This window comes from Acartia tonsa, chromosome 1 (genome assembly GCF_053477335.1).
Source record: "Acartia tonsa isolate MP-2025a chromosome 1, ASM5347733v1, whole genome shotgun sequence".
NCBI lineage: Eukaryota > Metazoa > Arthropoda > Copepoda > Calanoida > Acartiidae > Acartia > Acartia tonsa.
Genome location: NC_137260.1, coordinates 39,574,116 through 39,702,695, shown reverse-complemented (window position 1 = coordinate 39,702,695; position 128,580 = coordinate 39,574,116). Strand labels below are relative to the sequence as shown.

At 32.0% G+C, this 128,580-nt stretch overlaps 5 protein-coding genes across 9 annotated transcripts; 4 read left to right on the top strand and 1 right to left on the bottom strand.

The window, feature by feature from the left end:
* Positions 1-10,545: 10,545 nt before the first annotated feature.
* Positions 10,546-22,183, bottom strand: LOC145319262 (protein limb expression 1 homolog). The gene is made up of 7 exons (XM_080161280.1): positions 21,939-22,183; positions 20,906-21,069; positions 14,308-14,439; positions 13,570-13,698; positions 12,969-13,045; positions 12,420-12,518; positions 10,546-11,939 (listed from the first exon to the last, which is right to left on the bottom strand). The coding sequence occupies exons 1-7, from the start codon at positions 22,015-22,017 to the stop codon at positions 11,852-11,854; spliced, it is 768 nt and encodes a 255-aa protein (XP_080017406.1). The 5' UTR covers positions 22,018-22,183; the 3' UTR covers positions 10,546-11,851.
* On the top strand, positions 14,769-20,644 carry LOC145319244 (uncharacterized). Of its 3 annotated transcripts, none has more exons than XM_080161260.1 (11): positions 14,769-15,002; positions 15,512-15,591; positions 16,916-16,953; positions 17,400-17,481; positions 17,693-17,787; positions 18,277-18,312; positions 18,940-19,002; positions 19,405-19,476; positions 19,630-19,688; positions 19,761-20,011; positions 20,268-20,644. In XM_080161260.1, exons 1-11 carry the CDS (start codon positions 14,863-14,865, stop codon positions 20,504-20,506), a joined length of 1,155 nt encoding a protein of 384 aa, XP_080017386.1. In that variant the 5' UTR covers positions 14,769-14,862; the 3' UTR covers positions 20,507-20,644. The 3 variants fall into 3 exon arrangements, with proteins under 3 accessions (XP_080017386.1, XP_080017380.1, XP_080017393.1); XM_080161254.1 differs by having other exon boundaries at positions 19,405-19,554; positions 19,624-19,688; XM_080161267.1 differs by lacking the exon at positions 19,405-19,476 and having other exon boundaries at positions 19,624-19,688.
* A 6,974-nt stretch (positions 22,184-29,157) lies between the features above and the next one.
* Positions 29,158-32,284, top strand: LOC145327474 (uncharacterized). The gene is made up of 7 exons (XM_080171024.1): positions 29,158-29,361; positions 29,593-29,692; positions 29,947-30,056; positions 30,530-30,706; positions 31,230-31,427; positions 31,754-31,945; positions 32,247-32,284. Exons 1-7 carry the CDS (start codon positions 29,175-29,177, stop codon positions 32,282-32,284), a joined length of 1,002 nt encoding a protein of 333 aa, XP_080027150.1. The 5' UTR covers positions 29,158-29,174.
* A 17-nt stretch (positions 32,285-32,301) lies between these two features.
* LOC145319233 (uncharacterized) lies at positions 32,302-103,118 on the top strand. Its single transcript, XM_080161220.1, has 34 exons — positions 32,302-32,426; positions 32,633-32,991; positions 33,366-33,535; positions 33,837-33,927; positions 34,199-34,378; positions 34,828-35,038; positions 35,240-35,361; positions 35,782-35,968; positions 36,274-36,357; positions 36,564-36,722; positions 37,116-37,283; positions 37,549-37,646; positions 38,099-38,181; positions 38,659-38,783; positions 39,857-39,926; positions 40,452-40,563; positions 43,248-43,335; positions 43,937-44,021; positions 44,369-44,456; positions 46,497-46,618; positions 46,763-46,868; positions 47,696-47,791; positions 48,288-48,365; positions 48,901-48,973; positions 49,421-49,574; positions 51,450-51,547; positions 51,964-52,067; positions 52,659-52,729; positions 53,935-54,032; positions 54,222-54,308; positions 56,714-56,815; positions 56,949-57,129; positions 57,340-57,480; positions 99,808-103,118. Exons 2-33 carry the CDS (start codon positions 32,687-32,689, stop codon positions 57,429-57,431), a joined length of 3,888 nt encoding a protein of 1,295 aa, XP_080017346.1. The 5' UTR covers positions 32,302-32,426; positions 32,633-32,686; the 3' UTR covers positions 57,432-57,480; positions 99,808-103,118.
* Positions 103,067-126,688, top strand: LOC145319234 (uncharacterized). Of its 3 annotated transcripts, none has more exons than XR_013879785.1 (10): positions 103,067-103,216; positions 111,498-111,625; positions 121,243-121,308; positions 121,662-121,731; positions 122,765-122,880; positions 123,506-123,563; positions 123,811-123,912; positions 124,801-124,881; positions 126,209-126,400; positions 126,554-126,688. XR_013879785.1 is itself a non-coding variant. In XM_080161235.1 (9 exons), the coding sequence occupies exons 1-9, from the start codon at positions 103,067-103,069 to the stop codon at positions 126,284-126,286; spliced, it is 849 nt and encodes a 282-aa protein (XP_080017361.1). In that variant the 3' UTR covers positions 126,287-126,688. The 3 variants fall into 3 exon arrangements, 1 of the variants encoding a protein (XP_080017361.1); XR_013879784.1 differs by having other exon boundaries at positions 126,531-126,688; XM_080161235.1 differs by having other exon boundaries at positions 126,209-126,688.
* The last annotated feature ends 1,892 nt before the right edge of the window (positions 126,689-128,580 follow it).

Below are 128,580 nucleotides of genomic sequence, written 5' to 3'. Positions count from 1 at the left end.
TTTCATCTAGAAAACTAGCAAATATCTTAGAAAATTGAATATTCGCTACTTTATAAAATACATTATGTATATGTTAAGGCTTAGGAAAGTTTTCAAATAGGGAAGGTAAAGGACTTTTGAAAAGGGGGGGAAAAGATAAGTAGATGAAGAAAAGATGTTTAACTCTTTTAATTCGGGTTTAACCCAGCGCATCCCCCTCCCCCCTCCCAATCCAAAATATTTTAAGTTTAAATAATAAGATTGTTCAGTTGAAACATGAGGTTACTCAAAATTTAGTCAACGATGATATTATTTGCAACGCCCGCATATTTAGAGTTAAATCTCTGAAGTCAACAGCTTGATTTTATGACGGTTGTCTGTATCCCTTCCCCCCCCCCCCTATATTTCAACTCCATCTTTTCTTGCATATGCAGCACGACGACGGAGGAAATCCCCCCCCCCCACTATCTTTATTTTTCACCTACCCAACCCCCAATATTCACTTATGACCCAAAAATTTACAATATTTCCATCTGGAGGGCACCTCCCCCCTCCCTACACTCTTTATTACTTCTTTCCCTACCACTTCCTGGGACTGCAAGTAAGAGAAGTCCTACTGTTGCCCCCTACCCATTTTTATTTTTCCCGCTATTTCTCTCAGAGATTTCTTGTAAGCATGTGAGTGTGTGTGTGTGTGTGAGTTTGTGTGTGTGCGTTCATATGAGATTGTGTGTGCGTGCGCTGTAAAGCAGTTAAACTCGGAGAAATAAAGGGTAGCAAAGAATTCTAGAGTAAAACATGATATTTTGGGGAAGGGACATAAAGCGGCGAGGGGAGATATTAAGTGACACCCGCAAAAATGCTCCACCCCCTCGAAAAATATGGGAAATCTCCGCCCCTTCCTCACCTAACAAAATACCTCATTGCTTACCCAAGCTAAAAGTTTAAGATGGAATAAATTTTGGGAAGGTTGAAATGGGTATCTTAGGAAGAAAATCATAGGCACGGGGGTATTTAAGGGGGGCGGGGATACAAAAAAAAGAGATGGGGGAGGTCTCCTGGAGCCTTGGAGGCAAGCTAGCTAGGAACACATACATATTTATACATATACCAGTTTTCTTTCTTCTCTGCTCCTGTCCCCCTTGCCCTGATATCATCCAAATTATGTGTAATATTATTAGGATTTTCCACATTCTTAATTTTAAATCTAAACTGAATTATATTTTGTGAAGATTTCTCAAAATTTGTGATTGGATCCAAATATTTAAATCAATGTGCATCGCTTGCTCTAAATCTCATAAAAAAATTAACAGCAAGTGAATTATTTTCCTAAAGAAAATGTGATTTAAAATGGACATATGCAAATTTGTGAACAATTATTTTTTCTCAAAAATGCAGATTGCATTATTTCTAAATGTATGTAAACAATTAAACGTGATTTTTTTTATAAAGAAATGCATTGAAAAAATGTGTTGCATTAAAGTTGTTGAAAGAAGCTTTTAAAGTGAATAAAAATGTAAATTCTTATAATGAAAACATTAGTGAATTATATTTATTCGATGATTAGAATACCGTTCTTCTTTTGATTCCATATTTTTATATAATGTTTGTATGGAATGTAAAGAAGTATGGAGATTCCAGTTGTCACACTCTACTAAATACTCTATAAATCGTGACAGACAGACGAACGTTAGTTTCAAAGATAAACTGTAGCTGTGATCCTAAAAACTAAAGCTTTCAAATTTTGTTAATCAATAATAATGCTACTAAATGTGGAATGTAAAGAAAAAAAACTTTCTGTATGCGGGTAGTAATTTATGTTTTAATAAAGACTTAATTTAAGTTTTTAGGACTTAATTTATTGTTTTACAACAACTTCTATCATATATTTTTTCGTTTTGTTATTATGCATTTACAAGTAAAACAATCATGAAGACTATTAGTAGAATTCAGATGGAGTGATTGAGAAAGTATATTATGTACTTAAAAAACATAAAGTACACCATGGCTAGCAGTACATGGAGTACACATTAGCAGTATATGGAGTACTTAACGTACATGAAGTACACTATAGCTAGCAGTACATGGCCAGAATAAAAATCTATTAAATTTCTGGCTATGACTGACTTTTATCTTCGGTTTCCAGACACCAGAACAAAGAAAATCATCACAGCGAATATTTAAAAACTTTTTTTATTATATAATTAACTTGTTATTGTAAAGAATATTAGGAATTGTCAAATTTTCTGTATCTTTTAAAATTGAATTTGAATACTTTGTTTTTTTCTTAACTTAATTCAAAACTTCTCATATCGAAATTATTGTAAATTATAATCTAATTATGATATATTTATTTTAAAATAGATATAATACTTTTCAAACTAAAATTTTAAAATTTGAATAAATTGGCCTTCTTGCTAGAAACTTAAAAATATATAAAAATTAAAGAACTTAAATACGACCTTTTTTGCACATTTCCAACAAAATTATTTTTTATTTCTTTCAAATATTAATTTTATGTTTTACAAAACTTGTATTCCTAGATTTTTTGTTTTCTGTAACCTTTTTTGGGGTAAGAAGATTAACAATATTTTAATCTTCAAATTTTTTGTTAATTTTGGAATATTAAATTTATAGATGTGTAAATTGGTTTATCTGTTATTCTCTTTCTCACTGAATTTTCCGTATGTGTATAATTATTTATCTCATCGTATTATGGACAGCTTTCTATGGATAGTAAAATAAAAGAATTATTAAAAACAGTTTTGTTAGCTCCGAGGGGCTGGTATTGATTTTATGATTTTATTCGTGATAAAGTTTCTGTAATAAGAGGCTATACATTGTATACGATTTTAATTCAGAGGATATTACTCGGTTTCGAAGCCTTACTGGAAAAAAATAAATAATAAATTATATTCTTATTCGTATTTTTAATCAAATTGATAGTTATTATTATTATTAAACAAAGAAAATGATAATATTCACTTTCAGGTATTCCTATCCGCTATAATAAAGTAACAGGATGTCAGTCTGTCTGTGTGTACTACTAAGATCTCCTAAGTCTTTGCACAATTTTTAAAAAGTTTTCCATTGATCCAAAGGTTTTAGGCTATTTTCAAAACAAAAAATTAATAATGGAGTGGACCCGATCCCCTTTTCAGTGACGTTATATTATAGGTTCTAGAACGGATTGGCTACCATTTGAAAAATACTGTTATATACCTAAGAACATTAAATTAATCTTAAATAGATGCGCTGCTAATAATGAATAAATATAAAGTATTTCCCTATAAAAGTGGGATGAACAGAACACCCGCAGTCAATGACTCAAAGAGTAGGGAGGGGACAATTTGGAAATTCGTACCCAAAGTTTCATAACAATGATTTCTTATTCGTTGGCGTAAGTTAAGTTGAGTGTCTAAACGTTTCAACCACTAATTGTAATCAACAGAAGGGGTAATTTTGTGAATCAATATTTGGGATGTACATCAATTTATTGGCCATTGTCTTCTCCCTTTAGATCCCTGCTCAAAAAGTGAAAGAAAGAAAGAAATGTCAGGAAATTCTTTGTGTTTTTCCCAAAAAATGAGTTTATACGATAGATTACTAACTTTTTACATCATTCATACGTTTTATTCATATTATTCAGTTTACTTATTTAAGGGGCAAAATAGCATATACAATGTCTTAAAAGAAATTTTAAGTTGTTATACTTTGTGCCTAAAAAATATTGAACATTTAGCGGTAATAATACAGCTAAAAATCTTTCCGGGATTATTGATTAGATTTTTCTGTAAACTACTGTCAGGCATTCTGTTACACACCTAAAAATCTATTGCTTTTCTCTTCTGCTCCGTAAATGAGTTTTTATTCTGTTTGGCTGACTTTTAAGTCTGAAGCGCGCTGTTGATTTTACCCAGATTTTACCAGGGAAGCAGGGGACAATAGGCTGCTTATTACACTAGTCCTAAATTAATGTTTTCCTAATCGTTGGTTTCACAACTTTAGGGACTTTAATTGATTTTTTGATTGGTTAATTGCATTGAGTGTCCAACGTTTCAGGGGTAATTTTTTGTATCATTATTGGTATTTATCAAATAGGTTCTTGCTAAAATTTTTTGTATCATTTTTGAAGAAGTTATCTATTCATCAGCCATTGTCTTATCCCTTTGAATCCCTGGTTTTACCCTTTAGTCGTTTCTCTTTGTACTTTAAAAATTTGCAGAGGTGGATAGGTCTTCTAAAGATAATCTTTTAAATAGCGTACTATGTCTGTATTTCTGCAACAAAAAGTTCTATGTTTAGTTAATCTTTATTCAATAGAACCTACCTTTAACGATATGGTATAATCTTCAAATCATATTAAGCCTGAAAATATTTATATCCATTTTTTCTTAATTTCTATATTTAGTTTTGACATCCTACTGATTTTCTTGTGATTCCCAATGTTCTTTGGGATATTTTTAAAAGATATAAACACAAAACATATAGAAAATTTTTCCTTTCCATTATTAGACAAAGAATGTAAATTAGAGCATGAAATTTTAAATTGATAGTGATTTAAAGGCAATGCAAGCCTACATGTGCTCTAAATAAATGAGACAGGTGCCTTTAAACAAAGCAATGAAATTAAAGCAATTAATAAATTGAAAGGAAATATGAATAAAATTTCAAAGATGAGGAAATTTATCAACTTTCAAGGTGGTTGTAGAAAAGCTTCGCTTTAAAAAAAACAGACAAACATATTATTATGTCCATGAAAAGGGTGCATGGTAAAGGTTACCTCAGGTTAGTGGGGAATAGTAGATTTACTTGTGCAGGGACTAGGGGTGTTGCATTATTTTAGGCTTGTTGAAATTGTCCTATACAATATATATCTTTATAATATTTGTTGCATTTTAGGGAAAAATAATAAGTGCGAGGCAACCTTATATATGTGTACTAAAGGTCAATAAAAATATGTTGATGTCTATAATAGAATAGAATGATCATATCTATAGTTTATTTGTTCATTTATTTAACTAATGGGTATGCTTTATGATTGTTACAAATCTATCACTGTAAATATACATGAGAGCTTATTGCTTTAAGGATTGCTACTCAATAATTATTAAACGTCGTTTTTTCCTATGTCTCCGCTTTTGATATTGTTGTCATTCTTGCTAATATTAACACATATCCCTTGCTCATGAAGATTTTAGGCTTTCTACTCACAGTTTTTATGACGGCAAAGCTTTTTATGTATATTGTATGTATATAGTACACTAGGGTCTGTAAAAGATCATAGCTTTCATCCTAAAAAGTAAACTAAAAGATCTTTTAAAATATTTTGTAGCCATAAGATTTTATATCTAGATATTTATAATTTTTTATCTGACTTTTATGAATGAAATAAATGCAAAAACTGTATTAAAATAAATGTTTAGTTTTTTGAATCATTATCAGATAAGAAATTGCTTTGTTTCAAAATTTGAGATAGTAAAAATCTTTTTTTAAAACAAGTTAGCTTTATTTCTTATTAATTTTTATATTTTATCAAATTTATGTATTTATTCAAACAAAATGGAAAAAAGGCGGCTCGTGTTACTAATAGGTTAAGCGCTTACCTTATGTTTATTATAGGTTAAGCAAACTCATACATGTTACAAATAGGCTAAGCAATATCCTCCCTCAATTCCCTAAGGAGGTACTAAGCAATTATGGGTGGTGGAGTTCAGGAAAATTTGGCCTCGGGTGTATATTGCAGGGGGGGGGGAGATTTTTTTAATCAAAGGTTTTAGTTAGGAAACGGGTGGGAATTTCTCAAGAGGAGTTTTTGGGATGCATAGTTGGAAGGGGAGGGGTGTTGTACATGAAATTGGTTGATTCCATTGATTGTAGTTACATCTGCTGAAAAAAAGTGGGTGAAGTTTATGAGAGTTTTATCCTAGAAAATTACATGAGCTGCTCTCAACCACATCGCTTAATGGGAGGTACGTTCAACTAACATTTGTAAAAATCGTGATGCCTAATTTATCTTAGCTATTACTGCAATCTAGCGGCTGACTAAAAATAAGATATAGAGTAGAGATGAAAAGTAAACAATAAGAAGATAGATAGTGAAGTAGAGTGAGTTCAAATAACAGTTCGATTCAATTACAAAACTGTTGAGAGACAGCTGCAGCACATTTAGATAATGTATGGGTTGACCCCCCTGTTATACATAGCATAGCTATTCTATATATTTATATTTTTGGATAAACAGTCGTTCACAGTCCAATTTTATAAAGTACAGGGTGCGGCACATAAATCCGGACTTTTTCTAATTTGTAAACAAATGAACATAAAATCGTCAATTTTAAAGATTTTATCGAATTTTAAAAACTGAGAGGCAAAATAGGTATATGACCATTAGATTATTCAATAAAACCGCCGCTAGCCTCAATAACCGCCCCTACCCGCCCCCTGAACCGCCCGCAGGCCCTGGTCACCATGTCCCTGTACAAGCTGGAGAAGTTCTCCTTGTTAGTGGCAATGGGGGAGGTCTTTGTGGTATAGGCACGTCTATTGGTGCATGCTTCAAAGTAGCTCTGGGTCAAATAGTCTAATGGATTAAGATCTGGGCTGCCAGGAGGCAACATTTCCTTAGGGACGTGAGTAACCGAAGGATCTAAATTCCCATCTTTCAAGCTACCCTTCGACACGGCGGCTCTTATCTGGGCCACAGTTGAGCTAGAACAACGTTTAATACCTTTTTGGAAATGGCATGAAGATTTAGCTAGGGTTGTCAGCGCAACCCATAGTCTAAAATGAGATTCAAGGTTCCATATGGGCCCCTGTAGACGAGAATCGTGAAATTTTCAAGATTTTTGGCGTTTTTAACATCTTACAATCTGCCACGTGTCAATTTGCCGGAGTAATACGGCCAAGCCAACTTGAAAAAAGAACTCTAGTAATTTCTAGTACCTAACTTATGTATCTAACATTACCTTCAGCAAGTTTCATGAGCAACCTGCGCACTTCGAATTTGCCTAGTTGAACATATGCGCTGCCAGCTCGTAGTACACGTCCTACATCGTCCAAAGATTTGTATGGGTAAAAAGGTCATTACCTAAGCTTTTCATAGTGGGGTCAAACGTCCTGATCGGTCAAGTAGTCTTGGCGCTATGGCCGTTTTAAAAAAGTCCGGATTTATGTGCCGCACCCTGTATATTATTAAGTAAATATTAAAGTTTCTTTTTATCTAATTTTCAGAACTTTAAGAAAGTATTCGTCCTTGTTTACTAGATTTTTTGGCGGTTGGGCACTGGTAAAACTTATTTTTGAAATAGAAAAAAATTGGAGAGGGCGTAGTTTTTTCCCCTATGACACAATTAGTATAAAAACATGTAAAATCAAGGATAACAACATCCATAAAAGCGAAGCACTGAAACGGTAGGACAAACGGACAATAAATATAGTGTCAGAACTGAATAATCAGAATATAAATGTATAAGAGTCGAAGCAAAATTGTAAGTAAATTTGTTGAAAAACTGCTTGATACAGCATAATGTTTATGGACATACTTACATTTTTAAGACTTGATATTAGAGTTGCTTCGCTTATAACACTATACTTTGTTGTTCCAGGAATCAATATACCAAAAATCAGATCAATCGGATAATTAGATCACATAAAAATTTGTTGTTAAAAAAGTAAAAATTCAACATGTTTAAAATGGACGTACGGACATTCTGGTAATGATTATAGAGTTGCTAAGCTTTCTAAATCGTACCTTACTAATAAAGGAATCGCCATGCAAAGTTTGAAATCGATAGGATAATTCTAACATGCCAAAATTAACGAAAAAACCTATCTGTCACGGACGGACGGACGGACTGACAAACCCTAATTATAGAAAAGCTTCGCTTTTAAAAAGAGTTAAAAACGGCATAAAAAGGGGTAGGGGTAGAATCAATGCCCTTTAAAAGGCAGAAAAAGTAAGGAATTAACCTTTCAATTAATCTACAACCCTTCTTCCACCAAAATATTTATCAGAGTAGACATACCCTCCAAAAATTTCATCTATTTTCTTATTCCCCGTATCCCGGCAATAAGGAGTATCTGGGATCATAAGGGATAGGACAATGAACGAAAATTGGTTATACACCCAATGATGATAAGCAAAACTAACCCTTAAAAATTTGCAGTCAAATTTAACAAGACAATAAAGATTTGATTAAAGTATTGGGCTAACGAATAAAATGTTGGGTACTAGTCTGATTTACAGACCAATATCCCCTAACTCCCTGGATATTTTTGGGTAGGATAGTTGTGGGTGGGTCCTTCAGACACTAATGAATATTGATCACATATATATCATATTGTATTTGTGACAATATCATTACTTTCAGGGAGTCGAGGGGGACATTGGGCTGTTATTACACTAGTCCTCAAATTTTATAACAACTTTTTACTTATTTGTTGGCTTAATAACCTTAATAACTTTGGAAACTTTCATTGAATTTTGATTAGTTGGTTCATGAATTTAAGTGTCCAAAAATTGCAACCAAATTGTAACCTACAGAAGGGGTAATTATGTGTATCACCATTAGAGATGTAAATCAATTTATCGGCCATTGTCTTATCCCTTCAGTTTCCTGCAAAACTTTACTAATTTTAAATTAACAGGGATAAATGTGTGCACTAGAAGTGTACTAGCTCACAACAGATTAGTTAAAATAACAGTAAAGTATAGTTAGAAAGAAATCACTACTGACGTTAATGACAGATTAAGTAATATTATGTACCGACTTGAGAAATCAACTCATATACTGTCTTTGTTAGTCTCGTTATATTTACCTATTGAAGATAATCAAAAAAATATTAGGAAGGTAATTTTATCCTTTATATTCAAAACCTTGTATCCATGCTTCGAAAAGACGCAAATTAATGAGGGGGGGGGGCATAAAAATATAAGACAATGAAATAGGATATACCATAATAAACATGAAATATAATATATGCCAAAAATAATAAAGTTCAAATTAATTTATATTTTACCCAAGGATTTGAGGCCGGAGCAATATCAAAATAGAAAAAAAACAAATAATATCTCTCTCGAAGCAAATCTACTCTATAATTTTATTTGTACTGCTAGAGAGGAAACGTGATTTTCTCGGCTTGCAGACTGTAAGAAACGGATGCAGAAGAAAATTTGTAAATGTAGCATGTATTCATTCTTAAGATATAAGCAGACAATAATCTCTATTGAAATTTGGATTTATCAGAAAACTGCCAAATGTAATAAACAATCCACGTTAGTAGAATGAGTCCACACTTAAATTTAAATGAATTTTCGCTTGTTTTGCGCTAATGGATAAATTGATACTTGTTTTTGGACTGGCCTTTTTTAACGTATTTTAACTATATATCTATGTGTGCAGGGTTTAAGGATAGACAATGTAGTCAAATTAAGAACAACTATCACATATTAACAAAAGGCGGTTTCACCATAAGCATGTAACAGTTTTAATATATCTTGTTATTGAAGTGCCTATACTACGATAAACTTCTTTCAGACATCTAACTCTTTGATTGCACGGCCTTTGGTATATGTCATTACAACTCTGGTTTATGGAATGCCGTATAATCGTAGCTAGCGTGTTATTAAAATTATAAAAATGATGTGATAAGGGACCTAACTTCCTTTTTGTAGGACTAACCATTCATCCAATTCTTTACTAACAACTTCGCAAATCTGACATATCAGCAGTAGGAATAAAATTTAACGCCTTTTGTTATGAAGCGATGATGAATTATTTACCCAACAACAAGCGGATGTAGTAACTGCTTTGCATTCTTAAAATGACAAAAAAATACTATCCAGTTTTTGGATTATTAGGAACGTAGACAGACACACATCCTACCTATTTCTATGTTTCAATAAACTTAATTTTCCTTTCCTCCCTGAAGGTCTGTGACACATAGATCAAATTGCACCCCAACTAATTCACATGACCCCTTAGAAGTCATAAAAGTATTAGATTTTTTTTTAGGGTGGGGCCTATAAAGAAAGGGGGTGGTGAAAATAACGAACAAACTCCCCTCCTCCCCCCCCCCCACCCCCCCCCCCAACTCCTTGAATTTTTATTGCTTAGGTATTTGTTAATCCTTAACATCCGTATACGAAAATATATTTATAATTTTCCCTAATTATTGGCGGAATATTTTTGGATGAGAACAAGGATGCCAATATTTATATCCGTACTCTAAGTCTACCTTAAGTATATACTAGCGGGGGAAGTTGACCTCTCACTTTTATCTAGGCTAAGATAAAGTAAAATTTTTGTTTAGGGGGGATTTATCTTGGGAGGTACCCTCCTAAAATTTTTTTTAACTGTCCTCTTTTCCTCTAAGAATCTGTAAAGATAAACCATTTCGGTTCAGCGGTAAACCTTACAAAACTTTTCTAACGTTAATTCTAGGTGTAAATTAGGCTAAACAATCGTTTATTTAAACCCGACGGAAAACGTATTCTTGTAAGATTGCGGCTTGGATAAAATTAAATGAATTGTGCAGAGTAGCAATAAGAAAAAGTAGATTGAATATATTTTACAATTTATTTTTACAAATAATGGCAATATTTATGAATTTTGATTTAATCTATCATATAAAAAAAAATATTCAAATATTTTTCATCAATTATTTAGAGTATTTTTATTTTCTTGGTATCTATTTTTTTCAATTGCATTAATAAAATTAGAGAACTCTTTCGGACTTTAACTGGTATAGTGGTAAGAAATTCTTTTAACGCAATTACTCTATAAGTCAAGTACGTCTGTATGTTTATATTTTACTTTGTTATTACTTATTCCTAAGCAAACTGTTAAACTCTTTCTTGTTTTATGATGTATTTGAAAATTCAAAAAATTTGTTTGAAGTCTTTTTTACTTGATGACATAAAGGTTTCGTGAATTTTCACTATAGATTATATCTTTAAAATTTCCAGCTTGTTTTTGATGTGTTACTTATGGGCATAATTGTCCTTTAAATTAGTATAAGATTATTTCAATTATGGCTTTGACACCGATTAATATCCACAGGATTAGAACCGGTTCTCCTCCATATTAAAAAAAATCATGTATAGAATCGTGTCACAGACAATTTTCTACAAATATAACAATAAAAATCATAAAAACTGGTTTGTAACTTATTTTTTTCCAGTTGAATATCCGCGGAAAGTTGTCTATTATACGATGCGATAAATAACTATTACACAAAAATATGGCCTAAGACTCACGGAATACTTTTATTACATTATTTTGAGCTTTTATTAGGGATTGGAAAATGAACGATAATAAATGCTGTTGTTTGTAAAATTTTGTTAAGAAATATTGGTAGAAAAAAGGTTTGTAGATTACCTCCATTGTCTTATCCCTGCCAAAATTTGATATGATAATTTAAAAAAACATACAAATAACTAAATCATACAATAATGGCAATAACAAAAAAAATCACAATTTATCAAATAACATAAATTTTGTATGAAATATAAAATAAAAGATAAGGGAAAGGTTGCTTCACACAAAGTATCTTGTTAAGCACTGATAAACACCCATGCTTATTTTTAAATAAATTGAAAAATTCCTGTGCCCAAACCCTGCCGGGGGGGGGGGGGTATATACCTGAGTTGTCCTAACCCTATGAGGCTTGCCAGCACCAAATATAACCTATATTAAACTGACATAAAGCTTTGGCCATAGTGTCAACTTTGATATGAGCACTTATATTTTCCAATGTCATATCGATACTATTTCTGCTTTGACCGCTTATAATGTAGGTCGCTTTTATGTATGGTTTCCCTACATTTAAAAAAATGTTCCTTATCCCTTATATATTACAATCTAAATATCTATTCCATAGGCGCGCCTACTTGACTATTGGCCAACATAAGAATATCTTTTCGCTCTTTTGGAAATCTTAGTTCTCTTCCCGCCAATCTGAAAATAATTCAATTTTTAGTTGCAAGGTTTCGTGAATTTTAAAAATGATAATAGTTTAAGTTGCAATGTTTCGTGTATTTTTGAAATTACAGAAATAAGAATTTGTTGTCTGTAAGTGTAGGTCTTTTTATATGCGTGAAATACACACAGGCTAACGCAAGAAAAAGGCCTTTTTAATAAAGGATTGTGCTAAATATATATTTTTAAAGAAAGATTAAGCTCCCATTAAGGCAATAAACCTGAAATTCCCTGTTCTTTGTAAGACAATAGTCAAACAGACAGACAATGCTAATAAACTCTATGATTATAGAGAAGCTGCCAACAAATCATCAATTCATCATCAAACATGGAAGTTTCAGAAATGTTGAGTTCCTTAGCGATGATACCAGGAAGCTCCAGAATACGTATACATTGAATGACAGACTTGAAAATATACCCTATGCATAGAGTAGCTGCGCTACTAACAAATAATTATACCTGGAAGTTTCAAGATCTCTTTCAGATAGGTTTAGTTCCCTGGCGATGATACCAGGAATCTCCTGTTCTCTGGCTATCCAGTCCAGGGCCATCTGGGACCTGCCATCAAGAAGTAATCATTTAATGGTAGAAATTATGATTTTAGATTAAAAGTACCACGAGAAAAAAGTTTATAAAAAATTATATATAAGATATATAATGAAATTATGGTACTAAAACGTTTGTAAATTCATCATAATAATAAAGACACAAAAATGCTAGTTTCAGTCTAGAAAACTAAGCTGTTTTCCAGTTTGGGCTCGAAACCGATTTATGAATGCTGGAATAGAACCGGTTCTCAGCACTTCTGAAAAATCATGTATAGCATCGTATTACAGATAATTTTTGACAGATACTAAAATGAACTCATAAAATTATTAATTCCAGTTTTGTTAGCTCCTGCCATAGGCACCTCTATGCCTACAAAACTGAGAATAATCTTGAAATTTTTCATTTTACTATCCACGGAAATGTATCTATAATACGATGCGACAAATGACTATTTCTTACCTCATATCATCATCTAAAGGACGGTGTGAATAATGTTGTACCACTTCTTGACGGCTGCACTGACGTTCTCTCATGGCCTACATAAAAAATCATAAAGTTGCTACGCTACTTTACTAATGTGTATCTTATAAAGTAGTAAGGTTTTATGTCTAAAGATCTAAAAAACTACTAAACCAATTGGGTTCTATAATTTACGTAAGCTTCAGATAGGTCAAACGATGGTTTTAGGCTTTATTTTTATTTCCAGATTTGAGTATTTGAATGGTTTCAAGCTATTTTTCTAGTCCCTCTCTGCCCCTTCGAATACAGAAACCTTAGAGGCTAGGGACAAAGCCGCTAGTTTGAATATATTTAAAAAATGTTTTTCTGCTTATATTAAATACAAAATATTAGACTTTTCTTTTAGAAATATTCATTATAAGTCTTAAAACCAATCAAATATATCTGCTAAAACATCATATTTAATTATGTACATCAATATTTTTCTCTCTCTATGAACAATGGAGTTATGGATTGACAGACAGACAAATGAAAGGACAAAGTAATTTATAGAGAAGATGCTTATGGGTCTGAGCTTCAATAATCTGTCAACAATCATCACCTTTAAAGAACCATTCCAATGTAGTAGCTGGAAGACTGTCATTAGCTCCTGGAATTCCAGCATTGTTTTACCCAGGTTCTGTTCCAACATATATCTGTATGCAGCTACTCCTGTGCCACTATCTCCTCCCTATACATATATTTATATTTATAGTTCTGTTCCAACATATATCTGTATGCAGCTACTCCGGTGCCAGTATCTCCTCCCTATATATATATACATAGTTCTGTTTCAACAGATATATGTATGCTGCAGCTACTCCTGTGCCACTATCTCCTCCTTATAAATATAAGTATACCCAGAAGCCTCAAGGGGAATTCGAGGTGAGGAAGGCGATTTTTAATTCTAATTTTAAAAAAGAAAAAGTAAAATAAAAACCTTTTTTTGGTGGGTGGGAGGGTTTCATTTTTATGATTTCTCTTGGGAGTGAGGTGTTACCCTCCCCCAAAATGACTATAAACCTTCCATGGACCTATGAAAAGCTACATAGTAAAGGATAACTATGACAATTCATGGGTCAGCGAGATCCTACGGTAAAGACAGACAGACAAACATAATTCCAGTTACATTAATACAAGGATTTATAACTCTGTTCCAATACTTTTCTTTTTAAGTATGTACACACAGGTAAAAACTTTAAGTAGAATAGCCCCGTAAAAAACTCTTAAGACAATACCCTCCCCCCCCCCCTCGCCACTTACACACATTTTTTGTTTATTTTGCTTTCAATAATCTGACCTGTGAAGCTTCTCTGATGGCATTCTCAATAAAATCCTCTGTAATTCGTCTGTTGGGCTGTTCGTTGAACACCGAGTTCATCAGGGCTATTCTAGCTGCGCTTCTTCGCGCCTCCGCCTTCGTGGGACAATTCTAAATAAACAAGAACAATAAATTCCATTGCATCATCAACGCAGTGTTGAAAACGCATAAAATTAAAAACACGGATAACAACATTCGTAAGTGAGGAAAAATTGAGTATAACAGGTATACAGACAGACATACTTTATCATTTGAATGGTAAATAGATTAGCCGTTTGTCCATCTGGAAAAGTTTTTGTATTAGCCATGGACCACAAACATGCTTCTGAAAAATATGTATGTATATTAAATGCTTATTTAAAACCAAAACGACCATATTTTTGAGGATTTTGTTATCCTTGTTAGATTTTACACCACTTTATAAATGGCGGAGGCAAAGTAGTTTTCTTTTAGCTAGATCCGTGTCATATATGATTATTAATCAAAATAAACATATATAAAATTCATGAAAATAAAAGTGTTTCAAGTTCTCAAATGGCAATGTTTATAAAAAAACACTCTAGTAAGCCAAGAAACATTGCAATGAGAGAGAAAACTATTGTAACGTGGTGTTTAATTTTTATATGTGGAATTAAAGTTACTGCGGGATGTACTAGGCAGCATTTGATCATTAGGTTTTTCTTGGTTTTTTTTTCATAACATTACTTTAAACAATGACTCTTTCCTATAATCAGCGTTGTCACTTCCGTTCGTACTTCTTTGATCTTTGATTTAGGCATGCTAACTTGAGTTCAAACTTTGCATGATGATTTCTGAACAGTTAATTAGATAGAATTTAGAACGCGTTTTACTTTATATTTTTTTTACAAAAAAACGACCATATATTTTTATCTTAAACATGTTTATCTTTTTTATTCGTTAACTTTTAGGGGTGTGCAACTTGATACCCCCCTCCCCCCATAGTTGTTTAAGGGGTGGTGATCAGTAGAGTGAATAAATATACAAGGATATAATGACAGGGGAAAATTTGTAGTCTTTTTTAGCTTGTTAATATAAACCTCATCAATTGGTCAGTTCGTTCATAAAGTAGTAGGGGAGGCGATTGGGTAAAGGAGGTGGATTGAATAATTGTTATCAAAAAACATGGTGCAACATCTAAGTGGTAATATATTCATTTATCTAGGAGATGGCAACCACTGCCCCCAATAATCCTTAACGAGGGGGACCAGCTGAGAGGCATTGATAGATGCTGGAATAGGCCAGGTAATAGTTCTTTTAACCGTTATAAATCTATCTCAACCATAACATTTAAAATTAGTAACTACTGCTGCTCAGGGATAAGGGATAGGAAACCTGGCCATAAATTAGGTCTCGGCCTGGTTTTTAAAGGGATCATGCAACTTTTACCATTTGCCTAATTTAATGACATTACTGGCGGACGGCTCATATTGGCTACCGCTCTAAACCAATAGTGTTCTGTGATTGGTTGATACAAAACAAGCCCAAATCACAGATGGCGGAAATTTTAGAAGCAGACAATTCTAGAAAAAATAATGATTTTGTCTGCTACGAAAAAATAAATATAAATGGTGTTAGATCACATTAGTTTAATTATTAAATCTGCTTAGAGTTAAACATTAAAAAAGGGCCATATAGAAAAAACAAAAATAACGGGATTATTTTTTTGGAAAGAAGGTAGCTACGAATTTTCATTTGGTAGTTTATAAATTAGATGTTGTATTTTGAATTTTAAAAATTTAGTACGGAATTGATACAACACCTTAACCCTAATTTTTGTACAATACAACACAGTACAGATATATCATTACATTATAGTATCCAAAGAACTTGATAGAATGTTACCCAAGTGCATATTTATTTATTTATTTTGAATTTTAATTAGCAATGAAATTTTCAAATAAAATTTTTACTCATTAATAAAAATGCAAATAATACAAACTAAAATCTGTCTGAGGGAAACCCAACGATAGCTTTCTGACAGTTCAAATTACCAAAGTAAAAGATAAAAATTTTGGGAGAGAAAAAACTTCATTTTAACAAAAGCCATTAATATATAGGTTTATAAAAAGTTATGTTTTTTACTTTAAACTAGCTACCTGAATTTGATTCTATACTTTATCTACACACACACACACACAGCTTTTTTATTAGCGTTTAGGACGAACCACTGCATCATCCCAAAACTGGTTTATTAGGCCTAGGCTTGAAATAGGCCTGAAATAATATTTTCCTACGTTTCCCATCCCTTATCCCTGCTGCTGCTTCATAATGAAATATATTTCAAAGAACATTATCTTCATTATCAATCGCATCTCTTAACGAAGTGAATTAAGCAAATTTAGCTTGGTAATGGTTATCTATTGCATTCTATTATAGACAATTTTCCGTGGATATTAAAACTAGTTTTTTTAGCCTCGTGGGGTAAAAGGCCCAGGCTAATAGCATCGTATTATATCCAGCTTTCGGCACATCGGAGCTAAAAAAACTGGTTTTAGTCTTATAATTGTACATTCTATATCCGCGGAAAGCTGCGAGAAATAACTATAATATCACTTTATTGTTTTAGATGGAATGCCCTGTGAACTGCCTGGTTGTATAGAAAAAGTAATTTTCTATATTTTATTTATTTTGTGTTTCAAAGATTTTTTTATCAAGGAAATATTATCTTTTAGCCAGACAATGGCTGATAAATCAATGTACTTCCCAATGATGATACACAAAATTACCTCTTCTGTAGATTACAATTAGTGGTTGATACGTTTGCACACTCAACTTGATGAACCAACCAATCAAAATTAAATAAAAGTCCCCAAAGTTCTTGAGCTAACGATTGAGAAAACGCTATTATAACCTTTGGGGACTAGTGAAATAAACAACCAAATGTACCCTCCCTCCCTAACTTTTGAATATCCCGTAAAAGTTTAAGAGAAACTTTTTCATTGCATGCTACTTTTTTTCACCTTTTTATGGGAAAAGAAATTAATCAATGCATAATACCTAGTTAACAGTGTTTAAATCACTGGCTTTACTACAAAGAATAATTACTACAGGGACATCAACCTTATGAAGGAGAAGTACTTTGTCAAGATTTATTCTGTTACAAAGGATTCTGTATGGACACTCATATGCAAAGTAAGCTAATCAATTATTCAATAACTAGCGGCTACGCCCCTAGAAGCCTCTAGTGGCACTTTAAATGTTTTTTTTTAAATAATACGTAACTTTTCTATGTTGCATTCGAGTCTCTGCGTACTTTTTATTTTATTTTATGTGATTTCTTTTAGGAGGGTGGTGGTGGTTTATCTAGATTCACTACTTATGGATGTTGTCATCCTTGTTTCAGGTAGATACGATGCTGCTGAAGAGAAAAAAGTTCCAACTACTAAAAAGCCTAAATCTAAAATACCAAAGTCAGGCAGAGAAGGAGGCTTACAGGAAAGTGGATAGAATATAATTATATTACCAGTATGGCTTCCAAACCGATTAATATCCATTGAATTTGAACCGGTTCTCAGCCATACTAAAAAATCATTTATAGCATCATATTACTCACAATTTTCTACAAATAATAAAATTAATAACTGTTTTATTAGCCGGGTCTTCCGCCCCTCAGGGCTAACAAAACTGGTTTTAATCTTATAATTTGTCATTTTAATATCCATAAAAGCTGTCGATATAATGCAATAAATAAGTATTAGCACAACCTCCAATTTTTTTTAAAGACTTTTAATTTTTTAATAGTTTGATGAACAAACGCACTTTTTTAATGATATTTTCTGACATCGGATGAAAAGAAATAAAGTAATATCTAAATGAAAAATAAAAACATGACAAGATCAGTATTTTTTAGTAACCTTACATAACAAATATACACTTTACTAACTTATTTTGCACAATAATATTGTATTTTTGATCTACTAACAGGAATATGAAGAGTACTATGACATGAGAAGTGGCATGGAGGTAAGAAAAATTTATGTAATTTTAAGTAGCTTTAGTAATAAAATGTCACTGACCAAGCTAAATTTGCTTGATTCGCTTCACTAAGATATTTAGGAAGGACTTTAAAGAAAATCAAAAATCAAAAAAAGAAAACGCTATTGAGATGTTAACAAAGTCATGTATAAGATACAGAAAGCTTAATCATGAAAATGATTTTGACACTGGAATAAATATAAGCCAAGATGCCACGGATGAAGTTTGACTGTCCACACATAAATGCTCCATGGAAAGCTATCCTCTATGCATTAATATTTTTTTTGTTGGGCTCTTTTCTTCTTACAACTGGGCTAGTAGTAGTAACTGGACATTAAGTAGATCTGCGTTATCTAGATAGATTCTGGCCGCAAGTTATTCTTGTGATGTTATTGTTTAAACCTGGAATCTATCATGCATACTTTGCACAAATGGCTTTTATTGGAGACCTTGCTTAGGATTTTGAAGAGTTTCTATATTTTAAGTCAAAAAATTTTCCTAGCTTTTTATTACTTCTATGTCAAAAATCTTTAGACTCAAAATGTTTCTCTGTAATTGTAAGAATAACATGGATTATTAAGAAAATAATTTCTAGTAGATTATCATTTTATTAAGGCTAAAGACAAGCAAATGTCGAGAGATGAACAAGTTGCTTTAGAAGCAAATGGTACATTAAAGGTAAATCATTTATGTTTGGGTTGATACTAAAACATATATAATTTCATTTTGATATGATCATTTCAGAATATGTTGTAAGATTCACACTTTTTGATTCCTGTAAAATAAACTAAGGAGGGAGGGGAAATTGGACTGTTTATTACACTAGTAATCAAAGTTTTACAATAACCTTTTCTTATTCGTTGGCTCAACAACTTTAGGGACGGTTATTGAATTTTGATTGGTTGGTACAGTAAGTTGGATGTCCATTCGTTTCAACCACTAATTATAATCTACAGAAGAGGTAGATAAGTGTATCATAATTAGGGATGTACATCAATTTATCTTCTATTGTCTTATCCCTTTAGATCTCTGGTGTTTCAGACTCGTTGGTTCCTCTAAAATAAAGATATTTTTGTACAGAATCCTGGGCCTGTAGAGGAACTTGAAAGTGCTGATAAGAACAGCACCAAAAATGCAATTGATGAAAAGATGAGTGTTAGCAATGATACAAACTATGATATAATAGATGAAGATAGTCAAAATGAAGATCTTAACAATTTTGAAAACATGGTTAGTTAAGATAACTTATTTACATCAATTTTTCTTTACAAAAAAAACTTTACCCTTTTACTTTTTCAGCAAATGGTAGAAGATGAAAAAGATGCATTTGAGGATAGTGGAAATGTGAAACTACAAGATAACAGGTAAAAGAATATTTTATTAGATGAATTTTTAGTTCATTTTTAAGTGTAGCTATTTCTAAATTTATATTTTAGAATTAATCAAGAAGATCCTATATATGATGGCCCTGATGGGTATGATCAGTATCCTGCCTATCCTGGAGAAAATCAATATGGTGATTATTCTGGAGATGCATACCCTCAATATTATGGGCCTGCCTATGATGATTACCATGCAGACTATGAGGAGTATCCGTATGATTATTATGGTGATGCTTATGGAGATTATTATGGACCAGCATATTATGATTATAATGAAGTATATGGTAATAACTATGAATCTGGAGGTGATCACAATAATGGATATATTATTATTTAGATCTTGCACCAGATTTGTTTTCTTGTACAGTTAAACTCGGAGTGGGCTAATATTATGATTACCCTCCCGCACTCCACCCTTGTACCCCATCCCCTCTCCTCCTCTTTCTGGATAAACGAACTGATCAATAAATGAGTTCTATGTTAGCAACCTAAATTGACGACAATTTTTCCCTATGTCATGATATCCATGAATATATTATATCCATTATTATTATGTTCAAGATTATGGCACCTATGGTGGACAGCAAAACAGTGAAGATGAATCTTACCCATACAAAGAATATGGCAACCCTGAGGACTATTCAAATGTAGCAGCCTACCCAGACTACCAGCAACCTTTATATCCTGCTAATGGTGATTCCTATGACGATTATTATGGAGATGGTTATTACAATGAAGCACCTGATTATGGAATAGATGATGATGCGTACAATGAAATTGATGACAGTGTTCCAGTTTGATTTTTGAATACTATTTTTATTATACAGTAACTACGCAGTAAGTTAAAATAAAATGTGATAAACTTAATTCTAACAAATTTATACACAAAATGGACTATTAATTTTAAAAGATTTAAAATATTAAATGCTTCATTCTAATTCATATGCTCTGCTTTCTTTATCTTGTTCATGTTCCCATTAAGCTTCGCTACTTATGGATGTTATCATCCTTGTTTACTGTATTTATCCGCTTCGTTGTCTATAGAAGTTGTAAATTCGGTGTTTTCCTCAAAGTGTCTTGTTACGCACTAGAATCCCCCAACCCCCTTTCTTTGAATATAAGAGGGGAGAGAATATTTTCATTTATTTGTGTATACGCCTGAAACCGCCTGAAAATTCGATAATACTTGATTGACTTACCCCATAGCTGCCAAAACATGAGCCGCCAGGTAGGGTAACATAACAGACATAGGGCGCAAAGCTGGCGGGCACACTCTCGTAGATGACCAGGGCGCCGTTCTTCAGGTTGGAGCCGCGGGCAGCCTTCATCTGCCAGAATTCTTGCAGATCCTCTACTACATTTACTAAAAAATAAATACATTTAAAATAATGGATATAGGTTATACATACGTGGATATATTGACTGTAGAAAATTTTACTTCAATTTAGCTTGCTTAAATTGACCTCATTTTTTGGTAAATTTGTTTATAAAGTAGGAGAAGATGTGATGGGATAAAGGGTTGGATGAGTGGTATCGTTATTTTAGCTAACTGCAAGCATCACTTTATCAGAGTAAATGAAAATCTGGTGTAACAACCAAGCAATAGCAACTAAACAATTTCAATTTAATCAACCTGTCAATAAATTTTGCATTCATAGAATTGCTTATTATTGATAGAAAACCTACTTTGAAATTCAAAATAAACGTCAGTTAGCTATATTTAGAGGTGAAATGTGATTTTCTTGGCAGTTAAAAAAAATTATTGATTTCATTCATAGCGTAAGAACTCTATATTTAAAAAAAAGAAAATGTAGGTCTATTTTAAATATGTAATTAAAAAAAAATATTTTACATAGATTTTTATGTTCTTTTGCCATGATTTGGAGATTCCTTGGCATATTAGGCACCATAATATAAACACTAGTATAGTCAATATTAAATATCCTGTATTAACCACATAATATGCTTATATTCGATTTTATGACTGTAGTCATCCTTGTCTTTTTATTATAATATTAACAAACTTTCCATATCTTTTTCCTTGTGTTGTGTGATTCGAAGTATTTTGAATAAAAATAATCCAAAAGTTGTAATTGAAACAAAATTATCCAACTACAACTAAACTTAATTATATATCTTCACCATAGCCAATTCAATTCTCCATATTTTTTGCAAACATTATTTTTATCACATCTAAAAAAAAGGTTATTTTTACCCATAATAAACACCTACCTCTTTTTCTAGCTTTTCCATAGCCAACTATTTCTTGATAAATATGTTCTGGGCTTAAAGGCCCATTTGATAATAACATTTTCAAACTGTTCTTTTAAATTTAGTTAATAATTGAAGTTTGTTCGCCAAGAAAACACACACACACAAAAACCCTTTTTACAACTTTGAGGTTGAATATCTTTTGTTTCACACTTTAGTTTACTTATAGGCACTGGTACACTGTACTGCATTAAGGACGAAGATTCAAGTATTATGCACACCCCGCTGCTTTATTGTTCGTTGGTCAAAAAAATTTATTTCTCTAACGACTCATACAGTTTGTTGTGTTGGCCTCGTAAATTTAAAATTAAATTTTCAATCTATTTATCATTATTTGACTAAAAAATCTATTGGTTTTCTGCGGGGCGTGAATGGTTTGTGCCTACCTGCTCATTTTTATGGTTGCTCTTATTCTGTCCATCTCCCCCTTCCACCTCTTCTCTGTATTAAGCTCTCCCCATTGTTATGTTTGAATATTACAACCACTTTCTCTACCTGTTGCGCGCGTCTGTGCGTGCGTGGTTGTTTGCGTGTTGCGCGCATACCCAATTATTTATGCTTTGCGTCAAATTGCGTATCTATATTCTATATTACGAACATTAGCATAAGATGGGTATTCATATTCATAATAAATTCGATCAAAAGATATTAAGTCACAAGAAAAGAAATACATAATATCTTTGCTGGTTTATTTAGTTTGATACAAATATTATTTTTTTTCATCCATCCTGGTGTAAACAGTCATGAAATAATTAGAACGATAATATATTTCGAAGATATCCTAAATATAAAGAAGTATTTTTCTTGTCTGAAGCTAAAGATCTCGGAAATTGTTATTCCGAGTTGATTATACTTGTTATGTAAGCTTCTTGGTTTCATGAGCTCCCTCCCCCTCTTCTATAGGCTATAAAGTAACTTTGAACGACAAATAACATAACCAAAAGATTTTAGTTCTTAGAAGCTGCAGAACTAGTGTGACTGTGCAAAGCAGTTCTTTCCTTTGGAAATAATCAACATTTATTTACAGAAACTATTACAATTTACCAGGGACAAGGGAAGGCTATTCTGGCAAACAATGCTTTAGAGCTGATTTCATAGATTTCCAGTTAAAACTAGATGATGAGATTATGCAACTTTTGGCAGAATTTTATTGAAAATCCCAAAGAGTGGATAGCTGTAATATTTTCAAAAATATTTAAGATTGTTTAGATATTTATCTCATCTAAAAATTTTACATAAAAAAAGTTTTTACGACACCTATCAATAAAATTCTGAACTACATAACTATTCTTTTCCAAATCCTAAATTTTATAATATATGTTGTGGTTTAATTTGGTATTTCTTGACAACTTCTTGCCTCTAATTGTGAAACAAGTTGGAGGGAAGTGGCGAAATGGGTAATGTAAAATTAGAAGCTTCCCTGAAATCATGATTTATTATGTACTGCAATACTAAAAACAACTAATCTTCTCCGAATATTAACATTTACAAACTTTTCACATAATTTAAAATATGGGGAATTTCCCCCATAGTGCCTTGTAGAGCACAGAATCCCCACTTTCCCGACCATTAATTTAAAACAAATTGTAAACGACCAAAGGGGAGGGAGTCTTGGTATAGCATTAAAGAAACCAAAAGATATAATTCAAATAAGGAGGGGGATCAGTGCTTGATAGGCAACTTTGTGGTAAGGCACCAATATATGTTTTTTGTGATTATTTTAAATTAAGTTGATCGTCAAATAGAATTTAGTTCTTTATGTTTCTAGGTTATTTATTTTTTAAAAGCGAAGCTTTTCTATAATTAGGGTCGGTCCGTAAGTCCGTCCGTACGTCCATCTATTACAGTTAGCTTTTCTCGTTAATCTAAAAAGGTTAGGATTGTCCTTTCGATTTCAAACTTTATATGCTAATTCCTATAGCAGTTAGGTACAAATTCGAAAGCGCAGCAACTCTATAATCATTACTAGAAAGTCCGTACGTCTATTTAAAAGAAGCTTTTCTATAATTAGGGTCGGTCCGTAAGTCCGTCCGTACGTCCATCTGTTACAGTTAGCTTTTTTCGTTAATCTAAAAAGGTTAGGATTGTCCTTTCGATTTCAAACTTCACATGCTAATTCCTATAGGGTACTTGCTTACATGTGGTAGACTGGAGCACCGAAACCCCCCCCCCCCCCCCCCGCTTAGTTTTCATGGGGACTGTCCCCATGAAAACACTTCTGATATATTCTCCTTAAGACTACCTGTTCAGGAGTCTTGGTATAGCATTAAAGAAACCAAAAGATATAATTCAAATAAGGAGGGGGATCAGTGCTTGATAGGCAACTTTGTGGTAAGGCACCAATATATGTTTTTTGTGATTATTTTAAATTAAGTTGATCGTCAAATAGAATTTAGTTCTTTATGTTTCTAGGTTATTTATTTTTTAAAAGCGAAGCTTTTCTATAATTAGGGTCGGTCCGTAAGTCCGTCCGTACGTCCATCTGTTACAGTTAGCTTTTCTCGTTAATCTAAAAAGGTTAGGATTGTCCTTTCGATTTCAAACTTTATATGCTAATTCCTATAGCAGTTAGGTACAAATTCGAAAGCGCAGCAACTCTATAATCATTACTAGAAAGTCCGTACGTCTATTTAAAAGAAGCTTTTCTATAATTAGGGTCGGTCCGTAAGTCCGTGCGTACGTCCATCTGTTACAGTTAGCTTTTTTCGTTAATCTAAAAAGGTTAGGATTGTCCTTTCGATTTCAAACTTCACATGCTAATTCCTATAGGGTACTTGCTTACATGTGGTAGACTGGAGCACCGAAACCCCCCCCCCCCCCCCCCCCGCTTAGTTTTCATGCCCAGCCAGAAAGTAGCATCACTATCGCGCTTCTATAGCGCACGATATCGTGTAGCAATCGAGCACAAGTTCTTACGATATCGCTAAACAGTCGTCCAATGCACATCGACGATATGTTACGATAAATGGTCGAAAAGGTACTTAGAGCTGCGCGATACACCTACGAAATCGCAGGTGATATCGTAAAGATCGCGCGCGATATCGTACTAAAATCGTAAATAAAAAGTTCATTAAAAAATCAATTTAACATCATGTAGTTTTCTGTAAGGAAAGGTTAGGTAAATCAGTAATATTCATTCATAACATTATACACAAATTGTACTTTGCATACAGAAAGAGAGAGAAAGAGAGGGTGTTTATATTTGTATTAACTCTGAAATTATAAGGTTGATTTTAAATCTGTTTCCGTTATAATTATAATTGTGAGAAAGTTTGAATTTCTTAAATTTCTTACTGAATTTATCTTATTTTAATTGGTATTTAAACATTTTTGTACACTTGCTGTGGTTTAAAATGAGAATGTTTAAAAACAAATTTTTTTTCAATAAAAGACAATCAACACATTATGATATTTTGTTATACCAGTTTTTAATTTATTTTGTTTGATAACAGAAAGATTTTAATTGTCTATACAAAGTAATGTGAATACCTAGTGGCCAATTTATAAACTATATTTCTCACACAATGATTTTGAAAATGTTGGTTGTGTGTCTGTTTGTAAGTGTGTGTTGACAAACATAAAATGCGAGATACATACGATAGTCACGATTTTTACTACAAATTCTAATTAAAGGGACTGTGAACGTAAATTTTTCTCATCTTAATATCAAATCTTAACATTATCTCATTCATAATATCTCACAGATAGAGCAAAACGCGCTTTTGTTTGCTTAAAAAACGGCTTTTTCCGACGATTTTTATAAGGTACAGGGAAAGGAAGGAATTTTCCGTATTATATAAAATGTGCATTAAATTGCTTTTTTCTCCCATTATAGCTAAAATCAAACTTTTTCACATAGTTCCTGATTTTTCCTAACAGTTAAGCTGACTTTTAACATAATCCTTGCTTTAAACCAATGTATAGTTACTTAGAAATTGATAAAATAAGCAATATTTTTTATTGAAAACCAAATACAATAACAAACCTAGAAACAGGTTTTTTTATTAGTATCGAATTAACTTTAGATGGCCCATCTCTCGCCCACCTTTAATTACAAATTTGTAAATAATAAAGACGCAATATTTCTGTATAAACAGTCTGATAAAAGTGTAAACTAATTATCGAAAGTGGGTTATTTATTGTCCAACACAATAAAAAAGGATATTGTTATTTTAGATAACCTATGAGATTAAACCCTTTGTAGACAGTAAGGTATTTTTTTTGTCAATAATACGAATTTAAAATAGGTCTTTATTACCTAATTACTACATTATAAAAAAACTAATTGGCAATTTTATATCATAAAATAAATCCTTAACAGTAAGTAAATTGTTTCAACTATATATGACAAGTTAAATATCCCTACAAACATTATAAGAAACAAAAACGTTCAGATTTTCCCTGTTTTTTCCTTTTTCCCTCCCAAAATACCATAAAATCAAGGCATTATTCCTGGATATTTTTGTTAATAGGATGGTTTTGGTTGATCAGTGTAGTGAAATGTGCTTAGAAAATGTTAAGATTTGATAATCAGATGAGAAATTTTTACGTTCACACTCCCTTTAATCCCTATAAAATCGTAAATTCGATTTTTGCGATAATATAGTAAATATCTCCTTACGATTTTCCTTACGACGTTTCTGGCTGGGTGGGGACTGTCCCCATGAAAACACTTCTGATATATTCTCCTTAAGACTACCTGTTCAGGGATACATCAATTACTAAAATCAGTCAATAAATAAGGAAATTATGCTCCAAAACATGAATATCCCTGTTATAAGGTTTCCCCTCTGGTATACTGGATTTACTTGATTTACCTCACTCAACTTTCTGGCGTGTTGTACAGTGAAAAAAACTACCCCCCCCTTATTTTTGATTTTCTTCAAAATTAAGGGGGGGGTTAAGTCTTTGCCTTGCCTTGCTTTTTTCCTCCTTGCCGTTTTCCAGACATTAAAAAACTACCCCCCCCTTATTTTTGATTTTTGTCAAAACTAAGCGGGGGGGGGGGGGGGGGGTTTCGGTGCTCCGGTCTTCACATGTAAGCAAGCACCTCCTATAGCAGTTAGGTACAAAATGATAAGCGCAGCAACTCTATAATTATTACTAGAAAGTCTGTACGTCTATTTAAAACAAGCTGATTTTTTACAACAAATTTTTATATATTCAAATTATCCTAGTCATCTGATTTTTTTAATACTGATTCCTATTACAACAAGGTATAGTGTTATAAGCGAAGCTTCTCTATACCTAGTCTTAAAAACGTTAGTATGTCCTTAAACAGTAACATGTATTTAATAAGTTTTGCAACAAATTTACTTACAATTTTGCATAGACATATGTTCAGTTTATTCAGTTCTGTCACTCTATGAGTATTAATGTTCGATTTCCTTCCAATTCAGAGCTTCGCTTTTATAGATGTTGTCATCCTTGTTTTAATAAGTAATGAGCAAAGGATTTTAGTTTTGAGCTTTAAAGTAAGATGTTTTTAAGTTATTGAATCAATTTGAAACTTTTACTTTAACTTGCTCTAAAGGGTTAATTAGGAAGTGTTTGAAAATGAGCCGAAGTAAAAATTTGTCAAAATATTTTGTTTTTCATCTTTAAACAGTTACAAATTTTATGGGTAGGAAAAATATTTAAAGATTTTATTTTTAGGAAGTATTTAAAAATGTTTTTTAATCTCCCTACTGTGTTATTTTTTTTTAATCGGTCTGCTAATAACATAAATAATCAGGGTTCGGCAGCCGCGCCTCAGCCTCACTTTTAAACCTGCTTGTGAGCAGAAAAAGAAATTTCAGAAAGAAGGATTGTCTGCTAAAGAGCAGTTTTATACATCCAGCTGAATATTATAGTAATAAAATGACGATATCACTGAGGCTTACACGCGGCTTACGTGCGGCTGCCGATCCCTGTTAATAATCTACAAACTTTTGATGAGGTTTAGTGAATTTAGATTAGCGAATTTATACTCAGACATAATTACTACAAGCCCCTTTTAATAATAGTTGAATCATCGATAATATTACACACTCATAAAGGTTTCGTGATTAGATTGCATGATTTTAATAGACTTTTTGGTCAGAGAAACCTTCCCTTGTCCCTGCAATTTACAAATGCAACTAAGAATATGGTAATGTATTACATCGTTTAAAAAAAAAGAAAGTAGCAAATTACATTTTAGAAATATTTTTTGATAACATAGATAAAAAAAAACAATGATTCTAAATTATAATAGTAGTTTGTAAATCTTCATTTATATGTTATAAAACGATAAAAGATATATTAACTTTCCAATTTTAGGATTTAATACATTGTATATTTCTTCTAATAGATATTTACGTAAAAAACATAGTTTTCTAAATGTTTGATATTGAACAATAACAAAGAATCCTATTATTTCTCCCTTTCCTTATCTCAAATATATAATTCTATGCGGCATTGTTTACACACATTGCGCATTGGTCTGTTTTTTTTGCGCACTTTTATAATATTTGCCGACAATAATATTAATTTTTAATAATATGGTGTAATTTTAAAATATGAATTTAGATTTTCATCTAAAATCCTTCCTAAAAGTATATTTTGTTATTTTTAAATGAAATAATTAGATGTCTTATGTTAAAACAATGAGAGTTTGACCGGCGCGCCATTTTTTGGCGCGGACGTGAATCCAATTTTGTATTATTATTTTGTTATTGTTGGTATTATTGATTGATTGTCGTATATAAATTAGATTTTTTATATGTTAAATGAATAATAAACAATACAAATAGGTATCACAGTTAAATGCTGTTTTTTTTAATAGTGTATATTTATATAATATATAATAATGGTATATTTTGTATTGTTAAATTGTTGTAATTGTATTAATTTGGTTGCTATGCAAAAAAAAAATCGTATATTTGATTGTAAGAAATTACATGACTTAGAAGTTCATACTATATAGACCTGAATTTAATCAATTGACCAAGACATAATACTCCTCTCGGACTATTACACATCAAAGTAGAAATGCCTTTAACATTTCAGCAGTTATAACAATCTGTTTTGATCGAACGTCCTTTATGAGAAGATGCCTCACTATTATACAGTTTATAGAGGTACGTACATACGTGGAATAAAACATAGAAGAAAATCTTTAGAAAATACAGAAAATTAGGTCAACATTTATTTTCAGAAATAACATATCATTTCAAAATGGTTGACACATTGCAATGTACATACTGTGAGATGAAATTTGAGAGCACGTATAAGCTCATACCACACATTTTTCTGGGACACAGAAAAAAAATACTGAAGAAGATAAATAAGAAGGAGGACGTGCTGTTTAAGTGTCCCGTCAATTGTGGAGAGGTTATGAAGGCCAGCCATAATTTTTCTTCAGGTACATCTATTTCCTTCATGGCTCAAATTGACTAAGCTTCTAGATTATTGACAATTAAGTGTATGGTTGTATTAGTAAGTGTAGCTAGGTGTCTTTAATCATATACACGACAATCAACCCTACATTTACCTTGCAGTGAAGTCCTTTCCATATACCTACGTATAGTTAAACACCTGTTTTAGCTGTTTTACCACTTTAAATTATTAATTTTACCTATGTTTTTTTTTGTAGCATGTAAGCAAGATGAAACATTTATCACGTGGCTGTCTGGTGCATTGGTTCCACTTGAACAACACTCAAATATTCACACAAAGGAGCCAAAAGCTACAAGGTAACATTATAAGATATATAAACCGTAGATGGTCAATTTGACAGCATAATCTGTCCAACTTAACCTTACCTTTTTATAGCTGACGTATTATATGGAGTGTATGAATGATAAAACTACCCTTCAGCACCAAAATGTGAACAATTTGAACAACAACGTAGGAGGATTGTTCTTGACTGATTTTTTTTTGTAAAATAAATTTATGCCATCTTTTAAGTACAAATTAAGTAAGTACATAATTTTCGTTATTTTGGTAGATGTGAATACTGTAATATTGAGCTGGGAGAAACAATCTATTGGTATCATCTACAAATCCATATGAGTGCCAAGATTGAGAATCCTAGTGCTCCAACAACCCCTGCTCCAGGTTTTATTTCTTTTGATATACAAAACTATCTATTATATTCACGCTTATACAAGCAGCTAATACAGTGCTTAAGATTGTCATTTGCTGTTCAAAATCGAAAATAAAAGGGCTTTTTTTCCCCTTAGTACTTTTTAATTTTCAATGTTAAAATTATAAGTATTGACCGAGACTTCTTAGTGAAAGGCAAAAATATTTAATATGCAGATTTAGAATGGTATTATGATTTTTTTTTTTACAAAATTAGGTACCTACTATAAACGACCAAGATAATATTGCTTGATTCACTTCTACAAAAGACAAATGATTTTTAAAATCGAAATATATTTTCATGTCTTAGAACAGTGTATTTTTAAAAAAAAGGTTGAAAAACATACTAACTTTAAAATAACTTACTACCTATGAAAGCTTATAAAGGTTCTGATTTTAATCATGAACCTACCTATTTCGTTGAATGAAAAAATATTATGTTTTAGTTACTACTCCATCAAAACAAGAAGAGCTGAAGCTACCCAACACAACTCCCAAGGGTCGTCCTCCTTCACCACCTCCCATGAGTGGAAGGGGTCGACCACCCTCCCCACCACCACAGAAACGACCCACAACCCCACCAGAAATAGGGGTCCTTCAGAATCGGCCACCTTCACCTCCAGGTAGGCATTGAAGAATGTTATATGTATTTTACTTGTTGAAATATTTATTGTAATATTAGTCTTTCAATCCTAAACTTTCACAAGTCTGGCATTGCGTCCGTCTGTTTTGTTTATCTATTTAAGTTTAATTAGGATTTTCCTTTCTGTGTTCATTAGGAAAAATGTTTGATTTCCATTGCAATTTTTTAATTGTAATTTGTGGTTTATTTATCCCTATAAACTATATATGGTTATAACAGTAACCATATATAAGTAGAGAGCAACAAATAATCATGAATGGTCAAAGTGAATTATAAAACAAATATTCAGTGGTAATAAAAAACAGAGGAAGAATAAGAATTTTTTGACCGATGAGGGATCAATTAAGTATATTAGATGCGTCTTAAAAACGTTTATCTTTCAGCAAAATCAGCAGTCTATCTGAAATAGACGCTGAATAAATATCTTTGCCTCCGTAGCGTTACGTACGGACAAAGTAAATTATAGAGTACCTAGTCTCGATACTTAAAATTACATTTATTAGGACCACCTCCCGAGTACTCTCCACCTGGATCTCCACCACTGCAAACCGCCAAAGCCCCCGAGGAGTTGGCGGCCTCTACCATTCCGTTCAGCAGCTTTTTCAAAAAGAAGTCGGCATCTCCCGAGGGGAAGATGAAATCAATATATTCTGATTCTAGCTCGGGAGTTTCTTCCCTTTCATCGTTAAGTATATTGACAGGTAGCATTTTGTTTTGCTTCAAGCGAGTTGTCCGATGACACGCCAATGAAAAATATATTTATACACGTGAGTGATTTCTATTTAAGTTATACCCAAAATTTCATGGAATGAAACATCTTTTTTAGGTAAGAAACATACTCCGCAAATCACTTCTTTTTGTTCAACTAGTTGTTATGCCCCTAGCATCTAGGGGCTCTATACTTTTTTGATGGGGGAAAAACTAAAGGGGCAAGAAAATAGCCAAAAACCCCCCACAAGACTTGAATCTAGAAATCTAGTTTACAGGATTAATTGATATCTATTTTACTCTCAAATGTACTATTTAGGGTCCTCATCTCTTACAAGCACAGTTAGCTCATTAACCTCTCTCTCAACGTCATCATTGAGTCCATCATTCAAGCATTTGGAATCAACAAGTAGCTCCCTACTCAGTCCATCTATGAAACATCTAGAGACTTCGAGCAGTTCATTGATAAGCCCGTCAAGACTTGTAGATTCTTCAAGGGATAAAGTGATACGTAAAAGTGCAAACCATAATGGTCCAGTGGTTAGTAAGATCTCAAGCTGCGTACATACACACAGACAGACATCCTGTAACTTAATAAAAGAAAAATTGGATCATCGTCGTATTTTCACAGTAGCCTTTGATAGTTTCTTTAGGTTAGGAAAATGTTAATGATTTCCCCGCAGGGTTAGGTAATAGGTTCCGCAAGGATAGAGCCCCCCTCAGGGTTTAGAAATATGAGAAAAGCTACTGTGAAAATATGATGATTCCCGCTACTCAGTTTTCTTTCCATGATCCAAATATTGCTTCTGTAGGTATCTTACAATCTTTCTACAAATTGACGTATCACTAAATCCTGGAAACCTTGTAGTTTATCTCGAACTTCCCTGTTGGACAGTATACCGTCATCTACTTCATTCAAATCTCTTTCCGATTCATTTGGAACAAGCAGCATCACTGAGTCAAGATCTGATTCATTGTTGACAGCAACTAAGGTGCGGGGATTAAGATTTAGATATTTATTGTTAGAATTTTATGATGCGATTGTATGTGATAATATTGTATATTTACATCAATGATAAAGTTTTCACTTTGTTAAATCTGCGCTACTAATGGACATACTTGTCTGTTTTAAATATTTCATCTCTATATTTTGCCAAATGAATTATGGAAATCTTAATCCCTTACCTATCCTCTAAAGGAATCTGAAACAAAAGCCACAACTCCAACTGTCACCACTACTCCCAAGCCAAAGATGTCTCTATCAGAATATGCCAAGTTGAGAAAACGTCTCAAATCTGAAGATTCTAAAGATAAAGACAGCACAGAAAAATCCAAGGATACCACCACTGAAAATATTGATAAAGAATCGTCAAAAGAGGTTGAAACTGTCAAGGAGTCATTAGATCCTGCAACTGAGGAACCTAAAGTTGATACAAATGAGCCGCCAACTGTTGTTCCAGCCGTGGCAGCTGAAAGAAAACTTTCAGTAGAATCACACGAGGTGCAAGAGTTGACCAAACAAAGAAACAAGTCTGGTGGACTTAGTGAATATCCCAGGTACAGTATGCAGTCATTTTTATTTCAGTATTGCTTCAAAACCGATTAATATCCGCTGGATTAGAACGGGTTCTAATCCATACTGAAAAATCATATACCGTATTATATCCAATTGTCTACGAATATAAAAATGTGGCAATCTAATATTAAAACTAGTTTTACATTTATATACACTTGGAAAGCTGTTTATAATACGATAAGATAAATAACTATTAAGATATGAAATATTTTTAATTAAAAACAAACCAATTTTGGTCCATTCCCTGAAAGTGTCTTTGACTTTTACGGCATCAATATATTTTTGTGCTTCGCTACTTTTGGATGTGGTCATCCTTGTTTAATATTCAAAATAATCAAAACACTATTAAAATCAGGTTGGATCCACGTAGACGTTCTACAGACATAGTTAGTCCACAGTTAGGCTCCAGCACTGAGCCAGTTGGGCAGACTAAATTGATCACCCCGAAACCTGTAGAGGCAGCCATGCGTCCCCCAACACCACTGGACCAACCATTGACACCCACAGCAACCACACCTTCTTCAGGTACATGTTTAAAGATGAAGAAAAAAAAGAAATATCTATTAAACAAAAAGTTTATGCTTCCTTTCCAATAAAGGTATCATATTTTAACTCCGTAGATGGTTTTTTTAGGGGGGGGGGGGGATCTATGGATAATTTCTCTAGGGAGGGTGGAACTTTCCTCTCTTATATAGGTACTAATAAGATTTTTTTTGAGCTTCCCTATAAAGGAGAACCACATAAGTTATTTTCGGAATCCTTTGCTTCTACTGAAAGACAGAAGACCATTTACTTTTAGAGATGCTTTGAGTTTTTTTTTTAATAGGAATAGGCCGGCCCACAACTCCGATATCCGCAGGTCCCGGACAGCCAACAACTCCTGTGGGAGTTCCTCCCAGCTCTGAAGGAAGCTCCAGGTAAAGTTTTATTCAATTTATTTGCATAGAGCACTGAAAAAGATACACAAATACGTCTAAGCTTTGTATTTTTTGAGGGGTAAATACTCCCCCCCCTCCACAAAAAAGGGGTACTAAATTTTTAAATACCCCTTAACCCCCCTCCTCTTAGACGTCTCTAGGTAAATAGATAAGAGTTCCTTATTAAAAATAGATAGGTATTAAACTTGCAAACATTAAACATAGGTAAGTAAAAGGGATTGGACAATTTAAGATTTTAAATATTTTCTAGGTCAACTACCCCCGGACTAAGTCGGCCAACAACACCCCACGACCGGTCACGACGTACGTCATCAGACACAAGAACAAGAAGGTTGAGTGACAACATGGCTTCTCTCAAAGAGAAGCATAAGCCGGTCCTAACCGAAGAAATGGAAAGGCAGATCATTTTTGGTGGCGCTCTACTCAAAGGAACAATAAACATTTAAATGACATATATTTACTTGATCAATGTTTTCCGAATTTTAACTAAACTCCAACTTTATTTAATTTTAGTAGCACAGCTACTCGTTAATTATAGTATTATTGTCCGTTACTTGAAGATTATTATCCCTACTGCAAAATGATATAGGAATAGGCCATGTTCAGTTTCTAGAATTTATATTAGTGCTACTATTATAGGTTCATTATGATTTATATATACTTCACTGATTGTCATGAAATCAATACATTTACTAAATGTGTCGTCTAAATATCCACTGTCTTAAAGTTTGCTGCACCTTTGATCCAAGTCATGTTTTATTTTTGTTGCTTTTCAATTATTGGACAAAGTTTTTATTTCGAAAAATAATATACTTTTATTTATAAAAGCTCCCTAGGTATATATCTAAATATTTAAAGTTTATTGGGAATTTATTTAGGTACCAAGCTAAAAACGCCAGAATCTACTCAGAAAACATCCCCAAGAACTGCCGAAACTACCCCCACCGACAAAATTTCCCCTAAAACAACCCCGACACAGGAGAGGCTGATGACACCCACGGATAAGGTATCGCCAAGAACTACTCCGGGTGATAAAGAAGATAAATCTTCCAGAGAAAGTTCAATATCTCCTGATCCTGAAGATCCAGAGGTAGGAATTGTAACGTAGCTCCGCTATTCCATGTTGTTGACGAAAAAGTGGTTATGGTTAAGGATGATGCTTTAGCTCTAAATCTCCTTTTATCTGTACTCTGTCCGTTAAACGAGTTGGAGAAAAAAATCCACTACAAATACATCTTTTTTTTTATTATTTCTATTATTCAACATACCCTTACATAATTTATTGTTTTAGGAGAGGGCTCGGCGAGAAAGAGAGGAGAGAGAAAGAAAGAGGAAAGCCGAGGAGAGAGATAAAATGACAAGAGAACAGAAACTGGCGCAAGTCAGGAAGGAGATTGAGATGAGATTTCAGGAAAGACATAGTTGCCTAGTAAATTTTTTTTTAATATTTATTTATCACATTGTATTATAGACAGCTTTCCGCGAATATTAAAATGAAAAATTATGAGATTAAAACTAAATTTGTTTGTCCGGGGAGCCTAAAGCCCGGGCTTACAAAACTGATATTCATTTTACAATTTTCATTTAAATATTCGTAGATAATTGTCTTTAAAACGTTGTGCTGTGTGATTTTTCACTATAACAGAGAACCGGTTCTAATCCAGCGAATATAATCGGTTTCGTAGCCATACTGGAAAATTATTACATTCCCAAGACAATTATGAATAACTTGATTGGAATTAAGAACAGCCAATTCTGATATCTCTCTCTAGAAGGTATTATAAACTTAATTCCCATCAATAACCATTGACAACTATTTTGGTGAATAAAGGAGGAAGAAATCAAACGTATGCGTGACAAAGAAGCACAGAAAAAATACGAAGCTGATCTTAGGGAGAAAATTAGAATAGAAGAAGAGAAATTAAGAAAGGAAAGAGAGAAGATTGCATCAGAGAAAAAGAGAGCAAAGGAAGAAAAAAGAAAATCTAAAAAATCTAAGAGGAAAAGAAAATATTCAGAGGTAAACTTTCTCAAAAGTTATGCGATCAAAGGGTTGCTTGGCAAAAACTTTTACCTTGTGCAACATGGAAAATATTTAAGATAGAAACATAACTTTCATTCAGTTGAAGTTTTCTTGATTTTCATATTTCTTTTCTGGCATTATAACTTATTATCTATAAATCATTTATGGTGAACCATGTATTAAAGTCAGAGTTTAGAGGAAAAATAATTCTAGGAGAAATATATGTATACAATGTGTATTAGTCAACCTTTACTAAAGCCTGTCACCCTAAATCAGCATAAAGTTTTAATTTTACTTTATAGGATGATAGAAGATCTTCTGAAGATGAACCAGACTCAAAGAGGGAGAGAAAGAGCGAGGAACGATCAAGAAAATCCCAATCTCTGGTAAGTAAGTTACAAAAATATTGGGGATTTCACTCAAACCAATGTTTTGAACTAGGTCCTCCCCCAATTAAAAAAAAATTAAATAAAAAATTTCTAGCCTCCTGTGGGGTACATAATAATGATGGATAATAATAAAAAATAACCGGTTAGTTCAGACAACATACAAACAAACATTTGTCATATTGTTAGGTATGTTTATTATTTAGGAAAAAGACGCAGAAAAAGCAGAAATACTTCCAGTAGAAGAAGAACCCAAAGTTGTTGAACGGGCAAAATCTCCAGATCAATATGAAAAGTTGAAACTGAACTTCTTGTCCAAACAGAAGGAGGCATTGGAGAAGGAATTAAAGCTTTTAGAACAACAGGTAAAGATTAACACATAATACCATTATCAAATTATGTTCATCTTTTATTTTGGAAATCTAATGCTTTCTTAAAGTACGGGATAAAATAATGAACTTTAAATTGATCTACATCCTCAATATTGACAAATAAATTATCCCTTTTGTAGATCTAAATTATTGGTTGAAACGTTCGGACACTGTTAGTTTGAAACCAATAAATTCAAATTCAACACATGTAACCAAAGTTTTTGAGTCAACGAATATGATAACGTTGCTAAAACGGTGCATGTAATTTACAATCAATGGCCCCTTCCTTCCTGCTTTTTCTCTAAAAAAATTGCTTAAAACTTGCCCTGGACCAATACCTAACAGTTTTCACTCGGTCCAGACATTTACGAAATCTTAAATTTTCAGGTTGGAGAAAAGCAGAAGATGCTAGCTGCTGACGATAAACAAGAACAAGATGAAAATGATCAGCAGGGTGGCCAGGAAGCTGCTGCAGACAAAATGGAGGTTGACCAAGAAGAAATGGAGGAAGATGAAGATGACCTTGAGGCCATGATGAGAAGCTATATGGAGAAGGTAAACAGTCAAACGCTTTGGAATAGTCGGAATAATATTAGACACAGATTATACTTGGAAAATTGTCGTCAATTTAGGTTGCTAACATGGCACTTATTTATTGTAGTTCAATTCGTTTATCCAGTAGTAGGTAATGGGATGGGGTAAAAGGGATTAATAGGGCTATCTATAATTTAGCCTGTTGCGAGTTTGACTTTATTAAAGAACATGAAAATCTGGTGTGACTTCCAATGAAAAATAAATCCAATATCTTTTTTTTTTATAGGAGAAAGAACAAAGTTCAACACAAGTTGAGGCAGTTAGCAGCTTATCAAAGCTCATGAGCAACTACGAAGATGTGGACGATAATAATATCATACAAGAGTAAGTATTATTTATATTCTTATGGAGATTCCCATGACAAATGAGACCCTATTCTATGACTTACATTGTCCGATTGTCAATAACTAGGTATTGAGGTTTATTTTCGTAATTATTTCTGTATGTTCACATTGTACTTATATCTTTTAGAAAACAGAATTTTAATGGAAAAATATAATAAAATTTACTTTTGTTCAGTTTAAAAATGTCTTGTGAGTTTTTAAATAGTTTTCTCTTAATATATGACATCACTCAATTTCTTTGTCCCTCCATTAAAGGAGGTATCGTCTTTATGTACGAAAAAATCAAATTCCTACATTAGAAATTTATTTTATCTCTTATTTTTATGACGAGCGCTAAAAAAACTCGAGTCATACAGTATTCTCACTATAAATAACAGAAAGAATATGGGTATTCTATCATAATTATCACCTTAGTAAATGTAGTTTTTGTAGTAGTGTCGAACAGATGGAGGAACCAATAGAAGTATTGGACGAAGAAAATGATATTGAGGCAGCTCCTATCAACATTGATGCAGGAATATTGGATAATGATATTAAGATTAAAAAAATAATGCCACTACAGACCAAGAAACAAAATTGGAATGAATCTAGAAATATATCGGATAGTATTACAGACAGCTTTTCGCGGAAAATAAAAATCAAATTAAAAGATCAAAACCAGTTTTATTTACTCCGAGGGGCCAGAGGCCCGGGCTTACGAAACCGGTATTTATTTTTAATATTCGTGGAAAATTGTCTGTAATACGTTACTATACATGCTTTTTCAGTTTAACTGAGAACTGGTTGTAACCCAGCGGATATTAAAGGATTTCGAAGCCATACTGGAATTTATCTATAAATATACACAAACCATAATTGATATAATTAGAAATGAATGTTTTCAATAAAAACCTAACCTTATTGAAGTGATACATAATAAAACCCAGAGATTCAAACATATCTGCTCTTGTAAGAAATGCGCTTAGCTATCATTATCCTTATCATTATTACAGAAGAAGAAAAGACAGATACTATTACTACTGAACCTGTTGCTACTGTTACTGTTGATGAAGTTCAAACAGAAGCTGATGTTATTCAAATAGTTGATGATGCTGTACCTTCTACAACTCCTGAAATGGTAAGTACGGGGATCTTAAGGGAAAAGACAATGATAAAACTGGCCCCGGACCAATAAAACGGGTATCTTTAGTAATAGATACCGTACGCACTTTTTATTCAACACACCCAATATATGACAGCGGTCTTACATCTGATTTTAACACCAAGCTATATGAAATAGAAATATAGATCAATAACCAATCCCTTAATTACTAAATAGTAAAAATGTAACTGCAATTAAAACAAGCATAAGAATGCACTTAGGTTATTCTTATAGTGCCACTAGAGGCTTATAGAGGTGTAACCGCTAGTATTTTTATATAGGAGCATACAATGAAATTAAACGGGCATGTTAGTAAATATGTACGATGTTACAATAATATTTGATGAGTTTCGGAAAGGCAAACTTGTAACAGGAATCTTCGTGAAACAAAACAAACAATATAAAATTACACAGACAACGGAGAATAAATTAACGAACACATCCAATTTGATAAATAAAAGGAACTAATAGAAACTATACTAGTACAAAAAATGTACAAGATGGAAAAAAACAGGTTTTTAAAAAAAAAAGAACAAACCAGTTTTTTTTTTTTTTGGTTTAAACCGTTTTTATTTTGTTGATAAAAACCAGGTTTTTTGTTTTTTTAATAATATCCAAATTATAGGCCTGCCCCCCCCCCCCCTCTTTTTTCACCCACTCACCCTTTTTCTGGGGGGTGCCCAAATCTGCCCAAAAGGACCCAAAAAAGGGCAGCCCAAATCCGCCCGCAAAAAAGCGCCCGCCCGATCTGACAACCCTGGCTAATACGGTAATTTAGGTTTTTGACAGTTATTTACTGTATTATTTACGTTATGAAAAGATATACCTAACTGGAAAGATAGGCCTTTGTATAAATATTTTTAAAAAAAAACATTTAAACCATCCCACCTTGTTTTTTTTTTGTTTTTTTTAAGCTTGGTTTTTTTGGTTTAAACCACTTGATTTAAACAACGTGGTTTTTTTTGTGCCATCTCTGATAGGTCTTGTTATTTTATTGATTTACTTGTACTTAATTTTTGTTAATAATAATATTAACATTTTCGTTATAGGATGAGGAGACATTAGCTGCTGCCAAAAACGCTGCTATGGACATTATGGCTCCTGCTAAGAGAAGTAAACGTAAGTATTAATAAAGATTAACTTTGTAGAAGTCCTTTTTTTCATTTTATCTAAGTATGAAAGCTGCTAGTCAACTCCACTGTAGTCTGTTAAATATAAGTATGGCAGGTGTCACTATTATTTATCTAGGTATAAAAGCTGCTAGTCAAACCCACTGTAGCCTGTGTAAATATAAGTATGGCAGGTGTCACTATTATTATTTATCTAGGTATGAAAGCAGCTAGTCAACTCCACTTTAGCCTAAGTAAATATAAGTATGGCAGGTATCACTTATTATTATTTATCTAGGTATGAAAGCAGCAAGTCAACTCTTCTGTAGCCTATGTAAATATATGTATGTCAGGTGTCACTTATTATTTATCTAGGTATGAAAGCAGCTAGTCAACTTCACTTAAGCCTAAGTAAATATAAGTATGGCAGGTGTCACTTATTATTATTTATCTAGGTATGAAAGCAGCAAGTCAACTCCACTTTAGCCTATGTAAATATATCTATGGCAGGTGTCACTTATTATTATTTATCTAGGTATGAAAGCTGCTAGTCAACTACACTGTAGCCTGTGTAAAGAAGAGGAAGGCTCCTCCACATCCTATATTTCTGCATACCAACTTCTGTCTCATGTCTATCTAGTTCACAGGTAACTTTAATCTAATTATGGGTTGTCTTAAATGCGTTTGACAGTTTTATCATGCACTTCAATAGCAAGATTTGGTACTAAGTTACACTAAATAAAGATATCGTGATGTATATAGTTTTTAGTAGCGAAGCTACTCTATAATTCACTTTGTCCGTCCGTCCGTCAGTCCGTCCGTAACGCTATGGGGGAAATGGGATTTACTCAGCTCCTATAAAAGATAGAATGCTGAAATTTTTTGACAACATTCCCATCATTAAGGAGCACAATTGACTCTAAAACATCATTGGCGGTCGGACCGCTTTTTAGCAGGTTTTAGGCTATTTTTATATTTTTCACATTTTCTCATTATTTTCAGTGTTTATGGTCCGATTTTCAAAAAAAAATTAGTTATAGATATCAAAATTAAGTTTAAAGAAAACTACCATAAAGGCCAGACTGCCTTTTTAGCAGGTTTTAGGCTATTTTTATATTTTCCACATATTTCTCCATATCTTTGTTTTTGTTTGATTAGCCATAGTTTCTTAGGGTTTGGACCTAAGACTCCTGGAGTATGTTGAGACACTTTTGTATAGCCACCAGGGCCAGCTTAAGCTCCACGTTCAAGTATGACTTGACACGCTGTCTCATATGAGAGCTCCTCGTTATTACCTTACCCTCGCCGGTTTTGAGTATGGCAGGTTTCCCAGATTAAGTCACCGTAATGAATGACGCTCTCCTATGAGGAGCCTGGGATTAAGGGAAGTGATGGTATTATACACTTGATTATTAGGCATCCAAACTACCTAACAATCTCCCTTACAACGCAACTGGGGGAGGTTGCGTGAATACACATTGGAGAATTCGAGACAACATGTTGTGATCGCAACATGCAGGGTTTGAACTCGAGTTCTCATCACCGTAACTCAGTGCGGTACCACAGAGCTACGTCGCCCCCTTTCTCCATATCTTCAGTGTTTATGGTCCAATTTTCAAAAATTTTTCAAATATAGATTATGATATCAAAATTAAATTTCCTGTCTTTTAAAGAAAACAACCATGACGGCCAGACTGCCTATTTAGCAGGTTTTAGGCTACTTTTATATTTTTCACATTTTTCTCCATATCTTCAGTGTTTATAGTCCGATTTTCAAACTTTTTCAGTTATAGATATCAAAATTAAATTACCCGTCTTTAAAAGAAAACAACCATGACGGCCAGACTGCTTTTTTAGCAGGTTTTAGGTTATTTGTATATTTTTCACATTTTTCTCCATATCTTTAGTGTATATGGTCCGATTTTCCTATTTTTTAAGTTAAGGATATAAAAATTCAATTTTCTGACGTTTTAAGAAAACAACCATTGCGGCCAGACTGCCTTTTATCAGGTTTTTGGCTATTTGTATATGTTTTACATATTTCCCGATATCTTTGTTTTTTGATCCAATTTTTACACTTTTTTGGGATATCATTACCAAAATAATTTTTCCCATTGTTATGAGCATATCGTCATCATACAAAATAAAACAAGGTTTCGTGTTTATTTATCCAATAAATCTATTCTTGATTTTAATAAATACTCTTTATATCTACTTGCACGTATTCCCAATTAATGAAGAAATTAGGTTATTGTACCTTAAATATTTATATTTTATTGATAAAAGAATTTAGTCGCAATAGATTTTTATCAAATAATTTTCTTAATACGGAATAAATACCTATTTTGTAACAAAAGTTTATTTTAAAATGATAAAAGTATTTATATATTCAATATAATTGGATAATATTACAATAAATATAGACACTCAAGATGATTACTCCATTTATTGAACTAATAGGTACATGGTAGAGAAACAATTTGACTCTGCTAAGGGGGGGGGGGGGGGATACAAATATGTAGTTGGGGGAAAAAAATGTAAAAATTATGAGAACTGAAAGCATTTTCCATTTTTTCCCCCTCTTTTGTGAAAAAAAATACTACAAGAATATGTGGGAGGGGGGATAATAGGAATGCAATAAAGAGTTCTGAAAATATTTTCCCAGTATATTCCATTCCATGCTGGAAAAAAATAGAAAAATTGCAGTAGGGGAAAAAACCAATCTTGTGCAGAATATACACCCCTACAACAATATTGATTTATGACTGTATACATTTTTTAAAAACAGTTATTGGCAGTTCAATTTTTCAAGACAAAGCTTTTTTGGAAATTGTATCGTTCAAAAGTTTATCGCTGAAAGATCATTTCATTGCGCCTGCTTTAAATTCCTTTATAAGTTGGACGGATTATTGTATCTGATTGACCATCAAGGGAAATAAATCTATTCTTTATTTTTTATAATACAATTACCTGAGGAATATAATATCGATTTATACATCTCTTATGTCTATTTCATAAAAGAGGACTAGTAGATAGTACATATCACAAAGTTTTACTCATACCTATTTTTGAACACAGAAACACCTCCTTTTTTATTTTATTAAAATATTTAAAAGCCTGCTTGGGGCTTTAACTTTGCCTAGCTCTGCTACATTTCGCTAACATAATGTAACCTAACACAAGCGTTAAAAACTACGTGTTTTCTTAAATGATTCGTTTAAGTTATTTTTATACAAAAATGTCGCGCAATTAAAGGGTTTGTTGTATAATTGTTATTGCTAGATAAACCGACGTATAATTAGCATTAAATCATATTTTTTCTTAATTTCAGGAAGAAAATCCTGGCCCGTAGTCGGAAAGTCCGCGGTATGACGCTGTCTTGTCCCGAGGGATGTGGTTACATCACTAATATGTCTAAGGTACAATATTCTGCACTGAAGTCTTATTTTAACATTATGTGAAGTTTGAAAATACCTTTATATACATTAAGTTAAATATATAGACAAGATAAACTTGAAATTCAACTTTAAGTTTAGCAACTTTTTTACACATCCGAAGCTTAATTTAACATCCATTGTTATTTTTTTTCTCTTGTTTATTTTGATATGAATTTTATTGAATTACCAAACATCTTAATTTCATAATATTCGGTACTCATTTTATATCACCAAATCAATAGGTATTAAAAATTACAGGGGTGTATATTCTACATGGGATCCCCGGCTCAGGGGGGGGGGGGGAATAAAAAATAAGTGGTTGGAGGGGGAAAAAATGTAAAAATTAAGAAAACTGAAAACATTTTTTCCATTTGATTTCCTCCCCCTCCTTGGTGAAAAAAACTAAAAAAATGTGTGGTAGGAGGGATAAAATAAATAAAATATAGAGTTCTTAAACTATTTTTTCATTTTCCCCCCTTCTTGGTGAGAAAAAACTAGGGGGGAAAGAAAATAAAAAAAATTTTAGCCGGGGAAAAAAATAAATCTTGTGCAGAATATACACCCCTGAAATATTATTGCTTAGGATGGAACAAGTATAGATTACTTCACAGATGAACTACCTAAACACCTGGACATGCTGTGTGAACATATTCGTGACTGTCATACAGGTATAACTATTAACTATCTTTCTATCCTAATCCTATCCTATCCTATCCTATCCTATCCTAATATATATAAAGTAGTAAGGTTTTTTGTCTGTAGCATAAGATTTCTATAACTAATGAACCGATTGGATTTTCGATTTTAGGGAAGCTTCACATAGGTCCTGGAATGGTTTTAGGCTAATTTGTATTTTATATTTAAGTCTTGTTTATGTCTGTCTGGAGCTTAATATCTCGGTAACTGATAAACTGATTAGGTTGTGCTTTTCAGGTTCTGTTTTGGTTTTAGGATATATTATAATTTTGAAGAGGGGGCATAACTGGAGCTTTAAATAATATATTTATATATGTAGGTGAACCAGAAATGGAGACATGTCAATACTGCAGCTTACCACTCCAGCACACACAAAACTGGAGCTGGCAACATTTGGCCAACCATAGGTAAGGATCATTAATTGTCAGTTGAGCTCTAAACTCCCTCTTCTTATTTTTGGAATAAAGGATGGCGGGGAGCTAAACAAGGCATTTCAAGGGAAAATGTCAGTGTAGCCAAGATATTTTTTGGAAGCTTTTCCAACAATATTTTTATTTTATATATAGAAACGGCAATTTTGTTAATTATTGCAAATGTGCCAACATTTATTGTCTTTTATCTTATTCCTTAAAGGAAGCTTGCAATGAATACACCGCTCTAAATAAATTTTCTCTTGATGTTGTGTGGAAAGCTTTCAAAATTTTCATATACCTAAAATATCATTTTAAAATGCATATAACTTTTTTTTTATTGAAGCTGGAGCACTGCATGATAGACTCGAAATAAAGTATTACCAAACTTTACCAATAAACTGTAAACAAATATGATAAATATACAAGCAAAATAACAAGTTAATGTTGAATTTCAATTCCTTCTCGTCCCTTCTTAAGCATAAAATGAATTTGAAAATTTTGAAAATAGATTTTAATTTCCTTATAAGGATGTTGTTTTTATATGTCGTCTTTATGACAGGTAAATATTTTATAAATATATTTCTTAAATTATATATAAAAGAAAATATTATACAATAATATCAAATTAAATTAAAAGTATTTCAACTTGTTTTATTTTTTTTGGTACTAAACTCATCCCTGACTTGAATGAGAGAAAAAGTTTATTTTGAATCAGATTGCAGAAAGAACATAATAATAAAATACACAATAGTCTCTTTGTGAGTTTAGATTTATAACATTATTTTTTGTTAATGAATTAATGAAAATTATTTTGTTTAAAATTTGACTAAATGACATCTCGTATAATATACTTTACATTCCATCTTAAAAATAAATCTGTAAGGTGTATATATATGTTTAGATGTCTGTAAACCACCAATTTATGACTATTGATTTTTGATCAGCTGTAGGTTTCAATACTAGATGTTTTTTAAGTAGCGCAGCTACTCTAAATCTAGAGAATAAATCTAATTTTGCTTAGAATTTACTTTTAGGTGTTTTAAACATTGTAAATTAAAGATTTTATTTTAATAATTAATATTTTACAACAATATCTTCTAAAAACTGTGAGGAAGTTTGATAAAATTACGTTTATTTTGCAAGCTTGTTTGAAAATATTTCATTATTTTTATAATTCTGACAAAATAGATTTTCTGTTTAAATAAATAACATAGCCACAAAAAGGTTTAAGTAGTTATTGAAATATTCTATTACTATTCTTGCTAATTAAATATTCGTTAACTATGTTTAATTTGCATTTTTAAAATAGACAAGAAAAATATCCTACTTAAATGCTAATTTTATGAAGTTATCTTAAACCTTTTCCAAAAGTTTGTTTTATAAAACTTTTTTTATTTTTCATTGATTTTATTGATTATATAGGTTAAAAATGTCAAAAGTATTTTTCAAAGGCTCTAGATAAATTTTGATTAATTTCGATTTTTGATTTTTTAAATTTTTTTAAAAATCTGCAAGAATATGCATGTCTATTCAAAGAATAGATTATATAAAAAACAAAATTAAACATATTCAGGCTATCAAAAAGAAAAAAATATTCTTTTTTACCATTAAATCGCAAATATTTAAAATCATTAGATTTTAAGCTTATTTTGCATGGAAACACATTTTTTCAGTTATTTTTTCTCAACAATGGATCTTAAATGATTATTACTGAAAACTTTTATGAAAATGTTATTATCCAAAACTTCAAATAAAGGAAATAATTGCCGTTTGCAAAAATGTGTGCAAAAAGTTGCCAATATCTCGTTAGAAGGGACTTAATGGATTTGAATTCTTACTGCTTATGAGTTAGTGGACTATAAACTATTAGAAAAGTATCACTTTAAGGTGAAATTTTGAGGGTCAACTTTTTTTCTTTTAAAATTCGCAGTGGGAGGCTTTAAATTTTGGCTATTGGGTCCACTTGTGGCAGTTTTTAGCAGTGTATTTCTTGCAGGCTTCCTTTAAGACACCTTCCAATACCTGATTTTCTAGAAACATCCAAAGATTTTACTGTGATGGCTGCAACAACTTCCCCTTCAAGAACGAGGTGCACAAGTGTCCAGGATCAGGACTGGAAACATATCAGGCTGCCATCAGTGATAATGTACCTTCAGGTAGGAAAAGTTAGGATATGAATAATTTAATCCCTTATAAGATGTTATCAATATCATATGATAATAATTCTCAACTATAAAAATTTTCAAAATTTATAAAAGATATTTCTAAGAGGATAATACCGTTTTTTTTTGTTAATTTAGATCCTGGAATGCGGCGCAAGCGCAACATGTCTGAGGATGAAATACTAGGGAAGTCTCTAGATGATCTGGAGAGAGAGAATGATGTTGCCAGCGGTCATCATGCCAGGAATGGATTGCTTTTTACCTTGGAAAAAAAATTATCCGTGTACATATGTTCATACGTAAAGCGATTTAAAGAAACACAAAACAAAATAGATAGATTTTTAGTAGGTAAATAATATTAGGGTTCATGAATTTTTATTTCTCTAAAGGGAAAAGATGCCAGATCAAAAATTGCTACAGTTTAGATGCTCATGGGTCTTAGGAATTTTTATAGAATTATGTTTGAAAGTCTTATATGGGAATTATAGAGTAAATAAACTAGTGATGGGAATCCGGATCCGGAATCCGAATCCGGAATCCGCCCAATTTTCGGCCTATTTTTGAATCCGAATCCGGATCCGGAATCCGTTTTTTATAGCGGATTCCGGATTCTAAATTGGTAGGCTAAAATTACCGTCTTGAGTTTTTTCTTACAACTCCCTCTTAAATTTTTTTGTACATCACAAATCTAATGTGAGGTAAATGTTTAACACTTTAAACAAATCAAGGCTTCAACCAAGTAACATAGTGTTAAATTAATGAAAAAAGCTATCCCTCTGTGACGGACGGCCTTTTAAAATACTGCTAGAATCCGGAATCCGAATCCGGAATCCGCCAAAAATAAGAAACCGGAATCCGCAAGAATCCGTCACTTTTTTTGACGGATTCCTTCAGAATCCGGAATCCGAATCCGGCCCAAAAATTCGACGGATTCCCATCCCTAAAATAAACCCTTACTTACTGAAAATATCCAATATTTTTTTTTTCGTGGAAAAATGTACTAAAAAATATTTAATTAATTTATTTGGACATGCATACAATAACAAAGGTTTTATGCAACCCATAAATCAGTAGACAAGTGAAAACCCTGGGAAACCTGGTGAGGTTTATGTGTGGAGTCTGTGATAAAATTGTTACCTGTCTGTCTGCCTGGCTACTTCATATCAGGTCAGATCAATGGACATAGGCCCCGCAGGGTCTAGAAATAGGAGAATTTACTGTAAAAATGCGACGAAACCCGCTAATTCGTTTTCTTTCCATGATCCAAACTTTTTTTTCTGTAGAAAAATCATTAGAAATTCAAACTTATACCTATAGAAAATTATCGCCTTCCGACGTTTTCTTTATGCAAATTTAGGAGGTTAAAACAATAAATGTATAACCCAGACAACTACCTGGCCTAAGTGTAGAGGACCATTTTCGTCTGCAAGCAAATTGCTTTCTGCTCTTTTGTAGTTACTTAACTGTGTATTTCCGATGCTATAGGCTGATATTCATAGACCCAATTAAAAGTCGACCCAAGGTTTTCACCCTGTTGGTAGAGTTACATATAGCTCGTTTCCACTCTATTCTTATACTTTGATGTTGAAACAAGTGTAATAATAGAATCACAATATGACTTGAATAATATTTTATCAATGAAAAATAACTGTTTTTTTTCTAGATTGGATCATCTTGGAAGAGGTCACATCAACTACAGCCATGATATCCGTTGCTTCTGTTGTCCATGGATGCCTCCTAGGTTAGCAAGGACGTTCAAAATTAATAAGATAACTTAAGTTCTTGCGCTTCATACTATTTTCGTGAAACATTTATCTATAACCTTTCTATGACTTTATGAAAAAATCGCATAATTTTTACTTTCACTAAATTAAAAAAAAAAAAATTCTGCCCTTTGGGACCTCTAAAACAATGGTTATCAAAATTCAAAAGGTTTGTCTGTGTATCACTGTATAACACCTTTTCCCCGGGCTTTATTCATAAAATCTTAATATTCCTCCAATTATTTGTTTAATTCATACTATAGAAGATAAATATATGAGGCGAGGAATTGTCCTTTCCTCTCAGTAATGAATTAAAATTCCAAAAGTATTAATGATTAGAATTTTTCCCTACAATACAGCAGGCAAAAAATACAATACCCCCTTAACCCCCTTTATCATCTCCTCCCCTCCTACTGGATAAACGAACTGACCAATAAATTGGGTCCATGTTAGAAACCTAAATTGAAGACAAATTTACCATGATAATATATCCATTTAAAAACGTCCTTGTAGGTTTGAGAAGGGAAGAGAGATTATAGGGGTAAATAATCTTGTTCAACATATGATCACAGACCATCATTCTGAGGTCAGATTCATTACTTGTAGTCACTTCACAATGACAATTATATACATAAGTAGCACAGTAATAATAAGATGATATTATTAAAGTGAAATATTTTGGTTTAACAAAATTTGATATACAAACATCACAATACATTATATAAACACAATTATCCGTTCTGTAGTTTACAATTATTGGTTTTTAAGTTTTTACACAAATAGGTTGGAATTAACTATTGTTAATCAAGATTCATTAACAGAACCCGAAAATTTTTGAGCCATCGAATAAAATAAACTGGTTATAAAAATTTGAGTATTGGTGTAATTTACTGATAAATGTCCCCTTGCTCCCTTATTTCTTTGAAGAATTTGATTTGACATGTTTAATATTTCTATAGTACTGGAATGTTTTCTTAAAACTTATACCATTGTTTCCTACTCTTTCAAATAATATAAAGCAAAAATTGTGCAGGATTGGAAAGATGCAGAATTTACCCTGGAGAGTAGCAAGCTTATACAACTGCAGAGAGAGATGGAGAGACGGCTGGAGAGGGAGAGAGAGGAATCTGCTATTCAAGTTCCAAGCAGGCTGCCGGCACCCTGTCATACCTGCCATATGCCGCTAGGTAACTAGATATTGGCACTTGCGTTGAATGTCTTATTGCATCCTTTTATAGACTGCTTTCCGCGGATATTAAAATGAATGATCTGTTTTGTTAGCCTGAGGGTCCGGTCTAACAAAACTGGTATTCATTTCATGATTTTTATTTTAATATCTATTGAAAACTGTCTGTAACACGATGATATTCATCAATGATTTTTCAGTCTGGTTGAAAAAAAGTTCTGATCCGGCGGATATATATTAGTAGGTAACATCAGTTTATAATTGCAGGGTAAAATAACTTTGTACTGGTTAATAACAACTTTAGGACAAAGATTGCGAAATCAAAGAGCTCGTTATTTGAGGAGGATGTTGACAAAATGTAATATTTACATGGTAAGGAATTGGTAAGATATGAAGTATCGGGGGACTGCCATTTACACATCCAGCAAATTTACAGTGGATGTGTTTTCGCCAGTGCAATGGATGTATTTATGACAAACTGAATTTTTACTGTATAAATGACAGTAAAATCGATTCTCATGCCATAAATACATCCAACACTGGCAAAAATACATCCAATATTTTTATACACATGTCAAAATACATCTGACACTGGCATTTACACATCCATACGTTTTTAATTATATGTCATAAATACATCCAACACTGGCATTTATACATATAGAAATTTAATTTAAAGTAATAAGAAAACAACTTTTATATTATTTGAGTTATAATATACTTGAATATATTCTTCTGAACATAATCAAAATTTTATGTTTTCCAAACTATTTGTCCCTTTCTTAAACCTAACCCTACCCAAATCTCACAACCCTATTTTAGAATTTTTCTAGAAAATTTACAAGGCTTAGTCATATCTACAACATTTTTATTAAGATTTATTTTATCAAATGTTTGTATTTTATTTATTGAAACAATGAAATCTGTTATTTTATCTTTAGTTATTTAGCTGAATTGTAATTTAATGAAACTAAGAACTTATAATGTAGTAAAGCATAACTTGATATATTTAAATCTTAAAATGCTTTAAGCTAAAGCTAATAAAGAACAAAACTTCAATATAGCTCGAAGTTGTTCATCTTGTTGTTATAACTAAGAAGGAAAGAAGGGTGTAGGTAGATATTTAAAATAAACATAAACAAACTTTTAAACATGAATCAATTGAAAATAATTGCATATTTATTGGTGGAAAAGATTAAAACCTTTTGTATGTTTCCCAAAAATCCTAAAAAATAAATAGCAGGGAATGTACTTGAGTGGTTTTATCCACAATAATTTGACCACCTGCGTAAATGTATTGATGTTTTGTAGGGAGCATCTTGAGAAAAAGGGAAGTAGATAGGGGGAGAGTAACTAAAATAGGGCAAAAATTTAAAACCTATACATACTGTACTAATTAATTGTAAATAAATAAATATTCTTATAAATTAATCTAGATGTATATTTGGCAGTGTTGGATGTATTTATGACATATAATTGAAAAAGTATGGATGTGTAAATGCCAGTGTTAGATGTATTTTTGACATGTGTATTAAAATATTGGATGTATTTTTGCCTGTGTTGATGTATTTATGGCATGAGAAAAGGAAGAAAACATTTTGCCAAAAATACATCAACTGTAAATTTGCTGGATGTGTAAGTGCTATAGCCCCGAAGTATCATGTTCTTGTTCACAAGTTTGGAGAAGTTTTCTATTATAAATATTTATATGTTAAGGTACTGGTAAGCTATGGAGATATCATGTTCTTGCTCACAAGTTTGGAGAAGTTTTCTATTAAAAATATTTATATATTAAGGTACTGGTAAGCTATGGAGATATCATGTTCTTGCTCACAAGTTTGGAGAAGTTTTCTATTATAAATATTTATATGTTAAGGTACTGGTAAGCTATGGAGATATCATGTTCTTGCTCATAAGTTTGGAGAAGTTTTCTGTTCCAAATGTCGTACTTTCATTCTTGGCCATCATTTTATGGTAAATAGTTATTTTTTTTTTATAATATTTGAAAAAAATCATTCATTGTATTGTTCTTTTATTTTGACACGTTCTCTAATCGTTGCCTTAAAACTTTGAGGACTTTTATCTTAATTGGTTGGTAAAATCTAGAATGAACACAGGAGTAATATTGTCCATCATAATTGGGGCGAGGTGTCTACTGTCTTATCCATGAGGTTTTCCTGATAGTTAACTCTGTAATGTTAAAACTTATCACCTAGCGGGACAATATTTCTTACCTAAAATGGGGAAAAGGGTGTAATTCGTATATGTTAATACTTTGCGATGATTATCTCCCTTTACTTTTAAATTTAAAAAATTAAGGGAGGTGGGGTGTTCTGTGCTCGCAAGGCACCGTGAGGGGAAAGCACCAAACTATTTTGTTTTTATTCCAGGAGCACACTGCCACGTGCAACGCTGCTGACCAGAACAAAGTAAAAGTTAAGATTGACAAATACAGGGCGGATACTTTCATAGAGACATTAGATGGACAACAAAGGTGAGAGTTACATTCGCAGTGTAGTCAAAAAAAAGTACGTTATAAAATGCTAGTGGTCCGTATTTTTTTTCAAACAAAAATTACTAGAGAGATTTGTAAAACTACTGCAGGAACAGTTCCTATATCCTCCGAAGAAAAGAGCCCAATCAGATCAGGAGTTAACGAGATCTCAAGCTTCGGACAGACGGACGCACCGACATGTACTTAGTTTTACTTTATATATAGATTCATAGAAGGAAGGCGTTTGATATAATAAAACTAGTAGGACAAGTTGACAACATCCATATAAAGTGTATTACAGAAAATATAGCAATTTGTATTAAAGTATCAAGAAGTTCAAGGAGACACATTTATATTTAATATTTATGGGAATACTCACAAGAAAATTCAGGAGCTGGGGAATCATAATGTACGTCAGTCTTAGAAATCTTATTTGAGCTGTAAACCATTGGGAAAACTAAGTACCTAGTTAAACACTAAAATTATTATAGTTTATTTGGAAAATCTTACAGAGATGCATTTTCCATTCAAAAGCTAAAATATTATTTTATTTTACCAAAGCTTTTCTAACTAAAATTAAAAACATTTAAGATACAAAGTTGGGTACGAGTATGACCGGATTGAGGGAGTTGGAAGTGTAACTATTGCTAGAACTATGATTGGTAAGTGAACACAATGATTTTCATACAAACTTAAGATGAGAATAACTTTTGTTTGAATGTATAAAAAAATTATTTTAATAACTCCATTTATTTTACATAAAATATTCTCTTTTGTCTTAAGAAAACATAAGTGCCCCAGCACTCTCTGAACTGTTTTGGATATTCTTTTCAAGCATGATTTAGATTTGGTTTGACTAATGTCACCTGTACCAAAGTTTTTATTTTTATTTAGAAATATATTTCTTTCAAGGATTATAATTCTACAAGAGTTGTAGTTAGAAATGGATCAACCCACGAGGAAGCCACGAGAGCTAGTAACACTCAATATTATTATTTCTATTGTATAGGTACAAGAGTTGTAGTTGGAAATAGATCAACCCACGAGGAAGCTACGAGAGCTAGTAACACTCAATATTATTATCTATTGTATATGTACAAGAGTTGTAGTTAGAAATGGGTCAACCCACGAGGAAGTTACGAGAGCCAGTAACACTCAATATTATTATTTCTATTGTATAGGTACAAGAGTTGTAGTTGGAAATAGATCAACCCACGAGGAAGCTACGAGAGCTAGTAACACTCAATATTATTATCTATTGTATATGTACAAGAGTTGTAGTTGGAAATGGATCAACCCACGAGGAAGCTACGAGAGCTAGTAACACTCAATATTATTATTTCTATTGTATAGGTACAAGAGTTGTAGTTGGAAATGGATCAACCCACGAGGAAGCTACGAGAGCTAGTAACACTCAATATTATTATTTCTATTGTATAGGTACAAGAGTTGTAGTTGGAAATAGATCAACCCACGAGGAAGCTACGAGAGCTAGTAACACTCAATATTATTATCTATTGTATATGTACAAGAGTTGTAGTTAGAAATGGGTCAACCCACGAGGAAGTTACGAGAGCCAGTAACACTCAATATTATTATTTCTATTGTATATGTACAAGAGTTGTAGTTGGAAATGGATCAACCCACGAGGAAGCTACGAGAGCTAGTAACACTCAATATTATCTATTGTATATGTACAAGAGTTGTAGTTGGAAATGGATCAACCCACGAGGAAGCTACGAGAGTTAGTAACACTCAATATTATTATTTCTATTGTATAGGTACAAGAGTTGTAGTTGGAAATGGATCAACCCACGAGGAAGCTACGAGAGCTAGTAACACTCAATATTATTATTTCTATTTATAGGTACAAGAGTTGTAGTTGGAAATGGGTCAACCCACGAGGAAGCTACGCGAGCGGTCAAAGAAGAAGTAGAGAATATTCTTACAGAAATTAAATTAAAGGTATTATTCAATTACACTATTAAAACATTGCGTATTATTTTTACATTTTATTTCGATATTTCTATCTTTCTGCTTCTTATACTAAAATATTTTAATTTACAGTGATTCCTCGTGTTTCAAAGCGTTTAAATCAAGGAATGCTTATCTTCAATTTAAAAGGCGTGAAAACGAATCTTGTTAACCATTTAGGATGAAGAAGCTAGAAAGGAAGAAATAGAAAGAGAAGACAGACAACAACTGTTAGATATGGTTAGAAGTCTTATTCAGAAAGATAAAGTAAGTCATGAAGTAGATATAAAAGATAGATAATAGTTATTAGATCTGGTTAGAAGTCTTATTCAGAAAGATAAAGTAAGTCATGGAGTAGATAGAAAAGATAGATAATAGTTATTAGATTTGGTTAGAAGTATTATTCAGAAAGATAAAGTAAGTCATGAAGTAGATATAAAAGATAGATAATAGTTATTAGATCTGGTTAGAAGTCTTATTCAGAAAGATAAAGTAAGTCATGGAGTAGATAGAAAAGATAGATAAAAGTTATTAGATTTGGTTAGAAGTATTATTCAGAAAGATAAAGTAAGTCATGGAATAGATAGAAAAGATACTTTATAGTTATTAGATCTTGTTAGAAGTATTATTCAGAAAGATAAAGTAAGTCATGGAGTACATAGAAAAGATAGATAATAGTTATTAGATTTGGTTATAAGTATTATTCAGAAAGATAAAGTAAGTCATGGAGTAGATAGAAAAGATAGATAATAGTTATTAGATTTGGTTAGAAGTATTATTCAGAAAGATAAAGTAAGTCATGGAATAGATAGAAAAGATACTTTATAGTTATTAGATCTTGTTAGAAGTATTATTCAGAAAGATAAAGTAAGTCATGGAGTAGATAGAAAAGATAGATAATAGTTATTAGATTTGGTTAGAAGTATTATTCAGAAAGATAAAGTAAGTCATGGAGTAGATAGAAAAGATAGATAATAGTTATTAGATCTTGTTAGAAGTATTCTTCAGAAAGATAAAGTAAGTCATGGAGTAGATAGAAAATATAGGTAATAGTTATTAGATCTTGTTAGAAGTCTTATTCAGAAAGATAAAGTAAGTCATGGAGTAGATAGAAAAGATAGATAATAGCTATTAGATTTGGTTAAAAGTATTATTCAGAAAGATAAAGTAAGTCATGGAGTAGATAGAAAATATAGATAATAGTTATTAGATCTTGTTAGAAGTATTATTCAGAAAGATAAAGTAAGTCATGGAGTAGATAGAAAATATAGATAATAGTTATTAGATCTTGTTAGAAGTATTATTCAGAAAGATAAAGTAAGTCATGGAGTAGATAGAAAATATAGATAATAGTTATTAGATTTGGTTAGAAGTATTCTTCAGAAAGATAAAGTAAGTCATGAAGTAGATAGAAAAGATACTTTATAGTTATTAGATCTTGTTAGAAGTATTATTCAGAAAGATAAAGTAAGTCATGGAGTGGAAAAAAGAGATAGAAGTTAGTTTAGACTTCTATATTTTTATTCTGATTAAGTACTGGCACTCTACAATTGTTAATATGTATTTGTCCTATATAAATTTTTATATTGTAATAACGGTTTAATCCTTGTTTTAAATACCTAACCAAATAAAATGTACCTTTTCTTTTACATTATTTATACCTTTACTTAATTTATTTTATAAAAATAAACAGAAATATTGGAATAATTATGAAAACAAATATAAATTAAAACAACCCAACCCTTAACATAATAACTTTTATAATATTGAAGTCACGTGTTTTATAACAAGCTTATTCTCTGGTTTAAGCGCTATGCTTCTGCAATAATCTTAATGCCTTACCCTTTACTAGATAATAGAATCTAATCGTCCTAGAAATCATTTTTCTAAAAGTTAAGTAAACATGATTGTTTATTTTATGAGAAATTGTTTATTTTATGGTCAAAAAGTTTTAAAAATCAACATATTTATAATGCAGGACCTAATGACTTTATGGCACTGATTGTAGTGTTGCTAAGTTTTCTGTATTGTACTTAACTCTTACAGGAATCATCAAGTTTAAAATCAATAGGACAATTTTAAAATGCTTTAACTAACAGTAAGAGTTATCTGATAGAGCCTGAAGAACATACCAGGGATGTATTGTATATTCTACATGGGATCCCCTGCTCAGGGGGGGGGGGGGAATAAAAAATAAGTGGTTGGAGGGAAAAAAATGTAAAAATTAAGAAAACTGAAAACATTTTTTCCATTCCCCCCCCCCCCCTCCTTAGTGAAAAAAAGAATAAAAAAATGTGTGGTAGGAGGGATAAAATAAATAAATATTTTTCCATTTTCCCCCCTATTTGGTGAGAAAAAACTAAGGGGGGGGGGGGGGGGGGGGTAAATAAAAAATTTTGTAGCCGGGGAAAAAAATAAATCTTGTGCAGAATATACACCCCTGGAACATACATAAAGCTTTACTTTTTAAGATACTAGCGGCCACGGCTCTAGTATCTAGGGGCTCTGTATTCTAAGGAGCATATTGGACCTAGAAAATATCTTAAAACAAGGACCTATGTGAAGCTTACCTAAAATAGAGAACCAAATCGCGGTTCAGTAGTTATTGATATCTTAAGTATCAGACAAAAAACTACTTTTATAATAGGATATAACTTAATATTTTGTTCCAGGAGGAAGAGAAGAAGAAGTACTACCTGGAGGACGCTGATGGTACGCAGCTACCTGTGGCCACCAGGTTCTATTTCACAAAGACTGGCAAAGTTCGCATTCAGGCAGGAATAATGAATAAGTAAATGGGCAAATAATATTGATAGGGGTAAGAATACGCCGGTTTCACTTATGCCTTACGGAACAGATATGATTTTCTTATTATTAGACTTACTTATCTTTATCCTTGATTATTAGGCGGCAATTAAGCTTATGAGTCGGGGCGGATTAGTCATTACGGCGTTAGGCGACTGCCGCCTTAACGCAGTTCACAATCTGGCGGATAGTGTGAAAGAGGCGGTGTCGCAGGATGGTGCCAACTTTGGAGGTCAGGGAGTCAATGGCAACGGTGAAAGTACAGACCTTGAAATTATTGGAGGTAAGCATAATTGAAAAAGATGATAAAAATTTTATTGAGAAAAGCAACTACTCCATAAAATCTTTTGAAATTTTCATCATAAACAACGTCCACTACCTAACGTACCCATCATATGTTATTAATAATACCAGAAAAAATTTCTTATACTTTTCTAAAAATAAAAATGTTTGTTAATACTGAGCTACATTATCAAAAAATAATTAATTTCAGAGTTCACGTGTGTTGATTGTAACACAACCTTCAAGAAGGACTACACCTACAACCTTCACAGGACACAGCCCTGCATTATTCTCCAGCCATAGAGAGCTGCCACCAGGCAGGTCCTGCTGGCGGCTGCGGTCACCTCAACAGGTCAAAGGTCAGATAAACATTGATACGTAACATATGATATTGGCATAATTGTTGGTACACTTGTATTTTGTTTTATTTTAGGAGTCGCAATCATACAGTACATAAACACTTATGACAAAAATTATTAAACGCATTTTTAGAATTGATATACATCTACGGGTGTATTATTTGAATCTGATTATTTAAAGTAACTAAAGCTTCAATTTAAAAGTATGGACTTAACAAAAAAATCATTTATCATAAAATCATATGTAAACTCGAACTGTTACTCCTATAATTGTATGAAAAAAGATGTTTAATGGTATAAATTTGGATACATAAACTTTTAATTAAATGAAATAGATTTCTAATGGTATAAGTTTGTATATATAACCAGAAAAGATATTAGGAAAGTACTTTTTTTTTGAATAGGCTATTAAGACGCCATGACTAATACAGAGTTTTTTAAAAACTTTCCATTTACTTACCTTTTTTCCCCCTGTCATAATATCCACGTATATTCTCTATCCATTCCTATTATGTTATAATGAACACTAAATAATTTCTAGTATTGGAAGCCGATACAAACGGTCTTAATTATTATTTGAACAGGTTTTTTCCCCCATAATTTTCATATAAAAACATGGACTATCATTTCCTATATGTTTCTTCGCTACAGACTCTCCTATTGACGCCGGATTGGATAAAAGTTTTAAGACAACGAATAAGAGATTGTGGTAGAAAAACTTAAGGTACCAGTATAATTTACATTCCCTGATAAAAGTTATGTCATTGATTATCCTGCTATAGAATTCTTAATATTAATTCAATTCCTCTTTCAAAACTAAATTAGTTTCTAAATATGAATTTTCACTTACATAAAAAGTAAAGAAAGAAACATTATAAAAATATGTAAAAAAAAAGTAAAGTTTCATAAAGTAAGTATTTTCCCTTAAATTATAAAAAGTACAAAAATCAAGAAGGAAGGGGACAATGGGCTGTAAATTACACTAGTCCCAAAGGATTTATAACAGCGTTTTCTTATTTATTGGCTTAACAACTTTGGTGACTTTTATGGAATTTTGACTGGTTCGTTTAGTTAAGTGTCCAAATGTTCAACCACTTATTGTGTATCACCAATGGAGATACTCATTAATTTTTCGGCCATTGACTTATCCCAGACAAAAAATACTAGGTAATTAATTTAGCAAGCACATAAATAATATAAATTATAAACACTCACTAGCTCACTATACTATTATGTAATATATTTTATGTGTATCAAAAAAGTAATTAGCAAATATTAAATGAAAGGAATGTTAAAGAGTTTTGTGTAATTTATGTGTGTGTGTGTGAGTGTGTGTTTTTATATTTTGTAGGAATAAAGTAATAAAATTTATAATTTGTGAATCAATAATAAGTTTACATTTTTAAGTTTTAGGTATAATTTTGTAAATAAAACCTCCTCTTGATATTGTACTTTCCTATTTGAATTTAAAACTGTCACTTAACAGGAAGAGTTATTTTCCACGAATCGAATAGTAAACTAAAAATCTTATACTTGTATCCCATTTTGTTGACCCGTGGGACGGAAGGTCACAACCATCAGAACAGGAATGAAATTTAGGCTTTATAATTTTCAAGGGTGATTGTCTATAATACAAAACGATACACAATTTTCATTATTGCTCTGACCCGGTTTAAGTCATAGTAGATTAATCGGGTCTGGGCAATAATGGAAAATATTTAATTTTTGCAATCGTTTTCGGTCGAATGCAGGTACAAGGTATAACCAACAAGTAAAATAAATCTAAAATAGTATTTGGGGGGCAAATGAAGAGGTCGTCAATTTTACGATGTGTTGCCCCCCCCCCCCCCCCAACGACAGCTAAAAACCACGTATAGGTTTCGTGATTTTTTTCGAATTAATTTCATTAATGGTATAAGCTGGGTCGAATGTACCAATAACTCTTTGCTAGGGAATAGCTGCGCTTTTGAAAATACTGAAAAAAATCTTTGAAATGAACACTTCAAGGCTTGCCTATTAATTTCAAGTTTGTGTGTGTCTTTGTTTATGTTTGAGGTCGTGTTTAAAAGCGTGGTGTTATGTTATTGGGTAATGGATGGTTTATTTAATAATTACTCAGGGATAAAGGGATAGGATGATGGATTTAAAATTATTAGTCTCCAATAATTCCGTATTTTGTAAGACTAAGTTTTAAGAAGTTCGAATTCGAGAGGACAATTCTAACATGACTAAATTAACGATAATAAGTATCATTTACTAACGGACGTATGTAAACGGACGTAAACACAAGCTTCCCTTTTTACAAAGTTTTATTTAAGTCAAAATTCTTGTTTAGTTTTAAAAAACTTTATTTTAGTTCACATATAAAGGTAATTATGTAAATCAAAAATTGTTGATTTATTGATTGTAATGCAAAATTTATTTGGATTTGCACTTTTCAGTGTAAAATTGCTATGCAAAATGATCATCAAAATATCATAAATCTAATTTCATAAACGTACACCTTTGTATTTATGTTCAAGTAGCGCAGCTTCTCTATACCTGGGTATGTCCGTTCGTTCTTTTGTCGGACCGTTAAAGTAAGCAAAAAAATCCACAAAACTTGGAAGTGCCTTAAATTAATATTTTAAAGGTATCGCAACAATATATTGTAATATTAAATGATTTGTGCATTATATCTGCTTTTCTTTCGAAACTTTTCATTTTATGCTTACTCAATACTCATTATAGTTTTTATATACTTAAAGCATACTTTTTTGTATGTCTTTAGTAAACAACATATTGGTGATCCTTCACTTCCATATACAACCATATAATTCAAATCCTCAAAAAGACACCATAGTAAAAAAGAAAGAGGGAATGTTTTAAGGCCAGAATGATGAAAAGGGGATGCTGAAGGGTGTGCTGTTGTATACAGCCTAAAACCATCCCATGGCCTATGTGAAACTTACATATAATTCAATCAGTTGTATAGTTGTTAAAATTTTAAGATTCAAACAAACAAAAATATTACTTATTGTATACGACTAGAGGCTTAGCCCTTAGAATCTAGAGGCTCTCTCTTTGAAGGGATAGGGAAGAGCAAAAAAAAGCTTAAAACCAACCAAGGACCTATGTGAAGCTTTCATGAAATAAAGCCAATCTGTTGATGAGTAGTCATTGAGATCTTATGCTTTAAACATAAAAAAAACTAAATAATATTATGATTGGACAATGTGATACATAAGAGAAAAGGAATGCACTCCACAAAATTTGTTCCATTTAATTGGTAAAAGGAAAGCAATTTATTTGCTCTATTTGCAAGCTTAATAATTTTTGTTAACCATATATATGTATTTACATGATATACATATTTTCACTCAAGAGTTTTAGTTTGAGTTAATACTTGGCAAAGAATACATATTTTTGGTTATAAGAAGGTGTTAAGAGCGCAGCTACTCTTTATGTAGGATTTGGACCATTACTACTAGATATTTACAAAAAAAACTATGAGATTCTTCGTTTTTTGAACAGTAGCTTTTCTCCTTTTTCTATTGAAAGCCTTTTTAAAATACAACGAATCGCCCATTAAGGGGCGTTGCCACGAAAGGGACTATACACATGCCAAGTTTCATAGCGAAATTCGGATTCCAAGTGCCATTTGCGCATTGATTATGAGATGGTTGCATTACCCCCCCCCCCCTTAATCCTCTAGAAATGGTAGAAAAATCTATTTAGGCATCTATCTATATCAAAATGCTTTCAGAATATCAATTATAATAATGAAATATATTAATTTTACTTCTATTGTATTATTCATGTTTCCTCGACAAAAAATATAAATATTGCGCTTTTTAAAAAAATGATAATAGCATAATTTTTGAAGGACATTTGTAAATAAACTACTACTATAAAAATATAAACATAAGTTGGCGGGTTTTATTATATTATATTGGGCTTTGTTTGTATTGTGACGTACAGACAACAAGGATAAACTATTGATTAGAAGCTTAGCTTAGTCTCAAATCATTTTAAAACAATCAAAGATTGATATACTTCAAGATTATAAATACACCTTTTGTAGTGTAAAATAAATACCTAGTGGTTGAACACGTATGGTTTGTAGAACCCAAACAATAGGTATTTAATAAAATTACCTAAAGTTATGTCAGTCAACCAATGACAGACTGCGTTTGACTTTGGGTAATTTACAGTCGAATGTCTTATACCTACCACATTGGAAATCATTTTGTAGGGCTTATGAATTATGTATTTTTTATACTATCAGACATTAAACTAATGGGGGGGGGGGGGGAGTTTTGACACATTTGCGTAAACAGTGAGTATAGGCTTTATCTTTGGACTGAGAGGATAGGTTATTAGGGATAAAATAATTTTTATATGATAAATTTTCCCAGGTTTTAAGATTTTTTGGATAGGCCTCCAGGTGGCCTCGACAGGTAAAACCAAAATCTAATTCTTTTGAAGAGTTAAGAGGTCATTTTATATAACAAAATAGGCATATTTTTAAATGTTATTTACATTTTTGAACAAAAAAGATGCATATTTTGTTTTATAAGTTGACCTCAATCTCTTCAAAAAAAAAACCCTCATTTTTTCCTGTCCAGACCACCTGAAGGCCTGCAGCTCTTGAACCTGGAGGCCTGCAGCTCCTGAACCTGGAGGCCTATCCAAAAGATCTTAAAACTTGTGAAAATTTATCATATAAGAATAATTTTTTCCCCTAGTCCAAAGATAAAGCCTATACTCACTGTTTACGCAAATGTGTCAAAACTTTTTCCCCTCTTAAAAACCCAATAAATTCGTCAGATTTATTATTAAATACCTAAATTATAGAGTGGCTTGACTAAAAATGAGAAATAAGTTAAAGATAAGAGTAATACTAATACGCTTATTTTTTTATACAACACACTATAGTGTGAAATAATACAGGGATAATGGACGATAAACTAACATTCTCTTCTCTAACCTAATTCTAATGGGTAGGCGTCGGCAGGAAAATACCCAAAAACTATTCCAAGACTCAAACCTAGAAATAAAATAGCCCAAACCAATCAAATTAATTTCCATCACAGTTATGTAAAATTAAAAACTTTTTTTTTGTATGAGGGGTTATTTTTTCCAAGGGTGATTTATCTTAGGAGGATGGAAGTAGCCTCCCTCAATTTTCAAAATAGTTATAAACCTTCCGAAGACGTATGAGAAGATTCACTATAAAGGAGAACCATATCGGTTCAGCGATTGGCGAGATCCTTCGGTATACACAGATAGACTAATAGACATTCTGTTACTTTTAAAGAAGGCTATTTTTTGCGAGTGCGTAAATATTTGTCGATAATGAAAAGCACTGTTGTCCACTGCACCTTCCCTGAAAAGTCTCAAAACTAAAAAGATAAGGAGAAATAGGATATTTTGATATTCAGAAATATTCATACTGTATTTGTTTTTTATTAAAATTAGGTATAAAAAGATAGGTTTATTTACTATTTTACAGCCGTTTAGCTGTTTTTTTGCCTATTTTCAGGGTAAATCTATCACCAATTACGTAGGAATCAACTTTTTAAAACATATTTTTGGTTTAATTCATGTTAAATGATAACAATAACCATTTTTAAAACTTCTAGTACCAACAGCTACCGTCTAGAATCGTTTGATAGTGTTTTGGAGGGGCAAAGAGTATTATGTGGAGATAGGTTTCGTGACTAATTTCCACTATATAATATAGATATAAAAAATGGCAAAACGGCTGAGCCGTTAGCCGTTACTTTTTCAACTTTTTGTTCGATTTAGGGAAAATAGACCTACCAAGGATTACTCATGCATAATTTCAGATGGAAATTCTAATTCTAAGTGCCATTTGCTCACTGATACGAGATGGTTGCATTAACCCACCCCCCCCCCCCGCTTATTAAAAATCTAATATAAACATGTTTACAACTTAACATTATAAATACAGATTCGTGGATTTTTCTTCTTTTTGTTATTGAAATGCTTTGTTAGACATTTCATATCTTGTTTACAAATAAAGTTTTATTTTATCTCTAGAAACAGTTTCACTTTAGTTGAGTAACAGTATAGTGTTAAAAAACACAAAGAGATAGTTTTATGAATAAGTACATAGTATTTTTGAATACTTTACAATTATACTGTATTATACAGGTATACTACGTTTTATGAATCTAATCTTTTGGTTTAGGAACTTTTCAGACTTTTATTCAACTCTTGATTGGTTGGTACAAACTTTGAAATTATTTATTAAAGTCAGCAAAAGGGTTAATTTTATTGATCACTATTGGGATTGAACATCATTTTATTGTTGATTGTTACAGATCGACAGAGGGGGCTAAAGGAAATGCGTAACTTATAAAAGTTGAGAGTAGATTTTTGATTACCTAATATGTTTAATAATTCCCTGTCTGATAAAAATTCTTGATAATCATTTAGTACTTATATTTACGGGAACTTTTATTTAATGAAATCTTGCAATTTTAACATGTACAAAACGGCCTGCTTTATTGCATCAAGATCCATGACAGATCAATATAGGAAATAAATGGCTATAAATGAGCTCAAGTTTTTCAAATATAAGGTGTTTAAAACCCATAGTGCTCCAATAATCCAAAATAAACTCTCATTGACTTGAACGATATGACCCATTAATTTACTGTAGGAAGAATAAATTCTTTTTTTAAATTTCATGTTGCTATTTGAATTATATTGAAGTATTAAATTTATATTCATAAAACAGAAAATTTAAGTTCATAATATAGTAAATAAAGAAAACTTAGTTTTAAAATAATTTAATACTAGCGATACGTGTGTAATGTGGTCAGATATTGAACTAAAATTTAACAGGTAACTAAACATTTTAACCCTTTCAGGACGATAATTTAAAATAAAAAAATATTAGGATTCTAAATATTTTAAAGAAACAGAGGCAAGATTATAAATACTTTAATACTTTAAACAGGGATAGGACAATGGAAGAAAAAGATTAATATTTAATCTAGCTAATACAGGATAATTTTAGAACGCCGCCTCTTGTAATTTAATATTGTTAAGATAGCCTGTAATACTAATCAATCCTGATATAGAAGTAACTGGATATGTGTGTGTATGTATGTCTGAAACCAAAGATCTGGACCGACATGGTTTTCCTTTACAGTGAAAGTTCTTAAGAATGGTTTATAACTATTTTGGGGGAGGGGGTACCTCAAACCTCCAAAGAGAATTCGTCCCTGAAAAAATAACCTCCCCCCCAAATAAAATTTGAATGAAACAAGTGGGTTGTCGAATTTCTCCCCCCCTTAAAGGCTCCTAAAGGCCTTTAGTTTCTGAAATAAAGTATTTATATTAAAAAAATCAAGTAATAGTTATAATTATAGGGATTTCTAAAAAGTTATAGTTGACAATATGACAATTTAAGCTAGAATTATGAATCATGGAAACATTTGTACTTTAAGGAGCATAGCAATTCCAAACCATAGTTTATTGTATTTGGAGATTTGCTTATGTACAAACATTGAGGTGATAATTTGTCTACTTTATGAGTTGCTTTTTGCCATTTTTGCATAATTTCATAGTCTGAGGCCAATGTGTTTGGATGGCACAAATACTAATGTTCAATGATTCAATTAAGAAAAAAATTATGACTGAAGTTTTGTAAAGATATCCTTCCGAAGTTTTTCACAAACTTCTGTGGCTATGTTATCCTTGTTGTTAAGTTTGACGTACAAAGGTTACAACTCTTTCTTTATTCATTGCAAATAAAATAAGGTATTACATAATTGTCCACTTGTCATATTGAATCATTTTTTTACACTTTTGACATATTAAGTACAGTTTAATATGCTAGTAAATGTGACCCCAGAATCTAGGTGAGAGAATTGAAATAGTCTAAAACTAGCATGTCGATTTAATGGTAAGTGAGATCTAAACGGACAAATATTAAAACCTCAGCTGTCTACTATGTATAATACGACATAAAGTTTATATACATTCCTATTTACCTTTGACAAGACACAAAATATCCACTTATTTAGATTACAATTAGTGGTTGAAATGTTTGGACACTCAACTTCATAAACAAACTAATCAAAATTCAATACATTTCCTTAAAATTATTAAGAAAACGATTTATAAAACTTTGGGGACTAGTGTAATAAACAGCCCAATGTCCCCATCTTCCCTGCAAATATCATACCTTGAAATTTTGGGGGAAGCTTAATTTATGAATCATTGCCTTCTCCCCTCCTGCATTACAAGAATACAAACTTAACAATTATAATAAGAAATTAATGCATTTTAAAAAGCACAATTATGTTCATTATTAGCGCAGCAAAAATTAGCTTAACGGACGAAAAATAATTACCTTTAATACATGTTCAATTAAAATGACTATGAATCGCTTAGTAATATGTTATAGTGTATTTTAAGCAACTTTATTGGAATGGTTAAAAGAACTATAACCTCTAAATAGGAATTAAAGGGGGGGGGGGGGGGGGCGAAAGTGACACTTTTTGTAACCAAAACTAAAAGTCAACAAAGGAACTCAACTAAAAAAAGAGTTACAGGTCTGAGATTTTGCATGGCAGTTGCTTTATAGGGGTACAATATGGAACTGTGAAGAAACGGCGGCGCAACCGCCGAAAACCGCCGTTTCCCGCCGAAATTTTTTTTGCCTTTTCTCGGCGGTTTTCGGCGGTTACGCCGCCGTTTTTTCACAGTTCCATATTGTACCCATATAAAGCAACTGCCATGCAAAATGTCACACCTGTAACTCTTTTTTTAGTTGAGTTCCTTTGACTTTTAGTTTTGGTTTCAAAAAGTGTCACTTTCGCCCCCCCCCCCTTTCTTTTAGTGTTGACTTAGTTTTAGAGTAGCTGTTCTTCTAATAAACAAAATGCATTGAAAACTAGTTGAATGCTAACAATTTTTATTTTAATTCTGTCAACTAAATATTATAACAATATTATTGCATGTTTTCTTATTTATTTACTTACATACTGTAGTATCCCTTTGTTTAACAAGTGGACCATTTATAACCCCATTCCTATCTGGACTAAAGAGAAAAATTTATTTATTGTTCTTTGTTTTTTATTAGTAGTGCAATTTTTCTATGACATGATAAATCGTGTGTATTAAAATTAAAGAATGGCTTTAAACAAACCAAGGGCCAGTTGAACCTTATAGGAAAAATCGACAATTTTTGATTATTTTTAAACATATGTATTGTAAGTCATGGAGGGAGGGTAAAATTGACTTTATATTACACTGGTATCCAAAATGTTAAACCATGATATCTTATTCGTTGACTTAAAAACTTTTGGTATTGAATTTTGATTGGTTGGTTTTAACCAACAATAATAATCTACAGAAACGCTAATTGTGTTAATTTTGTGTGTTAATTAATTGTCTTATCCCTTAAGATCCCTGATTGTAAAGTGTATGGTTGAACAATCAACTAAATGCCATAAAATAAGACATATTAATTTTTTTCTTCCTAATTTTTTAGAAGGCTTCGCTACTTCCTTTTAAAATGTCTATAACTAGATAATGTATTATATGATCTAGTAAAACAAAGTTTTCGTTACCTCAAAAAAAACCTTTGACAGCCAAAAATTTATATAATAGCTTCCTTACGCTTTGCATAGTCCATAATTGAACGAACATGGGCTGCGCTTTTTTGGTCTCATTAGTTATAGTTAAAACTTAAAAATAAGCTTGTAGGCGTTGAAACGCCTAAAAAAGGAAATTCTTACTATTTCCTGGTTTGTTTTAAAAATTACTCTAATTTTGCCTCGTTTCTGCTTTCAAAATTGCCTTTAGACATATTTATTATGTCTGTTTTGTTTCTGAAAAAAATACAGTGATCGTGTTGATTGGTATACTTGACTAACCGATTGTTGAGTCAATATTATTATACATTATGGTGGGTCGATTTTGGACATTTTTTTTCTGAGGCCAAAGCGAGGATCTGCACTCAATTTATATAGATATAATACACCTCTGGATGATTTAAAATTTATCCTAAGTCTTAAAACCGATGACGACCAGACATTCAATTGTATAGCTATTTGTAAATGGGAGTCAAAAATTTATTGAATCAGAACTATGGCTTCATGGTGCTCCCTGGAAATGCCTTGAGGAGCTGAGTCAGGAACTTTTGTCCGTTTAAAAAAATCTCGTTCCTAGCCTGAGAAAATCTAAAAAAACCTACAAATTGGACAATTCTCAATAAACCTTAAAAATTTTTGTTTTTTATAGTGATTTCTAAGGCTAGGAACGAGATATTTTGAAACGGACAAAAGTTCCTGATTCAGCTCCTCAAGGCCTTTCCAGGGAGCACCATGAAGCCATAGTTCTGATTCAAAAAAATTTAAATGTCGTCTTTGCATACTAATAAGTAATGAATTATATTTTTAAGTGGTCATGTTCTAAAACTCAATTTTTAAAATTCTTTTTTGGTCAGAAATGTTTTTAAGGTTAATTTTATCTGTTGCATATCCCCGCTTTGTCTAATTCCGATATGAACCCACCCTATTATACATAGCTATCAAAAGTTACAATATTGCCAATTTCACAGCTGCATGTAAAGATGTATTCTTATAAGGAAAGATTCACATAGCTCCTAGGATGGTTTTAGGTTATTTTATTTCTAAATTAAAGACTGTTATAGTATATTTTTAATCGATGCTACTATTAAATTAAAAACAAAGCTTCCAAAGATTCATTACTTGAAAATGTATATTTTTTAGCCATTAATTGATTTTGTATGGAAAGAAATGAGTAAATTGCAGGGATAAAGGGATAGAACAATTATCGATAACTCAATCTGGCAGGGATCCTAAGGGGCAAGAAAATGAACGATAAGGTGATGTACACTTCTAATTAGAGTAAACAAAAATTGTCATTTATATAGATTAAAAATATCGTGGAAATGTTTGAAAACTGCTTGTTTGTACAAACCAATCAAGGTACAATAAATTAGATTTTAGCCAACGAATGAGAGAATGTGGCTATAAAACTTTGGGTACCAGTTTATTTTAAAGTTAAATTTTCCCTCCGTACCATGATAAATATTGAAATGGTTGTAAATTAGTTGTCCTTTCTTTCCGTGGTAAATCGTTTACAACCCAATCAATTATTAATATACCAAGGTTAATAGTTTTTAGTACATGTTTTGTGACAAATATTCTGTAAACTGAAAAGTTTAATCGACTCGAAAATAAAATAACTAGAATGCCTTAGCACTTAAACAGGTGCAACATGTATAAAGGCCTTCAGTTGTTATTAACCATACACGAAGGAAATAATAAGTAAATATACTATTTCGGATCTACTGCAGTTCACGGTAAAATATTGCTGGTATCGAATATTGCCAAAAATCTATGAATTTTAAAGGCTGCTAGCTGCCAAACGGCTGAATGTACAGATCATGCCCGCACACTGTTTTAAGCAGCACACAGGGTGACCACCATGTACGTTATGTTCAATATGTTCATATGTTCAATATGTTCATATTGAACACCATTTTAAGTTTTTTTAGTACGTTTTTGTACGTTATTGGTTTTTGTGTTCAATATGAACATTTCAGCATACGTTATTGTACGTTTTTCTGTAATGTATGATTGTTTTGGAAATCATTAATATATTTGTATTTCTTATAAACTATTATAAAAAAATTTCTGCGCGCCATTTTACAAATTTATCCTGGGATCTATGACGTCATTGTGAAGCTTCCATAAAATAACTATAATCAATCAAACATTTCAGTAAATATCAAAAAAAAATTCCTCTATTGCAAACCTTACCAGGACAAATGAGAAGTTACACTTTAAAGGAGTATTATATTTGTTCATCAGTTAGCGAGATATTTTTTAGTTGATTTTTGTGTTTTCATGTACCTATAGGAATGAGATACTACTTTCTATAATACAAAGTAGAACAATGTCTGTCTGTCTATCCGTCTGTCTTAATCTTAAGATCTCGGTAATTGTTGAACCGATTGTGTTCTACGCTTCAAGTAATATACCTACTGGTCTTGTTGTAGTTTTAGGCTATTTATTTGGGGTTTGGGACAACCCCAACTCCCCTACAAAAAAGCAAAAAATCCCCCCTCCAATAAAAATTTTCTAGTTTTTTAAAATTTAACAAGTAGGTAAGTGGGGTGAGGTAACTCCCTTTAAAAAAAACCCACTCATTTTTTCTTTCTTTTTAAAAGCGAAGCTTTTCTATAATTAGGCATGTTAGAATTAACCTATTGATTTCAAACTTTGCATGGTGATTCCTTTAGTAGTTAGGTACGATTTAGAAAGCGTAGCAACTCTATAATCGTTACTAGTATGTACTTACGTTGATTCTAAACATGTTGATTTACTTTTTAAACAAATTTTTAAATGATCTATTCATCCGATTGTTCTGGTTTTTGTTATATTGATTCCTGGGACAACAAAGTATAAAGTTTTAAGGGAAGCAACTCTATACCTAGTCCTAAAAATGTAATAAAGTATGTCCATACACATTATCCTGTATTAAGCAGTTATTTTTAATTTACTTACATTTTTGCTTCGACTCTTATACATTTAAATTCTTATTATACAGTACTGACACTACAAGTGTTAATGTCCGTATGTCCTACCGTTTCAGTGCTTTGCTTTTATGGATGTTGTCATCCTTTTTTTTTTACAAATTACAAACGAACAATTTTATACCTATAAGAGGGGGACTTTTCAATACCTCTTTGGGTGACGCCCCTAGAGGCTAGGGGCAAAGATGCTGGAATATTTAATCGTACATAAATAGATGAATAAAAACTTCATTATGAGGTAGGTACTTTTTACATGATTAAATTGGGGTAAATTTTCTTAGGGGAGGTAATTAGGTGGGGGTAGTTAACACCCAAACAGATTTTAGGGGGGTAGAAAAATTGCCAGCATGCTTTGCGTGCCATTTTACCGTCCGCCACCCCCTCACAAATTGAGTTTTTATATACCCCACTCCAAATAGTAAAGGTTGGACAATAAGTGCAGTCAATAATTTTTTTGGGTAGAAAATTAGTGCAGCTACTTTAAAAAAAGTAGTTAAATAATAATTAGTTTATGAAAAAGTTATTTTATGGTAAAAGATCCATCTAAATCACATTTGTAGTTCAAAAATTTTCTTAGAGTAAAATTTTCATTCCGGCTACGGTAATTTTAAACTTTACTTCTATTTTATGCAATTATTATCATGTCTACAACTTCAAAATCAGCGTTTCGTGACAACCAGTGGACCGATTGTAGATTGGTCAATGGATTTGAATTTATTACGACCAGGACTATTTTTTTGCCACCTTGGACGACTAAATCGGCCAAGGAATAACCGGCTACGGTATTTTTAAACTTTACTTCTATTTTATGCAATTATTATCATGTCTACAACTTTAAAATCACCGTTACGCGACAACCAGTGGACCGATTTTAGATTGGTCAACGGATTTGAATTTATTACGACCAGGACTATTTTTTTGCCACCTTAGACGACTAAATCGGCTGAGGAATAGCCGAATACGATATTTTTAAACTTAACATGAAGAAAATGTGGGTCGATTATTTTAATCGGCCGAATCCGGCCGAAGTCGGCCGATTTCCGGCCGGCCGATAACGAAAACAGCTTGATAATACTGTTCCAATTTGGTTACACTTTTAAGGGAAGGTTTATAAATGTCTTAGGGTTGGTTTTAGGCTTTGTTCCTGACCTCCATCAGACTCCCCAATAGGATAAGGATCAAACAACTAATATTCTAATATTATAGCTTATAAAATCCTTATTTCTGAACCGATTTAAAAAAATAAAGGTCTAGCAGCACAGTTATGGGACCTGGAAAACGATTAAAGCAATTGTTATATGCGTGGATTGAATCATAACAAAGATATTAAAAACCGCATGAAGATTTAGGGTTGGCAGAGTTATAAAATTTAAAAAAAATTTTAGATCAAGGATATAAACTTTTCAGATAATTAGCAATTAAAATCCTTATTTGTATCATAAAAGGTAATAGCTGCACTATCATTCCAAATGTTATAGCCATTTTAGAGAATATTGACTGCACTTATTGGACAACCTTGGATTAGTATACTTCTTTCTATCTATACTAGCGGCTTCGCCTCTAGAGGCTTCTAGGGGGGGGGGGGGGGCACTTGAGGAGAAGGGAATTGAATTGGATAACCCAATTGCTTAATTTAGATTTTAAAAGTAAAAACGATATTTGGGAGGGGGATTTTTTAGGGGGGGGAGGGGTTGACGCCCCATTTTAATTTTAGTTTTACAAAATTTTAAGGGAGGGGGAATTTTTTCTAGGGGCGATTTCTCTTTGGAGGGTGGTGGTACCCTCCCCCAAAATAGTTATTAACCTTCCCGGGACCTATGAAAAGTTACCCTGTTAAGTTATTGGAAGGAATATGGAGGGCAGAAAAATAGCCTAAAACAATACCCGGACTCTTTATAAAAATGTAATAACCTATAACCATCTAGGGACCTATAAGAAGCTTCCATATAAAGGAGGACCACATCGGTTCAGCGGTCAGTGAGATCCTTCCCTACAAATAAAAAAGCTTACTACTATAATATAATAGGATATCAATTCCCTGAAGAGTAGATCCCAATCAGTTCATCATTTACTGAGATCTTAAGCTTCAGACAGACAGAAAGACATTGTTCTACTTTGTAATATATATATATATATATATGTGTGTGTTTTATGGTACGTTATTGTACGTTATTTTTTCAAAAAATGTACGTTATTGTGTTCAATGTAATTTTTTTTGTAGTACGTTATTTTCAATATTAATATCAAAAAGGCGGTGGTCGCCCTGAGCATAAGAAGGCCTACAAATAATCTGGAATAGCCATAAATCAATAATGCATAATTATCTCGCAGTGCAGAGAAATGCGCGAAAAAGGCCTATTTTACGCGTTTTTTCTTCAGTGAAGCTTTCCCTGTGCATCATTGGATCTTAGCTATTCCAGATTATTTGTAGGCCTTCTTATGCCGCTTAAATTGAAGTGTGGGTAGGATCTGTACGTTCAGTTGTTTGGCAGCTAGCAGCCTTTAAAATTAATAGATTTTTGGAAATATTAGTTACCAGCAATATTTTACCGTGAACTGCAGTAGATCCACTATTTCAGTTTTAAGTACTTTTGTCAATGTTCCCGAATTAATTTAGTTTCCAAGCCAGTTTTGCATTTAATGTAAAAGGAATACATTTATTATTAGTAGAATAACTACTCAACAACTTGCATTGATAACCTTTAATGGATTGTACAACCAACAGAAGGTCTAAAGAGGGGGTTTTTAATGCAACCATCTCGTAATCAGTGAGCAAATGGCACTTAGAATTCGAATTTCGATCTAAACTTTTGCATGAGCAATCCTTGGTAGGTCTATTTTCCCTATTTTCAGGGGAAATTCATCATCAATTACGTAGGAATCCACTATTTAAAACATATTTTTTTGCAGAAGATTTCCTTGGTCCTTTTACGAATTTCGCCTAATTTTTTTTTTGATTACCTCTTGGGGCAAAGCCCCTAGAGGCTAGGGGCGAAGCCGCTAGTTATCCTATAAAGTACAGACAAGCATCCCTTTGATTACCCTTTTTGGTAGTCCTTATTCTTTTCATGGCTATGAGTTGCACTTGTCAATGAGCCAATCATTCCACCTTAATAGCAGCAGTAAATATTTCATGCGGAGTCTCAAACCTTGAACGATCTGATGTTTTTTCTATTTGCTTTTTATAATATTATTGTCCTAGTTTAATTTCTGTATTGACAGGGAAATGCCAATCAAATGGAAAACAAGGACAAAAACATTGATGGCTAATTAATATTTATCATTATGTTTTTAAACACAAACTTTCAATTATTGCTTTGAAAAAAGCAAGGATTGGGGACCATAACTAAGATGGGATAACTATATCTAAGCCATTACGAATATAGTAACATTTTGACTTTTTAAAGCATTTGATGAAATATTTCCTTCAATAATAATCCTAATCCTATTATATAAAGTACTAAGCTTTTTTGTCTGTAGCGAAGGATCTTGCTAACCACTGAACCGATATGGTTCTCATTTAGAGGGAAGCTTTGTATAGGCCCTGAGATGGCTTTAGGCTATTTTATTTTTATAAAAAGTCTGGGTATTGTTTTAGGCTATTCTTGTGTCCTTCCATATCCTTTCGAATATAGAGCCCCTATTTGATAGGGGCGCAGTCGCTAGTCCTTATGATAAAATAACCAGATGTCTGTATGTTTGTACCGAAGGATCTCGCTAACCGCTGAACCGAATGGGTTATCCTTTACATGGTAGCTTCTCGTAGGTTCCGGGAAGGTTTATAACTACTTCGGGGGTAGAGTACCACCACCCTCCAAAGAGTAAATCAACCAAAAAAAAATTCTGCCCCACCCCATATGTTTTTAAATTTTTCAGTTTAAATTGAAAATAAAAATATTTGGTTAGCAAATTCAACTTCCCCTCCTCAAGTGCCCCTATAGGCCTCTAGAGGCGTAGCTGCTCGTATTCTATAGTTCAATAAGGCTGCTAATACCCCAAATATAGATACTTGGTTTACGGGATCGCCAAACAAGTCATGCCTCCCTTATTTAAAAAAAAACATAAACATGTTTTTATACACGTGGATTTTCCTTAAGAATTAATGATCAATATTTAATATGGAAATATGCGTAGTAAATTAGTAAATAAACTAATAATGTTTAGTTAAGAATGAAATAAAAGAATACAAACATAAAATGAACAATGATCACAAAATTCAAAAAAGCATATTAAATCTGATTAAAGTGTAAACTAATATTGTTTAGCAGCGTATTATTTTTACATGGAGTAAGTTTATTAAAAAAAATTCCAAATATTTAAGTACATTTGATTTACTCAAAAGCTACAAAAAGATACAGAGATACTTTTTTCAAGGGGGGGGGGGGGTTATCCTTTACTTTGAGATATTGTCTTGAACGTACTAACATAACTTTTATGTACGTAAAATATATTGAATTAAAAAATTTAGCTACTTTTTGCTTTAAAATTTTTTTTAACATTCTATTTTGTACTCTTAATATTGTAATTTTTGTTAATATTTTGTTTGTTATGATCTAAATATGGTTTCCTATGACAACTGCGGATAATTATTCTTATTTGACCAAGATAGATCTAGTTTTAATAGTTTGACATTTTGGTACCTACAAATGAAATATTCTTAAGTTTTTATACAAAGTTTGTAAATGTTAAAAGGTCTCAAGCTAATGATTCGTATCACAATTATGTGAAAACCAAGAGGTGGGGGGGCTCGCGTAGATAATTTAATGCTTCGACTCTAATGTGGTACCAAAATGTGAATATTTTAACAAAAAATATCCTTTAAAAAACTAAAAACAGGTAGCTCTCAAATACACTTTATTGTCATAGAAACTTCATGTAGATTTAAACATTTATATAATACTTTCCCTAATCTGAGCGTTTAAGAGGATAATTATATAGAAGAATAACAAGGATTATTTTGTCCATAATAGCAACGATAATAAGCTGACAACATGTTAGTAAAACTAAAGAAAAACACCCAACTGTAATTTAAAAATAGTCTGAAAGTTTCAATCTTTCCTGAAAACAATTAAGCAATGATCTTAAGAGATAAGACATGATGTATAACTTAATGACAATTGCTAATTATAATTATAGAATTATCACTTCTTAGATAAAAATTATTCGAGGAAAAGTTTTTAACACTGCTTTTTCATACCAACCAATTAATTTAAATTTAATAATAATCCCCAAAGTTTTTAAGCCAATAAATTAGAGAACGTTTAAACTACGACTTTACAATAGTACTTGAATTCTTTAAAGTATTGATTTTATTTCCTATAAAATATACTTTACTTTAAATTTTATATTAGGAGAAAACACACCAGGTAAGCAGGGATAAGATAATACATGGTAAATTAATCTTCCCCTGTTCCTTAAAGATCAAATTTTGCACTTTGTTGCAAATGAATATTGGGAAGAAGAAAGTATTGTATATCAAATTACCGCCATGGCGCACTCCCTCTCTGAAAAAAATAGAGAGAATAAGAGCGGCAAATTAAAGAAAGTTTATATAAAATAATCCTAATATTTTTGTGTTATTATTAAGAGATTTTGAGAGTGAAAGCAACGTATTTTAATTTAGTATTAACAACCAAGTGAATAGATTACGTTCAAATATATATTTTATGATAAGAAAAATTGTCTCTTTAAGTAGTGTAGCAATAATAAGTTGATTTTTTTAAATGCAAAACATTTTTGCGTTAAAAAGATTTTTATTGGCCAAGTTTTAAGACTTTAGATACTAGTTTGCCCTAAAATTATTAAGGTAATTTTAATAGATAAAATCAAAAGGTGTTGGTTTATAGAAAAAATGTAAGTTATATAAAGCAAAAATAAGTATGGTCGTTTCAAGTTTAAATGCAGAAAGGAAAGGACCATTAATCTCATTATTTACCAATATAAAACACGTTCTGTTATTCGTGTGTGTAAACATTTTATGACTAGCTAAAAAATTATAATATTTGGATTGTTCAAACTAGCAGTGGCTAAACTTTTTCACCAATAACTTATTTTATAATCGGGTTGTACGCAAATCAATTCAACGTCAATTGTCTTATCACTGAAGATCCTTAAGATAAGTTTTTTTTTAAAGTTTTCGCTCTTTATTATTTAGATACGTCTTCAATTTTATTTGAAAATTTTGTTACTGATAAAAAATACCATTAATCCTGCGCAAATAATCCCTAACACTATAATTTTAGGTCTGGTTTAGTCAGGGATCTAAAGGGATAAGACAATGGTAGATAAATTGATGTTCATCCACAATGATGATAAACAAAATAACAGATTTATATAAAAATCAAGGTTTGGTAACTAAACCAACCAAATTTTAAGACCAACGATTATAAGATATAAAACCTTGGGTACCAGTATAATTAACAGTCCAATGTCCTATCCCTCCCTAGGCTTTGTAAAGTTTTAAGCTATAATTATGCCTCGCTTTTTCCTGTCTATTATAACAGAGGTAATCATTCCGAAAAAAAAGCTTCTTATCGTGCAAAATAAATCAATTTGGGAAGTTTACAAAGAAAAATTCATAAATAAAACGATGGTAATTTTTTATCTCTTTAAAATATTAGAATTGTACAATTTTTTTCTGTTAACAACATTTGTACTAACCTATTGTTATTAAAAATTATCTTCAATAAAGAAATCCATGAAAGAAATAATTTAAATTACGTAAAAAATAAATTGTTAAAAATGTTTCACTGTTGAAATAATAAGTTTCAGACACCACCCTTTTTAAATCATGCACTTTTTTTATGTAGAGAAAGGTCGTTGGCTTCAGTTTTTAAGTGAAGCTACTCCATAGATGTGTGATTTAATCTTGGATAGGACAATAGATGGGACATTTCTACCCTCCTAATTGCAATAAATGAATTTCTATCTATTTATTCGTTAATGTAGTAGATTTTGTTTTTGTATTATAAACCGCATTCCGTGGATATAGAATGTACAATTATTATATTAAAACCAGTTTTTTTTTAGCCCAGAGGTGCCGAAGGCACGGGCTAAAAAACTGGTTTTAATCTTATGATTGTACATTTCTATATTTGTAGAAAGCGGTTTATAATACGATGCTAGACATAGTTTTTTCGTATGGATGAGAACCGGTTCCTATCCACCGGATTCGAATGAATACGAAAAAGATTTTAAAGATTTTTTAAATAACGATTTTATAAAATTTTCTTTAACTTTAATGACGACTGAAATCCATTGAGAAAGTTGACATTGGACTGTAAATTATTCCCAAAGTTTATAAACAATAAAAGTCAACTTGGTTGGTCAGCAATGTCAAATTTATCATTATTGCGTATGTAAATCAATTTATCGTCCATTGCTTTATCCCTTAGTATAATGCAGTGTTGTGGATCCGCATTGATTGTATGCGGATCCGGATCCTCCAAATTTGGTCAAAAATATTTCAAAAAATATTTGTTTCTCGAAGTCAAAAATACTTTTAATTTTTAAGTCTGAACCTAAACCTTAAAGATTGGCTCTCATCACGAGAATGTCTTTGTAAGTGACTATTTTTATAAATTTAGGTAGATTTTCCATTTTTTCCTCATTTTTTTGAGTCCAAGGATCCGGATCCGGATCCTTGGACTCAAAAAAGTGCGGATCCTTACGGATCCGGATCCACAACTCTGGTATAATGATATCTTAATTCAGCCTTATGAGCAATTTAAAAAACTGGCATAAAACCTATCAAGGTTATATATGAGTCTTCACTGAATCAAGTACAGCAGTTAGTGGAACAGACAGACATTAATACTTCCTACTTATAGATTATAATTCTGTATCTTAGTCTATATATTGACGCGATTAAGGAAATGAGTAAAGGGAGTTTTCGTTTTGTTTTTTCCTTTGCTTTGCATTAGGGTGTGTCTTCACTATCGCATATTTTCACATACAAAAAGTTTTTTATATTAGCTAATACAATGAGGGAGGGAGGTGGCATTGGACTGTTTATTACGCTAGTCATTGGTTTTCTTAGATTATTGCATGCATTTTAGTTAGGAAGGAAGGGACAATTGCACTTATAATTATAATTATACTGGTATGTTAGGTTTTATACCCACGTTATCTAATTTGTTTGCTCAATAACTTGAGGTACTTTATTAAAGTACGTAGTACTTTACAGTTAATAGTTCGTGTAAAGATTATTTAATCACCATCGTCTTAACCATGAATACCTGTTAGTTACCCAATTTTAGTTGGTAGATATTATGGGGAAAGTTTAGGAAGAGAAAAGGAAGAAATAAGAAAGTAGGGTCAATAGGGTTACCTTCCAGGGATCTAAAGGGATAGGACATTAGCTGATAAATTGAAGTACATACCCAATGGTGATACAAAAAAAATTACCTCTTCTGTAGATTAAAATTAGTGGTTGAAACGATTGAACACTCAACTTAATGAATCAACCAATTAAAATTCGCGTAAGTCCCCAGATTTATTAATCCAACGGTTAAGAAAACTTAATTATTTAACTTTGGGGACCCTCTTCTCTCTTTAGTTATCTTTACACAATTAAAGGATGGATTATCAAAAAAATTGGTATATTTAGGTTATTTCTATTATTAGGACACATACTTATACCCTTTTACAAATAAGAAATGTATTAATGATTACCCATAACAAAGTTTATACCCAGATAAAAAGAAGGATATCAATGTATTATCCATTAAACTATCCCTCCATTCTTGCTAATAATCATGGTTAGGTCATGTTAGCTATTTTTATACAAAATACACGCACGAAAATTATGAAATTTAGAGTATTAAATTTCTATTTAATTTAAGTAATATTAAATATAGTACAGCCCTTCCTAATCAATTTGGCCATTTAAGAGGTCTTAAGTAGCAAAGAAATCTACAGACAAAAAGACAGTTACTTTTTACAGTGTGGTATCAATCATTTGATTAAAGTAAAGTGAAATCTGATAAGGTTTTTCTTCTGTACAAGTATTCATTCCCCTTCTGATAAGGAACATTATTCTTAAAACAAGTCTTAAGACTAATTTTCTGAAATATCTAAATCTTGGCCATGGCTAATACAAAGTTTTCCTCAGCGGTCCAATGGTTTCCTGGATCATAATATCAAATTATACTCATTCTTCAGATAAAATTATAAGTTGAATAGTTTGGAATCAATTAACAAAAATTAAACCTTGTTAGTTTTTGCGCCATCGAATTACCCCTCTCTTCTGGAAGATAATTCCTTTTCTTATGCATCGGTTTTTTTTTGCAAAAAAAGGTTTGCTGTCAGGGGCGTCCAAGCTTTTTATTTTGGGGGGGGTAAAATTTTTTTAAGGGGGGGGTAATTTGGTTTTGGGGGGGGTAAAATGGCGCGCGAAGCGCGCCGCAAATTTTTTTTACCCCCCCCAAAATTTTTACCCCGGGGGTAAAATTTGCTTGGGGGGGGTAATTACCCCCCCTGAAATCTGTTGGCAGGGGTAAAATTTGTTTACCCCCCCCAAATTTACCCCCGGGGTAAAATTTTTGGGGGGGGTAATTTAAATTTTATAAAAAATTTAGTATTAAAAATGCGCGCGAAGCGCGCAAAAATTTTTTTTGTTAAAGATTTTCTATTTTGGGGGGAGTATTTACCCCCCCAAAATGGTTTGGGGGGGGTAAATACCCCCCCCAAAATCGTTGGGGGTGCCTACGGCACCCCCAAGGTAGGGGTAATTTTTTTTTGGGGGGGGTATTGTTCACAAAATTTTGGGGGTGCCAAATGGCCCATTACCCCCCCCCTTGGACGCCTATGTTTGCTGTAAATTTGAAAGCTGACAAAACGGCTTAGGAAGGAAGAAATATCCTAAAAAAATGATTCCTTGTTTTTGTTTCATTGGTGGATTTTAAAAATCATAAGGTTAAAAATTTAGAGGTTTTTAGAACATAAAATTTTTATCTTCAGTTATTAAATAAAACTTTTTCCCTAAGAAAGAATATCCCTGTCCCATGAAATGACTGGGATGGTTTGCAAAGCTTTCACAAAGTTTCACTTTGCGCTCTTTACGCGCAGCGTTTGTGCGAGCGCTTTTTGTGTGCGTTTGTTTGTGAGTTTGTATATGCCAATCGATATATTATTTAATGGATGTTGCACTAGATTTTCATGTACTCTGATAAAGTAATACTAATTTACGATACCCCCCATCCCCTCCCCTTCTACTCCATGACGATTTGAGCAATAAATGAGGTCCATATTAGCTAAATTGAAGAAAAATTTTTGCCTGTCAATTTATCCACGTATATTCAATATCCACTGTGGATGAATTTTTTCTCTTGACATGATAAATCTACTGTTTTTGTTCTCATGTATACTAGGAGTAGGATAAGTAGGGAGGGAAAGGGCAATGGCGTATAAATTAACATATACGCAATTTCCATTTAAATTCATTGTCAAAGACGGGCAAAATTTCTCAGCAAACAGTAGGATCAATCAATACTAGAATTTATTAAATCTAGAAGATTTTATATGTCGAACGATTTCAATGATTGGAGAAAACTTAAAAATATTATATTTATATTGATTTTCAATTTTTTAAATATATCAGGTTGGAGGGGACATTGGGCTGATTATTACACTTGACCCCAAAGTTGTATACATAGGTTTTCTTATTCATGTGAACAACTTTTAGGACTGTTATTGAATATGGATTGGTTGGTTAGTTTTAGTACCCAACGTTTCAATTCAACCACTAATTAAAATGTAATGAAGGGGTTATTTTTGTATCACCATATAAGGGATTTACATCAAGTTAACGGCTATTGTCTTATTCCTTTAGATTCCTGGATATAAAGCCTTTTGTTGCATTAATAACAACATAATTTGCAACTATAATAAGCTTTTAGATAGTTATGTTATTTTCCATAAGAATAATAAAAAAATCTTCCAAATAATATTTAATGATTTTAGAATCGTAAATTTAGCAATATTTAAATTGCTTGCATATGCGAGTTAAAATGGAAATTTTGAATATAATTTCATTATTTAAACTTTTCGTAGTTTTTTTTATTACTAGTTGCTGCGTCCTTAGCTTCCAGGGGCTTTATATTAAAAGGGATATGGAAGGGCAAAAAAATAGCGAAAACCATACCCAGATTTTAAAAAAAATAAATATCCTAAAACCATTCCGGGACCTATTAGAAGCTTCACTGTAAAGGAAAATCAGTTAAAGCTTACTACTTTATATTATAGAATATAGATTAACTTAGATGTAAAAAATTTAGTAATTTTTTCATAAAGTTTGATTGAAATTAATCTCGTTTCTTACTAACTACTTAACATATATATAAAATGGAATAAATTCTAAATAAACATTTAAAATCTAATCATTATTTTATTACTTCGAAGGATAGTCTAATCCAAAATTTTCTGTCATTAAGAGAAATGTCATTTTTTAACAATATTGATAATACATTTTTACGTCATGAGTTAAATGCTTAATCATTATATACAAGCGGCTACGCCTCTAGTAGATGCATTTAAGGTTTGGAAGGGGGGGAGGGGGACGCAAGAAGTCATAAACCCCCTTTGACTTTAAATTTAGTTTTTATGAAAAAAAATTTTTGGTTGGAGGGTTAATTTCTCTTTAAGGGACCCATGCCACAAAATAACTAATAACCTTCCCAGGATCTATGAGAAGCTTCAGTGTTTAGGAGAACCATATCGGTACAGCAGTTGGCAAGATATTTTGGTACAGACAGACACATATTCTGTTACTTTTATATAAGGATTTTTTTTTGTTTTGTGGGCTGGATTTAAAAGAATTGTCTCCAAGAACTTCCAAGCGGATTCCTTATAACGCAGACTATAAAATATTTTTTATAGCTGTTGTCGTCTAAAAACACTCATATACATACACACACACTCACTTATTCAGAAAACGCACATATTATAAGGGGTTAACGCACCCTTTTTCTGTGCTGCCCAGCTCTTTTCTAGGTTGTTCACTTTGGCGTGGGGTTTTAGAGGTCCTTTCATCCATGAGTGTTACAGTAAAGTATCAACACTGTATCTGACTGATTTATACTGTGACAGTAGAATTTTTGTAGACCTGCGCTTTTGGTTTTAGTTCAACACCCTGCTATACCCCTTCCGGGGTAGGGGATCGGTCCTATCTTTTCCCACCTACCCAGGGAAAAAGGGATAGCTTGGTTATTGGCCAATTTTTAAACCTTAATTGTTTGAAATAAAATCTACTATGATTGTATTTTTCCGTAATTTATTGACAACACTGATAAAAAATCTTTGCATTTAGTTTTATTGAAAGATTTTATTTTTAGTGTATAATACTTTTTAAATTTTTTAATTTTTTAAAAATGTAATAGCTGCATTATTTTAAAGCACACATCTTACGAACTTTCTCTTAGGTCATTGTCTGTAGCTGATGATTGCGAAAATTACTGAACCGATTGAGTTCTTCACTTTTGGGAAACTTCATATAGATCCTAGTTTTAGTCTTTTTAGATTTAATTCTTTGAAAGGTTTTAGGTTAATTTTAGCTTTTTCAAGCCTCTTCAAAAATAGAATCCATAAATGTTATTGGCGCAGCTGTTATTTTATTTACAATTTCCTATATCCTATGACCTACCTACCTATCTATCTATCTACCTTCTTATTAGCTCAGGGGGCCTTCTCTCTGTATTTAAACCGACCATCGAAGTGAGCGTATTTATATAACAGAGTCTCTCTTCTCTTTCTCTCTCTGCCAAGGCTCGCCTTCTTACAAACTCTCTCCCTCTTCTCTCTTTAATAACACTATTTTGTGATTTTTTATTCGCCCCGCGGCTCTCAGTTATAACTTGGTTGTTTGTGACTTTACACACACCCACACTAGAAGATTTTTAATAAGTGATTTTACATTTATGGCAAAAAAATAGTGAATTATTTAGAAAAAAGAAAAAAAATTCAATATTATGATACTTTTTAAAAATTGATTTGATATATACATTACTTTTTAGTTAAATTTATCTTGAAATAGTACCTATAGCTGTTACGAATTACTAAACTTTCTAAGTAAATAGTTACTTTTACTCCACAGAAACAATATATACTAACTTCAAAATTGACTATGGATTGTTTAAAATCGAAAAATGAATTCAATGGTTTGTTTAAATTTTGTCTCTTATTTTCCGTACCTTTTCTGCTTTATATTATTACATAATAAGTTCTGAATTTTCTTTTAAGTGGAAGGATTAATCCTTTTTTTCTCATCAATAGACTTTCTTATTAAGTAGGGGCAAATTGTATACTTAAGTTTCTTAAAATGTTGCATAAAAATTATACAGGGAAGGAAGAGGACATTTGGCTGTTTATTATGCTAGTTTCCAACGTTTTATAATAACGTTTTTTTATTAGTTGGCTCGAAAAATTTGGAGACTTTTATTGAATTTTTATTAGTTGTTTCATTAAGTTGGGTGTCCTAAGGTTTCAACCACTAATGGTAATCTTTAGAAGGGGTAATTCTGTTAATCGTTATTGGGGATGTAAATCAATTTATCAGCCATTGTCCTATTTCTTTAGATAACTGATTTTTTAAAAATCTGTACTAGAATATAGTATAAGATCCTCAATTCTGTCTATCTGTTGTTCAATTCACCTTTGCTCAATATTTTTTACTTTGCAAAATTGTTATTTGGGATAAGGGATCTTAATTTTTATCTACTTGCCTATCTAACTAGTTAGCTTATGGTTTACTTAAAAATGTATGTTGATGTACTCCATAATTTGGGAGCGCGGCCACTCTTAAACTTATTTTTTTATTAACTTGCAATTATAGATGGCCCAAAAGTAAATGCGCTATGTAAAGAAAATCATATTCAATAACAGGAATGTTTTTTTAATTCTTTTACTTTTCTGTTTTATTATCAATGTTATCAACTTGTTATTTCTTTGCTATTTATGAACATAAGTTTCCTTGTTTCATAAAGATAAGTGAAAATAATTTTAAAATGATGTTATCTATTATATATCTGATATTTTACAGGGTGTAAGAGGCAATTTTAATTCAATTAATCTACATCCATTTATCTTCGACTAAATATTTACTATCTACCAAAGGAAGGTTTAAGATTGATTTGCCGTCCATTGTCCTAACCCTGTAACCCTGGATATTTTTGCACAGGTTAATCTGGTTTCATAATCCTAGTTCCCAGTTATATTATACATGCAATCTAGGGCCACGAAGACAAATATTCAAAATAGTCAAAAATATAGACTAAACCAAATACAATTTAACTATTCTACCAAACCTTTATTGAGAAGACTTTTTTTGCTGTTATTATATCAACAATCGTTGTAGTTGTAATATTATTTGTACTTTCAAGAAAATGATTAATGCAATGCCTTCTGTACAGTTTTTTTTCGGCCAAGTTTGTATGTTTTTAGAATATTTATCCCTTTCCAGCATGCAATTTTTTTAGAAAAAAAATTAAGCATCAACAAAATGGGAGATTTTTAATGTCATTTTGGGGTCAAAGTTTATTTTTATTTGTACAAGAATCTCTTTTGGGGAGAAATGAAGTTGTATTTGAGTACAAATTAAAATTAATAACACTATTATTTATCTTTTTTTTTATATCTTTTCTGTAAAGCTTCCATGAAAAGCATTGCAAGTCATTTCAGCGATTTGAGAGATTTTTTGCTTAACTTTATCTATTTCAATAGCTTGTAACACATGTGAAAGAGAAAAATTGACTCTTAACCCTACTTTCTACCAAAATTCAGTATGAGCATAGTTAAGTTTTATCCACAGGAATTGTGGGAAGATAAGATTTTCTTCCATATGTCCATCCCTGTATCCCGAATGCATATAATATTATTCTGCCTGGTACCATTTCTTCAAATTTTCCGGGAGGGTGTTTTTTTAGGGGTCAGGTCATTTCCTGGATTGGTTTTTTTTCTGTTCATTTCCTTATTCAATCTTGTTGCTACCTTTCACTTTACATTGTAAGTTTATAATAGTTATCCCAGTAAAGTATAACTTTGAAACCGATTAATATCCGTAGGATTAGAACTGGTTATCATTATTACTGAAAAATCCTAAAATTAATACCATTTTTTTGGCCCGGGCCTTCGGTCTCTAGGGTTTAACAAAACTGGTTTTAATCTTGTCAATTTTCATCTTAATATCCACACGGACATATTTTTTTAATAAGATTGGATAATTAAATTACTATTATATTATCGTATTAGGGACGGTTTTCCATAGATGGTAAAATGAAAAAATCGAAAATTTAAAGTTTTATATGTGATATTCTATCATAAAACCTGTATTTAGCATGTTATTGCTACGCTATTAATGGACATAATTGCCCCTGTTTCTTAAAACTATATCTCCAAAAAGCCTAAATATAAGATAATTGCCTCAAGATAATTATGTTGAAAGTATCGTTATATAATTGAACAGAAAAATTATTGCAAAAAATCTCTCAACATGTTTGCACAAATAATTCACCAAAACTAATTTTTAGCTACTTAAGGGGATACGGGTTTCTTTAGAAAATGTGCTTTTAACAAGAAACATATAAATATTTTACGTAACTTAGATGAAATGACTGAAGAGCCTACACATTTATGGAGAAGCTTCGCTTCTAAAAATTACCATATCCTTCTTTTTTACTGAAAACTTTCTTACGTATTTTAAATAAACATAATAAACTATTGAATAGATTTTGAATAACAACTTTGATCGCTTGATTAAATCTATTACGTTAATATTGGTGTTTTAAAAAGCAAGGATAGATATGTCCAGAGAAAGTATGCTGTCTAAGAGATGAAGGGTTTGAAACTCCTCCCAAATCACGTATTTACTAAAGACGTTAAAAACTGTTTCCACTGTTGCAATATCAGAAGATTAGGGGATTTCCTTGGCCCAAAAAAGTTAATTACTTAATAAGCACTATGGGACTTATAGGAAAAGGTTGTAAAATTTTAAAAAAAGTTCGATTCTAATTAAATTATACCTAATGTAGTAATGCTTTTAATTAAATTAACATAAAGTGTTTTTCTACACTTGACTAAACCTATTATAATCATATATATTCCCTCTTTTTATATCATTAAAATAGATTTTTATTATAGAGTTCTTTTATTAGTATTATTTTACTGAAAAATCATGTAAAGCACCATATAATTTTCCATGAATATTTAAATAAAAAAAATAAAATTAATGCCAGTTTTATTAACCCGTTACGATGAATAACAATAATATCTTGTATAGTTTACAAGCTGCCATCGATTAGCAACTGTAAGGACGGACTTACATCTCTTATTTATAAGGTAGCTTATCTACTAAAAATAAGTATAATCGGGACACTTTACCTTATAACAAAGTACTATTTTGAGGCAAAGATATCTAATATAAATATCTAATAGCATTACTCCTTTTCGATTATATATTGATTTTACAAAATAATAATTTAGAAAGTTCACCAAGAATGATTTTTTCACAAGTTGCTCAGCAAAAACATAGATTTTCAAAAAGGAATTAAACTAAATTAAGATCTTAATTTGGTATTTTTTTGCTAAAAAACTAACATAACTATTGCATATTACTATTATAGAGTAACTTCGCTCCTCAAGTACAAAAGGACGTAAAGGTGTCGTTCCTTTTAGTATGAATCACACATTTCCACTATCGACCCCCGTACTTTTATACTGTGAAAGACTTTTATTATCTTTATATTTCTAGAACTTTCTTGAATCCTGAATAGTGACCATTACGCAAAAGTTGCGTCAGATTTATTTCATATGTATTTCACCAATATGTGAAATAACACATACACGTGTTTTACCTAGTGGATTTACCATCAGTAATTCATCTACAATTATACACTATAGATATGTGAAAGAAAAAAAAATATATTTTTGTTCAAACTTTTAGAACGCAGTTGATGTATTATTATAGTTTTTTACCCTATACAATAAACATGTATAATAAAAATGATAATTTCTTAGTTGCTAAGTAAGATATAGGTCAGTTTTTATTTTTTTAAAGTTTGAAAAGCATCTTAACATCTTTTATTTGCTACAAATTAATTGTCTGGTTGAAAAGAAAATAACAGTGTAAATAGTACGTTTTTAAGTGATAAAAACTGTGTTTCATTTAAGGATTAAGTATAAAGACTATTGTTTTCCTAACCTTGATTTGAAAGTACGTAAAAAGTAACTTAGTAAAAAGTGTCTTGTCTTGTAGTATACGTATAATAACCTAGTTCTATGACATTTGTATCTTGTATTTAGCAGGGCTCGGCAGCTGCATTTTTAAATTGAAAGCAAAGGGGGGGGGGGGGTTAGCGGCTCGGGTCAGGAATATATGAAATAAGACTTTTAAATGGCTGCTGATAGTTGACTTTTTTACAGTTGCAGATTCTAAAATTCTAACTTGATAGCTACGTTTGCTGCTCAACGTAGCTGCGGCTGCCGAACCCTGTAATATATTAAGTTTTTATTAATACTTTTTGTCATTTGTTGATACATTTAAAGGGCGAAAAAAAAATAACTTTCTTTTATTGATTTCGGGTTTTTACCATTTCGGGGATTTACAAAAAATAAAATTCCTGTATTTTACATAATAATTTAGTATCGTAGTTTACGCTCAGAAAACTTGGGCCTTTGGAAGTGAATACAGTGAAAATGTACTTCCAACTTTGGGTACTTTCTAACTTTGGGTACTTTTATTGAATTGTGATTGGTTTGTTCCAAACTAGTAGTGTCCAAACTTTTTGATCAAAAGTTTTAATCTACAGAGGGGATAATTTTGTTTATAATCAAAATGGCTGTACATTCATTTATCGTTTATTGTCTTATCTCTTAAGACTAAAAATGTGTCAATAAAAAGCTTAGGTTCAGAGAAAAACCCTTCTTTGTAAAAAAACCGTATTAGTTGCTATTATTCTTAAAAAGGTTCAGAAAAACTTATTTTTATTTGTGTTTTGAGTAAAATCTTCAATTAACAAGTTATTTAAAACAATAATCTTCTTAAAGTTTTATAATTTATATTAATTTATTATTATAAATCTGAATTAAAATACGTTTTATAAAATAATTAGAAGTTTTTAACTAGGTCAAATTTTAATTCTTACTAAATGTAAAGTAATTTGATTTCATATGTTTTTCAACTTACTTTCTAATGATTAAACCTTTTCAGTAGTAATTTTGGCAATATTCAATATTACAAAAATGTCCCTCCTTTTTTAAAATTTTAATTATGTTGCTTCTATAAGTTTAGTTAGGATAAATAGGGACTTATTTTTTCATGTTCCTAATTCTTAGCTTAGGTATCATTTAAACAGTTTCGCTTCATATGGACATAATCGTTATAGATTTAAAGTTAGAAATAGGGGGAAGGGAATGTGTTGTAATAACAGATCTATACTAAAGATGTATATACAGGCAACTACCTCCCTTCCTTTTTCAAAGACCTCTTTCGTCTGCTTCTGAAGTATTTTCTGCTACTTGGCTGTGTTAATATAAGCGACACCATTGGTTGATTTTCATTGACCCAATAGAAGGGTTGCACAAGGTGGTTGCGATGGGGAGATACAGTTAGTTAACCCTTTTTTACTCTAATGTTGTAATAGAAGTGATAATACATTGAATTGTTTATAGTATATAATGTATAGACTATTAATTGGACATTTTGCTACTTTAATCTGATAATGTTAGTGTGATTGAAAATACACAATATCATCTTAAATCTAATCTTTTAAGCTAAATAAAGCATTTATTAACTAGATGATAACATGATTCAAGTAGATTAAAACCACTTAGTTGCAGGCCCATTGTCCGTGCGGACAAAATAAAATTATAGGGTAGCTGTGCCATTAAAATTGCTAGCGAATGCGTACTGTACTTATATAAGCCCAACAAAAATTACGGGTGTCTTTGGACTTTACTATTCTCTACAATTTTATAGGAGGTTATATTTATTTTAAATATACAAGTCCTTTTCTTTGTTGGTATCAATTACAGCCTAATAAATAAAAATAGTTTTTGTTTGTCATAAATAATTCAAATTGAATTGAATTTTTGTTAAAATCGCTAAAAATGTCCAATCGCTGTTGTATGTATTGTTAAAATTCTTGTAAAGTTATCCTAAAAAGAGAATGTTTGCTAAACCGGTATCAGGACCTTTTTTTAACCCTTTCCTATTATAGAATATTCAGAGATGCTTCAAAGCTATTTTGTTTCCATAGCAAGAGCTTTTTTGCTTACGCATTTTTACGCAATTGATAAGATTCTTTTAATGGGTAGGGGTTAACTGAAAAGTTTTTATTTTTACGCATTGACGCAGGACTTAAGTTCATGACGCGGAAATTCAAATATGTATGGGGGTGCGTACGCATGAAGTGCGTACATTCATGTCTGTTTGACGCTAAATGTGCGTAACAAACATGATAATACGGTCCATGTTTGTCTATATCTCTACATAACAGTCTTTTTATATTTCTGAACGGAAAAGAAACAAGGTTCACCAAGTAAAGAAAAAAAGGCGGGTAAAAAATCATTAACGAGGACTTTAATTGGATACAAATTGTTAATAAAATACCTTTTTTTGTTTGTAGGACCAAACAATTTTTATTTTTAATTTTTAAACATATTTAAAAGAAACATAATTATAAAGTAACTACGGTTTTAATCTATTTTTGTAAATGTTTGTCAAAAATCCTAAAATTTACATAAGTTTATTATGAACATATCTATCTTTACGTGTATGATATTGTGTGTGTGTGTGTGTGTGTGTGTGTGTGTGTGTGTGTGTGTGTAATGCACGCGATATAAAATGCCTCTGAAGTCATATGTAGAAATGTGTGTGTATGTGTGTTGGTTTGAAATTGGTTACAGTTATGTGATTCCTAAGGTTATTAAATATAAATAGTTAGTCATAAACCCAGTCTTTATTAGCTTGAAACATTATGTAATTTTATCTACAAGTAGACTTTAGTATCAACTTTTATCTATCTAACGTTGATTGTTAAAAAGGTTTACCACACAGGGCCTCTTGCTTTTCCCTCCTGGGGGCTTATTGGGGCTTGCGGAATTTTGGGGGAGGGGGGTTATAAAATGTTAAGGACCCCATATGTATGATTTTTTTTTCAGGGATTATGAAAAGTATTTGATTAAAACCAATATAAAAAGGTTAAGTCATATATAGGTATGTATCCTTAATTATTAGAAATAAAACTTGACATATCCTTTTTCTTTCCTAACAACTATTTTCGTGGTTTTACAGCGATACAAGCGTGTTTTTTTTCCAGAGAAATCCATGGTTGAACTCTTAAGACATGATAAATAATTCTAAAGCGGATGATTAAAACGTAAAGCTTGATTATTTTAGTAGGCTCCAAGTCATTAATATCTAAACTTTTGCTGACAACCAACCCTTTGATTGCAAGACCTTTGTCTGGAAGTCCTAACTGTGCGTGGTATTGAGTTGCGCCTATTTAGCACTAAGGCAATCCTCCTACTATTACTATCATTAAATATCAATTTAAGAGAACTTTTAACATCGAGTGACACTTAGGATAAAAACTAATTTATCTATACTTTAAATCCTGAACATTTAGCGCGCACCGGCCTATTCAGATAGCCTGATATCTAGTTGCCGAAAGTGTACGCAGTTTCCTGAGTGTTTCCTCATCCTAGCTCAATATTTACTACTAGCTAAAAAAGCTTCAAACTTCAAAAAAAAAAAATCAAAATTTAAAAAATTCAAATTTATAATGTATATTGTATAAATCGTTTACACATTCAAATTTTGATTTTTTTAAGGGAAGTTTGAAGATTTGTAGCTAGTAGTAAATATTGAGCGAGGATGAGGAAACACCCAGGAAACTGCGTACACTTTCGGCAACTAGATATCAGGCTATCGCCTATTCAATGCTGTTTCTAGTATCATTAAACTTCTTAAAATTACAGTTCAACAACAGTTAATAATAGTCTGTTATTCAACTGTGATGTTATTGTAATTTGTAGACCTTTGAAATGGACCAAATATTCATCTTTCGCTTCCAGTATTTTGAACTAAGGCCCCCATGTCTTTAGTTTAGTTAGCATCCACCTGTTTTATAATATACACAGTTAAATTCGCGCCAAAAGGACAAGGACATGCGGACTGAAAAGCATAATTTATAGCAGCTATTAAATATGAAAATATAGTAATGTTATGAAGAATTTTTTAGGAGACTTTTTAAAATATTTTGATAATATGCCCTATTTTTTTCTTTTCAGTTTTATTGTCCTTATTCCTTTTTAACGCAAAATATACGCAATATTTTGCTAGTTTTATATTTATTAGCCTACATCTGTGACTTTATTTAAGTGATTTATTTATTAATTGTTATAAATCGGTATGGTAGTGATTTCCTACTTTTTATTCTTATTGTTAAAATAATTTAAATTTAAAAATTAAAATATATTACGTCAAAATAAAATTTTTTGAAAGCCGTTAAATATGCAAAAAAATGCAATTATGTATTTCCTATAGTAGCAAGCAAGGTGATAAGCTAGAATAATTTTTAAGAAAATAAGACTTAAAATAAGTATACTGATTATGACATCAACGACTGCTCTTTTTGTTGCTTCTATGACGTATTAAAGTGACGGACCTAAACTAGTTATAGAGTAGCTGTCCTACTTAAAAGGTGCAAAATACTATAATAATAATAAATATATAATTTTACATAATTTATATGCATGAAAATGGAACACAATAAAACTTTTGAATAGGTTTAATTTTCTTTTAATTTTGATAAATGATTTTGCCTGCCAAAGTACCTCTAGGCCAGCGACAAATGTACTGTAAAATTGTTCATTTTCATCATAAACAAGGAAACTATTGTTCATAATAAGCAAAGTAAAGACATTCAATTAAAAACAAGAGAAAATTCGTTAATTATAAATTCAATTTAATTGCATATTTTCTGTTGATTTGTTAATAAATTTTTAATACATTTTTTTACTAATAACTTGTTTATAAAATCATGCTTCATTTGTTTGCATAGTGTTTATTTTGCAGCGATGCTGCTTAATGAATATTGTCAATATTGAATATTCTTAGCTATAGGCAGCCGCCCATTTTTATCTTGATATTGACATTTGGCGACTTTTGTTTTTTGGCGGCTGCAAGTCTATCTTAGCTGTTGTTGTGTAACTAAAAAGTTTAACTTAATTAAGATGTCGAGCACTGGTTTTCTAAAATTTTTGAGAGTTTTAAAATTGTATTTAGTTACCTAAGAGTCAAATAATCTTAAAATTAGTTCCCAACTACTTAAATATTTGAAAATTCATTATTACAAAGACTATTATTTTAATTTTGAACTACTTTATAAAAGATCTGTGATAAAAAAAGGATAAAAACATCTACAGATAGTACATTTTAATGAACAAGATTGTTCAAGTAAGACTGACATACATTCTCTTACTTTTTAGTAGCGAATCTAAACTATAATTCACTTTGTCCTTCTGTTCGTCAGTCAGTCGATTTCGCAATGGGGGAAATGTGATTCTCTAAGCTAGTATTAAAGATAAACATCTGAAATTTTCTCTGACATATTCTTTTACATTGTTCGCCTGTTTGTTGTACTTGCTTTTAAAGAAATACTTCTTTTATACATGGTTTGTGATCTTTAGGATTTTTGCATATTTCTCTATTATTCCTTTTCTTTATTATGACATTTTAACATCTGCTGTATACTTTATTTTGTCTGTCTGCCCATCCATGTTTCTTTGTGCCTCGCTACGTACCTATAGTTTATATCATCCTTGTTTCTATACACCTATCTAATTATTGCATAACCATCTTTTACTCATTTTTTACGCGTAATGAAACTAAAAGCTAAAAAAGTAGTTACAACGATTTTTATCTTGCATATCATAACAAAACATAACTGATCCTTTGTGAGCATACTGTAAAGAAACATTTTAAAGCAATATTAGCTTAAACTTAGCTTCAATAATTTGTCATTGTTACTTATTATTCGGCTTAATCTGTGTTGATTGATTTGTTCATTAAGTTGAGTGTCTAAACGTTTTAACCACTAATTTCAATCTATAGAAGAATTAATTTCGTGTATCATCATTGGGGATGGACATTTAAAGAAGCTTAATTTAAGCATTTTTACAGTGTCTAACAGCAAAATATACCCACACTGCAAGTACCCCGCCCATTTAATGTCATAAATAAATATTCCAATCATTTCAAATCAGATAGGTATGCTACTTTAATAGCATGTCTATCCAGCTTATACATACATACAACTAACTTAGGTTATAGATACAGAGATTAATTAGAAATCTAGCTCTCAGGGAGGAAGGGAACATTGGGCTGTTTATTAACACTGGTCCACAAAGTTTTATAATAACGTTTTCTTATTCGTTGCTTTTACAACTTTTGGGACTTGTATTATATTTTGACTAATTGCATTCGTAATTCCGTATATCATCATTGGGAATATCGGCCATTATCTTATCCCTTCAGAGCCCTGATATTTAAATTCATATTTGAATTCTACATGTATAAAAAATGTTTGTTTAAAGCAATGTTAATGTATCTACCTTTCTAGACAACATAGAGATAAGCATTCCAAAATAAGGACCTGTAATTTATTAAACCAATAAATAATTGAAACAATTGTATAAAACAAAACTGTATTACTGTATTAACAAACAACACAAAGTCCCCGTTACCGAGTATATTATTTGTGTCAAGGCATATGATGTAATTTAATAACAGTTTTTTTTGGGAGCGCAGCTACTTAATAATTTTGTCTTGCCAGATTGTTAAAAATCAGTTATTTAGTTGTTCATGTCCTTATGTTTAAACTGGCGTCCGTTTTTACATAAGTAAGAAAAGTGGGGACATAAAACTGTAAATTATACTGATGCTCAAAGTTTAAGTACATGTCATTAGTTTGCTTTAAATCGTTGAGTGCTCGAATTGAATCTTGATTGGTTGGTACAAACTAGCATTTTTGTTAATCTTTTCGGAGATTTACTTTAATTTATCATCTATAATCTTTTCCCTTAAGATCCCTTGTTTTAGAGAATTTTTCTCTAGTTTTTAGGAAGTTGTCTTTGTGTAATGCCAACTTAAAAAGTATTTCAGAAAATTGTTTTTCCTGCATTATATATTTTCAATTGATGTAGAACATACGTGGATATTTTGACAGGGAAAAATTGTTGTCAAATTTGTTTGCTATTTTTACTGTCATTTATTGGTCAGTTGAATTCATTTATTCAATAGGAGGGGGAGGGTAGATATACCACACTTTTCTGGGATCTTGCTGAGTCAAGTATCAACTGTTGGGAATATCAAAGGATGACTCCATGCAAAATTTGAGCCGGATCCGGCCAAAACCGGCCGTGAATTTTATGAAAAACCGTTTTTTTCCGGTTTTTAGGGGGTATCTGTAAATCGATTCAGCTGGAGCAAAACCGGTTAGAGGTACAAAAAATTTTACTTCACATGAAATTTAGCCAATGCAATTGCCTACAAAAATGTACTTCATCATCATCTTGATTGGACAACTCTTTCCCCTCCTAAATGTCCATTAAAACCTCGAAAACGGTAAAAATCGCCAAAAATCACGCCTTCGGCGGCAAATAACGGCTAAACGGTCAGCCGGAGGCGAATGAAACATAAATAAAGAAATGTCTGCTTTAAAAAGTTGTTCAACATCAAAGAGATGCTTGAAGTCTCTAAAACGACTCCTTCCCCTCCTTTAAGGGGAAAAACTGAAAAAACGTGATTTTTAAAAGTATGCCCACTTCGTGGGTGTGGGGGGCACTGAACCCGTCACCCCAGGGTCACCAAATATAAAGTCTAGGCGGCCCACAATGCTGAATTTTCACCAAGTGAAAGTCTTGTGTCATTATCTCTTATGAGAAAAGAGTTATTAATTAATTAAAATTTCAAATTGTGATTTTTTGATGGATTTCTTTGACTAAATGACAGGCCGGTCAATTTTTAGGCCATTTTTTGCGGTTTTTGGGCCGTCACGCCCAAACGGTTTGAGATAATCTCACGGGACCTTTTGCCCAACCTAAGTCTGGTTATTAGTAAGGTCTAAGAAAAAAAAATCCCGGATTGGATGAAGCACGACGTCGCTGCGCGCCGTCAAAAATCGCTGGTCGGCTCATTTTGCCCCCTCAAACCCTCACCTCGTGCCATTTTTCTGTGTAAAGATTATAATTATAATCTTTTGCGTAAGTCTGTTTTTTTTTCCTAGACCTCACAAATAACCAGACTTAGGTTGGGCAAAAGGTCCCGTGAGATTATCTCAAACCGTTTGGGCGTGACGGCCCAAAAACCGCAAAAAATGGCCTAAAAATTGACCGGCCTGTCATTTCATCAAAGAAATCCATCAAAAAATCACAATTTGAAATTTTAATTAATTAATAACTCTTTTCTCATAAGAGATAATGACACAAGACTTTCACTTGGTGAAAATTCAGCATTGTGGGCCGCCTAGACTTTATATTTGGTGACCCTGGGGTGACGGGTTCAGTGCCCCCCACACCCACGAAGTGGGCATACTTTTAAAAATCACGTTTTTTCAGTTTTTCCCCTTAAAGGAGGGGAAGGAGTCGTTTTAGAGACTTCAAGCATCTCTTTGATGTTGAACAACTTTTTAATACAGACATTTCTTTATTTATGTTTCATTCGCCTCCGGCTGACCGTTTAGCCGTTATTTGCCGCCGAAGGCGTGATTTTTGGCGATTTTTACCGTTTCCGAGGTTTTAATGGACATTTAGGAGGGGACAGAGTTGTCCAATCAAGATGATGATGAAGTACATTTTTGTAGGCAATTGCATTGGCTAAATTTCATGTGAAGTAAAATTTTTTGTACCTCTAACCGGTTTTGCTCCAGCTGAATCGATTTACAGATACCCCCTAAAAACCGGAAAAAAACGGTTTTTCATAAAATTCACGGCCGGTTTTGGCCGGATCCGGCTCAAATTTTGCATGGAGTCATCCTTTGATATTCCCAACAGTTGATACTTGACTCAGCAAGATCCCAGAAAAGTGTGGTATATCTAGGGGAGGGGATAGGGTGGATCAAAGTAATAATAAATCCATTATTTTGTCATAATTGTCTTTGTTAAAGACTAAGTATAGTGATCAATAAAATCTATATAGCTACAAGCTCAAATCAATTTTGTTTTTCTTGATAGATTTTTCTTTCTTTGTACTATTAATAACTTGTCCTATCCGAATTAAACTACGCGATATTCTAGCTTAAACTGATAAAACTAGTACAAAAACCATTGTCAATTGAAACCGTAAAATCTAGTTATTATTAGAAACTAGTGGCTACGCCCCTATTTGCAATTTTAGTTGTGTCATTTTTCTCCACTTAAAAATAATTGCCGGCTACGCCCCTAGAAGTTCTAGTGGCACGTAGCTTAACAGGATTACCGAATCGAAAAACCCTATATAAACAGATCTATGTTTTGTTTTTCCGTATAGCTTTATTTTAATTTTAAGGAAAAACTATTAATCATGCTCTTTTTTCTTTGTATTTGATGCTCGTTGAAATAAAGATACGCCCACTCAGTTTTACAGTTCAGGGAGGGAGAGGACATAGCACTAGTCCCCAAAGTTTTATAATAACGGTTTCTTATTCTTTGGCTTAATAACTTTGGGTACTTTAATTAAATTTAGATTTGTTAGTTCATGAAGTTGAGTGTTTAAACGTTTCAACCACTAATTTCTTATTCTTTGGCTTAATAACTTTGGGTACTTTAATTAAATTTAGATTTGTTAGTTAATGAAGTTGAGTGTTTAAACGTTTCAACCACTAATTGTTATCTACAAATGGATTAATTTAGTGTACTATCATTAGGGATGGACATCGATTGATCGGCTATTGTCTTATCCCTTTAGATCCCTGCTGATTGCAGTTAGTAAGGAGTGGTTCACATTTACACTATCTTTTCTTCAGGGATTTCGAGGAATAAGACTATGGACGATAAAATGATGACATCCCCAAATATAATTACCTCTTATGTAGATTAAACTTATTCATTAAAAGTTTGGACTCTGCTAATAGGATTTAATAGAGTGACAAAAAATTTCAGTTAACGAATAAGAGACCTTGTGAAAAAAAACTTTGGGTACCAGTATAATTTACAGTCCAATGTCCCCTCCCTTCCTCCCTGGTTGTCTGCCCTGACCTTGTCACCTTGCTGATATCTAGAACCTGTTTTCAGTTTTTAGCCAGGGAAATGGATTTAATATAACTTGGATCTTACAACAACAGATTACTAAGAAAGTGAAACTTGTAGCGGGCTTAAATAACGATCCCCCCATCATACTCCTTTACACCATCCTTCTCCGCCTACTGTATAAACCACCTGACCAATAATAAATGACAGGGAAAATAGCAACCTAAATTGACGACAATTCTTTCCCTGTCATAATATCAATCTATGTATATTCTTCATCCAATTCCAGGGAACAAGGTGGTGCTAGGTTTAACCTGTTTAAAGGCTGTGTTGTGCTTGTGACGTCATGTTTTTTTTCTGGCTGTTTTCTAAAGAGGTTAGGCAACCATTATTTCATGTATAAAGCCCGGCCCCGGGGGTTAAGTCGCTACTTTAAGATTATAAAACAATTTACATTTAAACAATAGGATAGTAGATGAAATATTGAAACATGGTTATAATTTTGAAAGTGAAATTCTAGTTCGAATATACATACTTGCAGAGTTTTAAAGTAATTATAAAATATGCATTTTTTTTTGGGGGGGGGGGGGTTCAGGATATTCCCTGTGATTCAGCATTTTTGTAAACTTGTATTGCTAAGCATTGTTTTAGTAATCTTAACAAAATTGTGTGTTATGAAAATATTTGATTCTTGTTAGGCAAATTTATCTGATGAATTGCAATAACTGAACAGCAACATGAACAAAAAGTTTTAAAACCATAATGCTGGGATTGTGATATTTATTTTGTAAAGAATTTAAGTACTAACGGAAGGGGAGATATTGGAAGATAACATTAGTGTATTATACAGTAAAAATGACAGCTTGCGTTATTTTCCTCGTGTATTTTGTGCAATTAAATTTTAAAAAATGGGGTTGTGGCTAGTTTACGTGTTTAAAAGCGACAGACGGACGTACAGACATTCTTTATCAGATAGTAGCTGCGCTACAAATTGTATTATAATTTTGTTTGCTTATCTATGTCAATATTCTTGTTAATAGTTTGGCAAAAATAATGCGAAGTATTGGCAATTATCAGCTGGTTTTAAAGTACACTTAGATATGGTTAATGACCACTTAGCAATGTACAATGTATCCACAAAGAAAATATTCAAGGATAGGATAATGGGTTTCAAATATTGGTTGATAAGCTGCCATTTTGAGGCTGCTATGTGTCTTTAATAAGTACTGTGTGGCTGCAGATTGTTGGATGCTATTCCTCAAATCACCTATCGATCAATGAAACCCAACGCTGTTATTTTTTTTAACAATAGAAATTAAGAGAGGTGGTAATTTTTTTCCCCTGTGCATATAGCTCTGTTGGGTTACCCATTATAATCTAAGTCTACCTGATTTTAAGTAATAAACAAACGAGAAACCACCCCCCCTTTAATTCAACTTATTTGTAATATTGGGGGGGGGGGGGGGGTGCAGATTGTGGTTGTAGATTGTTTAGAACTTTAAAAAAGTTGACAAAATCTTTTAAGAAGTACTTTCCAAATCCTTTAAATATACGCAAACAAAACATAATGTATATTATATACCTTTTGTGATATTAGGATTTTAAGCAAAAATATTAAATATGTGCAAAATATGAACAATGTAGGGTTATAAAATATTATCAAAATTCATCCTCATACATATAAAAAATTTATGATCTCAATTAAACAAGGATGACAACTATCATAGAAGAGAAGCTTAATAAATCATACGATCACATAAGTGAATATTAGCAAACATAGAACATTAACATTTGATAGATATAACATTTAATGCTCAACATTATTTAGAAGTCCGTATGAATATTTCCCAAAATTACTTTTAAAATGAATGCCTAATACATACTACTATTTTAGGAATTTATCGCACATTGTCTTATCCCTTCAGATCACTGCAAATACTTGTTAAGTGGTTAATTAAGGGTGGGTGAGATTTATAATATAAATAAACAAAAAATGTGAATATTTTATCTTTGTAATATCAGTTGCATTATATCAAAAGATAGTATACTCATGAAATGTCAAAGGTCTTTAACTTTAAAAGTAAACTTTGAATACAAGGACAATCATGTCCATAAGCGAAAACGATCGGTTAGTTGCCCTGCTAATATTAGATTTCTTTAAATAAAAATTTACTAATCCATAAAATCGCACCGTATTATAGACTGCTTTTCTGCGGATATTAAAATAAAAAAAATAAAATGAAAATCAATTTTTTGCTTAGCCTGAACTAACAAACCTGGTTTTAATTTTATGATTTTTATTCTAATATTCTGGAAAATTGTCTGTAATACGATGCTATACATGATACAGAGGATATCAATCGGTTTGGAAGCCTTACTGGAAATATGAAAATCAAAAATAAAAACGTATTTAATAATACATTATTTCACTAGGTATTACAAGTGTATTTACAATATTGTTAACATGCCAAAATAATTACGTATCAGTGTTTATCAAATAATCAAAATTCAGGTGTTGTAATAACTGCATTCAAATAGAAATAGTGGAGACATGAAGAGTTTACTCAAGTGAAAAATGTTTACTGTGTACTTATTTAATTTATTACAATTCTTAGTTATACTGTTTTGGATAAAGTCAGAAGTAAGAAGAATCATCCAGAAAGGGAGGGAACATTGGACTGTAAATTTCACTAGTACTGAAGATTCTATAACCACTTTATTCGTTGACTCAAAACTTTGGCCACCCGAATTGAATTTTGATAAGTAGTGTCTAAACTTTTGAACCAATTAATTCTAATCTACCGAAGGTTTAATTTTGTTAATGATCACTGGGGATGTAAGTAACAATTTATCGTCCATTGTCTTATTTTTTGGAAAAGCAAATAGGAAAGGCTTACTATATTCATTTTTACTAACTGTAAGTTTTTTTTCTAAAATTACTGACAATCCAGGGATAAAGGAATTAAAGGCATATGTTTTTTTTATAGGTACAGGGAGAGGATAACGTAGAAATTATTTATTTATCGCAACGCATTAAAGAAAGTTTCTGCGGATAAAAAAATTATAAGAACTATGCAAGTTTTGTTAGCCCGTGCCTTCGTCCTTCATAATACTATGGTTTTTGTATGATTATTCAATAAGATACGATACATGATTTTTCATTATAGTTAAGTTCGACATCTATTTTCTTGTCCCTTTTCTTAAGTAGGTATTTGATGCGTTTGTTTAAAAATTTTTATTTGTGAAATTTTAAGTTGAACAAACTTGTCTAAATAAATGTCATTAGTAGTTTTAAATACATGATTTCTCATTTTTGGTTATTATTCACGTCGTATTATAGACAGCTTTCCGTGAATATTAAAATGATAAATTATAAAATTATATAAACCAGTTTTGGAGGCCCCGAGGGGACGGGGTCGAAGGCCCGGGCTAACAAAATTGGCATTACTAATATTCATTTAGTTTTTTTTAATTATTCGTAGAAAATTGTTTGTAATTCGATGATATACATATTTCATCAGTATGGCTAAGAACCGGTTCTAATCCAGTGGTTATTTATCAGTTTAGAAGCAATACTGAAAATGTATTTTGTAATTTCTTTTTAATGTCAACGTTCTAGTAAGACTTTAAAAAATACACTTAAGGCAATTTAGTTTCTAAGTTGAGAAAGCAAGATATTATTGTATTAAGAAAAGCAACACCATTATGTTTTTATGGTTGGATAAACAATACTTTAGTAGCTACTCTTTAAATTAATACTTTCCAACTTAAATTTTTATTTTACTGGAATGCCAAATTACAGAATTTTTTTCGTGAAATGCAGAGATAAGACAATGGACAACGATCCATTCTTGCCTTAATTATTTGATTTTTAATTCTGCCTTTTAAAGCATTAAACTAATATGGAGTAAAATAGATTTCTAGATTATCTTTATTTGGTACTGAGTCCTCTTAAATTCTTTTTAATTTGAGATTGTCATTATTTTGGATATTTTGTTCCTTGTTGAAATTACTAATTATTACTCACCGTTTCCCAAACTTATTACGGCTAGTTATGTAAGGAAATCAGGGAGGGAGTGGCCATCGGATTGTAAATTAAACCAGTGCCAAAATTTGATCTAATTCGTTGGCTCAAGAACTTTCGGTACTTTCAATGCATTTATTTTAAACTCGCCACCCTATTTATACTAAGCAAGTTCTTATACTTCGGCTAAAGATTGTTGTCTAAGACAGTTTTAATTAAAATGTTTTTGGCAATATTAATGTAAATTTTTCAAAGAATAAGTTTTAAACAATAGTGAAATATTTCTTTAAATTAATGATTTTTGTGTTTAACGGAACCAATAGAAATATACATTTGTGGCTTTCTCTTTAAATCATCTTAAAAATTAATAGTTTGTAATTTGTAATAAAAATTATTGTTTTTGTGTCTTTTTTTCATAGATGTATGAGAAGTTCTTAGCATTATTATTAATTGCTCCAACAAATAAGTCAAAGCTTGGCAGCTGTTCGTTTTGATTCAGTGGCTGACTGCCCCTCAATAACTCCTCTTATACCTTAAGAATTGTTTTCAAGAAAAATTGTCTAAAAAATTCTTATTTTCACCTTTTTTTATTGTTCTTGTTTGATTGATGTAAAAGTAATTGTTATGAATTACCCTTACCAGAAAAAAGTATTGTTTAAAATATAATTTTGCTAATGATATGATGAAAAGTGGTTTTAAGAATAGATCATGATTTTGGCATGGGTTATGAGGAAGCAAAATATGAAGTGCAGTGCATATTTTTATATAGTAAAACAGTTATGCCATGATTTTAGACATTTTCAGCCTGATCATAATTTTAAATTATTAAAGGTCGTGTTGCTTTTTAGCGTTGGAAAAGCCATATAAAAAGGTTCGTAAGGGATAAGACAATGGAGTATAATAAATTGATATATATCCCCCATTTGGAGAGTAAATTTTATGACACTGGTATTTTGAAACCAACCAATCTAAATCCAATAAATTCATCAAAAGTATTTGAGCCAACGAATAAAAAAACTTGCTTGGTTATAACATTTTAGGCACCAGTATAATCTAAAGTCTAATGTCCCCTCCCCCGGGAGATTTGAAATTAATTTATACTATGGTGGTTTCGAAACCGCTTGATATCCGCTGGATTAAAACCGGTACTTATCCACACTGAAAAAACATGCATTGCATTGTATTACAGACAATTTTTCTTTAATATTAAAATAAAAATCATAAAATCCATACCAGTTTTGTTAGTCTGGACCTTCGGCTCCTCGGGTCTAACAAAACTGTTTTAATCTTATATTTTTTCTTTTTAATATCCGCGAAAAGCTGTCTATATTACAATGCGATAAATAAATATTCAAAAACTGACACATCAAAACAAATAAAGTATAACTAACCGTAAAGAATATTAATAATACTTAAATAATCATCTTTGTGTTCTATTATTGTTCTATATGAGAAATTGTTATTGTTGTGTGGTTTAAGTTTAGATAAAGGGTGTTAACATGCAGTCTTTATCTTCAAGATTAATTGGTTTTTACAGTACACAATTTCAAAGATTTTTTATTTTAAAAGGTATATTAGAAAATTTTATTTTTGTATTATGAATTTAAGTACCTAGGTATTTAAAGAAGGGTTTGATTTCGTGGGTTTCTAAAATTCCAAGTATTATGGAAATTAATAAATGTACACCAGCTATTTTAAGTCTATTCTTGTTATTCTATTTATTCTATGTTAAACTATTGAAAATCTCATGTTAAGTGATGATACCTGCTATTTACAAATGTTTTTTGTTAAATTTCAGATCCTAAAAGTTTCGATGACTTTTTTAAGAATGCAGGAGGCAGAGTTTGATGAAATATTTTACTCAGATGAGGAGAGCTCAGATTCCGAAGTTTATAAGGTAAAATTGTCCATAGATATATTTGGCACGTGACACTAATAATGAGAGCAGGGGAATGCCTTGGCCCATTGACATGCGCAACTCAATACTATGCTCAGTTAGGACTTCAAAATCGGCACAATCAAAGGATTGATTGTCTGTTTGGATGTTACTTAACCTGATTCGTTAAAAAGTACATGATAAGAAATAACTTCTTTCATCTATACCTATGCTTTATTAAGTCTTTAAAAAATATTTATTCTAAAGCCAATATTTTGTGTATTGTGCCCAAAATTACAATTTTAAGTTCATGACTATAATATTATACCTAGAGCCGCCCTAGAGTCATAAAACTGAGAATATTAGACGTGTTATACTTGATATCATTATTAACAATGATATGTCAGCAATCTAGACATACTTACCTAATAAAAAGTACAATAATACCCATTATTAGCGCAGCAATAAGCTATCAGCTGTTATCAATAATGTTAAAGAAAGCGACAATAATTGATAAACTTAGTAAACTTATTGGTGGAAAAGTTTGCACATTTCTAGTTTTGATTCGAAATAATCAAACCTAGTAAAACTACCCAGAGTTATTTTGTGTTGGAGAACTTGATAAAGTTGTTATAAAACTTTGGGTACCAGTTAAATTGGCAGTTTAATATCCCCTCCATCCCTGACAATTTAAAGAAAATTGTTAGTAATTTTACTAACAGAGCAAAATGGTGCATCTTATTTATTTTAGAGTAACTTCGTTACTGATAATAGCCGATTATGTAACATTAAAAGATTTATGTCATATTGTTGTTTTTATTGTTTGTAATTAGCAATTTAACGAAAATACTAATTGTAAGCATAAAATTGTTTTTATAAATATCAAATAACACCTAACTAGCATTTAGTAACTGATTTATTATGTCATGTAGGGTATACATTGTGGTGTTGACCATTACTATTACCTCATATGGGCGATGCTGTTGTTCATCACACTTTACCGTCAGGTCCAACATTCAAGGATACCTAGGAAGAGCCATATCTCTCCCTTTCTGTCCAAACACCCTGGGTAACTGGTTAAGTAACACCCATCAGAGAACCAACTCTTTGATGGCACAAACTTTGTCTGGAAGTACCATCGGTGTATATTAATGAGATGCGCCTATTTTGGGGCAAAGGCATTCCCCCTTCTCTAACTAATAATGTCGCGCACCTGACAAAGCAGCAGTAGGAGCTAATAATGTTTAGTGCATTTAAGTAGCTGTCTATTGAATAGCGGAAAGATTGGAAACTGAAAGGTTTGATTGTTAAAAATTATAAAAGAAAAAAGCTCCTTAGTACATAACTGATAAAAGGGGGGGTTTTTTAATGCAACCATCTCGTAATCAATGTATAAATGGCACTTAGAATTCGAATTTCGATCTCAAATTTTGCATGAGTAATCCTTGGTAGGTCTATTTTCCCTAAATCGAACAAAAAGTTGGAAAAGTAACGGCTGGCAGCTGGCGGCTCAGCTGTTTAGCCGTTTTTTGCCTATTTTCAGGGCAAATTCATCATTAATTACGTAGGAATCAACTTTTAAAAACAGAGTTTTGGTTTGATTCATGTAAAATGATAGCAATAACCATTTTTTAAATTTCTAGTACCAGCTGCTAAACGGCTAGAACCGGCTGAAAACGGCTGGGAGCTGCCAAGAGTATGAAGAGTTGATAGGGCATGTGACATGTCTAGGGGTAGGTTTTTATGGTTGCTGAGCTCAAAAATGCTACCAAAAATAGTGGCAGCCCATCCATATGGCAGCTGGGTAACAGCTGCAGCTCAGCTGGTAGCGGCCAAGAGTAGAATGAGTAGATAGGGCTTGTAACGTGTCTAATGGTAGGTTTTTATGGGTGCTGAGCTCAAAAATACTACCAAAAATAGTGGCAGCTCAATCATATGGCAGCTGGGTAACGGCCGCTGCTGAGCTGGGAGCTGCCAAGAGTTTAATGTGTAGATAGGGCTTGTGACGTGTCTAGGGGTAGGTTTTTAGGAGTGCTAAGCTCAAAAATACTACCAGAAATAGTGGCCGCCCATCCATATGGCAGCTGGGTAACAGCTGCAGCTCACCTTGGAGCGGCCAAGAGTAGAATGAGTACATAGGGCTTGTGACATGTCTAGGGGTAGGTTTTTAGGGGTGCTAAACTCAAAAATGCTACCAAAAGTAGTGGCAGCCCATCCATATGGCAGCTGGGTAACAGCTGCAGCTTAGCTGGGAGGGGACAAGATTAGAATGAGTAGATAGGGCTTGTGACGTGTCAAGGGGTAGGTTTTCATGGGTGCTGAGCTCAATACTACTACCAAAAATAGTGGCCGCCCATCCATATGGCAGCTGGGTAACGGCCGCAGCTCACCTTGGAGCGGCCAAGAGTAGAATAAGTAGATAGGACTTGTGACGTGTCAAGGGGTAGGTTTTCAGAGTGCTGAGCTCAAAAATACTACCAAAAATAGTGGCGGCCCATCCACATGGCAGCTGGGTAACAGCTACAGCTCAGCTAGGAGGGGCCAATAGTAGAATGAGTAGATTGGGCTTGTGACGTGTCTAGGGGTAGGCTTTTATGGTTGCTTAGCTCAAAAATACTACCAAAAATAGTGGCCGCCCATCCATATGGCAGCTCGGTAACAGCTGCAGCTCAGCTGGGAGCGGCCAAAAGTAGATGAGTAGATAGGGCTTCTGATGTGTCTAGGGGTAGGTTTTAATGGACGCTGAGCTCAAAAATTAGTGCCGTCCCTTCTATATGGCAGCTGGGTAATGGCCACAGCTCAGCTGTTTTTTGAGGCTTAAAAAATTGATTATTTCAGTGGAATTAAACTTCTCCCTATTAACATTTTACCTTTTTTTTATGGATATATTACTAATAACTCTTTTTAATTACTAGATTTCACTGTTTCAAGAGCTGAAAACTACCAAAAAACGGCTGAGAAAAGCTAACAATAGCCAAAAGTACATAGCATGTGACGTGTCTAGGGGTAGGTTTTTATGGGTGTTGAGCTCTAAAATACTACCAATAAAAGTTCGGGCCTGTCTATATGGCAGCTGGGTAACAGCTACAGCTGAGCAGCAGCCCTTACCATGCTGCCATTTGGATGGGCTTTTCTATTTTTGGGAGTATTAATGAGCTTGGCACCTATAAAAACTTACACCTCTTTGACACATCCCAAGCTATGTCTTTACTTGTTTACTTTTATCTGTTGGTAACTGTTCTCAGCTAATTTCAGCCGTTTTACAACTAAATCAATACATTGATAAGGTGTTGTTATTAATAATATAAAATGACAATAGTGTATTTTTACTGAAATATTCAATATTTGGTTATCCTTCAATAGTCCCAATAGTCAATGAGTCTTAAATAACGGCTTACTGCTAAGCTTAGCTGTTACCTAGCTGCAATATGGATGGGCGATTTTTTTAGTAGTATTTTTGAGCTCAGCACCCATGAAAACCTACCCCTAAACACGTCACAAGCCCTATGAACTCATTCTACTCTTGGCCGCTCCCAGCTGAGCTGTAGCTTTTACCCAGCTGCCATGTGAATGGGCCGCCACTATTTTTGATAGCATTTTTGAGCTCAGCACCCATAAAAACCTACCCCTAGACATGTCACAAGCCCTATCTACCCATTCTACTCTTGGCCGCTACCAGCTGAGCTGCAGCTGTTACCCAGCTGCCATATTGATAGGCGGCCACAATTTTTGGTAGTATTTTTGAGCTCAGCACCCAATAAAACCTATCCCTAGACACCTCACAGGCGCTATGTACTCATTCTACTCTTGGCCGCTCCCAGCTGAGCTGTAGCTTTTACCCAGCTGCCATGTGGATGGGTCGCCACTATTTTTAATAGTATTTATGAGCTCAGCACCCCTAAAAACCTACCCCTAGACACGTCAAAAGCCCTATCTACTCATTCTACATTTGGCTGCTCCCAGCTGAGCAGCGGCCGTTACCCAGCTGCCATATGGATGAGCTGCCACTATTTTTGATAGCATTTTTGAGCTCAGCACCCATAAAAACCTACCCCTAGACATGTCACAAGCCCTATCTACCCATTCTACTCTTGGCCGCTACCAGCTGAGCTGCAGCTGTTACCCAGCTGCCAAATTGATGGGCTGCCACTATTTTTGGTAGCATTTTTGAGGCTCAGCAACCATAAAAACCTACCCCTAGACATGTCACAAGCCATATCTACACATTCAACTCTTGGCAGCTCCCAGCTCAGCAGCGGCCGTTACCCAGCTGCCATATGATTGAGCTGCCACTATTTTTGGTAGTATTTTTGAGCTCAGCAACCATAAAAACCTACCCCTAGACATGTCACATGCCCTATCAACTATTCATTCTCTTGACAGCTCCCAGCCGTTTTCAGCCGGTTCTAGCCGTTTAGCAGCTGGTACAAGAAATTTTAAAAATGGTTATTGCTATCATTTAACATGAATTAAACCAAAAATATGTTTTAAAAAGTTGATTCCTACGTAATTAATGATGAATTTGCCCTGAAATTAGGCAAAAAACGGCTAAACGGCTGAGCCGCCAGCTGCCAGCCGTTACTTTTCCAACTTTTTGTTCGATTTAGGGAAAATAGACCTACCAAGGATTACTCATACAAAATTTGAGGTCGAAATTCGAATTCTAAGTGCCATTTATACATTGATTACGAGATGGTTGCATTAAAAACCCCCCCCTTACTAGAATATTAAATCGATAATTATTGATCAGCATTTTTCTCTCTTAACCCGTTAGTGCCGAACTTCCCCCCTGTCGTCAGAATCGCTTCAAATTTTAAACACAGCTTCCTTAAGGGATTGTAAGACATTTGTATTTTTAGATTTTTTGATTTGTGGCATACCAAAGAAGTTTTTTTTTTGCGTCGTTTCCGACGCATTCGGACTAATCATTTTACCCATGCGTCTATTATGTACCATATCGGACTAATCATCTTAGGCTTTTACTGTATAATCTATTAGTTGCTTCGCCCCTAACCTCTAGGGTGGGTGGGGAATGTCAGAAAAATAGCATAAAGCCATCCCAAGATATTTATAAAGCTTTCCTGATAAGTAAAACCAATTCAGACCCGAAATTTCTATAATCTTTAGCTTCAGACAAAAACCTTACTACTTTATAGTATGGAACACTATACTAGCAGCGGTTACGCACCTAGAGGCATTAAGGGACCCTTGGGTTGGGGGGGAGTCAAACACCCTCTTTTAATTACAGTTTTTAGAGAAAAATTGATAAAAAATTTTGAGAGGGGTTTATTATTTTCTAGGGGTGATTTCTCCTAGGGCGGTTGTGGTACTCTCCCCGAAAATATTTATAAACCTTACCAGGTCCTATGAGAAGCTACCATGTAAAGGAGAACAATATCGGTTCAGTGGTTAGTGAGATCCCTTTGTACACACAGACACATATATATAGAATGTATATCCTGTTACTTTATTTTAAGGATATACATAACACAGATACTTTACAATCAGTGTCTGTCTGTACGTCCATTCGTCTGCATAAAACAATTCAGAATATAATTATTTGGTACTAGTAGCTACGCCCCTAGAGGCCTTTAGGGGCACTTGAGATGGGGAGAGGTCATTGAATTCAACAACAATATTTTTTTTTTAGATTTAAAAAGAATTAATTTAATTAAGTTAATTCTGTTTTTTTTGTGTTGGGGATTTCTCTTTGGGGTTTTTTTAAGGGGCGATTTCTCTTTGGAGGGTGGTGATACTCTCCCCCAAAATAATTATAAACCTTACCAGGTTCTATGAGAAGCTACCATGTAAAGGAGAACCATATCGGTTCAGTGGTTAGTGAGATCCCTTAGTACACACAGACACATGTAGAATATATATCCTGTTACTTTATTATAAGGATACATCACACAGATACTCTACAATCAGTGTCTGTCTGTACGTCCATTCGTCTGTATAAAACAATTCAGAAAATAATTATTTGGTACCAATGGCTACGCCTCTAGAGGCCTTTAGGGGCACTTGAGATGGGGAGAGGTCATTGAATTCAACAACAATGTTTTTTTATTTTAGATTTAAAAAGAATTAATTTCATGTAGTTTATTCTATTTTTTCTTGTGTTGGGTTTTTTTTTTAAGGGGCGATTTCTCTTTGGAGGGTGGAGGTAACCTCCAAAAAAATAGTTAGTTATAAACCTTCCCAGGACCTATGAGAAGCTACAAAGTAAAAAAAGAAGCATATCAGTTAAGCAGATACACAGAGAGATATCCTTTCACTCTATTACAATGCTTTAGCTAAGAAATATGATTTTGTCGACAATTATATTGAACAACCCAATACATGACAAACCCTCGCCCCCCCTCCCAGCCCCTGTTAGTCCCCAAAGTTTTATAATAACTTTTTCTTATTTGTTGTCTTGCTAACTTTGGGGAATTGTATTTGTATTTTGATTGGTTGGTTTATTAAGTTAAGTGTCCAAATGTTTCAACCACTAAATGTAATCTACAGAAAGATTTTATGGTATAATAGCCCTGAGTAAGTACATCAATTTATCGGCCATTGACTTATTACTTTAGATCCCTAACAAATTCATTTCTTAGTTGTAGTGTAGTTGTTAATTAATTGGATGCAATTGTGTATATACAGACGGACGTATATACAGACAGACCATAATTGTAGAGTATCTGCGCTATTTTCATGAATCCCTTAACAGCTAGGCTGCAATAAAAATTACAGAAGTATAAACATATTTACAGTCTTTAATTGGCTGTAATTTTGATATATAGACAGACATACATACATTCCCTAGTTGTAAGGTAGCTATTATTTATTTGGATGCAATTATGGAAATACAGACAGGTGGACGTACAGACAGACCCTAGTTGTAGATTATCTGCGCTACTATTTTTATATCCTTAAAATAAAGTAACAGGTTATTGTATGTCTTTGTGTGTGTACCAAAGGACCTTGCTAACCACTGAACCTAAATGGTGCTCCGTTACATGGTAGCTTCTACTAGGTCCTGGTAAGGTTTATAGCTATTTTGAAGGAGGGTACCACCACCATCCCGAGAGAAATCACCCCTAGAAAATAAAAAAAACAAAATTTAAAAAAAAACTTGTTCTTTAAAAAATTGTCATTGAAAGAGGGGATTTGACTCCCCCCGCAACCTAAGGGGCCCTAGATGCCTCTAGGGGCGTAGCCGCTGCTTGTATTGTATTCCATACTAAAAAGTAGTAAGGTTTTTTGTCTCAAGCCAAAGATTACAGAAATTGCGGGTCTGAATTGGTTTTACTTATCAGAGAAGCTTTATAAACACCTTGGGATGGTTTTGTGCTATTTTCCTGACATCCCCCACCCACCCTAGAGGTTAGGGGCGAAGCAACTAGCAGATTATAGGAGATTATACAGTAAAATTCTAAAATGATTAGTCCTATAAGGTCAAAAAGGACGTAATGGCTAAAATGATTAGTCCGAATGCGTCCAATACGACGCACAACAAATTATCAAAAAAAAGTATGTAAACTAACTAAAATTAAAGAAAACTTAGCAGAAACTAAAAATATATAATAAATGCTATAATTAATTATAAATAAGTATGTTTTAATTCATTAATAGAAAAAAGTTAGACCTGGTGTGGAAATTTTTTCCTATTTTTTCCACCTCTGCCATGAAAATATGATTTCATCTGGTCATCGAATTAAGTGAGAGCCCAAGCAATGTAGAGGACAAAACTTGAAGCTCTATTCAGTTATTTACAAACATTTAAAAAGGACAGCACAAAAAAATAGAGTGATAGTATAGGTTTGAATTTGTGCGTCGTTTAAGACCCTATTGTCATTAATGGGTTAATTTATAAAACTTAAAAAACGTGCTATCTTTACTTGTGAGAGCAGTTTTTTTGTGTTATAAAAAATGTTAATTATATTGAAACAATGAAAAATCAACATGTTTGAAATGCAGTAACGGACTTTCTGGTAACAATTAAAGACTTTCTACGCTTTCTAGATTGATTGAATTAGCCAATCCATAGTTTCTTAGGGGGTTGACCCGCTATCTCATGAGAGCTCCTAATGATTACCTCACCCTATCCGAGTATGGCTTGACGATCTCCGCAGAGGAGCTTAGGATGAGGATAGTAATGATATGTACGTGAATATTTAATATCATTATCCAAACTTACTCAATAATCAGCTCATTAGATAGTTAAGTACTGGATGTTTTTTAATGTTTACATCTGACAATGAACAAGGAAAAAATCGTCCTTGTTTAATATTTAATTAATATGATTGTAATATTTTAGGCTAGCAGAATATCCCGATATTTTTCGCAGAAATCTGAGAGCATATTTTCTTCACGTATTCGCCAGTCCAGTGTTTCTCCCGATCATGACATACCATCATCTAATAACTCTGGTATTTTTATTGACAGGTGAGCTACACATTGGTTTCTTTATATCCGTTAAAAATATTCTTGTACTATCTGTCTTAAAGAAAAAGACAATGAATGCTATTTTTTTGTACACTCCTAATTATTTTAAAATTATCCCTTCTGTAGATTAAAATTATTGGTGGAAAAGCTTACACACTGCTATTTTATTCTATTTAATCAAGATTGATAAAAGTCTACAAGGTATTAAAGCAAAGAATGATAAAGGAAGTTAAAAAAACTTTTAGGATCAGTTAATTTATACATTAAGAAAGAATAGCAGTAATATAATAAATCCTGCGACAGTATGAAACTACGGGGCATAGAGACTGTGTAGACACTGTATTTCTTACTTTCATTCAGTGAATACGTAAAAGGGTCTGCGGACAAATCTAATAATAGAAAAGCGTTGCTCCGAAAGATATTAATTTTCTCTCATAATTAAAGTTGTTGAAATATTTGAAATTTATCTAGATAAAGAGATTAACATTATACGATAAGAATTTTTCTTCGAAAATATTTCTTTTTGTCTTAAGATATTATAAATTCTATATTGAAAATAAATATTAACAAAAAAGTAGGGAATATTTAGAGAAAGGTATACATATTTGATAACGATTTGAAAGTCATTTAGTAACGATGCATAAAAAACTTTTGATTATTAACGACAAATTGAATTACCTCTAATAGAAGAGAATGAAAGAAAGATAGAAAATCACGAAACCTTAAAAAAGATATATATCCTTTGTTGCATGACCGACGGACCAACAGACAAAGTAAATTGTATAATGTATACTGGATGCTTTTAAAGTGTCTCGGGCTTCTAGATTTATTCAATAATTCGCCCACTTGTTCTCTTTTTCTTTACATAATTCTTATGTATCTATATTTTAATTCCTTCGAAATTTGGACTCATCCTAAGTTTATGACTTTTGAAAAAAAAGTATGTTGTATTTGCCTTTTCTTCTAAGTTTTTATAAGGACCCCTAAAAAGGTGTTCTCCAAAAAGTTTTCTGTTACTCTTCAGAAGATTTTGTTATATAAGCTTTTTTATGAGATTCTAAAACATGAGGCTATAAATTGAAAATAATATAAAAAAAAATTCAACAAAACTTTTCTTATTTTTCATTAAAATAAAAAGTTTTTTTTCTTATTTGGTCTCTTGATATATTTGTAACATGATTAATAATTTTAAAATGAGTTTTGTAAAGGTATATCAGGTTACCCCTAATATCCTCGTATTAAGTGCACACAGTAAGAACTCATCATTCCAGGGAATTTAGGGAACTTTAATATGAGGAAACAAGAACAATTATATCTATTAGGAGCACAGCAAGAATAATGCCACAAAAAATAAGCATAAGAACTCATCTTTCAATAAAGGGTTCTTCTTAATGTTAAAATTATAAAAACTTTGAGTAACAACTATTAGACACTTTTAAGTATTGAGTTAAAAGTTGGAAAGATAAGAAGCAACTATCACAACATTTATTAATACCAGGGAAAAGGTAATGTGATTCTGACAAACAAATCTAAAGAACATTTTCCCCACAACCCTCCGTCTCTTTTTTCTCACCCTTCTTACCCACTCCCCTTTAGTTACGTAAAATAAGATTTACTCCAACTTTACTCAAACAAAATATCAAATTTTGCGGCATTTTCTATTGGAATTAATTGGCTAAATAGCAGCCCCTGATTAATACAAAGTTCATTTGTAAGAGGAGGGGGTGGGATGATTATTTTACATATATCTTTATAGTTGTCTATAATTAAAATAGGAACATGTTTCTTTAGTAGCCGTAAAATATTAATTCTTTTTTCAGTATAATGACTACGAAACCGATTGATAAGAACCGGTTTTCAGATATACTGAATAATCATATGTAGCATAGCATTTAAGAAACCTGTCTATAATACAATGAGATAATAACTAATAACCAAGTATTAAAAACTCATAAAATCTGACGTTTCATAGGTTGAGACAAAATTACAAAATTAAAAAAAACTTAGTATGGACTAAAGAAAATAGAATAAAAAAAAACATAGTTTTATAGCTCTAGACAATTTTTTTCAACGTTGCTGTGACGGACAGATCCAAATTAAAGGCAATATTTGCAAAAGAATACCTACCTATGTAATTTATTTAGTTTTGCATATATTTCAAAATTTTTGTTTTGCCGAATCATTTACCTATCACTTTATTATTGATTATATTTAAGCTAAAATGTTTGAATTTGAAACCCTATCTCCTTGATCCTATTAAAAGATAATCTTTCTTATAATTTCTTTTTTTCACGCCAGTTTCGTTAACATGCTAAGGATTATAAAATCATATTTTTTTAGCCCAGCTGTTTTACATGTTACTTTGTCTGTCATATTAATTTTAGAATCATTACAAGGAAGTCAGTAGCTGTCCTTTTTTAATAGAAAGATTTTATTCTTTTGAAAGCAATTTTCATATGATTTCGGAATAATGATTGCTAGAACGATTAGGTACAATATTGTAAGCGAAGAATCTCCATAATCAAGTCATAAAAAGTAAGTTTGGAAATTGGATTAGACTTATTCGAATTTTTGCTCAGACTTCTGAAGAATGTTGAATTCTAATTGCGTTGTCCCTCTACATACATTTGTGAATGTCTAATCTTATTCGTTAAACTTTTATTGATGTTGTCATACTTATTAGCTTAAAATTGTTTTATTTCTTTGTTACTGTGCTACCATCAAATATAGCTGTCCTTAATATTCTATGCTTTGCTTCAGATTTATGTTTTTATCAAATGTAAATCTGTACAAATAGAAAGTATCTTAACCTAATCTTCTTTGACGTAGGTCCTTTTAAAATATTGTGTCAAAATTAGTTGATGAAATTTCAAAGTATAGGTACTTCAACTAAATAGTATTTTAAAAAATTGCAATTTTAATAAAAATATTTAAAATTGGTTTCATTTTAGATGCAAAATAAATCTACACAAATATAAAAGCCGAATAAAGTTTCTGCGCTACAGTATATCTTCAACAGGAAAGTTAGCTTTCCTCCGCTCAAAATCTATCTTCTCAATAGCGTTATGACTGTTGATTAAGGTGTTATTATTAAAATTGGATACCCTAAAATAAATCATTAATAGCGTTATGAACGAAGGGACAAATTGATTTATAAACTAAATGCTCATTAGAGCCCTCGATCATCTTTTGTATAATCTTCAAAGAAAAAATGTTTTTACCCAAATAAACCTAACTTACCGACATTTAAAGTCATCGAGTAGCTTCGCTACTAAAAGTTGCACATTATAATTAAGCCTACTTAGTAAATACCCCATTCTTATTAATTTTGTTCTTGTTGGGTAAGTGTACATAACAACTACCTAGCTTTTTAACAAAACATTTAAAGGTATTTTCGATAATATCAACTTTATTTTTGTAATGCATCCACTCTAAAACATTACACGTTTGTCAATATCTCTTTCTGAACAAAACTAGTTTATGATTATCTAATATCTAAATTCTAAATATTTTTTTAAAAATCACCTGGCAAAATTTGGATTTGATCCTTTGCTGTGCTATTTTTTGAAGCATTTAGTTTTGGTTTTGAAAAAACACTTCCTTTTTTGCTTATTATTAAGTGCATGTATCGTATACACGTAACATGCAATTCGTGTTAGTAAATTAAAGAAATACACATTCTAACATTGCTGGATAACGGGCATTTTCTTGACATGGATATAAAGAGATAACTTCAATTTGTAGCGTTTTACAATTGGAAATAAATTGTTTTCAAATTAGGATAGATAATGTTGAAATATCTTTTAAACCTCTGTGGGGATGGTTTTAACATTTAGTCGTTTTTAGTGTACCTGAACCTTTAAAGGATATTGCGTTTGTATAATAAGATTATTCAAAATAAAAGGACATGTAACACTTTATTCCAAGTTTTACGTTGTTCTATACTTTTGTCCCTGGCTGTTAAAAAAAATCATGTAAACTAATTAAAAGGTCCTACTTTGCACAAAACTTTTTTCTTGTAAAACACCAGGGTTATAGTAATATTGCATTAGAAGATACATTAATCTTTACACTTATTATTAAGTCTAAAATTCTGCCTTTGATAGCTGCTAAATATTGGATGCAAGGAGGAATTGCTCTATAAAATAAGATTATTTTAGGTGAAAATGATTATGATTTTTTAGGGGAATGGGGGAAAAATTAAGCATTGGAAACACTTTTTAATGAAATATTGTACAGACGGTAATTGGGGTAGCTCCGGTGCTTTCATTACAATAATTAGAAATAAACAGCTAATTTACAGATTTGTTAATATACCCGGGATAATTGAAATGATATTAATCAACAACAATTTCGTCTGCCCAATATTTACAAGTAACCAACCAAAATTCCTTACTTTATAATTGGAGTAAATATGAAATAATATTTCATAGTCCAACCCCTGTAACCCTGAAAATATAACAGTGACAATACGTGTTAAAAATGCACCTTAAGTGTCTAAAATTAACTGTAGCTTAATGAGAAAACATTAGTAGATAATATAAAGCTGTTTATTTATTTTAGTCTACTACCACTTATATGCATTGCATAAAAGAATATCAAAACAGTTAAAATTAGCAGACTTATTTTAAAGCGGAAAAAAACATAAGTGAAATACAAATATAATGCGAGTATGTAATCTGAAGTATATACACATATTTTCTAATGATAGCACAGCCCCTGAAGTCTTATGTGTCTTAGTAGTATGTATGGGCGCACTAGGGATCTAAAGGGATAAGACAATGGCCGATAAAGAGAGGAGTAGGTTGCGCTAAAAATCCGTAAAGGTGTGAGGTTTAAGGCTTAAAAATAGTAGAAAGATATTATTCACTAAATATGTGTATCTTATTAAAAAGAACTAGGTATAGACAACAATTTTTTTTTAAAAGTTAACATAAATTTTTATCGTTCTACTACTGTTTTTAACTTAAAACACACAACCTTTACGGATTTTACCCGCAACCTACCTATCCCTTTTTCTAATGATAGCACAACCCTTAATGCTTATGTGTATGTTTGGACGGACAGGCCATAGAAGAAGAAAAGCAGTGCTTCTAAAAATATGAAAATAATTTCAAAAAACAAACTGATGCTGAGTGCTGATTTTGAGTTCAAGTTTCTTTCTATAACCTTGTAAATCTTAAGAAAACCAATCCTTTCTTTCTGTCATTTGTATCATTTTGACATCTTCAACATCTTCAGCAAATTATGCAATAATGATAACAAAATCAAGAAGGACAAGGACAAAACAATAATGAAAAAAAGTATAGATTCCAGGGATCTTAAGGTAAAAGGCAGTGGACGCTAAATTAATGCATGTGTATTATGACAAACAAAATCACCACTTCTGTAGAATAGAATCGTAAATTGTGAGAAATATTAAAAATCTCAAAAGGTTTTGAAGCCAACGAATAAGAGAACATGTCTATGAAACTTTGGGAACAATCATAACAAGGTTATGAGAACTGAACATCTGCTTTATAACTCACTTTGTTTGTCCATTCCTTGATCTTGTTTGAGCTTCGCTATTATTGGATGTTGTCCTCCTTGTTTTTATGTTGATCACAGAATTTATCAAAATATTGTTAACTGTAGCGCTTTATGAACCGTTTTTATATGATTCTAAAATTATCATCTAAATGAAATCAATCATTTACTAAAATCATTAGTGAAGCAATATCCACTCTGATAATTAATTTTACATATTTAATCTATATGTAATCTAATGTTATAAAAACAGTTAGTAGTGCACTAGTTTAAAATTGTTTTCTTAGTGCATACAATACAGTGGAAAAAAAAGTATTGCCTAAAAGTTTTAGTCTTTTTTAGATTTATGTTATATCTATAATACAAAGTAAAACGATGTCTGTCCGTCTGTCTGTCCGTCTGTCCGTCTGTCCGTCTGTCTGTCCGTCTGAAGCTTAAGATCTCAGTAACCACTAAACCGATTGGGCTCTACTCTTCAGGGAATATACCTACTGGTCCTGTGATGGTTTTAAGCTATTTTCTTGGGGGGTGGGACACCCCCAACCCCCCCAAAAAATGAAAAATACCCCCCCCCAAAAAAAATTTTTTTTACTTTTTCTTTTTAAATCTAAAATACGAAAAATTAGGTTGATCAAACCTCTTGGGGCAAAGCCCCTAGAGGCTAGGGGCGAAGCCGCTAGTTTCTAATTAAAGTAAGTGGATATATGTTAATAATGTATTAAATTTTGATTAATTGGTTTATTAAGTTGAGTGTCCAAACGTTTCAACCGTTATTTGTAAACTACAGAAGGGGTAATATTGCGTATAATCATTGTAAATTGTACGTTAATTTATCGGCCATTGTCTTATTCCTTTATATCCCTGGTAATTATAGATAAATAATGTAGTGCAACTAAAACAAAATCAACCACATAGTCATTAGAAATCAGGATTAAAAGGGATATCATCCTACATAAAAAAATTTTACATTTTATATATTGGCGACTATTCCCCTTATGCTTCTAGGGACATTTTAGGGAAGAAATGGAAGTCGTTCTTCCCACTTTTTATTTTTTTCAAAACTTAAAAAGTAAAAGAATGCTAAAGACTGTTTCTCTTTTTTTCTTATTGTCATTGAAGGGTGGAGGTATTCCTCCCCAAAAATAGTTAAAAACCTTCCATGAACCAGTAATTTTATAGAAAGATGGTTTCTTCCTATATTAGAATTTAAAATATTGGAAAGGGGGTACAGGAGTTAAAATTATATTTGTCTCTTGGAGGGCTAAATCTACTTTCATGATAAAAAGAAACTGTCTACCTTCCCTGAAGAGTAGAATCTAATCGTTCTATGCTGCTAGAAAGATCTCTTAGTCAAAATAGATAAACAGACATCAAACATATAATCTTAAACTTAAAGAGGTTAACTCACAAACAAAATATGAATTACATAATTATTTAGTCAATACAAATTGTTTCTAGCATTTTTAAAGGATTTTTACTAATATTTTAGAAGATATTTGTTCGTTATAATTTTTAATCCTCAATCATTTCAAGCCCTGAAAAAAAACTAAACCGCGGATGAGACACAAAATTAAGGAAGTCATGCAAAAAAGAGTTATTTATTTTTGTTGCGTTTGCACTGTGTTTTATGTTTCATTTGATTTTAGTAATGTGAAGTTTGTCTGTTTGTATATAAGGGGGGGGGGGGGGTTAATGCAACCATCTCGTAATCAGTGAGCAAATGACACTTAGAATTCGAATTTCGATCTGAACTTTTGCATGAGTAATCCTTGGTAGGTCTATTTTCCCTAAATCGAACAAAAAGTTGGAAAAGTAACGGCTAGCGGCTCAGCCGTTTTTTGCCTAATTTCAGGGTAAATCCATCATCAATTACGTAGGAATCAACTTTTTAAAACATATTTTTGGTTTAATTCATGTTAAATGATAGCAATAACCAATTTTAAAACTTCTAGTACCAACAGCTACCGTCTAGAACCGTTTGACAGCGTTTTGGAGTAGAAAAGAGTATTATGTTGAGAGAGGTTTCGTGACTAATTTGCAATATAGATATCAAACAAATGGCAAAACAGATGAGCCGCCAGCCGTTAGCCGTTTCTTTTCCAACTTTTTGTTCGTTTTAGGGAAAATAGATCTACCAAGGATTACTCATGCAAAATTATAGATGGAAATTCGAATTCTAAGTGCCATTTGCTCACTGATTACGAGATGGTTGTATTAAAACCCCCCTCTTAAAATTAAGTCATTTTTGCTTCTAAAAAAATTTAAATTATCAAGTCTGTTATTTCACAAGTACCTAATTCTTCTTTTAGTAGGTAAAATTGTCAAAAATATTATTCATTCAAAAATGATTTTTAAAACAGAGGTGAATTCTTAAAAAAAAACTTTTTTCTCACTAAAATCAGTTTGCCTCACTAAAATTTTAGTGAGGGAAAATTATCCCCTCTAATTTTTCAGTGAGCCACACTGATTATAGTGAGGCAATTTTTGAAAGCGAAGCTTTTCTATAATTAGGGTAACGGATAGCTTTTTTCGCTAATTTTACGAAATTTGATCTTTAAAAGATTTCTTAATAATCTTATCTTTGAGAAAGTATTTTCAGTCATTGCTTAAATGACATTGATCTAAAGGTATTAAAACTGGATCACTTTTCTAAAAACTTTTACATTAATAATACAGGTTATATAGATATATGTAAATTTTTAAAAGCGAAGCTTTTCTATTATTAGGGTCGGTCCGTCCGTACGTCCGTCCGTATGTCCGTCTGTCCGTAACGGATAGCTTTTTTCGTTAATTTAGGCATGTTACAATTGTCCTATCGATTTCAAATTTTGCATGGTGATTCCTTTAGTAGTCAGGTACGATTTAAAAAGCGTAGCAACTCTATAATTATTACCAAAATGTCTGTACGTCCATTTTTAACATGTTGATTTTTTCCTTTTTTAACAACAAATTTTTATGTGATCTAATCATCGGATTGATCTGATTTTTGGTATATTGATTCCTGGGACAACAAAGTATAATGTAATAAACAAAGCAACTCTATAATCAAGTCCTAAAAATGTAAGTATGTCTATAAACATTATCCTGTATCAAGCAGTTTTTTAACAAATTTACTTAGGTACAATTTTGCTTTGACTCTTGTACATTTATATTAGGATTATTCAGTTCTGACACTCTACAAGTGTTAATGTCCGTTTGTCCTACCGTTTCAGTTCTTCGCTTTTATGGATGTTGTCATCTTTGTTTTTTAAAGAATTCACCTCAGATTATTATTTTCAATATCTAACCAGCAATTGAAATATACTTAATTCAATTAATAAAATAAATCGAAAATGATCCCTTTTACGTCAGTAGAGATCGTTTTCTCAGATTTTTTATTCAATATTAAATAGATAGTTATGTAAGTCCAAAATATGGTTAAAAAACATCCTTATATGATTGAAGGGAAGCCTTAAACATGAAAAGTAAAAATCTTGTAAACGTAGTAAGTTCCAGTTAAGGGCATTATTCATTTTAGGTTAAATAATTCTTAATTCGGACCAGAAACTTAAATCCCACCGTCAGGGTTTTGGATCCGGATCCTTGGACTCAAAAAAATGCGGAAAAAATGGAAAAATCTACCTAAATTTATATAAAATCTCAGACATTCTCTTGATGAGAGCCAATCTTTAAGGTTTAGGGTCAGACTTGAAAATTAAAAGTATTTTTGACTTCGAATTAAAGAAAAAATATTTTTGAAAAGTTTGGAGATTTTATTTTTATTGTCAAGGATCCGCAAAAAATCAATGCGGATCCGAAACCCTGCCCACCGTTTTTATTTATTTGAATCTACAGTTTTGTGTGCTACAATTTCTTTTCATTATTTCAGTGTTTTCACTTTAAAGGGATGGACTTTTTAAGTACAGGTTCACAAAGTTTTATAATAAAATTATCTTCATCGTTGGCATATAATCTCTAAGGAATTTTATCAAGGTTGGTACCAGCTATCACTGTGTAAACTCTTTTCCACCATTAATCTACAGAAGTGATAATTTTCTTTGTGTTAATTATAGGTGTATATAATTTTTTTCTAAAAATTTTTTTTATTTCAGCCCTATCAATCAAATATCAAGTGGATTTTGTAACCTATGGGGAAAAGAAGATAAATTGGACTCCAGGTTTTGGTCTATTTCAAATATTGAAAAACAAGATATTAATAGGGTAATTAAAGAAAGGTATCTTAGTAGCTAGGCTCCAGGGGCACTTGAGGAAAGGAGAAGTCGATCCTCCTCTTTACAGTTTTATTTTTTAAAAGTAAAAAAGCAAAGGTATGAAGTTTCTTTCTGGGAGCTTTTTCTTTTTGGAAGTTGCATGTATCTCGTCCTGTAATAGTTATAACCCTACCCATATTCCCAGAAGAAAAATATCGGTGCTGAGGTTAACAAATTTCATCGCTATACACACACACACACAGACAGATATCCTGTTACTCCTTTATAATACTTGAAATTGACCAATAATGAATTTCCAGCAAACGTATGTCATACTCGGCTATTATCAAAAAAGATCCATTTCCAACCAATTCTAATAATATTATTAAGGTAAGATCAGTAGTTCTAGTAGCGCAGCTACTCAATAACTTTGTTATGTCTCTGCTCGTACGTCCAAAATGTTCATTCTTGGTATTACAAGGACTCAATATATATTATACATATAATTTTAGGGAGGAAGCAGACATTGAAAGATATATCTACACCCCTTTCTTTTTCCCAATTTTATACTAACAGTGGCATCATTTTAAATAAGAAATTGAGGGGAATACTATCTTCCATTGTCTTATCCCCGTATCCCTTTATTGTTCTAATATTAAAAATCGACGAGAGTCAATAAAAATTAAATTAATAAAATGCATTAATTAAGAGCAATTAGAAAAAATAATACTTTCTTTTGTATACTTATTAATGAAATTTTGCGACCATAATAAAATATTAATTATTAAAGGTTTATTGTCAAAAAGAAATGACATTTGTATGATGTTTTTATCGCCATAAGAAATATATTGGACAATAAAAAGATGTTTAATAAAATAGGACAACACTTTTTTGTTACTTTCATTGTGGTAATGACATTATCATGTTAACCTACTTTAGTTTTTTTACATACCACTTTTTACCAAATTACATTGAAGTGGATTTACAGGGTATAGTCCCTTTCGTGGCAACGCACCTTAAGAGGTGATTCTTTGTATTTTTCACAAAAGATTTCCCCCTATTTGTAGCCCCTGCGGGGCCAAATACCCAACCTTGTGAGGCAATCACCTAACCCAATATAAACTAAAATAACCTATAAAAAGCCATTTTTAAAATACGACGAATCGCCTCTCAAGGGGCGTGCCACGAAAGGGACTATTCCAGATTTAACTTTTTAAATTATCTATTGTATGGTATCTTAATGGCCGTTAAAACGATGGTCCCAAATAAGTTTCCTTCTAAATGCTCTTCACAATTTTAAAAAAATTAAAGTTAGGTATACTTGGAATAACTGCGTAACATGTTTTTTATGTTGGCTATCCGTTCCAACTCACAGTCAAAAAAAGTATGGGAGGCTAATTTAAAATGTCGTCTTTGATTACAGGCAGAGAAATTGAAAGTAAAGCCTATGGTACCAGCTGCCGCTGCCACGGTCAAGAGCAAAGGAGGTCTACAGTCTACTGGAAAGGTCGCTGAAAGTGCATTAGCTGCTGGTTATAGGTAAGTCAATATAAAGGACGTGGAACAAAAATGAGAACTTTCAATTTGAGCGGCTTGTGTGATTTTTTATCTGATTTACTTGCAATTTGCATTTTCCAACTTTCCTCAAACTTTTCTACATAGCTGCTTAACTACAGATGGTACAAATATTTTACTTATATTTTTAAAAAACAAAAGCTTATGGCGGTTTTAAAGAAAAGCATAGCATTTTTATATGTAGTATTATTACAAGTCGCGCAATTTGTATTTTTAAAAGGTACGCAATCTTTGCAAATTCTTTATTTAAAATTGAAGATTCGCCTATTGAATCATATTTTAAAGCTACATACTCTAAAACTATTGTATTTGAAAGTGTAAGTTTATTGTTTTAGTGACAAAATTTCTATATTTTTACTTCGCAACAATTTACTGTTCCAATTTGAACTTGACTAATTATGATGTGCATAAAGAAGGAGGATGTATTGAGTTTTTCTGTCTCTATTTAAAAATTGGCTAATCCTAGCTGCCTAAGTTTTTGTTAAAAGCACTTTAAAAAATAAAATCTCCAATTGTTCCTTTGGGATTATATGTCTAAACATGAAGGGTTTCATAGCCTCTCTCAAACTAATATTTATCTTTTGTTAAGGTTTAAAGCCAAAGATCCAGTACCTGACCCACGTTATCCTGGTGACCAACAACTTATGGTAAGTATTTGTTCAGACAAATAATTGCAGAATGTTTACATGCATATTTCGTTTTTTTTCTATCCTTTTATAGTGCAGAAATACAGTTAAAATATTTTTCGGACTATTTTTAATAAAATTGCACATTAAAATTGCACCTCGGGGCTAAAAAAAACTGGTTTTTATCTTATAATTATACATTCTATATCCGCGGAAAGCGGTTTATAATACGATGAAAGAAATAACTATTCTTTATTATTTTTTTCAGGTTGGCCCCATTCCCGGTTTTTTGGAGCACGATGTTATATACAATAATCTCAGGAGCATTTTTCAATCTAGAGGACCTGTTTGTTTCATGTTTATTCATAAGGTGATTATATTTCTCTATCTCTATACCCTGTATTATATAATCTAGAGGACCTGTTTGTTTCATGTTAATTCATAAGGTGATTATATTTATATTTCTCTATACCCTGTATTACCTATATAATCTATAGGACCTGTTTGTTTCATGTTTATTCATAAGGTGATTATATTTATATTTCTCTATACCCTGTATTATATAATCTAGAGGACCTGTTTGATTCATGTTTATTCATAAGGTAAGTCTATTGTCTCCCTGAATACAAGTCATGTGCGACTGACCTCTATGGCCTGCTTTGCTATTCGTCTTATAGGGTTTGCTGAACTTCGACTTCTATTTGTTGTTTAACAAGTGGCAAGTGGCTGCTTATTTATGTTCAGGGGCTGCTATTCAGCCAATTGATTCCATTTGAAAATATAATATCTTTTAAAATCTGGTTCGATTCTCGGAAGTGAATTATAGAGAACACCAAGAACATTGATTTTTAGGACATATGTAGCACTTAATTTTTAAAGTTTTTTTTAAAAATCCTTTTAAAATATTGCTAGAATCCGGAATTCGAATTCGGAATCCGCCAAAATTAAGAATCCGGAATCCGCACGAATCCGCCACTTTTTTTGACGGATCCGGAATCCGAATCCGGCCCGAAAATTCGACGGATTACCATCACTACTATAAATTACATCTATACCAAAACGTTTTAGAATCACGTTATCTTAAGCATTGGCCCAGCAATTCAACATATGTTACTTTTATTGAATATTGATTGGAGGGTTCTGAACAAGTAATAGTTTAATCTATTCAATGTAATTTTTTAGATTGTTGTTTCCATAACTGACTAGAAATAAGTTTTTAATTAACATGTTAAGACAAAATATTTTTTTTTCTTTTCAGAGCGCTGTGAAAGACGTCGATAGCGGTAATCCGGTTAAATTTGGTTATGTCGTTTTTGCTGAAAAGGGAGTCGCTCAAAAGGTAATTAAAACAAGTTTTAAACATAAAGGACTATTCTAACATGCCTAAATTAACGATAAGCTAAGGTTGAGACTTTAATGTAGATATATTGTTTCCCATCTCACTGAATAAATTACTTCTATCCTATATAAAAATTGAATAATTCTAAAAAGCAACAAATAATAAAATTATTTTTGTTTTCATTTATTTAAAGGAAACCTTAAACGAATCCTTAAAATGACTTTCACAGAATTGATTCTTTTCATAACCCTATTGTTCTTATTTCAAGGTGTATTTTTATCCTTTTAAAGCAAAATCTCAAAACGATTTATATAAAGAACAACCAAACATACAGACGAAAACGACGTATAAAAGCTGATAGATCTTCAGATTATTCAGACGCCTATCTCATAACGTTGCTGATCTTTCTCATATTCCTTCATATAAATCCTTATACTAAAGTAACAGGATGTTTGTCTGTCTGTGTGTCTGTCTGTGTGTCTGTACCGAAGGATCTCGCTAACCGCTGAACCGATCGGGTTCTCCTTAACAGGTTAGATTCTCATATGTCCTGGGAAGGTTTTTTAACTATTTTGGGGGAGGGTACTACCACCCTCCTAAAAGAAATGACAAAAAATTGAAAATTTTCTTAAAATCTGGGAGACTTCAACGTAACATTAAGAGGTATCCGTAAAATAAAGAATTATCGTAAACTTTAACAAACAGAAACATTTAAAGTGCCACTAGAGGCCTCTAGGGGCGTAGCCGCTAGTAGCGAATATAGGAATATTGTTAGCCCCGAGGGAGCGAAAGCCGATACTAACAAAACTGGTATTTTTTTATTTTATTATTCATGAAAAATTGTCTCTAATACGTTGCTATACATGATTTTAAGTTGTGGCTAAAAAACGGTTTCTAATCCAGCTGATATTAATCGGTTTCGAAGCCGTACTCGACATGAAATGATAACATTCACAAGTTTTCAAGCGGTTCAGAAGTTTTCGAAATCTAAATCTACAGACAAAAAAACAACTTACTGCTATACATTATACAAGCGGATTAGAGGTCTCTATGGGCACTTGATTTGGTTGGGGGTCCGGAAAGTCGCCCCCACCCTGCAATCAAATTTTGATTTGAAAAGAAAAAGTTAAAAACTGTTTTGGCGATTTACCTCCCCAAAAATAGTTGTAAACCTTTTAAGAAAAAATATTAATATATCTGTAAAAGAGATCCATATCGGTTCATTGTTAGCGAGATCCTTCGTTACAGACAGACACACACACACACAGAGATCCTTATACTTTTTTATAAGGATGATATTTTAAAGCTAATATTGCAATTTTTTCAGGTTTTAAAAGAGGGCAAAGTTGTTTTTGGCGGTGGTCATGAAATAAAGGTGCGTGCTATGCTGGGAGAAAAGGAGTAAACACAGCCACCACCACCCCCCCAACAACACAAGTTTTTTCAAATTTTTTCATTCATAAATAATAAATAAAACTAAATTATCCGGTGTGAAAATGTATTAATTATTAACTTTAATGTGAGAAAAAGATTAAATATTTTAAATTATTACAAAAAAAGAATATTTTTGGCATTTATATTTTTCATTAAAAGAAATATTTTTGGCAATTTTCAAAGATTTTTCCTTTTTTTTCTTGTGCATTTTTAAGATGTTTTGTCTGGTGTTTTTCAGCATTTATATTTACATGACTTTGTATGGATGTATTTGTACTTGTTAATCCGGGCCTCATATCAATAGATTAAGACCTTTTTTATGACAACTTTTTTAATAGTTCCTAAATGTTTTTGATATCATTGTATTTTTCGTGTTTTAATGTCTGTTAATTAATTACATTTTTCTGTTTAATTAATGTGTAACATTGTGATTTTTCAATGTATACGTCTCTCGCTTTAAAGTAACTGTATTTTTCCATTTTTTACCATAGAAATCATGAAAAGGGATTTAGAAAAAATATGAAAATACTATTTTAAAGAAAGTCAATTTAAGATATAGATAAATTTAATGTTTTTTTTTTTATATAGCTGGGGCCTTCTGCCACTCAGATCTAACAAACTGGTTTTAATCTTTATAACGATGCGACAAATAACTATTACAATTCTTTATCCCTTTTCTGACAAAATAGCAAATGATACCAATATTTTATACTTTTTCATGATAAACAAAATATTTTTTTTTTACAAAGCACAAATATTGAAACTAAAACTGCTAAATCTGAGACTATATTTGAAACTTTTTGTACTTAACATTTTTACATTTTTTTCTTGATACTTGTTTCATAAACTTTCAAGATTTTTTTTTTGTAGAAAAATCCGTGAAAATTTACGAGACAAAATCCTCGAGTAAAATCTTTCAATTTACGTCGTTCTTTCATATAAAATCTTTTCTAAAAGTCGTCATCCATTGCAATTTTTTTTAAGTAAATGTATAGTTAAAAATATTCTGAAAAAAGCTCAATTCTCAAACATGTACTTTCTTCAAATATTGCAACGAATATTTTTTTCTTTAAATCTAAATTAAGAATATTTAGGCATTTAAAAAACACGATATTTTGCTTTAAAAACTAAAAACATTTGGATATGAAATAACTAATCAATCATGCACATTTATTAAAAAAACCCAGGGATAGCTTTTCTGAAAAGTTGTTGAGTTTCCTTGCTTTAAATAAGAATAGAGACGATTATCAAATAACAAAAACAAAACAAAATGAAAATTAAAATATGAAAACACTTTTTAGTATCAGAATCGCTATCCTAATTTTAATTTTGGAAAAACAGTAAAATTAATTTCATGGCATTTACTAATGTATGTTAAATGTTTTTTTTTCTTTCATTGTGTTGGCTCAAAAATTGCTGAATTTTCTTTCTGTTAAAATTGATTCAAGATATGTGTATTGTAGATAATGAGATGCATATTCTTTTAGCATTTTTCTGTAAAAACTTGACAAAATTACCAAGACAGCTTTTTTTTTATATTTTAACTCGTTATCTATGAAACATAACTTGTACAAAAACCAAGAGTTAGATTTTCATTTTTTCTAGGGATGAAGGGGACATACTGAATTACGTTGGTAACCAAAGTTTTTAAATCACGTTGGCTCAACATCTTTGGGTACTTCTATTGAATTTTGACTGGTTGCCTTAAAGCTAAAAGTCCAAACTTTTAACCAATAATTTTAATCAAAATAAGTGGTAGTTTTGATTATCATCATTTGGGCCCGGGGTGCATGCATATCAATTCATCACCCGTCATTTTATCCCTTATATAAACTACATACATTTCTTTTTAAAAATGAAAATCTATCCCTTTGATTTAATACAGAGCTACTCCGTAGCTCATTGCAGACGTTGCTTTCTATCAGGGATACATGGACAGGTATACAAGCCTTAATAATAATTAAAATTGTGGGAAGTTTTGCCACTATCAAGAACTTTCATTGTGAGATAAGAATAGGTCAGTACCCTCCAACAAAATAGTTTTAAACCATCATTGGGCCTATAAGAAGCTTCACTGTAAAGAAGAACTAACTCGGTTAAGTGGTCATACATCCCATTACTTTTTTTACAAGGATTATTACAAAAATCCTGAAACATAAAAGAAAGTTTTTTCGATTTTTTCATATTTCTAATAAATAACTTAATGGTTTACATGCCTATCCTTATATCCCTGAAAATGAACCAGGGCTCAAGTTACATTATCAT

Excerpts from the sequence above, each read along its gene's own strand:
- LOC145319244 (XM_080161254.1), top strand. The coding sequence starts at position 14,863 with ATGGCAATGTTTATAAAAAAACACTCTAGTAAGCCAAGAAACATTGCA. Across the intron at positions 19,555-19,623 it reads TTAACAATTTTGAAAACATG|CAAATGGTAGAAGATGAAAA; the intron begins GTTAGTTAAGAT and ends TTACTTTTTCAG. Across the intron at positions 20,012-20,267 it reads TAATAACTATGAATCTGGAG|ATTATGGCACCTATGGTGGA; the intron begins GTGATCACAATA and ends ATTATGTTCAAG.
- LOC145319262 (XM_080161280.1), bottom strand. The coding sequence starts at position 22,017 with ATGTTATTATCAAATGGGCCTTTAAGCCCAGAACATATTTATCAAGAA. Across the intron at positions 13,699-14,307 it reads CCATCAGAGAAGCTTCACAG|GGAGGAGATAGTGGCACAGG; the intron begins GTCAGATTATTG and ends ATATATGTATAG. Across the intron at positions 13,046-13,569 it reads ATTGGAATGGTTCTTTAAAG|GCCATGAGAGAACGTCAGTG; the intron begins GTGATGATTGTT and ends TTTTTTATGTAG.
- LOC145327474 (XM_080171024.1), top strand. The coding sequence starts at position 29,175 with ATGGTTGACACATTGCAATGTACATACTGTGAGATGAAATTTGAGAGC. Across the intron at positions 30,057-30,529 it reads TCCAACAACCCCTGCTCCAG|TTACTACTCCATCAAAACAA; the intron begins GTTTTATTTCTT and ends ATTATGTTTTAG. Across the intron at positions 30,707-31,229 it reads TCGGCCACCTTCACCTCCAG|GACCACCTCCCGAGTACTCT; the intron begins GTAGGCATTGAA and ends TACATTTATTAG.
- LOC145319233 (XM_080161220.1), top strand. The coding sequence starts at position 32,687 with ATGTCTCTATCAGAATATGCCAAGTTGAGAAAACGTCTCAAATCTGAA. Across the intron at positions 32,992-33,365 it reads GGACTTAGTGAATATCCCAG|GTTGGATCCACGTAGACGTT; the intron begins GTACAGTATGCA and ends TATTAAAATCAG. Across the intron at positions 48,974-49,420 it reads TCACAGACCATCATTCTGAG|GATTGGAAAGATGCAGAATT; the intron begins GTCAGATTCATT and ends AAAATTGTGCAG.
- LOC145319234 (XM_080161235.1), top strand. The coding sequence starts at position 103,067 with ATGTTAAGTGATGATACCTGCTATTTACAAATGTTTTTTGTTAAATTT. Across the intron at positions 121,309-121,661 it reads GAAGATAAATTGGACTCCAG|CAAACGTATGTCATACTCGG; the intron begins GTTTTGGTCTAT and ends ATGAATTTCCAG. Across the intron at positions 121,732-122,764 it reads ATTCTAATAATATTATTAAG|GCAGAGAAATTGAAAGTAAA; the intron begins GTAAGATCAGTA and ends CTTTGATTACAG.